The sequence below is a fragment of the Eubalaena glacialis genome, chromosome 5, assembly GCF_028564815.1.
Source record: "Eubalaena glacialis isolate mEubGla1 chromosome 5, mEubGla1.1.hap2.+ XY, whole genome shotgun sequence".
Taxonomy (NCBI): domain Eukaryota; kingdom Metazoa; phylum Chordata; class Mammalia; order Artiodactyla; family Balaenidae; genus Eubalaena; species Eubalaena glacialis.
Genome location: NC_083720.1, coordinates 30,819,076 through 30,963,254, shown reverse-complemented (window position 1 = coordinate 30,963,254; position 144,179 = coordinate 30,819,076). Strand labels below are relative to the sequence as shown.

The window sequence follows — 144,179 nt, the reverse complement described above, 5'->3', positions numbered from 1 at the left end:
CTCTCATGTTTAATCTATCCAGAGCTATATATAAGGTAGAATGGAAACCACTTCAGAGATAATGAGAAGACTATCAAGTCTACCTGAGGAGCCCTGGCTCACTGCTATCTCTCTCTCCATTTCCCACATACCCACTAGTTTAAAATATATTGGTTTTGGACTTCCCTGGTGGCGCAGTGGCTAAGAATCCACCTCCCAATGCAGGGGACACGGGTTGGAGCCCTGATCTGGGAAGATCCCACATGCCGCAGAACAACTGAGCCCATGTGCCACAACTACTGAAGCCCACGCGCCTAGAGCCAGTGCTCCGAAACAAAGAGAAGCCACCACAATGAGAAGCCCACGCACGGCAACGAAGAGTAGCCCCTGCTCACTGCAACTAGAGAAAGCCCGCGCAGCAATGAAGACCCAACGCAGCCAAAAATAAATTAATTAATTTAGAAAATAAATAAAACAAAATATATTGGTTTTATAAGTGAAGGACATTCTTTAAAACACCTGGATTGTACTCTTCAAAAATAACAAGGTTGATGAAAATGAAGTGTTGATGAAACTGTTGCAGATTAAAGGAGAGTAAAGAGACTTGACAATTAAACGCAGTGCATGCTCCCTGATTGGATCTTAGACTAGGGAGAAAATAGCTATAAAGGATACTATTGAATTAACTGCTAAAATTCGAATATGGGCTATAGATTAGATAATAGTATAAAATCGATAATAAATTTCCTGAGTTTATGACTGCTCTTAAATTATGTAAGAGAATTCTTTGTGCTTAGCAAAACACACTGAAGTATTTAAGGGTAGAGAGGCATGATATCTGTAACACACTCTCAAATGGTTCAGAGAAAAATATATATATAAATATATATTTTTACACCTACATACATATATAGAGTGTATGTATCTATACATATGAAAACATATATGTGGTTATATATATGTATGTATGTATACATAAGTAGAGAATATTATAAAAACAAATGGGACATATACAAATATAAAATCATTATGAAAACTAATATAATGTTGTATGTCAATTATACCTCAATTTAAAAAAGAAAAGAAAAAATTTAAAAGAAATAGGACGAAATATAAACTATTGGTAAATCTGGACAATAGGTATTTGACAGTTCCTCATACTATTCTTATAACTTTTTTGTAAGTCTGAAATTATTTTAAAACAAAGCTACCCCCCGCCAAAATTGGTTCAGAACAAACATTTTATAAAACATGCTATTAACTACATTATGGGTAAAGATCTATTGTTTTATATACCCAACAAAGGCATCATCCCAACATATATCCTATCTTGTATAAATAATATTCTCCTGTATCTTAGATCTGCTCTTTCTCTCCACTCACTTTAGCCTTGACTCCGAGCACTTTATCTCCTAATCTACCCATGTGATAGCTACCATGTCCCTGTCCCCATGGCTACTACTCACTGGCCCATGGGTAAGCACTTGACCCAGAATGGGCCAATCTAAGAATTAAATCTATGATTTTTGCACTGGGTCGCAAAGGAAACCTAAATCAGTTACTCTCTGGTGGTTGTCTCAGTCTGGATCTCCCTAAAAAAGATTCTGAAACAAGGATTTGGGTACAAGTAGTCTATCTGGGAGACGATCCCAGGAAGCATGGTAAGAGAGTGTAAAGTGAGACAGAGAAAGGAAGAAAGCAATAATAAAAGGTGTGGAGTCTTGCTGGGAACCCTCTAAGAGGCCTATAAAACAAAACTCAGAATTGTCTTCCCAAAGAATGAGGAAAGTAAGGTATTTGTGCACCAATTCCCACCCCTCTTTGGCTGAAGATACTCCTGGGCATTTTAACCACCTGGCACTTCTGGCCTGCCCTACCTGCTGTCCCAGCCCGCTCCCCCAGCCGCTGTCCTGAGGCAGAATGATGCAGATGCTAGAGGTAGGAAGCCTGGGACAGGTAGGGGAGCAATTCCCCAACCGTAGATGACCTCATAGATGGGCCAAGGAGACACGGCCAGGACAGCAACAGCATCTGCTACAGTGGTTAATGGTGGAAAGTTTAGGAAGTTTTCAGTGGGCTGTGCTTCCTGCCATGTGGAGGAATCTGGTCTACAGGGAAAGAGAGAGAAGCAGACTTTCAGAGAAAGAGACGGAGTTAGTGGCCGCAGTGGAAGCCCTGGTTCCAGCTGGCTTTAAGGCCCAGGCCCTAGTGTTGTCTGTTCAGCCCTGTCTAGGATTCAGTAAGCAATTAAAATCACGTTTATATCTCAACAAATTTGAGTTGGGTTTCTGTCACGTAGCCAGAAGAAGCCTGACTATTAACCTTATTACAATATTATCACCTACATCCCTATGATGAGATACAAATACTTTCACCCTAAAATCCTATCATATAAATGTGACCAAAGTAGAGTAATAATCATGAAAACTTCAGCTCTAATTTCTGTATTTCCCTCCACAGTATGATATCGCTTTACTTATTTTTAAATTGAGGCTATTTTTTAAATTTCCTCAAATATTTTCTTTCTCCACTGTGGCATTTATCACTGTACAACCAAAACTCATCAGACTTAGTGAGACATTCTCCATCTATCTTGAGGATGATTTTGTGAAAAAAGTATTCAGTGATTTCTATTTCTAGAAAGGACTTTACATTTTTTTAAAGAAATGTGTTTGCTAGGTATAAATTTTACAGCAATTGAAAAAATGTCTGGTGGTAAAAAAAAAAAAACTAAAAGGAAGTGAAATATAGTATAGCTTAGAAAAACAACTCAAATAATTTAATTTGGAGGGCAGGAAATAAAACATATTTATTCTTGATCCTGAGAATATAGCAGTGTTTTGATCATGAAACAAGGCGGATAATTTTAATGTGCAGCTAAGTTGAAAAAAATGAAAAAGAAAAAATATTAATATATATGCAATACACCCCCGCATACACTTTATAGACAACTCATTCAAAAAAATTCCCCAGAACATATTTTTACATTTCTCATGAGATTTTGGAATTTATACTGCAAAAGTATATAGGGAATATATGTAAGTAAGTTAAGACATCATCAAACCTATGATACAGGAATGCAGATCATGGGATGACTCCATCACCAGTTTTTCCCTACTCCACACTGCCTGTTTAACTATGAAAAATCTGGTGTTCAGGCTCATTTTTGCTTTCTAGAGTAATATTTCAAATCATTATATAGGATATTTTAGTATAAGATATACCTTAAAAGTAATGCTTATCGATCCTAACAGTTTAAACAAGGAGCCATTTCATGAGATTTTCACAGACCAGGCATCCCTTTTCCTTCTTTAATTTTCATCATATCTATCTCATTATGGCTGTGTTTACACAGACAGGAAGTTGAGAGCTTGTTTAATTTTGAAAATAAGAAATAATCGTGGGCTTCCCTGGTGGCGCGTGGTTGGGAATCCGCCTGCCAATGCAGGGGACACAGGTTCGAGCCCTGGCCCGGGAGGATCCCACGTGCCGCGGAGCGGCTGAGCCCACGCGCCACAAGGGCTGAGCCTGTGCTCTAGAGTTCACAAGCCACGACTGCTGAGGCCCATGCTCCTGGAGCCCATGCTCTGCAGCAGGAGAGGCCACCGCAGTGAGAAGCCCGCGCACCGCAACGAAGAGTAGCCCCCGCTCACCACAACCAGAGAAAGCCCGCGCACAGCCATGAAGACCCAACGCAGCCAAAGATAAATAAATAAAATAAATAAATTTTTTAAAAAAGAAATAACCTTATTAGATTATTCATATCAAAGCAATTATCTGAGTAACTGGATGGATGACTCAAAATCAGGATGTTTTCCTGAATTATCTGGATAGCTCTCAACTTTCTAAGTTATTCTGTTGGAATAGAAATAACCTGAATATTATTTGTACTGTATTGTTCTTGGAATATGGTGAATAATAAAAATTAATGTCCACTTCTTACTTTATAAATAGCCAGTGCAAACATAGTATTTATTTCTATTTTCCATTTCTTGGTGCAAGATACCTAGATGTCTCTTTTGCAAAACAGTATAGTGGGGTATTAAACATGGGAGTTCTAGAATTACCACTACTTAGCTATCTACTTAGCCTCTACGCGCCTCAGTATTCACATCAGTAAAACTGGGATATTAGTAATACCTGATTGATAAAGTTGTAGTAAGGATTAAATGAGATAAATCTAGTAAAACACTTAGAAAGTAATTGAATATAGGTTGGATAAACAACAAGGTCCTACTGTATAGCACAGGGAATTATATTCAATATCCTGTGATAAACCTTAATGGAAAAGAATATGGAAAAAAATATATATATATATAACTGAGTCACTTTGTTATATAGCAGAAGTTAACACAACATTGTAAATCAACTATACTTCAGTATAATTTTTTAAAAAAAGAAAGTTATTGAAAGCACGTGTCTCACAGAGAAATTGGTATATACACCCATGTTCATAGCAACGTTGTTCACAATAGCCAAAAAGTAGAAGCAATCCAAATGTCCATCAACGGTGGAATGGATAAACAAAATATGATATATACATGCAGTGGTATATTATTCAGTCTTAAAGAGGAAGGAGAGGGACTTCCCTGGCGGTCCAGTGGTTAAGACTTGAAGCTTCCTCCACTGCAGGGAGCACAGGTTCGATCCCTGGTCAGGGAACTAAGATCATGCATGCCCGCGGCGTGGGAAAAAAAAAAAAAGGAAGGAGATTCTGATACATGCTACAACACAGATGAACCTTGAGGACATTCTGCTAAATGAAATAACTCAGTTCCAAAAAAACAAATACTGTCTGATTTCACTTACGTGAGGTGTCAAGAGTAGTCAGACTCAGAGAAACAAAGCAGAATGGTGGTTGCCAGGGGCTCGGGGGAGGGGGAAGTGGGTAGCTGTTTTTTAATGGGTATAGAGTTTCAGTTTTGCAAGATGAAAAAGTTCTGGGGATTGGCTGCACAACAACGTATATGTACTTAGCACTATTGAACTGTACACTTTAAAATGTTTAAGATGGTAAGTTTTGTTATGTGTATTTTACCACAATTCTTTAATGGAAAGAAATGGAAAAGAAAATTTTTTAAATAAAAGCTTTTATTTTACCTCTAAAAAAAACACTTGGAAAGTGGATGGTATAGAGAGTTTCAATAGAAAAGGCTATTATCTTTGTTTTCCTCTTTCTTTTTTAAATTTTCTGATTGAGAACAAGGCTTATTTGTAGGTTCTGTGATCCCAAATAGTTATTTAATCAATATAGGAACAATTCTCTGGGGTCAAATGGAAACAAGCAATTGACTTTCTTCTAGGGCTGTTCAGGGGGCCCTGGGTGGGGATAAGCCCTGTGAGGAAGGAAGTGCTTGGAATCAGATATCCAAGCAAGGATCAGGAGCACAAGTGGTGAGCTCTCTGTGGGGTGGCACTAAAAAGCTGGCAGCCAACCAGTTAGCTGTTTATGTAAATGAAGGAGAGCTACTACAGATCCTGGTCCTTGTTCCAGCAGAGGGTCACTGTAAACTCTCTACAAGCCATAAATGGAGACTAAGAGGTGGTCAATTCAAGCCCAAGGAGAATAAATATTATCCATCAGACCTATGGCATTCGAACCTCCCATCAACTACTCTGACGGCAGGGGAACTGAGGGATGCTGATATAATATGACACAAAGTCGAAAGAGCACCATAAAGTAATCTAATCATTGAGTAAGGGGCTATAAATTCCAAATACCTTGGAGTAAGCTTAACAAGAAATATGCAGTGCTGACATAAAGAAAAATACAAAATTTTACTGGGGAATATAAAAGTAGTGGTAAGTGAATGGAGTAAAATAACTTGTTCTCAGACAAGATGAATGAATGTTGTTAAATTTCAAATCTCCTAAATTTCATTTATAAATTTAATGTAATTAGATTTAAATTTCCAATTCCAGAATTAGGCAGCAAAAGAGTAAAGAATGGATTTACAACTCAGGCAAAAATAACTAGACAATGTATTTCTGGCCTGATACTAGACAGACAGGTTAATGAAACAGATTCTAAATTCTGTGATACATCTGAGAATTTAGAATTAGTGAAGCACTTTTGTAATCAATACAGAAAGAGTAGATTTTTAATGAATGGCAGCTTAAAAGATTTGTTAACTGTGGAAAAATACAGTTAGATTCTTTACCTAACACCATATACTAACATATATTTGTATATTTCCATATAGTTTGAATCATATATTGTGAAAATGAAATCAATGTATTACTTAATTAAAAAAGCAAAAAAGATTTAAAAAAAAAGAATTCAAGTGACCAATACAACTTTGAAAAAGTGTTCAAACTCATTACAATTTAGAACATGAAAATTAAAATAATGAAGTATGAGTGTAGCCCATAAAATTGGAATTTAGAAAATGATTGCACAAGTGCCAATGAGAGTTCAAGAAAAGGGGCACATCTATTAACTACAGGTGAGAATGTAAATTGGTATAATCTTTCAAGGAGCAATTTGGCAATATTCTTCCAAAGGGTTAAAAAAAAAAAAATGTTCAGACCTTTTTCACACAGCTTGCACCTCCAGAAATATGGTAAGAAATAATGAGGACTTCAATATCTAGAAATATCATAAACTATGTAACCTGAAAATATGAAATAAGTTTCTGCTACAAAGCACCCAGAAATGTTGGATTAAAAATAAACTTATTTTTTAAATACTGGGGGGAAAACAAAATGAATTTGTTTATGAGTGAAAACCTTGGCAGCCCCAGAGGGGCTTATTAGTATCAACAATCAAGAGATTTTTTTTCAAATGTAGGAAATATATTCAAATAATCTAAAATTCAAACCTTATAAAAGAGAGGTAGGGAAAAGACTTATTCCCAAACCTTTCTTCAAACCACTCCCCAGAGGCAAATACGTACTTGTACAGTCTTATGTGTATTGTGCAAATATGCATTTGTAGACTTATTTTAAATCCATATGGCAGCACACCATATACACTGTTCTGCACCTTGTTCTTTTCACTTCAGATAAGATTTTCTCATTCCAACATATAAAGAGGTTTCTCATTCTTTTTTTTTACCAATACACAGTACTACATTCAACAGTTAAACTATAATTATTTAACCAATCTCCTATGCACAGGCATTTACATTATTGCCAGTCTTTAACAACAACAAATAAAGCTTTTCTTTTTTTTTTTGGCCGGGCCACGCAGCTTGCGGGATTTTAGTTTCCTGACCAGGGATAAACCCAGGCCCTCCGCAGTGAAAGCATGGAGTCCTAACCACTGGACCGCCAGGAAATTCCTGACAACAAATAAGGCTTTAATGAATAACATTGAACATAGGTCATTCTGCACTTACACAAGTATATCTGTAGGAAAAACTCCGAGAAGTGGAATTACCACCTGGAAGGATACAGCAGTTAAATACATATTATCAAAGTATCCTTCTTTGATGTTGCAGCAGTCCATACACTTACCATCTATGTGGGAGACTATCTGTTTCCCCAAACTCATGTCAACATAGTGTTTTATGAAATTTGTTGCTATCTGCCCCATTAAGAATGGAAAAGCAGTGTCAGTGATGCTTTAATTGGAATTTTTCTTTTTATGAGTTAGGTTGAGTACCGTCTAGGTTTAAGAGCCAATTATATTTTGTTTTTCATGATCTGATCATACCATTTACTCACTTTTCAATTGTGCTTTTTGTTATTGATTTGGTGGAGATTTTATATCAAGGAAATTAGCCCTTCGCTTATGATTTTAAAGTATTTTTTCAATTTTCATTTGTTTTCTGACACTTTTAACAACTTTCTCGAGATATGATTGACTTACAGTAAACTGCTTATATTTATAAAGTGTACAACTTGAAAAGTTTCGAACAGCTTTATTGAGGTACAGTTGACATGCAATAAACTGTACATATTTAAAGTATACAGTTTGATAAATTTTTACTTATTTATACACTCTTGAAATTATCACCACATTCAAGATAATTATTTGTAATCCCTCTCTCTTGTTCCTCTCAGCCTCCCACTCCATCCCTCAGACAACAACAGATCTGCTCTCTGCCCCTGCTGATTTGCATTTTCATAGTTTTATGTAAATGGAAACATCCAGTACATACTCTTCTTTGTCCGGCTTCTTTCACTCTGCATAATTATTATGAGATTCATGCATGTTAATTTTTTATTGCTGAGTAGTATTCCACAGTCATCCCAAATGATTTCCAAATGGTTTCAGAAAAGATAGATATATAGAGAGAAAGAATATGAAAAAGTAAATGAAGAAAAATGTAAACAATTGACGAAATTGGGTAAAGAATACATGGGAACTCATTGAACTATTTCTTTAAAAAGAAAAAGGCTTTACTGAGATCAAATTCACATACTGTATAATTTACCCTTTTAAAGTGTACAATTCAACATTTTTTAGTGTATTCACAGGTTCTGGGGATTAGGATATGGGCAGATTTGGGAGGGCCATCGTTCTGCATAGCACAGTGTCTATTCATTGCCCATTTTAAGATTGTTATTTGTCTTTTTATTACTGAGTTGTTCTTTATATATTCTGAATACAAATCTCTTATCAGATATATGTTTTGCACGTATTTTCTACCATTCCATGGGTTGTCTTTTCACTTTCTTGATGGTGTCCTTTGAAGCACAAAAGTTTTAAATTTTAATGAAGTACAATTTATCTACTTTTTTTTTTTGTCGTTTGTGTGCTGTTTAACCCAAGGCCGTGAAAATTTATTCCTATGTTTTCTTTTACAAGTTTTATCATTTAAGCTCTTACATTTCAGTATTCCATTCTTAGTTACCATTTATTTATGGTGAAAGACAGAGGTCCAATTTTATTCTTTTCCATGTGGATATCTAGTTGCCTTAACAGCATTTGTTGGAAATACTATTCTTTTCCCATTGAATGGTCTTGGTAACCTTGGCAAAAATCAAATGACCATAAATGTAAGGGTTTATTTCCAGACCCTCAATTCTATTCCACTGACGTGTTTGTCTACCCTTATGCCAGTGCCATACCATCTAGATTACTGTAGCTTCACAGTAAGTTTTGAAATCAAGAAACATGAGTATTCCAGCATCATTCTTCTTTTAAAGTTTGTTTTGGCTATTCAGGCTCCCTTGCATTTCCATATGAATTTTAAGATCAGCCTGTAAATTTTTGCCAAAAAACAGCTAGGATTCTCATTTGATTTAGGATTCTCTTAACTCTGTATGAATTTAAGAACAATTTGGGGAATAATGCCATCTTAAAAGTATTAAGTCTTCCAACCCATGAACATGGAATGTGTTTCTATTTATTTTAAATCTTCTGTCTTTCAATAATGTTTAGTAGTTTTCAGTGTACATGACTTGCACTTCTTTTGTTAAAAGTATACCCAGGGCTTCCGTGGTGGCGCAGTGGTTAAGAAACCGCCTGCCAATGCAGGGGACACGGGTTCAAGCCCTGGTCCAGGAAGATCCCACATGCCGCGGAGCAGCTAAGCCCGTGCGCACTGCAACGAAGAGCAGCCCCTGCCCGCCGCAACTAGAGAAAGCCTGTGCACAGCAGCGAAGACCCAAGGCAGCCAAAAACAAATAAATTAATTAAAAAAAAAAAAAGAAATCAACTCCTTAAAAAAAAAAGTATACCCAAGTATTTTATTCTTTTTCATGCTATCATAAATGGAATTGTTTCCTTAGTATCATTTTCAGAATATTTATTTCTAGGATATAGAAATATAATTGATTTTTGTATATTGATCTTATATCCTGAAAACTTCCTGAAATTAATTATTTAGTAGTTTAGTTATAATTAAACACATATTTATATACTTATATATTTATACACTTAGATTTAATTAAAGATGTTCCTTGTCTCTTCCAACTTCTGGTGATGGCCAGCATTCCTTGGCATTCCTTGACGGGTAGTCACATCATGCTAGTCTCTGCCTCCATCTTCACGTTGCTTTTTCTTCTGTGTCTATCATCTCCTCTGTGTGTCTCTTATAAGGATACTTGTCATTGGATTTAGGTTCTATATGGCTAATCCAGGATGATCTCCTCATTGCAACATCTTTAATTAAACCTACAAAGACACTTTTTCCAAATAAAATAGCAGTCATAGATTCTGAGGTTTAAAAATAAACATATCTTTTGTAGGGCCACCATTTAGCCCACTACAGATATCAACTGAGAATGTAGAGTAGGCACTGTTATATGAGCTTTGGACTTCTCATTTTATAGATGTTTTTAAAGCAGTGGAACTGAATGGTGTAACTTAGAAAGTACAGAAAAAATCTAAGAACCAAACCTTGGGGCCCTACATAACCTAGCAGTCAGAAAAAGGATAAGAGCCCAGCAAAGAAAAAGGGAAACACATGCTCTGTGAGGACAGAAAGGTGTCTGTTTTGTTCCTTATTGTTTGCCATTATCTTAGGTCCTGGTATTTAGAAAACACTCCAAAAGAAAAGAACAAAAAAAAAACTCCAAACATTCCATATGATTGCTTTTGATTGGGTGGCCAGTGAAGTAAGGAAAAAACAAAAACATGCCAGTGTGGTATTGCAGAATTCCAGCGAAAAAGGTATTTTCAAGAAGAGATGCTTCCTCTTCCAGCTGTGGAGCCGCATGTGGAGGAGCTCTTGTCTATGCCAGCAGCCATGCTGCCCAAGGGTCCGCTGCAGTCTGTGCAGGTCTCGTGAAGCAGGAAGGTGACCATAGTCCTGGCACAGCACAAAGAGCTAATTGTTTCAACAAGGTGAACAGTGGCCCCTAGAGATGATTGAGCCGCTTGCTCTGCAATGCATGCTCCTGGATCCCGTTCTGTTCCTGTGCAGAGCGCGGGTCCCCTGCGTGGACATCCGTGCCCGTGTGAAGGGTGGCCCACATTTCTGCAACCTGCTAGCCCATCTCCAAAGCCCTGGTGGCCAGTTACCAGAAATACATGGATGGGGCTTCGGGAAGGAAATCAAAGACACCCTCATCTAGCAGAGCCAGACCCTCCCTGCTAGCAGCTGACCCCATCACTGAAAAGCCAAAAAGCTCAGAGGCCCTGGTGCATGCAGCAGCCACCAGAAGTCTTACAGAGAAGCCAGCCACAAGGAACAGGGTTCACCTTTATATTAAACAATGGTTGTGGGATTTTAAGTTTTAAAAGAAAGGGGTGGGGGCCCCTTCCAGGTTAAGATGATGTGAACACAGTTGTCTATTTTTTTCCCTCCCCAAACCCCGTGTGAAAGTATGATCAATGAGTTTTGTTCTAAACCTACTAGTGTGGGGAAAGCAGTAGAGGAAACAACAGCAACAAAATTTTTGAAGGTGGAAAGCGGAAGGATGTGTGATGACTGATTTAGCACCCCCAAGAAACTCAAATCCCAAGCTGGCAGCAAGGAAAGTTCAAAATCAACAAAATTTGCACCACAGCCTCAAAAGGATCAGAAATTGGCAATGCTAGAAAAATCTGAAGCACAGTGTGAAGAAGAGTTCCTAAATAAGAGGGCGTAGGCAAAAGCCGTTTGAGAAACAGTAAATATCCCAGGTCCCTTTACTCCAACCTAGGAAAAACAGAGGAGGAATGCCAGGAGACCATATGGCCAGTGAATTGCTGAATGCAGACACCTCTAGCCTTCTTCCCCAGTACAACTCCCAACATGCTGGCAGCCAGACATTTACTTTCCAGAAAAGAAACTGAGGCTCCTTTCCACAGACACTGATCTGCCTAAAAGCAAGACTTAAAGGCACTGACCTCAGAGTTTCCCCTATAAATGGCCCACCCAGATTCCGACTCAGTGAAGCTCAGAGTTGAAAAGTCCTTCCCACAGGCTCAGGGTGTGAATCAGTTTTTCAGTCTCACGCTTTCTTGAGCAGAGAGCCAAGGGATTACAAGCCCAAAGAAGAAAGGCTCTGCCGCAGAAACTGGAAACCAAAATAAGTAAAGAGAAAAAAAAGGCAACTGTGGAGGAGGGAAAAACTAGATCCAACATGATTGGCTACGAATGGATAATTGTGGAAGCGGAATAATAGTAGGTAGAGATTCACTGTATCATTGATTGTATCACTGTAGATATTAAAATTTTATGTAATATGGAGTTTTAAAAGGGATGGTAGGAAAGGTTTGGATTTCTCAGCAATACTGGAAACAAAAAGACAATGGAGCAATGCCTTCAAAGTTTCTAATAATTGAAAAAATTTCCAAACAAATTTTATAACTAGACAAACTATAAATCAAGTGCAAAGGAAGCGCCCGAGTAGATGGACTGGCCCTAATGAATCAATGGCGGTCCACTCATTCTACTAGGAAGTAAGACAGAGTATTTGGGTGCACATACAGGTTGGTTGGTATATTTGGTAATGGAAATAAGACCCAGTTCTCTTCTGATTGCTTTACTTTGAGGAGCACATAGTCTAGTGGGACATATGGATACATAAAGAGATAGTGTTTATATGTACTAAAATAAAATGGCTGAGTTCTGTTATAGAGCTATGCATAGTCTTATGGGACCCCAGCCCTTTGGCTCAGGAAAGGCTTTAAGAGGTAGGTAATGCCTGAGATGAGTCTTAAGGAATGAACAGTGGTTACCCAGAGAAGAAGAAAGGGAAAAGCATTCAAAGCAGAAAGACATTCAAAGCAGAAAGACTGCCATTAACAAAGGGACAAAGGAAAAAAATATCTTGGTGTGTATAGAATATAGCACAGAACCAAGCACAGAGAGTGTGCAGTAAATACTTACTGGCATCAATTAAATCACTTGGTATTTTCATGGACTTGGCATATCTAGGGTTACTAGAGGCTAGAAATGAAACCAGAAAGTATACTGCAACTGTCTGTTATTCAAGTGTTAAGTTAATCATTTTGAAACAACAGAATCAAGAAACAAGGTGCTGAAAACTGTATTCTGGAAGAGGTATTAAGGAGCTGGAAAATAGGAAACAACCAAGATGCTAAGGCTTCATCTACTGATGGACTGCAGCACTTATTTTTAAGAGTTTTCTGGTTGATTCACAGTTCAAAAATTATTTTTGAACTGATTGAATTTAGCCTTGGCTGATAAGGCATTTGTTTAATTCAGCAATCTTTATCTTTACCTATTCTTTTGCTAGTTCATTCTACAAAAATTTTTAAGTACCCACTTGTATAGACACTTTATATAAAACAGTTCTTGGGACTTTTGTAGTCTGAAGGGAAAGGCAGATGCTAGAGAAATTATGCATGATTAAATATACAGATGGTATTTTTATATGGCACAAGGTTTCTGCCATATGACACAAGAAGAATGTTCAAATATTTCAATACCAATAAGGTCAGCCTCAATCTTAAAAATACTACTGCACTGTTGGTGGGAATGTAAATTGATACAGCCACTATGGAGAACTGTCTGGAGGTTCCTTAAAAAACTAAAAATAGAACTAGCATATGACCCAGCAATCCCAATACTGGGCATATACACTGAGAAAACCATAATTCAAAAAGAGTCATGTACCACACTGTTCATTGCAGCACTATTTACAATAGCCAGGACATGGAAGCAACCTAAGTGTCCATCGACAGATGGATGGATAAAGAAGATGTGGCACATATATACAATGGAATATTACTCAGCCATAAAAAGAAACGAAATTGAGTTATTTGTAGTGAGGTGGATGGACCTAGAGTCTGTCATACAGTGTGAAGTAAGTCAGAAAGAGAAAAACAAATACTGTATGCTAACACATATATATGGACTCTTAAAAAAAAAATGTTTATGAAGAACGTAGGGGCAGGATGGGAATAAAGACGCAGACCTACTAGAGAATGGACTTGAGGACACGGGGAGGGGGAAGGGTAAGCTGGGACGAAGTGAGAGAGTGGCATGGACTTATATATACTACCAAATGTAAAATAGATAGCTAGTGGGAAGCAGCCGCATAGCACAGGGAGATCAGCTTGGTGCTTTGTGACCACCTAGAGGGGTGGGATAGGGATGGTGGGAGGGAGGGAGATGCAAGAGGGAAGAGATATGGGGATATATGTATATGTATAGCTGATTCACTTTGTTATGAAGCAGAAACTAACACACTATTGTAAAGGAATTCTACTCCAATAAAGATGTTAAAAAAAAAATACTACCTAAGTACAATGGTAATTTTTAGTGCATATTATAAACAAGGGCCAGGAAAAAAAAAAACAAATTTGGTCTTTATATGTGTTCATTATAATGAAAATACTAACCACTACTTACCTATTCATGTGAAATTGTAAATTTTTATCCAAGATGAGTCCAAGCCTATAGGATAGACTTTGAGTACTAGTAAAATGACAGAACATACTACAGGGAAAGAGTAAGAACATATAGACTCATTTTCTTCTAAGTTTGAAGAAAGGAGTCTTTGACTCAAATGGAGCTTCTGTGTGGTGAATTAATGGGTCATCATAACCAAATGATTGTAAGTCACAATTTAACTGAAAACCAGAAGGATAAAAATAGCAAAGACTAAACATATAATATCCTTCTTTCTTCATCTTTGCTCTGGAAGGTGTGTCTTTCCTGAACTATGAATCATTGCCCCAGACCTTGCAAATTTGTTCCATGAGAGGGAAGTACCAGAGAGCATTAATACTCTCATTGTGGGTGTCCCTGCTCAGGAGCGAAAAGGTGCACAGTCTGCAGTTTGGATAACTCTCCTTCCCCATAGGTTGCATAAAATGGAAACTAATGTTAAAAGAAAAATAGTCCAAGTAGTTTCAACCTTACCTTTCTATAACGACTGTAGTGACTGTACTAACAGAAGGAAGATCTTATTGCCTCCTAGCCTTCTTTAACTAGCCTGGGTTATTGTCATAAGCAGCCATATCACAGAACTTCCAACAGCTCAATCCTAAAAGGTAAATGAAAGTGTGGTTCATTAAATGTACAGTTTACGCTTGATATTTTGGCAACTGTTGCTACTCTATAAGCCTAGAAATAAAATGAATAGGGCTGGAATTTTGAACCAGAATCAAAATTGAGGTTTTCTTTCTTTCAAGACTTAGCTTGCTTGTTACAGAATTTTACCAAATTTCCAGATTAATAATTGTTATATTAACAAAAAACAGTTTCAATATTGTTAAAAGTAGAGCATTGTTGGGCTTCCCTGGTGGCGCAGTGGTTGAGAGTTTGCCTGCCAATGCAGGGGACACGGGTTCGAGCCCTGGTCTGGGAAGATCCCACATGCCGAGGAGCAACTAGGCCCGTGAGCCACAACTACTGAGCTTGCGCATCTGGAGCCTGTGCTCCGCAACAAGAGAGGCCACGATAGTGAGAGGCCCGCGCACCGCGATGAAGAGTGGCCCCCACTTGCTGCAACTAGAGAAAGCCCTCACACAGAAACGAAGACCCAACACAGCCAAAAATAAAAATAAATAAATAAATAAAAATTAAAAAAAAAAAAACAGTATAGCATTGTCTAGAGTCTGTGCATGTACTTTATTTCTGATATTTTTGCATTCCCTATAATTTCTATTTTTATATATTCCTTTTGGTTATTCTATTAAAAAATAAAAATTAGGATTGACTTTTTAGCTTTTCTCCTAAGACATTTTTCTTTCTGTATATGAAACAAAAATTGCAAATGAGAACATCTTCAAAATTATATAGAAATAAGTTATGTACCATTTATTCTCTTATTTGTCTTCCCAATAATAGTTGCTTAAACAATTATGATAATGAATTTATTACTTTGTATTTCTTTAAGCTCTCCTGGCTAATTCAGTGTACAACAGCAACATCTACTGGACATTTTTGTACTTCTCAGCTAAGAATCATCTCACTACCTTTCAAAGTATGAAATTGGCTAAGGAATGCAATTTATATGGGTATTACTGATGATTATATTTCTTAACATTGCTCTGATCAGCAAACGTGTGAATTTACAGAGTTCACCTAACATAAAGAATGATAATCAGCCTCACAATTATTGAGTATTTAAAGGTGAGAGAAGTATATGACCCAGCAATCCCACTACTGGACATATACCCAGAGAAAACCATAATTCAAAAAGACACATGCACCCCAATGTTCATTGCAGCACTATTTACAATAGCCAGGACATGGAAGCAACCTAAATGCCCATTGACAGATGAATGGATAAAGAAGATGTGGTACATATATACAATGGACTATTACTCAGCCATAAAAAGGAACGAAATTGAGTCATTTGTTGAGACGTGGATGGATCTAAAGACTGTCATACAGAGTGAAGTAAGTCAGAAAGAGAAAAACAAATATCGCATATTAACGCATGTATGTGGAACCTAGAAAAATGGTACAGATGAACTGGTTTGCAGGGCAGAAGTTGAGACACAGATGTAGAGAACAAACGTATGGACACCAAGGGGGGAAAACCGCAGTGGGGTGGGGATGGGGGTGTGATGAATTGGGAGATTGGGATTGACATGTATACACTGATGTGTATTGATGTCTAATCAATTAAAATTGATGACTAATAAGAACCTGCAGTATAAAAACACAAACAAACAAACAAACAACTAATACTAAACTTTCTTTGGGTTATTTGTATGGAAATATGTTAATATAAATATTTCAGACATTACATGAAATTTCTAAAAATCTTATATGTTCTGGTATAATGTTATAAGTCATAATTCTAGTTATTACTTTAAAATGTATATCTCAGAAATAACTAAATTTCCTTGTCAGTTGCATTATTATGAATGTTCATCAAATCTTTAACCATGGTCATTTTTAAGTCTTTTGTCATTTACAGACAGTTCTGGGTATACTCTGATGCTTTTGCAAAAATGTTCCTATAAAAGGGTTTCATCTTCAAGGAATTCATGGAAAAGACTCTGACAAGTACAGGTTTCTGGTAACTGACTATACTGCTGAACTGAATGAATAAGCATTTTCAGAACTCTAATGGAAAACTGATGAATTCATAAAAGTGCTAACAAAAGATCAAGATGAAAAAAAAATTACATGGGACTGAGTGAACTGATGAGGATGATTACAATTTTTGTGACTTTCTGTTTGAATTAAAAAAAAAAAAATCCCACAACTCAGAGGCAAAAAATATACAAATCAATTTTCACTGCAAAGTAAAGGAGCTGTTACAGTGGAGGATTACTGGACTGAATGTCAATATTATGACATAGAAAAAATATATATATATATGTGTCATCTTGGGCATGTTACTTAACTTCTTGTCTCATATGTAAAATGGGATAGTAGTAGTATTGTTGGGAAATTATGTGAGATAGTATATGTAATGTAGAGCACTTAGAATGGTATATGGTTCAACCAAAGACTATATATGTGTTTGCTTTCTTCATGGTATTTTATTGTGTATATGCAATATAATTAATTTAGCTAGTTTCCCATTGATCAATGTATAGCATTTTCAATTCCTCTGCTATTCCAATGTTGTTGTCAATATCCTTACATATCCATTACCATTGGCAAAAAAAAAGAAAAGAAAATTGGGTCATTTCCTCGCCATTTGTTGAAAGTTATAGTCCCATCCATTAAATCATTTTATAATGGTAATCTGATACCAATAAATATAATATCTTTCATTTTTATTATAGCTAAAAAATTAAAAAATAAAAATGTGTGAAGATACACATATAGTCTGTGCTTCAAATTTAGTATGTCATGTTAATTATTTTCTAAAACTGCTTTATAAGGGAAGCAGAGCCAATGCCTGCATTGTTGGTAATAAAAATTCTCAGAGTTAAGCCACTCATTCTCCCTCACATTCCTGTACATCTGTGGAAAGATTCTTAATAGAGCTAATTGATGCCATCGTGATAAAATCAATGCACAGAAGCAAAATAACGTACGCTATCCGAGGAGATGATATGTAAATGCAGTTAACAAGGGGGAAAAGCTATGCTAATACCAACATTCTCATTTTCTCTTGCCACAGTAAAGTTGGATTTGTCAGAATTCAATTAAAATCAGCGTGGGAGAGAGGATTTTACACATTCATGGAGAAACATAAATAGCTGCCATCCAAATGCAATAATACAGTATTTAATATAGTTCTGATACTCTCACCACTTTTCTCCCCAGAATAACTGAACCTCACTAACTCTGCACACAGCTCCCCCGCTAGATTGGATCAGAGACCCAGAAAGACCTAGTTGTGTAGAAGAAAAAACTCATCCTTGGCTCCATGTTTTGGGGATTCATCCAGCTTGTTCTAAGGATCAGGCACGCTGGAAAGATTCGGGACTTAGATTCTGGTGTAGGGTGGGAGGGAGCAAAATGGAGTCATTTGCAAAAGGTAAAAAAGGACAGAGGCACTCCTAGAGAGCTCGGTAATGTAATCACTCATTTAATTAACCAGACATTACTCGGTGAATTTCTATATCCGCAGAGCACTGATGTGGGGACTGGGGACTGTATAGCAGGGGTTGGCAAGCTACTGCCAGCCTGGGGCCCGTTTTTGCACAGCCTGTGAGCTAGGGATGAATTTTGCATTCTCAAAGGTTGTTGAAAAAAGAAAAGAATATGTGTATTGGGAAAAACTCGGGTTTTTCCTCCTATGAGTCTCCTTTACTCTCACACTACTCCTGAATTCACAACAATTCTGACATTAGATGTGAGGGTGTTTCCCCCACCAAGAAATCCTGTGACACCAGCGGGGTGTCCTATGATTCAACTCAGTTTTGACACTGCTTACCTGAAGATAGCATCCGATCCCACAGGTTAAGCGCTCAGTCCCATAAGGCCAGCCCCCTCTTCAGATGCCAATCACAAGTAGTAGGGCCCCAAGTTAATCACAACTTCTGTCCAAGTTGGCTACAAATCAGAGGTTCTCACAACCCCTTCCTTGGGTATAATTACTTTGCTAGAATGGATCACAAAACTCAGCGAAACACTTTAGGTTACCAGTTTATTAAAGAATATGACAAAGGATACAGAGAAACAGCCAGATAAAGAGTTCAGGGCAGGGTCTGGGAGGGTCCCAAGCTCAGGAGCTTATGTCTCCTTGCAGTTGGGGTGTGTCACCCTCCCAGTATGTTCACCAACGTGAACATTGGTGAACAGGACGTGTTCACCAACCTAAAAGCAATCTTAACCCCATACCATTGGGATTTTATGGAGGTTTCCTCACCTAGGCATGATCAATTATTAACTCTATTTCCAGCCCCTCTCCTCTCTCTGGAGAAGCGAGTGGGGGGCTGAAAATTCTAAGCTTCTTATCATGGTTTGGTCTTTTTGGTGACCTGCCCCCATCCAGGAACCATCCAGGAGCCCACCTAGAATCACTTCATTAGAACAAAAGACATTTCCATCACCAGGAAGTTACATGGGTTTCAGGAGCCCTATGTCAGCAAATGGGGTCAAAGACCAAATATTAGAACAAAAGACGCCTGTAATGATCTTATCACTTGGGAAACTACAAGAGTTTTAGTTGCATTATGCCGGGAACTAGGGGCAGAGACCAATATACATATTTTTACTATTATTTAACAATATGTGACAGAGATATATATTGCCTGCAAAGCCTAAAATACTGACTTTCTGACCTTTTACAGAAAAACTTTGCTAATGCCTGATATATAGAGAGATTTAACTCTCATGAAGTTAGAGTCTAGAAAGGAAATTAAAACAACAATAATAACAAACACAATAACATAACAATAACATGATTTTTTGATCTTTTACTATCTTTTGAGCATCGAGTTAAGTGTATTACATCATTATCTCATTTAATCTTCATCAACAAACCTATAAGATAGTTATGATTATTGTTAACTTACCAATGAAGAACCCAAGACTAAAAAAGGTTAATATCAAAGATCACATAAATGACCAGACCTGGTATTAAAATCTAGGCTGTCTGACCCACAGCCCGTAGCCACTCAGTTCAGGTACACAAATAGAATGACAAAAGGTAGAAAGTGATAGGTATCTCAAGAAACAGAAAAACACAACACGCTGTGGGAAAACAGATATGGCAGCTAACACTTCCGGAGGGGATGTCCAGGGAAGATTTCAGGGACCAGGCAGCTTTTAAAGGTCCTGAAAGATGGGAAAGATTGTAACGCTGTGGTGAAGGACAGGGAGCCATGGAACAGCCTAGAGGCATTGGTGTGTGGAGGGAACAGGGAGTCCCATTTAACGAGAAGGGAGTACTGGGAGACCAGTGGAAAACCTGGATCAGAGGGAGGTCAATGCGGAACTAGGGGAAAAAACAGAATAGAAATAAATGTGACTAAACATTTATGACTAAACAATTAGCATAATCAGCCCGATGCGCCGGGGAGATTAATCTGAGAAGGATGTATTGGATGGAGTAGTGGAAGGAGAACAGAGGCAGAAACATACATTAGGAGACTACTAACAATAATCCAGATCTGAGATGATAACGATCCAAATTAGAGGGGAGACGAACAGAGTGGTAGAGAGAGATGTACAGAGTATTGTTAAGTCTCCACGTACACTCCTTTCAAAGTCATAAAGCCACGCAAGAGGGAAGGCAAATGGCTTGGCAACCACAAGCCCCTCTTGCTTCCATAGGCCCCTCAGGCTAAATATTGCCTTTTCATGACATCCTCAGTCTAGTTTTTTCCCAGCCTCGTGCCAACACACACACGCACACACCAGTTTGACTGTTTTGCTGACTAAAGGTCCCAGTTTTAGACATAAAGAACAGACTTGTGGTTGTCAAGGAGGAGGGGGTGGGAGAGGGATGGATTGGGAGTTTGGGATTAGCAGATGCAAACTATTATATACAGGATGGATAGACAACAAGGTCCTACTGTATAGCACAGGGAACTATATTCAATATCTTATGATAAAACATAATGGAAAAAAAAATTAACACATTGTAAATCAAATATACTTCGAAAAAATAAATTTTTAAAAAATAAAAATAAAGGTCCCAGTTTTGGTCCTCTTGATAAAGTCATTACTTGATATTTGTTTTAAGGGAATTTCACCTGAATAAAAATGTCAACGTTTTGGGGCTGAGTGGGGAGGTGGAGGGAACAATGCCCACGCAGTGTGATTTCCCAGGTCCACAATCCACAGGAACTGTCCTCCAAACAGGTGGTGACATCTGTACACAGATCTACAGCTCACACTTCCTGACATGCAGGCCTTGGTTTGGTGGATCTGTCAGTTCAGTCACTTAAAAACTTAAGTGGGGGACTTCCCTAGCAGTCCAGTGGTAAAGACTCTGCACTTCCACTGCAGGGGGCATGGGATCGATCCCTGGTCGAGGGACTAAGATCCCACATGCTGCAGAATGTGGCAAAAAAAAAAAAAAAAAAAATTCGGTGGTTATTCAGGAAGGGAAATAAGAGAGATGAAAATTTGGTCTGTGCTCTTAAGGAGCTAAGAGTTTAATAGGTAAATGAACTATTGATTGAATAGTCCAATGAATACAGAATGTTTTAATATAAATGCATGTTAATATCATCAAATTAAATTCATTTGAAACACTCGAGGAATAAATTTTTTTTGAATAGCTGAATAATATGAACAGGTGAGGTTTACCCACCCTCTCACTCTCCCTTTTCATAGCCAAACTCTCTTTACTTCAACCAACTTGAATAGAAAGCTTCTTTGAAAATACACTAATCACTACCACTACCTCTGAAACATATCTGGACCTCAGTGGAATGAGTCTGTCTCCAAGGGCAGGATATGGTTTGGTAAATCTCAAGGGTGAAGCCAAGCAGGGAAGGACATTCTTACCCTGCGATGGTCTGTGAATGCTTCAAGACAAAGGAGAAAGAAGAAAATGTGGCTGGGAGGGAAAACAAACTCAAACCCCAAGAGAGGCTGTATTAAGCATTGAGCTGAAAGAGTAGGGTGAGGACACAAACCCCAGGGAGGCATCAACATTGAAAGCCAAGAGGCGAGAGAAAGCCCTGTGGAGGGGGTGGAGCTTGTGAGTCAGGCACGTGGACAGGAGGTCCTTGTACAGAAGAGCAGCGGCGTCTGGCTGGCTGCCAGGGGAGAGGAGCGCCTTAAACGTGATGCCAGACTGGACAGCCATAGTCTACTGACCATAAATGTGTTCTGGATTGGTGGCCATTACAGGACAAATCTAAATACATACAGGCTGAAAGGATGATAAACAGTAAAAGAGCTAATAGAATCCAATAAGATTCTTCAGGTCTATTCTCTTTGGGGTGAGTTTTGACTTAGATTTTGAAGCTCATATTCCAGGCCTTCTTTGCTATTGTTGACTCATCTGGTCCAACTCCCAACAGCAAGTTATGGCCTCCTTTGTTTTGCCTGATTGTGCCTTTGAATCCCAAGTCCCACTGCCCTCAATGTATGTATGAATCATCGTTGAGCGCACAAGGAAGGATTCCAGTGAAGGAAATAAGCAGGGTTGTTAGAGGAGCAATTCTGGGGCCTTGCTGTTATTCACTGGACACTGCTTATTTCACTTTGTGGGTTTACAATGCAGCAGCTGTTTCAATGTCTGCTGTAAAGCTAGATGCAGAGAAATATCACGAATTAAAACAGACCAAAAAAGACGGCAAATTACTTTACCAGTTACCCCCAAGTTGACAGTCTATAGATTACAACCAAATCTTAAAGTGTTTTGCTGGTCAGTTGTATTTTTCTGTAGCTCTTAAGTGTCTATTTGAAGACCTAAAGCAGGTGATGTTTTCGGCCCAGATCCAGAGTTTAAAACTTATGTCATAGAATGTAAGCCTACCTAAAGTTTTATGAGAATTTCTGTTAAGCTTTTGGGGGTTTGGACTGTATGCTGTCGTCCTTCATTTTCAAAGAAGACATTTTTTAATGATGGTGTTTCACATATATACTTCCCATTGTCGGCAACATCTACGCTGCATTACTTATAAACTACTGTCAAACTCTCAAAACTTTTCTGCCTCATGGCATCCTGAACTTGATTCCTTCTCCTCTTCCTCTCATGATGGATGGAGAAACAGATGATCATAAAGCTTTCAGAGGTCCTTGGTGGGTTTGTGTGGTAGGGGAGAGCTTGTGGCGAGAAAGGACAAATTGGAGAGTAGAGAAATAGGAACCGTTCTTGGCAAAATAGCTTTGCACGGGAGTCATTGCATCTGTGTGATACCTCGATGCCAGCCTATAAGAAGAGCAGGCTGGCAATGGGGACACTCAGGGGTGCTCACTGGGGAAGAATAATGGTTCCTGCAGACTGGCAGCAAGAATTTGTCCTGTCTTTTCAAAATGCTGTGGAGAGACTTCTTTGCCAACGAATGCATCCTTGGGCCGCTGAAAGGGACAAGCAAATTTACACATATGCTTCCAGGTGAAAAGCATAGAAAAAAGGTTTCCTCTCCTCTGTACCTAGGAGACCTGGGTTCTAGTTCTGATTTTACTAACAACTAGTTGTGTGGCCCACGGTAAAACCATTTAGCATCTATGAGATCTAGCTATGTTTTGTGAATAAAGGGAAGATCTGAGTAAATAATCTCCCTGGCCCTAAAATTCCCTGGGCCTATAATCTATTATGTATCTGGTAGCCTCGATAGCAGTGAAAGTCTGGTGCAGCAGTTCTTCTAAAGCTTCTATTGTCTAGTCCTGTCTATAATCGGGCCAAGTCCTGTAGTTTGTGGGATTAACACGAGGCACAAAATAACTGTGTGTCATCAGAAACAAAGAGTTTGGAAAAGACATTTCCCCTAACGAAATTAAATATCACTGCTCAAAAATAATAAAAGGCTATAGATAGAAAATATCAACGCCACCACAAATCAACATCTGAGGAACAGCTCTAGAAAACATCTGGAAAATAGCACTAAGTTAACAAACCACTAGATAAAATGTTTGATTTCCCAGTCACTGATGTTACTAACTGCAAAAGCAGTTAAAAAGTCTTATGAGGAATAACATCTTGGCACTGGATGAACAGCAAGAAGCCCAGCTGTTTGCACTTGCTGTATAACAAGTGCCAGTGTACATACTGTAATCCACACAGTCTGCTGAGGATGGAACAGCCAACCGCACGACGTGATGGAGAGTTCTGACTGGGCAGGGGTGATCAGGCCATGGGGACTAAGTAACAGGCACTGACCTCTTTTTACTACAACAGCCCACTTCCAGGGCGACTTCCTTGTGAAATGTTGTTTCTTGTTATATATTCATTCATTTGCTTTTACTAGAAATTTATATCATGGCCTGGAAAGAACTTCTATTTTCAGACAAGAGTCCCCTCTAAACCATAACAGATGTTGGAAATGCTACTGAGACTGGTCAAAAAAGAAAAGGAGGAGGGGATATTAGCAAGGACTGTATCAGTGACAAATAGAAAAGGAAGGGGTCCTTAGGTGAGTGGACATGTAGAGAGAGAAGCTGAGAAGAACGGGAAAGCAAGATAATGTGACTCCTTCAGCCGTCTCACCTCAAAGGACCAGAGGATCATATCCATTCTGCTACTGAGATTTTGAAAGAGACTAAGGTAAAAGTGCAAGACAAAGGAAAAGGAGGGAGCATTCAGACAGCAGGACAATATGTTTATTTGCAAAGCTTCTTAGGCACTCCTTGAAATCCGCAATTCTTTGGAATTTAAAAGCTAAAGTCTGGTCAACTTTGCTATCAATCATTCAATGATTAGTTGTTAAACTCCTCAGTATGCTTGAGGAAAGCTTCAGGGCATGGGTGGGTAGGGGGAATAATAGTAAACAAAACAGAAGTGGTCTATGTGGAAGACACTTTATTCTGGTAATCTCATTATTCTGGTAACCGATCCATCACCGCCTACAATGTGTTATGAAAACAAAAAAAGATATGTAGGGAAGGGGTTTCTTCTCTTTCCTTTATTTATATGCTAGAAAGATAGATAACAATCAAATAACCACAAAAATAAATATAAAATTGCAACTGTATGAGTGCAGCAAAGGAGAGGTATCTGGTCCTATGAGAGAATGATTAGAAGATTTGAACTTGACAGAGGTGAGAGATAGCTTCCTTGAGGAAGCGATATTTGAATTTCAATGTGAAGGATGAATGGAGTTTAATTAGGTGAGGCTGGGATGGAGGTGAGAAAGAGTTCTCCAGGAAAAGGTCAGAAGAAATGGAGTGATCAAAGAGCTGCAAGGCCTGTGTTCAGGAATGGAGGGCACTCAAGGAGCATGTTGCAAACTGAAACTGGAGAAAACATAAGAGCAAAATTTGCAGGAGTCTATAGGTCATATTTGTCTTTATTCTCAAAGCGTTAAAGGGTTTTTGTGAGGACAGGGATAACGTCAAATTTGGTGTTAAGAAGATCACTCTGGCTGCAGTGTGTACAATGGATTATAGGAACAAGAATGGATGCAGACAGCCTAGTCAGTAGATTATTTCAGTAGTGCACAGTCCAAATGATAAAAGAAGGTAGCTGGCCCTAGGGTATTGCTGATGATGGAGGAGCGGGAGTTTCAGCGAGACTCATAGCCGGTAGGAGGTAAGCACGTCAGGTCTGCGATTGGTCTATGATTGGGCGGGGTGAGGCACCAACAGTCCCAAGAAGCTACACTTCATTCAAACAAGAACTTGCTTTGAATGCAGAATGCAGAAAGAAGGCAGTGGTATTCTAAAAAAACACGAACAACCAAAGAACCCTACCCTGTCTTTTCTTATTTACATAATTTCCTGGTAATAGCCAACCACTTCCACTGAAAAGGATGACATAGAAGGAGAGGGAAATATAGGGGAACCCACAGTTCCTTTTCCTTTTGGTCCTTCCTTATTCATCAGGAAGCTAAATTATTGTAGAGCACATTGGTAGGATGTGCATGTATAAATAAGTGAAAAAAAGTGTGAGAAATAAGAGAGTTAGTTTTGTGCAGCGTTTCTGCTCTTCTGTCAATACCAAAAACAAAATGCAGGGCTTCCCTGGTGGCGCAGTGATTAAGAATCCGCCTGCCAATGCAGGGGACACGGGTTCGAGCCCTGGTCCAGGAAGATCCCATATGCCACGGGGCAACTAAGTCCGTGTGCCACAACTACTGAGCCTGTGCTCTAGAGCCTGCGAGCCACAACTACTGAGCCCGCACCCCACAACTACTGAAGCCCACGCGCCTAGAGCCCGTGCTCCGTAATGAGAAGCCACTGCAATGAGAAGCCTGCGCACCGCCACAAAGAGTAGCCCCTGCTCGCCGCAACTATAGAAAGCCTGCGCACAGCAACGAAGACCCAATGAGGCCAAAAAAATTAAATAAATAAGTTTTTAAAAACTGCATGTGCATGTACCAGCTAAGAAGCATGAATTGTGTAATTTTGGTGATTCCAGAAGTTTAATGCTCTTATAGTTTCATTTAAACTAGTATTCCACAATATAAAGAGGAAAGGTAAAATTCACGCTCATAACTAAATTTTCAACTTTTTCTTTATTTAAAATGACATTAAATAAAAAATAAAAGACACCAGAACAAGTTGAAAGAGACCATGGAAGAAAAGGGAAAACATATTTTCATACCTTTAACAGCCCTTTGCCCTTAGTCTTTTGAACAAGGCATCCTGCATTTTCATTTTGCACTGGGTCCCAAAAATTATGTAACAGGCCCTGCATAACACTTTCATTACTAGCTTGTAATTGGCTACTTACTTGCTTAATTCCTACCAGATTGGCCCACTGCTGAACACATAGTAGGCCGGAAGGAAACGTCAAACAAAAACAAATCTAGACATAGGTAAGAAGAGACCTTATTTAAAAGGATCATTGTGACTGGAGGAAAGGGACTATTGCAGTAGAGAATGCTCTGACCATAGGATCTGCAATGGTCTTTATAAGAAGAGATCTGGACACAGACATGCACTCACAGAGAAAAGACCTTGTGATGACACAGAGAGAAGGCAGCCGTCCACAAGCCGAAGAGAGAGGCCTCAGAAGACACCGAACTTGCCAACCTCTTGATCTTGGACTTCTTGTCTCTAGAACTGTGGGAAAATAAATTTCTATTGTTTGAGCCACGAAGGTTGTGCTATTTTTTTATGGCAGCTCTAACTAACTAATACAATCTTCTTATTTTTGAGATACTTTATATATTCTGTTTATATCCCTTCTCAGATGTACATATTACAAATATTCACTACTTGACTGAATTGCCATTTCACTTTTTTAATGATGTCTATCAAAGAATAGAAGTCTTTAACTTTCAGGAAGTCAAATCATTTAGTTCTTTTATGTTGTGGTTTGTGCTATTTGCAGTCATTCCCAACTACTCCCTCTGCCTCAGCAGTCCCCAACCCTTTTGGCACCAGGGACCGGTTTCGTGGAAGACAATTTTTCCACGGAGGGGGGTAGGGGTGAGGGGTGGGCAGGGGGGAGGGGGGATGGTTTCAGGATGATTCAAGTGCATTACATTTATTGTACATTTTATTTCTATTATTATTACATTGTAATATATAATGAAATAATTATACAATTCACCATAATGCAGAATCAGTGGGAGCCCTGAGCTTGTTTTCCTGCAACTAGATGGTCCCATCTGGGGGTGATGGGGACAGTGACACCCGAAGTGTGTTGCTTATGTCCAGTCTACTCCGTGATCTCGTTTTGGTCCCTGTCACTGCAGAAAACCCTGCTTCACAAAGACAGGATGTTGGAAATGCAAGCAGCCTTTTCAGTGCTTTTGTGGCAATCTCAGGATATTCCACCTTGACTTTGATCCAGAACATATGGAGATTTGAGGTTGTCTCACACATACTTTTAAGGCCACCGTCATTTGCGATCTCAAGCAGTTGAGCATGGACAAAGTCGATTCACCTGGCTTATTCACAAATGGGTCACGGATCCATTCCTTCCCAGTTCAGGGGTCTTTTGTGGTTGGGAAGTAATGCTCAAACTCTTTTGAAAGCTGAGATAAGTGAGCAGTTTTGAAGGTTTCATGGCTTCCTTGGATAGCCAGTCGCCACATATTATACAAAGTGGGCTTGGAGAATGTGAATCACCTGTTGCAATGAACCTGTAATTTAAGTAGGACTCTTGGTATTTTCTTTTAAATGCAGCTTTTTTTTTGTGGGCAGTCTTAGAGTCTTCTGCTGTCTCATCATTGGGTCTTTCCCCCTTTTCAAAGAAGCTCTCCAGAGACATTTGTTTTTTACTCATTTTGGCTAGGGTTAGCTTGTGGGCTTACCAAAACTGTGACTGAGACAAGTGCACAGTGTGGGAAAGAGGCATGGACAGAGGTGGTAAACAAAATAATGGGCGGGCCATGCATAGACTAAAATAAGTGTCGGATTCTGACTTAAAGCCTGCTACCAGATGCAGCTGTACAATTGAAGTACATCAACTCACTTGCCAATATAAAGCCTGCCACCAGATGCAGTTTAATTGTCACTTGACAATCACTGATGGGGTTTTTTTGGGTTTTTTTAACATCTTTATTGGAGTATAATTGTTTTACAATGGTGCGTTAGTTTCTGCTGTATAACAAAGTGAATCAGCTATACATAAACATATATCTCCATATCTCCTCCCTCTTGCATCTCCCTCCCACCCTCCCTATCCCACTCCTCTAGGTGGTCACAAAGAACCGAGCTGATATCCCTGAGCCGTGCGGCTGCTTCCCGCTAGCTATCTATTTTACATTTGGTACTATATATACATCCAAGCCACTCTCTCACTTCGTCCCAGCTTCCCCTTCCCCTTCCCCGTGTCCTCAAGTCCATTCTCTACATCAGCGTCTTTATTCCTGTCCTGCCCCTAGTTTCTTCAGAACCTTCTTTTTTTTTTTTTTTTTAGATTCCATATATATGTGTTAGCATATGGTATTTGTTTTTCTCTTTCTGACTTACTTCACTCTGTATGACAGACTCTAGGTCCATTCACCTCACTAGAAATAACTCAATTTTGTTGCTGTTTATGGCTGATTAATATTCCATTGTATATATGTGCCACATCTTCTTTATCAATTCATCTGTCGATGGACACTTAGGTTGCTTCCATGTCCTGGCTGTTGTAAATAGAGCTGCAACCAACAGTGTGGTACATGACTTTTTTTGAATTATGGTTTTCTCAGGGTATAGGCCCAGTAGTGGGATTGCTGGGTCATATGATAGTTCTATTTTTAGTTTTTTAAGGAACCTCCATACTGTTCTCCATAGTGACTATATCAATTTACATTCCCACCAACAGTGCAAGAGGGTTCCCTTTTCTCCACACCCATTCCAGAATTTATTGTTTGTAGATTTTTTGATGATGGCCATTCTGACCAGTGTGAGGTGATACCTTATTGTAGTTTTGATTTGCATTTCTCTAATGATTAGTGATGTTGAGCATCCTTTCATGTGTTTGTTGACAATCTCTATATCTTCTTTGGAGAAATGTTTATTTAGGTCTTCTGCCCATTTTTGGATTGGGTTGTTTGTTTTTTTGATATTGAGCTGCATGAGCTGCCTGTATATTTTGGAGATTAATCCTTTGTCAGTTGCTTCGTTTGTAAATATTCTCTCCCATTCTGAGGGTTGTCTTTTCGTCTTGTTTATGGTTTCCTTTGCTGTGCAAAAGCTTTTAAGTTTCAATAGGTCCCATTTGTTTATTTTTGTTTTTATTTCCATTTCTCTAGAAGGTGGGTCAAAAAGGGTCTTGCTGTGATGTATGTCATAGAATGTTCTGCCTATGTTTTCCTCTAAGAGTTTTATAGTGTCTGGCCTTACATTTAGGTCTTTAATCCATTTGGAGTTTATTTTTGTGTATGGTGTTAGGGAGTGTTCTAATTTCATTCTTTTGCATGTAGCTGTCCAGTTTTCCCAGCACCACTTATTGAAGAGGCTGTCTTTTCTCCATTGTATATGCTTGCCTCCTTTATCAAAGATAATGTAACCATATGTGTATGGGTTTATCTCTGGGCTTTCTATCCTGTTCCATTGGTCTATATTTCTATTTTTGTGCCAGTACCATACTGTCTTGATCACTGTAGCTTTGTAGTATAGTCTGAAGTCAGGGAGCCTGATTCCTCCAGCTCTGTTTTTCTTTCTCAAGATTGCTTTGGCTATTCGGGGTCTTCTGTGTTTCCATACAAATTGTGAAATTTTTTGTTCTAGTTCTGTGAAAAATGCATTGGTAGTTTGATAGGGATTGCATTGAATCTGTAGATTGCTTTGGGTAGGATAGTCATTTTCACAATGTTGATTCTTCCAATCCAAGAACATGGTATATCTCTCCATCTGTTTGTATCATCTTTAATTTCTTTCATCAGTGTCTTATAGTTTTCTGCATACAGATCTTTTGTCTCCTTAGGTAGGTTTATTCCTAGGTATTTTATTCTCTGTGTTGCAATGGTAAATGGGAGTGTTTCCTTAATTTCTCTTTCAGATTTTTCATCATTAGTGTATAGGAATGCAAGAGATTTCTGTGCATTAATTTTATATCCTGCTACTATACTAAATTCATTAATTAGCTGTAGTAGTTTTGTGGTAGCATCTTTGGTATTCTCTATGTATAGTATCATGTCATCTGCAAACAGTTACAGTTTTACTTCTTCCTTTCCGATTTGGATTCCTTTTATTTTTTTCTTCTCTGATTGCTGTGGCTAAAACTTCCAAAACTATGTTGAATAATAGTGGTGAGAGTGGGCAACCTTGTCTTGTTCCTGATCTTAGTGGAAATGGTTTCCATTTTTCACCATTGGGAACGATATTGGCTGTGGGTTTGTCATATATGGCCTTTATTATGTTGTGGTAAGTTCCCTCTATGCCTACTTTCTGGGGAGTTTTTATCATAAATGGGTGTTGAATTTTGTCAAAAGCTTTTTCTGCATCTATTGAGATGACAATATGGTTTTTCTCCTTCAATTTGTTAATATGGTTTATCACATTGACTGATTTGCATATATTGAAGAATCCTTGCATTCCTGGGATAAACCCCACTTGATCACAGTATATGATCCTTTTAATGTTCTGTTCAATTCTGTTTGCTAGTATTTTGTTGAGGATTTTTGCATCTATGTTCATCAGTGATATTGGTCTGTAGTTTTCTTTTTTTGTGACATCTTTATCTGGTTTTGGTATCAGGGTGATAGTGGCTGCGTAGAATTAGTTTGGGAGTGTTCCTCCCTCTGCTATATTTTGGAAGAGTATGAGAAGGATAGGTGTTAGCTCTTCTCTAAATGTTTGATAGAATTTGCCTGTGAAGCCATCTGGCCCTGGGCTTTTGTTTGTTGGAAGATTTTTAATCACAGTTTCAATTTCAGTGCTTGTGACTGGTCTGTTTATATTCTCTATTTCTTCCTGGTTCAGTCTCGGGAGGTTGTGCTTTTCTAAGAATGTGTCCATTTCTTCCAGGTTGTCCATTTTATTGGCATATAGGTGCTTGTAGTAATCTCTCATGATCCTTTGTATTTCTGCAGTGTCAGTTGTTACTTCTCATTTTTCATTTCTAATTTTATTGATTTGAGTCTTCTCCCTTTTTTTTTTTTTGATGAGTCTAGCTAGTGGTTTATCAATTTTGTTTATCGTCTCAAAGAACCAGCTTTCAGTTTTATTGATCTTAGCAATTGTTTCCTTCATTTCTTTTTCATTTATTTCTGATCTGATATTTATGATTTCTTTCCTTCTGCTAACTTCGGGGTTTTTTGTTCTTCTTTCTCTAATTTCTTTAGGTGTAAGGTTAGGTTGTTTATTTGAGATGTTTGTTGTTTCTTGAGGTAGGATTGTTGCTATAAACTTCCCTCTTAGAACTGCTTTTGCTGCATCCCATAGGTTTTGGGTCGTTGTGTTTTCATTGTCATTTGTTTCTAGGTAATTTTTTATTGCCTCTTTGATTTCTTCAGTGATCTTTTGGTTATTTAGTAGTGTATTGTTTAGCCTCCATGTGTTTGTATTTTTTACAGATTTTTTCCTGTAATTGATATCTAGTCTCATAGCGTTGTGGTTGGAAAAGATAGTTGATATGATTTCAATTTTCTTAAATTTACCAAGGCTTGATTTGTGACCCAAGATATGATCTATCCTGGAGAATGTTCCATGAGCACGTGCGAAGAAAGTGTATTCTGTTGTTTTTGGATGGAATGTCCTGTAACTATCAATTAAGTCCATCTTGTTTAATGTGTCATTTAAAGCTTGTGTTTCCTTATTTATTTTCATTTTGGATGATCTGTTCATTGGTGAAAGTGGGGGCTTAAAGTCCCCTACTATTATTGTATTACTGTTGATTTCCCCTTTTATGGCTGTTAGCATTTGCCTTATGTATTGAGGTGCTCCTATGTTGGGTGCATAAATATTTACAATTGCTATATCTTCTTGTTGGATTGGTCCCTTGATCATTATGTAGTGTCCTTCTTTGTCTCTTGTAATAGTCTTCATTTTAAAGTGTATTTTGTCTGATATGAGAATTGCTACTCCAGCTTTCTTTTGATTTCCATTTGCATGGAATATCTTTTTCATCCCCTCACTTTCAGTCTGTATGTGTCCCTAGGTCTGAAGTGGGTCTCTTGTAGACAGCATATATATGGGTCTTGTTTTTGTATCCATTCAGCCAGTCTATGTCTTTTGGTTGGAGCATTTAATCCATTTACATTTAAGGTAGTTATTAATATGTGTGTTCCTATTACCGTTTTCTTAATTGTTTTGGGTTTGTTTTTGTAGGTCTTTTCCTTCTCTTGTGTTTCCTGCCTAGAGAAGTTCCTTTAGCATTTGTTGTAAAGCTGGTTTGGTGGTGCTGAATTCTCTTAGCTTTTGCTTGTCTGTAAAGGTTTTAATTTCTCCATTGAATGTGAATGAGATCCTTGCTGGGTAGAGTAATCTTGGTTGTTGTTTTTTCCCTTTCATCACTTTAAATATGTCCTCACACTCCCTTCTGGCTTGCAGAGTTTCTGCTGAAAGATCAGCTGTTAACCTTATGGGGATTCCATTGTATGTTGTTTGTTGTTTTTCCCTTGTTGATTTTAATATTTTTTCTTTGTATTTAATTTTTGATAGTTTAATATGTGTCTTGGCGTGTTTCTCCTTGGATATATCCTGTATGGGACTCTCTGTGCTTCCTGGACTTGATTAACTATTTCCTTTCTCATGTTAGGGAACTTTTCAACTATAATCTCTTCAAATATTTTCTCAGTCCCTTTTCTTTTCTCTTCTTCTTCTGGGACCCCTATAATTCAAATGTTGGTGCGTTCAATGTTGTTCCAGAGGTCTGTGAGACTGTCCTCAATTCTTTTCATTCTTTTTTCTTTATTTTGATCTGCGGTAGTTATTTCCACTGTTTTATCTTCCAGGTCACTTATCCGTTCTTTTGCCTCAATTATTCTGCTATTGATTCCTTCTAGAGAATTTTAAATTTCATTTATGGTGTCATTCATCGTTGTTTGTTTGCTGTTTTTCTTCTAGGTGTTTGTTAAATGTTTCTTGTGTTTTCTCCATTCTATTTCTAAGATTTTGGATCATCTTTACTATCATTATTCTGAATTTTTTTTCAGGTAGACTGTCTATTTTCTCTTCATTTGTTTGGTCTGGTGGGTTTTTACTTTGCTCCTTCATCTGCTGCATATTTCTCTGTCTTCTCATTTTGTTTAACTTACTGTGTTTCGGGTCTCCTTTTCCCAAGCTGCAGGTTTGTAGTTCTCGTTGTTTTTGGTGTCTGCCCACAGTGGGTGAGGTTGGTTCAGTGGGTTGTGTAGGCTTCCTGGTGGAGGGGACTGGTGCCTGTGTTCTGGTGGATGAGCTCGATCTTGTCTTTCTGGTGAGCAGGACCACATCCGGTGGTGTTTTGGGATGTCTGTGAATTTACTATGATTTTAGGCAGCCTCTCTGCTAATGGATGGGGTTGTGTTCCTGTCTTGCTAGTTGTTTGGCATAGGGTGTCCAGCACTGTAGCTTGCTGATCGTTGAGTGGAGCTGGGTCTTTGCATTGAGATGGAGATCTCTGAGAGAGCTTTTTCTGTTTGATATTACGTGGGGCCGGGAGGTCTCTGGTGGACCAATGTCCTGCACTCGGATGTCCCGCCTCAGAGGCTCAGGCCTGACACCCAGCCAGAGCACCAAGGTCCTGTCAGCCAAATGGCTCAGAAGAAAAGGGAGGGAAAGAAAGAAAGAAGAGAGCAACCAAACCAAAAAACAAATCCACCAATGATAACAAGCACTAAAAACTATACTAAAAAGAAAATAAAATTAAAAAAAAACGGACAGACAGAACACTGGACAAATGGTAAAAGCAAAGCTGTACAGACAAAATCACACAAACAAGCATACACATACACACTCACAAAAGGAGAAAAAGGAAAAATATATATTAAAAAAAAGAAAACGAAGAGAGCAACTAAATCAATAAATAAATCTACCAAGCTCTAAATATTAAACTAAGATAAACATATAAGCAGAAACAAATTAGATGCAGAAAGCAAATCCCAAGTCTACAGTTGCTCCCAAAGTCCACCACCTCAATTTTGGGATGATTCATTGTCTATTCAGGTATTCCACAGATGTTGGGCACATCAAGTTGCTTGTGGAGATTTAATCTGCTGCTTCTGAGGCTGCTGGGAGAGATTTCCCTTTCTCTTCTTTGTTCGCACAGCTCCTGGGATTCAGCTTTGGATTTGGCCCCGCCTCTGTGTGTAGGTCACCTGAGGGCATCTGTTCCCTGCCCAGACAGGATGGGGTTAAAGTAGCAGCTGATTAGGTGACTCTGGCTCACTCAGGCGGGGGGAGGGAGGGGTACGGGATGCGGGGTGAGCCTGCAGCGACAGAGGCCAGCGTGATGTTGCAACAGCCTGAGATACGACGTGTGTTCTCCCACACAAGTTGTCCCTGGATCACGGGACCCTGGCAGTGGCGGGCTACACAGGCTCCCAGGAGGGGAAGTGTGGATAGTGACCTGTGCTTGTGCACAGGCTTCTTCATGGCTGTAGCAGCAGCCTTAGCATTTCATGCCCGTCTCTGGGGTCCGCGCTGATAGCTGCAGCTCACGCCTGTCTCTGGAGCTCATTTAGACTGTGCTCTGAATCCCCTCTCCTCGCGCACCCCAAAACAATGGTCTCTTGCCTCTTAGGAAGTTCCAGACTTGTTCCCGGACTCCCTCCCGGCTAGCTGTGGTGCACTAGCCCCCTTCAGGCTGTGTTCATGCATCCAACCCCAGTCCTCTCCCTGGGATATGAACTCCGAAGCCCAAGCCTCAGCTCCCAGGCCCCACCGCCCTGGCAGGTGAGCAGACAAGCCTGTCAGGCTGATGAGTGCTGGTCGGCACCGATCCTCTGTGCGGGAATCTCTCCACTTTGTCCTCTGCACCCCTGTTGCTGCGCTCTCCTCTGTGGCTCCGAAGCTTCCCCACCGCCCACCCACCGTTTCCACCAGTGAAGGGGCTTCCTAGTGTGTGGAAACTTTTCCTCCTTCACAGCTCCCTCCCAGAGGTGCAGGTCCCATCCCTATTCTTTTGTCTCTGTTTTTTCTTTTTTCTTTTGCCCTACCCAGGTACGTGGGGATTTTCTTGCCTTTTGGGAAGTCTGAGGTCTTCTGCCAGTGTTCAGTACGTGTTCTGTAGTAGCTGTACCTCATGTAGATGTATTTATGATGTATTTGTGGGGAGGAAGGTGATCTCCACGTCTTACTCTCCACTATCTTGAAGCTCCAGTCACTGATGGGTTTTGTATTTTTTAAAATAAATTTATTTATTTATTTATTTATTTATTTATTTATTTATGGCTGTGTTGGGTCTTCATTGCTGCTCACGGGCTTTCTCTAGTTGCAGACAGCGGGGGCTACTCTTCATTGCAGTACGAGGGCTTCTCATTGCAGGGGCTTCTCTTGTTGAGGATCATGGGCCCTAGGCACACAGGCTTCAGTAGTTGTGGCACGCTGGCTCAGTAGTTGTGGCACGTGGGCTCTAGAGCGCAGGCTCAGTAGTTGTGGTGTATGGGCTTAGTTGCTCTGCAGCACGTGGGATCTTCCCAGGGATCGAACCCATGTCCCTTGCATTGGCAGGTGGATTGTTAACCACTGCACCCCCAGGGAAGTCCCCACTGATAAGGTTTTAATATGAGTCTGAAAGCGATTGATTTATTATGTTCTCTGTGCAGTCAGCCCTCTCTGCTAATGATAATCTGTATTTGCAGCCGCTCCCCAGCATGCTAGCATCACTGCCGCAGCTCCACCTCAGATCATCAGGCATTAGATTATCATAAGGAATGCACAACCTAGATCCCTTGCATGTGCAGTTCACAGTAGGGTTCGCACTCTTATAAGAATCTAATGCCGCTGCTGATCTGACAGGAGGTGGAGCTCAGGCGGAAATGCGAGCGATGGGGAGCGGCTGTAAATACAGATGAATCTTTGCTCACTGGCCTGCCGCTCACCTCCTGCTGTGTGGCCTGGTTCCACAGCCCAGTACTGGTCCATGGCCCGGGGGTTGGGGACCCTTGATCTGCTGCATTCTATCATTCAAGGTCCAATCAGGAGACAAAAACCATATCAGTTATTTAAATGGAAAAGTTTAGTATAAACGACTGTAAAGTAGTAAAATGTAGTGAGCTACTAAAGGAGATAAAAGAGGATTCTAAGAGGTACAGAAATGGTACCTGCAGATAGCAGCTACCACCTTTAATGTTAATGGAAAGTGAATAAGGAAGGAAAATTCAAAATTTAGAGGACTCCCACACCAAGGTTGAGATGCATACCTCCAAGGAGATGTGTGGCTGTCACAGGAACCTTCAACCTTCTGGTGGCAATGGAACTGCTACAGGACATGAGCCACAGCAGTCCCACCACCGGGTGATGGAGAACTTGATGGAGGGCACAGACCTCAGCTGGTCAACAGGACTCACTGACCACAGCTCAGGTCTCAAGATGTAGACTTGTTAGTCAAAATGCTCCTAGCAAGGGAGTGAGGAAAGAGAAGGGAAAGGAACTCAGGACCAAGAAGACTGAGAAGGAGCCAGATAGGTAAGAGGAAAAGGTATTATGGAGGGCATTATGCTAAGTGAAATAAGTCAGACAGAGAAAGACAAATACTCTATGATATCACTTATATGTGGAATCCAAAAAAATACAATAAACTCGTAAATATAACAAAAAGGAAATAGACTCAGGTACAGAGAACGAACTAGTGGCTTCCAATGGGGAGAGGGAAGAGGGGAAGGGCAAGAGAGGGGTATGGGATTAAGAGGTACAAACTACTATGTATAAAGTAAATAAGCTACAAGGATATTGTACAACACACGAATATAGCCAATATTTTATAATAACTATAAATGGAGTATAACCTTTAAAAATTGTGAAACACTATGTTGTACACCTCTAACTTATATGATATTGTGCATCAACTATATCTTAAAAAAAAAAAAAGGAGTCAGACAGGTAAGAGGAAAAACAGAAAAGTGGGAGGTAACAGAATCTGAGAGTCAATGTCTGATGCTGCTAAGAGACCTGTCTCAACACCAGCTTTTTGTATTTGCAAGTTTCCTCTATGAGGTTTTTTCTTCTAACCCATCTTCATCTAATCCTACTTAACATTTATACCTTTCAATATCAATTTAGATATCTCCTCTTCTGGGTGCCTTCTCAAATCTGCCCCTTAAACACATGGTTATGTGCTCCTTTGGCTGCTAAATGCATTTGCACTTATCCTTGTGATAAAATTTAAGCTCCTTAAACTATGAGATTATGTTTTATTCCTCACCGTACCTCCAGATCATAACACGCTTCTCAGCACATTCTTAGCATTTCAGCATTTGATAAATTTTTTTTTAATCTTAATAAATTGCTCTTTTCTCTGTCCCAAATCACTTTTGTTATACTTCCATCAAGGCACTTATTACCTATTATTGTTTTTGTATGTTATTTCCTCTCCCCAAGAAACCATTAGCTCCTATTACTATGATTGACAAGCACTGTGTATTGCACAGAGTAAGCATTTTCTAAATATTTGCTGTATAAAATGTCACCAAACTCATAAAAGGTGATTAAACTACAGTAAGACTGTTTCAGGATTGGCTTTTGAACTGTGTCTGGAGACATTTCTTTTTATAACTTTATCAGGAGGCATGCAAGAACCTGGGGGAGTACTGTTTTAAACTCATTTGACTACAAGAAGCAAATTAGCTTAAATGGAAAGGGGGGGAGTTTCTTCCTATTAGGAGTAGGACTGCTGTGGAAACTCTGGAGTGAGCTGGAATCAGGCCCTTCATTGTGGGCAAGAGCATTCTCTGTCCCTACCCTCCTGCACATCCTCTGCTTCCATCCTCCCGCTCACAGTGGCCTTTCATTCATTCCTTCATCCTTTTCTTCCTTTCTTTTCTTCCCTGATAACAATGGTGGAATCACAAGGCAAGGGAGGGAAATGCTGTTGAAAAGCATTCCTGGGAATTCCTTCCCTGGAGGTCCGGTTGTTAGCACTCCGAGCTTCCAGTGCAGGGGGTGAGGGTTGGATCCCCGGTAGGGAAACTAAGATCCCACAAGCCACGAGGCCAAAAAAAACAAAAAACAAAAACCTTTCCCTAAGGTTGGCAATGGCCTCCTACAGCTCCAGAATTTACAGATCCTCCATTCAAGAGAGGTTCCAAACTGAGATATTGAATTATTTTATCCAGCCCCACACTGAGAGTGAAGGGACTCTGATTTACCCAGTTTGTGTCAAGTGCCTACTCCTGGTCCACTCAACTGTAGGGTCTTGCAGCAAAAGCATGGCTAAGAGTTATCCCTGTAACTGCAGCAATGGATCAGTAGGGGATAGAGGTTAGGAAGGATAGGAAACTAAAGAACTAGACAGAAAGAACCTACTACATTATCCACTACACAACCCACCCAGGTCAGAGTTTAAGAGGAGGAAACCATGTCTCGGGGGGAGGAAGGATCCTAAACAACTATAGGGTTGGCCCTAGATTTAATAGTCAGCAATCCAATGTAGGTAGTGTAGGGTCAGGTTTGATGTGACTCGGTGGACACGAAGGGCCTAGATCTCATCCCTAGTCACATCAGATACGGCCACTTATGGGGCAGAGGCTCCTTCAGCAGCTCCTTCGGCAGCTCCCATCTTGCTCAGTTATGTCTGACCAATTGGTGAAGGCTGGCCTGCAGGTGAAGGCACTGGGGCTGGGGACAATGGAGGCTTATGATTTCTAGTGTGTTTTGCATCTAGCAGCATATCATTATCCAAACTGACCACTTTGAAAGGCAGCATCTTTTTATGTAGCTAAATATGTTCTCGTAAGTATGAAAAAAATTATTTTCATTATAGTTTATCACATCTCATACCACTTGTCCTATATTTATTATAGGAGGGGATGACATTGAGCAAGCTGTATAGTTAATGTCTCATTTGTTTTACTAATGGAAAAATGACAAAGGAAATTAACCAAAAAAAAAAAAAACCCACTGAATTTTATGGATTTGATCATCAACTCTGCTGCCTCATGTCAACTGTTAACTACTTTCTTAAAATCATATGGACTTTTAAAATCTTAACTCATAACTCATTGACCAGAAAGGGCCCCAGGGCCAACCTACCACCAAGTGAAATCTGACCATGTGTTGTTTAAAGGCAGAGCTGGAACTGCTCCAGGACTAGCACGACCCATTGCTTTTCCTCTGCTACACACATTCCCCAACCACATCTCTGCCCTAGACCTTTACAGATGTGTTACACCTGTACGGATTATCTGCATTTTTAAACTAAAAGAAATAAAACAATTATCAGAAATTTTAGGTGTAGGAGAAGTGAGGTTGTAGAAATAGAAATGGATGTAGATACAGAATTTCCTGTCCTTTCAAATGAGATCGCTGGATAAACATCTTTATTTAAGTTGGTCCACGGTGTTGGAATTGTTTATGACGTGTTTTATACTATGGAGTGTGGAGTTGAAGGAGTCTAGCAAAATTAGTTAAAGAATATTTTAATTACTTTGGTTCCGTATCATCCTAATTTGTAATCCAACACCTAAAAATTGTTCCCCTTTCTACCAAGAAATAAACCATTTTTATCCATCTAGTTTTTTTATTTCTGTGCATTCCTTTCAGATCAACTGCACGAAACACAAAACTGTTCTTATTAATCACGTCTCTCTAGGCACACCTACACATTGTCCACCAGATGGCAATGGAAGCCCACCAACAGCTTAAACCACAAAGGAGAAAATTAATCAAGACAGAGGGCTGGGGGGACGTTGCTTTCTATCTTTTTTAAACCTAATTGTTAAATGGAGGAGGGTTGTTGCATTTTAGAGCCTTAGATATTGGGCTTTTTAAAAAGCCTAATTAAAAAGAAAACTTTTAGAAAGATATGTTACTGACAGTGTTTTTAGTACTCTAACTAGATTACATTTTCTGGTGATTTTTTTCAATGAAACAAAATGGTACTGAACATCACTGCTTGGCTAAAGTTTGCTAAGATATATTTTTTAAGTTCTCAGTAATCTGCTCATTGAAGTGCTTGGCTGGGGGAGGAGTAGAAAGTGGCCTTCCTCTATATGCTTGAAATCTCTTATGCCTTTTCCTCACCCAACTAAGGCACACGAGAGAATATCCTCTTAACAGACCTCATCAGCTGCTGGAAACTGGGTCAGCTACTTTTGCACTTGGATCCTGGAGTCTTTCAGGCAAACATCCCTTCTTCCTCTATGAGTTCCCTCATGTCTCATCCCACTCACTGAATTATTGGGATAATTGTGAGCTTGGGGGGAGTTTCTTAATCATTTTGAGTTTCATATTTCTCAACCTTAGAATTATTTTTTAAATGTCTACTATTTTGTGGAAATAATATTTTAATGAACCTAAAACAATGCCTGGTTCTTGGTAGGTGCTCAAACAATAGCAACAATTATTATTTTTGCCTCCAATTTCTACCTTATTTTGAAAGTGAACATGTGACTTATTAACCATAGTGATTTGTATAGTGTTCTTATCATTTTTGCCTCATGATAAATGCAACAGAATTCTTGCAACAGAATTATGACTGTGCCTATGGTTTATGTGTGCAGGTTAACTATCAAAATTTACATATTTTATGTCTACAAAGAACTCAGGAACTCATGTATTTGCAGCCGTTACGATTTTTGGTTTCTTTAGCCTGGTAGGCTGAATACAACAACATAATACACACACACGCACACAGAAGAAATGCCACCTCAGCTCAGAGTGTGTCTCAAAGCACATATTTTCCAAACTTCAGATGAGGGGGGAGAAACTAATAGATCTCAGAACCGCTGGCTCCCCAGCTCTTAGTTATGCAGAAAGTATATGGATTATATGCTTCAGTTATGCAACTTATAGCTCCATTGGAGTTTCATGGAAAACAAAATAAGAACTTTTTTTGTCTTGGAAACTAGACAGGAAATCCCCACTTTACTCGTATATCATAAATCTCAGGAAGTAAGAACAGCTAGGCCTAGAGATCCTTTTTGGATTAAGCTTGTTCAATCTACAACTGGGTACCATGTGATCCAGTGTCTGTGGGGAGTCTCATTAGAAGATAATGGCACTAGTTTTGATAAATAATAAAGATCTTTATTATTATAAGTTTACTTAGAGATGTAATACAGAGGCCTTTCACTGAAAAAGCAGAAAGGAAAGCTTCCTACAATACCTCTCTATATATTTCCTCTCTCCAAAGTTCCTTACTCATGATAGCTAAAATCTCCTACAGCTCTTTTGATCCCCCAGTCCCTCAGAGGGACTTTGCTTCCACTTTGTTCACTACCTTCTTCCCACATGATGTAAAAGTGAGAAGCCATGGGTTCCAGTGTCCCTGTGCACCAGCCACACCCAGAGGACAGCTGGAGGTCCCCTGATTATTCTTCTCTTCTTGGTAAGAAGCATGTGGCATCCCCTAGAATGTGTATTTCTCTTTTCCTGAATGTTTGCCTACATTCCCTACCTTGTTATATTTAAAAGGAGAAAATTTCATGGGAGAAATTCTTGTTTAAAATAACTCTCTCTCGTACCAAGTTTCCTGTAGCTTAAGCCCTATAATATTATATGCTTGCTAGCATGTGATAAGGACTATTTTAGTCTATTACACAGCAACTGTGCATAGGAATCTACTCGATTTCTACTTTTCATTAGTGAAGAAGAAGGCTATTATAAGGAAAAAAAAAAACACCTTTTTGAAAGAGTCTGTGAACCAAGAAAGTAAAGAAACCCTACTTCAATACCTGAATATAATATAGAGGAAAGGAAGGACCTCACAGGAAGGACATTGTTTAGTTTACTAGGGCTGCCATGACAAAATACCACAGACTGGGTAACTTAAAACAGCAAAAATTAATTTTCTCATAGTTCTGGAAACTAGATGTCCAAGATCAAGGTTTCAGCAGGGTGGGTTCCTTTTGAGGCCTCTCTCCTTGGTTTGCAGATAGTATCCTCTCTCTGTGTGTCCTCACATGATCTTTCTTCTTCTTATAAGGACACCAGCCAGATTGGATTCGGGCCCATTCATATGACCTCATTTTACCTTAATTACCTCTTTAAAGGTCCTATCTCCAAATACAGTCACATTCTGAGTTATCAGGGGTTAGAACTTCAACATATGAATTATGAGGGGATGCAATTTAGCCCATGACAGAGATTTAAATTTTACTGGAATTAGAGTTGGATATGCCTTTGAAGACTTTAAGGATATTAATAAAAGTTTTTTAATTACGGAAAATATCAAAGTAAATGAAATCCAAATGACAAATAGAATGACAGGCTATGGAATCTGGAATTAGGAGAAAGTAGCTAAACCTCCCTCCCAGTGTGGGGATACCTTCTCCAGGATTCCCAGGATTTGTGCTTGAAAGTATTTCATGTATCAAAATTCAACTCATTTGTCCTTGTTCTGACGTCTGAAGCAACAGACTTACCACTCTTCAGAAGAAAGCTTTCTAATATTTTAGGAAGTTTATCATTTTGCCTAGTCTTGTCTTCTCTAGTCCAAACCCCCCAAATTCCTGGACATTTTTTATATGGCAAGCTTTTTAGACATCTTGCCGTCATAGTGTTTTTTAAAAGTATGTCTCTCTAAATGAATTGGTATCTTCGACATGTTTTTAATCTGGCATTTTTTGAATAGGGAATTGTGTTTCACACAATTGATTTTTTTCACGTAATTGAAGTTTATCCTTTCAAGTAGTAACAGAAAAATTAACTTAATCTTCTGTAAAACAGAAACACTCCTTCTTATGATATTTTAACTTACAAAGTTTCATTTAAAAAAATCAGCCTTTTTTTTTTTAAATACTGAGCAACAGTATATCAACTTTACCTGCTTCCAGCAGATGGCACTAAAGATTGTACAAAGTAATTTTCGTCTAGGGTAGAGCTTCCCAGCCCTTTCATGTCATAGCAGAGCTGGAAAATAAGAGCATTTTTGCTGGATAAGTAAACAGTGTGTTGCAGCCGAAGAAGAGGAGCATCGGGATCACCTGAAGGCCCCTCTGGTTCTGAACTGTGTTGCTTCTACATTCATATGTTGAAGCCCTAACCACCACCATCCCTCACGTGCCTATAATGGAAACAGGGTCTTTGAGGAGGTGATTAAGGTTAAATGAGGTCAGAAGGGTGGAACCGTGATCTGATAGAACTGGTGCCCCTGTAAGAAGAAGGGAAGTCCCTGGTGGCGCAGTGATTGAGAATCTGCCTGCCAACGTGGGGAACACGGGTTCGATCCCTGGTCCAGGAAGATCCCACATGATGCGGAGCACTAAGCCGCGGCCTGCGCTCTAGAGCCTGCGAGCCACAACTACTGAGCCCGTGAGCCACAGCTACTGAAGCCCGCGTGCCTAGAGCCCGTGCTCTGCAACAAGAGAAGCCAACGCAATGAGAAGCCCACGCACCACAACGAAGAGTAGCCTCTGCCCGCCGCAACTAGAGAAAGCCCGTGCACAGCAATGAAGACCCAACGCAGCCAACAATAAATAAATAAATGAATAAAAATTTTAAAAAAACCAGAAGAGACACCAGAGAGATAGCTCTCCCCTCACCGTGTGAGAACACAATGAGAAGGTGGAGGTCTGCAAGCCAGGAAGAGGGCTCTCACCAGAACCTGACCGTGCTGGCACCCTGATCTCAGACTTCCAGCTTCCAGAACTGTGAGAAAATAAATTTCTGTTGTTTAAGCTACCCAGGCTATGGTATTTTGTTATCCTGAGCTAATACACCATCTTTCTACAACAAACAATAACCAGCAAGACGAAAAGTAATTGGCAAAATGGAAACATTGTTGAACGGGTGGCAAGATGATCAGTGTCAACATCGGGCACCCATTAACCCATTAGGAGGTGTTTCAGTATCTTAAAGGCCTAAGAAAGTACTGCTGCTGTAGAAAGCCAGGGAAATTCCAGACCCATTTTAATCTGTACCTCATCAACAGGAATGGCGGGAATACACTATAGCTACTAAGAGGTTCCCTTAGGATTGCAAAGAGGGGCATTCCTTTCCTCAATGGACTTTCAAATGTAAATGAAAAGATGCCCTTTGGAACCTTGCTGCTCAAAGTGTGGTCCAGGACCAGAAGCAGCAGCATCACCTGGGAGCTGGCCGGAGTTTCAGAATCTCAGGCCTTCCACAACCTACCAAATCAGAATTTGCATTTTAACAAGATCCTCAGGTGATTCATAGGCACATTAAATTTTGAGTAGCATCACTTTACATCTTATATCAGCAAAAAAAAAAAAGAGAACAGTAAGCTTGGTTCTAAACCTTTAAAGAAGCTCACTTTTGGGAACTCCCAAAAGTGGCAGTCTAGTGGTTAGGACTCTAAGCTTCCACAGCTGGGGACCTGGGTTCAATCCCTGGTCGGGGAACTAAGATCCTGCAAGCTGTGTGGCACAGCCAGAAAAAAAAAAAGGAAAAAGGGGGGGGGGGAAGCTCACTTTTCTGTTTGGTGGAAATACATTTGTGGCCTAAGAGAGTTTACCCTGGATTTGTGAATATTGGGACTTATGAACAAGGAGCTTTGGGAACCTAACCTGTTCATATGTAAAAGAGTTTATAAGGTTCTAAAAATGGGTTGTATATCCCTGCTGTCAATGCCCTTCAGAATACCAGGTTAGAAATTCTCAGATGGTAGAGACCTGTGGGCTACGTTTATCATATTCTCAGTGGAATATATAGGGTTGTTCAATTTAACTAATTGCCTCAGACTGCTGTGCATTTAAGTTCTTCCATTTTTTCAATATTCTAATGGTGACTGCTGCTCTCACTGTGCCTATATCAACAGTGTTTCCTTCTCCTGCCTCGTGATTCATTGTTTCTAACCTGCTGGGGGCTGGATAAGTGGATAACTGCAGAAATTACGGTATAGCTAAAATAATAGCCAAATATTCTAAGTGAGAACTTGAGAGAATTTTCTGTAAGTGCACTTTTGCACATAGGCTGACTATGTGGTAATTATTTGCCTAAAAATCCCACCTTTTTTTTTTCTTTTAGGATCTTAGTTTGTCTTAGACAGTTGAGACTTAAATGATAGTTAAATTACATCAACATAAGTGATCAAAAGATATGAACATCAGTGAAATTATTTCTTCCCATCATAATATGTCTTGGAACTCAACTTAGAATGCCCTAATCAGGGGTCCCCAACTCCCGGGCCACGGACCAGTACCGGTCCACGGCCTGTTAGGAATCGGGCCACACAGCAGGAGGTGAGTGGTGGGTGAGTGAGCAAAGCTTCATCTGCAGCTCCCCATCCCTCCCCATCGCTCGCATTACCGCCTGAACCATCCCCCATCCCCCCTGCCCTGTCTGTGGAAAAACTATCTTCCACGAAACTGGTCTCTGGTGCCAAACAGGTTGGGGACAGCTGGCCCTAATGAAAAGAAGAAACAAAGATTCACAAGGAACATGAGAAAAAAATAACACAAGTTTGTAGAAAACAAAACAAGAAATAAATATAAGAAAGTAGGATTATATGTAATAGATCCTGCATAGGATCTTCAGGGACAGATTATATCCTATTAATCTCTGTATCCCCAATACCTGGCCTACTAAAGATGCAATAAATGTGTAAATAGATCAGAAAAAGGAGAGGAAAGAAGAAAATCGTGTCTTCATATTGGGAGAGGGACATCTAATAGGGAATGCCACTGAAAGAGGAAAGGTATTCTACAAAGGTCACATGTGATTTAAAAACTAGAGGGAAAAAAAAAAGCTGAGGAAGACAGGAAGCCAGGTACAACAGAGAAAGAACTGGATTAGCATTTTTTGAGATAAAAATACGTGTTCATTTGTCCAAGGCTCCCACAACTTCTGTTACAGAGAATGTGAGTCCTAAATTGGGGGTGACAAATAGTGGCACGTGTGTCAGAATTTGACATTCAGCAAAAATGTCCCTCCTGCACATGTGGCAGGGCTTACTTTCAATTATAGCACTTTTTCCCATTGAACACAAACTGGGCAACAGCATTTATCTCCACATTGCCTATCAAAACAATTAAGATTGACGCTACCATGTTTGACACTCCTGGAACAAAGTATCACTTTTAATGATTGGCAAAAGATTGGAGAAATGTCCTGAAGAAAAGGACCACCATTTCCTGATGTTGAAAAGAATGAACCAATTCAGCTTAACTTTGCTATTCAAAGCAGTGGTCCTCAAATTTTCCTGTGCATCAGAAACACCAGGAAAGCTTGTTATTGGGTTGCATCTCCAGAGTTCAGTAGGTCTGTGGTGGGACCTGAGAACTTGCATTTCAAACACTTTGAGATGTGCCATTCTAAATGTCATTGGAACAAATTCTAAATATGTAAAACTGAAAATCCTTTGACAAGCAAAACAGTACACCATAATTAGCATAGCTTTATGAAGAAAAATGTAAATTAATCAAGTATAGTTCGTAGTGAATAGAGCGAAGATTTTGGAGCTAAACAGACTTTGGTTTGAGCTCTGGTTCTGCCATTTACAGGTTCATGATTTTTACTAAGATTACTTGAACTCTATATAAGCTTTAGTTTCCTCTGGTAAAATGGGGATGAGAAAAATATCCAATAGAGTTATTGTGAGGACTAAATGGGGGGGAGGAAATACATCTAAAGTGACTAGCACAGTGCCTGGTACATGGTAAGCATTCATTCAATTCTTCATTCTTTTCCTCATTTTCTTCACTGATAGCAGTCGTGAGACTTAAAACAGTAGAGTGAAATAACATATCTTCATAAAGGTTGTAGGATCTGTCATGCAAAAGATTCTTATAAGCATGCTAGAAAATACCATAGTGAATTAGCGGACAAGTGGAAAGAGCTTAGGTGATAAAGGTTGTGGGGAAGATGGGTTAAAACACAGAGTCCCCGTCCTCCTTCTTTAGGAGTCTCCCCTAAAGAGACAGGGCTCAACTTCAGTCCATATACCTGTGATTAAAATGGGCTTCTTATACCCCAAAGCAGCGGTCCCCAACCTTTTTGGCACCAGGGACCAGTTTCGTGGAAGACAATTTTTCCATGGACGAGGCAGGGGGTTGGGGGGATGGTTCAGGCAGTAATGCGAGCGATGGGGAGCGGCAGGTACCAGTCCATGGCCCGGGGGTTGGGGACCCCTGCCCAGGAGGATCCATTCCAAGGACAGAAAGCAAATTGGCTCGTTATTCCCTTACCTTTATAATAGAAGCCCTTAATACAGGGCTTTTCTCTGAGCCATTTTTCAAAGGACTTCCAGGCAGCATTGAAACCTGTAATTGTGTAATCTTCTTGATGAAGCAGAGTGTTTGCAGAAAAGCTGGAAATGCTGTAGAAAAGTGCTTGCCCATTTTGTGTAGATGGATGATGTATTGTTGAAAATCCTAAAACACAGAAAGTACAAACTATTACAAAAGACAATTGTGGACTGTATATTTGATGATACTAATGAATTATTTTTAATGATTTTAGGTATAATAATGGTATTGTGTTTATGTTATACATTTAGAGATACATGTTGAATACTTACTGATAAAATGATACGTCTGAAATTCATTTCAAAGTAATCTCAGAAGGCACTTCCCTGGCTGTCCAGTGGTTAAGACTCCACACTTCCACTGCAGGGGACAGTGGAACTAATCCCTGGTCGGGGAATTAAGATCTCACATGCTGCGCAGTGCAGCCAAAAAGAAAAAAAGAAAAAAAATTAATCTCGGGAGGGTGGAGGTTGGTGCCAGTATAGATAAGCAAGATTAGCCCTGAATTGACAAATGTTGACGCTGGCTGATGAGTGTATGATGGTCCATTATACTACTTTCTCTTACTTTGTATTTCTTTGAAATTATCTACCTAAAATGTTAAAAAATTCAAGTAGTTTTTATTAATGGGATATTGCTTTCTAGGACAGGATTGTGTTATAATATGTGTACAGTGTAATTTTCTCTAAAGATTCTGAAAATTTACATTTAACAAAATTATTGGCTTTTAAACCTAAGAATTTGGCTTAATGCATCTTTCACATGCAGGAACTAGTATATTTTAGCTTCTGGATATCGTAATGTAAAAGTATTGTTTGGGTTGCTTATTAGTGTAGTGTATAAAATGGAAAGGAAAAATTAATCAGAATTATGGAAATAAGAATAAAGATAAATTCCAAAAACAAAAGTACAAATCCAACTACTGAAATCCTATTTGTAACTCATTTGGTGCATTAAAGCACCAAGTATCATTAATTCACGGCAGCAACTAAAGGGAAGCTTCGCATTATTCTAGGACTACAACACACTTTATGTTTGGCATAATCATTCAGTAATTAGACTTATCGCTCCAGAAATACAATCTTGCTCGATCCCATTCGGAATTCGACGCTTTTGAACAATTTCATTTCTAACAAACACAGAATGACTGTGGCATACTCAGGATTCCAAGATGGCAAAACGACTTGGGTAGTGCAGTCCCAGGGCTTGCTTACCAGTTAGCATGCTGGGACAGGCCAGAGATTCAATGATTTCACTAGCGTAGAAACCAAGCTGAGTTCTTGCTTTCGGTGTTACAGCTTCTCTTCTGAGCATCAACAGGATGAGCCAACCCTTGGCAAAAATCAGGAGGACGATAAAGTTTGCCTTTCAGCTTCCCTTTACTCCATTTCCCCCTTTCCTTTCCCAGGGTTTAAGTCAGTGGGAAAAGTTCTCAATTCTTATTGAGATTCTGTGTTTATCATAGAGAAATGTTTCCTCTTCTTTTGCCCAGGATTATAATTCCCTACGGACAGGGAGCTTGAATGCCTATTTCCTTTAGGATTTAATATTAAGGGGGGAAACACCTCAAAATAAAAAAAAAAACAAAGCCAAACCCAGGGTTCCTCTTCGGAGGAAGGGTGAGCGGGGCCAGTCCGGCCAGGCGCTGCCCTGGGCTCCGGAGGTCACCCCGCAGCTCTGGAACCCCGTCCCCGCACCGCACCGCCCGGTCCGGGCCCGCCGCGCTCTTGCCTCCGCCCCACGTGGGAGCGGCCCAGCGCCCACTCTATCCTGGTCCACCCCTTTCGCTCCGAGGCGACAGCAGGTCCGCCCGGGCCCGAGTTCGCAGGGCTGGCAGGGAGGCTGCCGCCCCGGGCCCCGCCTCCGGCCTGGGCGCGCCGGGCTCCGCCTGCAGGGGGCGCTGCGGCTCGCACAGTCAGCGCCTGCGGGGAGCGACCCGGGGGGGTGGGAGTCCCGCGTCTCGGGGCTCGAGGCGGCGGCGGGGCAGGGCTGGGCGGGGTTCCGGCGCCCGCAGCGGCCGAGCTAGGCTCCGGGGCGGAGCGCGACCACTCCAGCCACAGTCCCGGGTGACTCCGTCGGTGACGCCGGGCGCGTTCCTTCCTCTTCCTCTCGCCGCTCCGGCTCCGCCTTCCCTTCCCTCCGCCCAACTCTCCGAAGCTGAGCCGCCGCCGCCGCCGCCGCCGCCGCCGCCGCCCGCAGCGCCGTCATGTCGGCCCCCGCCGGGTCCCCTCATCCGGCCGCCAGCTCCCGGATCCCGCCCAAGCTTTGCGGAGCCGCCGCCTCTGGTGCCGCCGCGCCCGCGGGCCCGGGCCCGGGGCCTCACCAGCAGAACGGTGAGGAGGGCGGCCGGGGCGGAGCGCGGGGCCTAGTGCTGGCTGGGCAGCCTGCGCGGCCGGATCGGGCGGGGCGGGCGGGAGGGCGGTGGGAGAGGGGGCGGCTGCCGGGGCAGGGGGTGGGGGGCGGCACGCGGCGGGGGGCGGCACGCGGCGGGGGCCGGCCCCGGGGGATTTGGGGGGGCTGGGGGGAGGGGCGCCCCGGCGCGGGGGCCGGCCCGGAGAATCGGGGAGCAGGGCTGTCTCTGTAGTGTGACCCCGGGCCCGAAACCACGGGGGCGAGTAGGGGCCGTAGAAAGGGGGGAGACCAGACACCGCGTGGAATCCCCTTTATCCAGCCCGGGCGCAGGGGAGTTTCCCCGGGCGACCCCTTCGCCCAGATACCCGGCGAAAAGCCGAGGCCGCAGAGTGCGTGGTCCGGGGAAGGCTGGTGTAGCCATGGAGCTGGGAGGGTTGTGCCCTTCCTGTCTCCGGAAAATTGCTCTGATTTCTGAGGCCCGGCGAGCACGCTGCCTGGAAGGGAACTTAAGTTAGTGCCCAAGTTTGTAGACAAAGGGTGTAAAGATGCAACGCAAGTGTAACTGTAACCCTGACCCAGTTCGGCCTCAAGATCTGTCATTGCTGCTGCGGCCGCTACTCGAGCGTTTGGAGTTTGCTGGTCGTGTTTGAAAGAGAGCAGGTGTCAAACGGATTTAAACGAATACTTTTAGATCTGGGTGGTTTTTTCCCTCCCCCCCCCCAGCTTCACTTTCAAAAACACAAAAACGTGCCAGAGTTGGCCCTGTTTGAGGCAAGGCCTTCCTACCGGCAGCAGCCAATGCACCGTGAAAGCGCTTTCATACTAAGGTCGTGGGCTTTGGGGATGCGCGAGTTTCAGCTGAAAAATGATCGGCTCTAGGATATCCATACCCTCATCTTGAGATTTGGAATGTTCGTGGCTGGGGCCGGGAGAGAGGGGGCCTCCCTTTATAGACGATCACAATTTAGATGAGAACTCTCGAAAGTGATGGACTGAATACTTCAGAAGAATATGTCTGGTTCTCTGTAAAAGAGAACAAGGTCTGCTGGTACTCTAAAAATGGTTGTTGGATTGACCTATTTTATCCAATCTGTGAAATGAAAACTTACTGGACTTTATAAACCAGTTCAGCCAGCATCTAATTTTTATAACTGATACTTTTCAAGCTTGCAGTTTATCGTTTATCCTGAGAACCAGAAGTTGAATTTTTTTCATAAGTCAAACGTGATGGCTTAGCCTTATCCTTTGGATCAGCCATACTTGTCAGTATGACATGCTTTACTTTCACTGGTCATTGTTTACTCTGTGGGTTTTGAATGTGAACAGAGTAGTAGGTTTTGTACTTCTGTCCTGAACATACATGAAGATATTATTTGTGAGCAGTTTTTGTTCTTGTAAACTTGATATAAATTCTTGTTTTTGTTTTGTTTTTAGAATAGCTTTGTGTGTGTGGAGGAACTAGAACATGATAATTTAGGAAGCGATCCCAAGTCTTTTAGAATATTTTAAATCCATGTTTAATAGTGATCCAAGGATTGTGTCTTGATTTTCTGAGTATGTATTGTTGTCTTAGTGTACAGTTTTTAAAGTGGCAAGTATTTACCTCAGCCTTACAAATTTTGTGAACACTCAAGGAATGGCAGGATATCAGTTGTAATCAGGCTGTTAAATATGTAAAAACAAATCAGTTAATACATTTAGAAGCCAAAAATAGATGATGCTTGATTTCTAGTGTTTATAATCGTTACTTTGACATAATTCATTTCAACATCTGTTGCGTGCTTGCCAGTTGGGGACTCAAGGTTAGCCTAGTAGAAAAGACAGAATCCCTGCCTTTCTCGTAAATTGACATGTATTTTGGTGACATTTGAATTGGTTATGACCTTGAGGGATTTGACAGGGATGGATAGGAGAGGAGGGCTGTCTCAAGGGCATGAACAGAAGTCTCAAAATTTAGAAACTAAGAGGCAGAAAGGGTGTTGGGTGAGAGGGAAAATGCAAGGCATTAAAGCTGAAAAGAATACCTAAAAGGGGCCAAGTTACAGAAAGGCCTTAAATGCTAAGGAATTTAGAAATTAAGATAAAGAACTAGAGTTAATTTTTGTTTGTTTGTATTTGTAAAAGTAAGTAGCTTACGTAGGTAAATAACAAGATCAAATCTGTTTTTGTTTGTTAATCTTAGAAAAAAGTAATTTTTGCTATATGGTATTTGGCACCCATAGATAACGATTAAGCAGTCATTCCGGTTTGTGGTTGATTCTTTAGCCCCACGTAAACTAGTTTGCCTTTTAATATATCTCTGTGGAATTCCAGCACGGTGAAAAAGAAATAGGTCAGAAGTATGAGTTTGAAGCATCACAGAAGACAGAGTTGTAAAACTGGAATGGTACTTCGAGATCACTTAGTTTAGCGGTTATCAAACATTTTTAAAAACAGATTTGTTTTCCTGCAGAGCCCTGCTATAGAAATCAGAAAAAAGCAGAGCTGTTGTGGTTAAAATAGAGGTGGAGGTCCAGGTGTTTTGGGAACAGAGTCTGTAAAACACCTAGTTCACTTTTCTAATTGAACAGATCCAGAAAGTTTTGGGTGGGTGTTTTTCACCAATGCCTGTCTCCTGTTCACTACTGTATATTCAGGGCCTAGAACAAGTTATAGTCTCGTTAAACATTTGTTAAATGAATTCTAATACAGTCTTCCTAGTTCCAAGTCCAATCTCTTTCTATTAACAGACTCTAAGAAGTCTCTTATTAGAAACTTTGACATTGGAAAGGGTAGGGAGGCAGAAACCGGGACTTCATTATTACTTTTCCTTATTTTCTATGTTTAATTGTTAACATGCTTTCCCCCATTTATTTGAAGATAGAATTTGACTTCTTTGAGTCTTTGAAATATTTCTTTTTAAACTTCCTTCCTTGGAGTTATATTTCTGTACTTCAGTTTTTCATTGAGCACCATATGGGCGGTTTAGAATTATTTGTATTTTCATATGAAGTATTAGTTGAATATTTTTCAACTTTTACTCTGCCTTTTGAGAGTCCTTCCAAAACTGAGTCCTCAAACAAGGGAAGATTGAGTGAATAATATCCTGGTAATGATGGCATAACCCCATAATTTCCCCCAATCGACTTAAATTGAAAGAGGTCTTTTTAGAATTTTTGGGGGCGGTGGGTCACCCAAATTTACCAATAAAACACTGCTTTTTAATTCTACTTTTAGGAAGCAAGTGGTGCTCATTTTCAAATGAAAATGTGTTTTCTTCCTTCCATGTGCCTTTTCCAACAATGATACTACTGGCAGTTTTATCATTTTAATTGTTAATAATGCAAGGAAGATGAGATAGTAATGGGAATTATGAGAATTCGTTATGGAAGCTATAAATAAATATACCATTCACCCAGCAATACTGTCTGGTAGGTTATAGGAAACCCTTCAACTTTGAGAGCACATGCAAAATTTAAAATGATACAAATCTCCCTAGTGTGTCTGAAGTAAGTTTCTTTTGATCAGAGCAGTATCTGTGTCTCAGGTTTCTAGTCTTCCTTTCTAGCTAACCAGAAGCATCAAGGCCTCTCATGAAGATACTGCCATGGTATAATATAGCTTTCTGCACACATAATTTCCCCCTAAGTTGATTAATAGATATCTCAAGGATCTTAAAAAATATATAAACAAGTGTCTTTTATCTGGATTCAGTTTTTATTGTTGTTGCTGTATTGCTTTGGTTATTTTTATTGTATTTTCATTCCCATGCCACTCCCTCCCCCTTAGTTTCTGAGGTTATATCTGTACTAATTTTTGTAAATCATATTCATTGCTACTGATCCTAGTATTTCAGCTAACTTCCATCTTTCTGATTCATCTGTAAACCCTGAAGTATTTATTAGATGCTAAAGATGTTGAAATAGAACAGATTTTGAGCCAATCTTCAGCAGACTTTCCTAGAAATGAGAGCATCTTCACAGTCAGCACTGCGTGTTAGAGCAGATCATGTTATATTCAGCCCTGGGGAAGCCACTATTATTTCCAGTAGGCTAAGCATCCTCAGAATTGTCAGAAAGTGTGGGCTAGTGAAAAGGCTGTAGGCTCTGTTACAGCCCAGGGTTTTGTGGAGAAAATTACTTAACATCTGTGGACTTCAGGGGATAATAATACCTTCCTCATAGGGTTGTTGAGAAGATTACATTAAATGTGGTACTATTTTTTAAAGTACCTGGTGCTTAGCAAAATGAGACGCTTAGCAAATGAGGGTCCCCTTCATTTCATTTCCTTCAAAATACCAGGATATAAATTCTTCATGTGGCAGATAACCATGTTGAGTTTTCCTCATCACATTCTGTGGCAGCATGCAGTAGGCACTCAATGGAGTAAGTGAACTTCGCTATTATTTTCTTACACTCCCTCCCACGAATCTGCTCTTGGAAGGTTTCCTCTAATAGACCACTACCTCAGCTAGCTGGTTTGCGGGAAGGGGGGTTTCATCGGTTTTAAGTTTTCTAAAATTGTGTGCTGAAAGCTGCCTGTAAGAGGAACTGAGGAAAAAGCGGATGAAGTAGGGAGGGGGGAGGGACTAGTAAAATGCCTTGCCTAGGCAGTGGCCAAGTCCTAACTCGCTTGTTTTTCCTAGTATTTCTGTGAAACGGGAATTGTGAAATGGGCTTTGGAACCTACAATACCTGGCTTCTTCACTACTTCCCAACTATTTGAAATTGTATGAATTAGTGACCTTTCGTGTCCCTGTTTGTTTGTTTGTAAAATGACAATAGTGGTACTTCATAGGACTTGTGAGAATTATATAAGATTATATACAGGAAAGCAAAGTACGTGGCATGTAGTAGGTTTTCAACCAATATTGGTTTTCTTTTGGCCCCTTCACTCTTAGCACTCATTATCATGACATCCAAAGAGGACAACTGATGTAGTGGCAGGAATAACCTATACTTAGTGCAGTGAGATTTCATCCAAATGGTTGCATAGGCTGTATCTGCCAGCAGTGACTGGAACAGTTACCTTTGTAGCTATTAGCCCTCCATCAGGAAGAATAATCCAGGGTAATCAGATGTGATTGGGACTCCCCATTTTTTAAATCACTGGAGTTTCTAATTGCAGATTTCTTTAGAGGTGTATGTGTGTGTATACATTTTATGCTCACTAAAAATGTATTTTAGTAATATTATTGATACTTTATTGGTAGGGGTAGTATATTCAAAATATTTAGTAATCAGTACTGTACGTACTGACCACTGAATGGATACCAGCCTTGCCCCTAGAGCAGAATTCAGACAGACTGCAGTGTGCCAGGCATTAGTCCTTTAGCCGCTAAGTCGTGAGTGGCTGTGTGGCAAGGGGCCAGCATGGTGGGGCGCAGCAGAGAGTCAGGGTCAGGACTGTGGCTGTTTACCAGCTGGTTCAGGAGCGTTTTAACAGTTTGATAAGAACGATTGTTAAAGTGCATACTGGCTGAGTATTGATGGACTTCTTGGTAACTCAGTGATGAATGAATTACCTTCTTAGATCTGATTCTCCTTCTCCCAATTAGTACGAATTGTATCTCAATAGGATAGAAGAGTTTGTACTCCGCTGACCTTTCATTATCTTTTAAAGATAATGAAAACTTTTCATCTGACTTTTTTAAAAAGTTGGAAATTCAATTCAGGAAAAGACTAATGAAACAAAAATACATTAAAAATGTTGCTTCTCTGTGGGATTGGGGGGGGGATGAGGAAACATTAAGAGCCTATGGTTTTTTGTATAGTGACTAGACTTTCCATAAAATACTTGATTTGTAAATTTTGATTTTCATGTCGAGTTTGCTTAAAGCAGGAGTAGAATGAGTTTTCCTTTGGTGAGACTCTTATCTCTGAAAGGAGATTATGTCACTGAGGCAGATCTATCCCTTGGGTGGATCTTGTGATAATTTACTCTTGCTAAGGAGGGCATAGATGCTTACAGAAAATCAGGCTGTATCTAGCTTGTATATGATAATATCAGTCAGGCTGACCAGCTGAAACCTCTGCAGCTGTGATTAGAGTTGGGGAGATTATCCTGGATCTGGGCGGGCCTGATATAATTACAACCATCCTTATTAGAAACTGGAGGAGTCAGCCTGCAGAGAAAGTAATGTGACCATAGAGCAGAGGTTAGGATGTTGTGCTTTGAAGACGGAGGAAGGGGCCATAAGCCCAGGAATGCAGGTAACCACTAGAAGCTGAAAAAGGCAAAGAAATGGATTCTCTCCTCAGGCCTCAGAAGGAACCAGCTTTGCCCATGATACCTTGATATTAGCCCAGTGAAACTGGCTTTGGATTTCTGACTTCGAGAACTCTAAAAGAATAAATTTGTGTTATTTCAAGCCATTGAATTTGTGTAATTTGTTATACTTGCAGTAGGAAACTCATACATCTGGTAAGAAGGGAAGAAAAAGTGGCAGTGTCAAAACACTTTAGATGTAATGAAATACAGTAGGTTTTTACTTTCCTTTTGTTTCAAATGTTCTTGTACTTGAACTACTACAGAGTAGAAAGTGTAGAATGCCAAGGTAAAAAAAAAGTCAGACTTGTATATTTGTTCTCATAGTAGCGTATAAATGACTTTACATAGTGGAAGCTATTAAGTTTTGAATTCTTTCTCTTTCAGTATCATATAGTTCTTGTTGATAATTGTGGTGAGGTAAACGCCTGATACAGAAATATTTGAGGATTATTTACGGGGCTTAATTTTTTTCAAAATATAGTAATGGATTCCATGAGCCAGTCACTATCCAAGCCTTAAGGATATGATAGAGCTGAGAGCAAACTAGGCCCAAGTTTTTCACTTACAGAGTGTATACTTAGAGTTCCATGTGGAAAGCGCTGTCCAAAATACTGTAGTACAGCATTAAGCAGGCATCCACTTGTAGGGTTAGAGAATGTTTTCTAGAGGAAGAGCTGAGCTGAGAACTGAAGAATGAGTAGGAGTTGGTCAGATGAAGGGGGTAGAGGGAGTTTTTCAAGTTTCCAGGTAGAGGGAAGAGACTGTGTGAACAGTCAGGGGTGCACAAGCATGACTTGAGAAAAATTTTCTATGGTAAGAGTGTGGAATAGTGATTTTCAGCCTTTTCACACTCATGGCTACTTTAGTGCCAGAGTTTTTGGTGGCATTATTTTTTTTTTTAATTTATTTATTATTTGGCTGCGTTGGGTCTTCGTTGCTGTGCACGGGCTCTCTCTAGTTGCAGTGAGTGGGGGCTGCTCTTGGTTGCGGTGCGCGGGCTTCTCACTGCGGTGGCTTCTCTTGTTGCGGAGCACGGGCTCTAGGCGCTCAGGCTTCAGTAGTTGTGGCTTACAGGCGCTAGAGAGCAGGCTCAGTAGTTGTGGCACACAGGCTTAGTTGCTCCGCGGCATGTGGGATCTTCCCGGACCAGGACTCGAACCCATGTCCCGTGCATTGGCAGGCGGATTCTTAACCACTGCGTTTGGTGGCATTCTTGAAGGAATTAAACTTTGAATACCTGTATTTTTAAATAGCAAGTTTCAGAAAAATATCACATAATTTACTTGATCCTGTTCAGAAGTCTTTACATGGCAACTTGACTGTTGTATTCTGCCCTAATAAACCTCTTCGATGGCCTTTTGAGGCAAAGCTCCAGCATACAACCTTACCTGATGTTGTGCTGTGGCTCCTTTGCTTTTCTTGTGGCAAGTTATACCTCTTCCTACCAGGTCAGCATTCTGTGTCACTTCATCGTAACAGTAGGCATTCTGAGTTGTAGCAGGATTACATTTTATTTATTGATCAAACTTTGGCGGACCCACGTGAGGACTCGCAGTATATTAAGGTATACCTGTAGGAGATCATTGTGAGAAGGAGGAGTGGTGAGCAATGAGTTGGGAGAGGTAAGCAGGGGTCAGATCATGAAGGGTCTTTGCATTGGTTTTCTCTTTGCTGATGTAACAAATTGCCACAAACTGGTGGCTTAAAACAACATGAATTCATCTTCTGTAGGTTAGAAGTCTAACTGGGCTAAAATCAAGGTGTCATTAGGGCTGCATTCACTTCTAGAGGCTCTAGGCAAAGGCAAAGGTCTTTTCCAGCTTCTAGAGGCTACCCACATTCCTTGGCTTGTGGCCCACTCTTTCCATCTTCAAAGCCAGCAACATTGCATCTCTCAGAGGAGTCTTCTGTAGTCACATCTCCCTCTGACTCTCTTCTGCTTCCCTCTGCCACTTTTAAGGACTCTCATGATTACACTGAGCTCACCTGGATTATCAAGGATACTCTCCCTCTTCTAAGGTCAGCTGATTAACAACCCTAATGCTATCTGTAACCTTATCTCCCCTTTGCCATGTAACCTAGCATATTCACAGGTTCCAGGGATTAGGAAATGGACATATGGGATGAAGGAGGGATTATTCTGTCTTCCACTATCTTACAGGCCATGTTAAAGAATTTGAATTCTTCCTTGATGGCAAGGAAAACCGTTAGAAAGCTTTAAACAAGGAAGTAACAATCAGATTTGTTTTTTAGGAAAACCACTCTGGTGGCTATGTTTGGTGTAGTCATTTGTTTCAAAAATTTTGTCAATCAATTTAGTAGGTCGTTTCCAGCACTTTTTTCATTGATGGTTTAAAAACTTGTTATTTTGCAATAATTTTAGATTTGCAGAAGTGATACACAGTACGGAAAATGCAATAACCTTCACTTAGCTTCCTCTAAAGTCTTAACATCTTCCTCTCATGATTTACCATCTTATAAAACTATGGTACCTTTATCAAAACTAGGAAATTAACATTGGTGAAATACAATTAACTAAACAACAGATTTTTATTTACATTTCACCAGTTTTTCCGCTAATTTTTTTTTCTGTTCCTGGATCCAATCCAGGATATCATGTTGCATTTAGTTGTCGTGTTGCCTTAGTCTCCTCTGGTCTATGACAATTTCTTAGTCTTTTTTTGTTTTTTAGGACCTTGACAGTACTGGTAAGTTATTTTGTAGATAGTTCCTCACTTTGGGTTTGCTGATGCTTTCTCATGATTAGACTGGGGTTATGATTTTTTTAGGAAGAATACCCAGAGGTTGAAGTGCCCTTATCATGTCATATCAGAGGTTACATGATATCAGTTTGTTTTATTACTGGTCATGTTAACCTTGGGCGCTTGATTGAAGAGATGTCTTAGTTTGGGCTACTATGACAAAATACCATAGACTAGGAGGCTTAAATCACAGACATTTATTTTCTCAGTTTTAGAGGCTGGCAGTTCAAGATCAGGGTGCCAGCATAGTTGGGTTCTGGTGAAGACCCTCTTCGTGGCTTGTAGACCTCCACCTTCTCGCTGTGAGCTCAAATGGTTTTCTTCTTACAAGGATACTGATTCTTCATGAGGGTCCTACCCTCGTGACCTAATCTAAACCTAATTACTTCCCCAAAGCCCCACCTCTTAATACCTTCAAATTGGGGGTTAGGGCTTCATATGGATTTGGAGGGGGACACATTCAGGCCAGATTCCTCCACTGTAAAATTACTGTTTTTTATTTTTTCCTGCTCTGTTGGGAGCAACTCACTTAACTCAAGCCTACATTCAACAGAAAGGGCGTTATGTTCCACCTCCTGGAGTGAGGTGTATCAAATAATTTGTGGGCATATGTTAAAATCACCACAGTAATTAATAAACATTCTTAGGGAGATACTTTGAAGTTACTATCCTGTCTCTGCTTAAAATTTCATGTGCTAATTTTAGCATTCCTCAGTCGCTCTTGCCTGTGGTTATTATTACTGTGGCATTCTAATGGAGATTTTCTTTTTCCCTCATTCTTTCTACATATATTATTTGGAATTTTTCTGTAAGGAAGACTTGCCCCCTTTTCTCCCATCTTAAAATTTATTCAGTCATTTATATTATTATGGGCTTAAGAATATTTATTTTATTCTTTGGATTATAAGCCAATACTATCATTATTTAAAATTTTTACTCAAATTGTTACAGCTTTGGCCATTGGGAGCTCTTTCAGTTTGGCTGTTGTGTCCTGGCCACCATCCTTTTGTTTTTTGAGCACTTCCTTACTTTCTGGCACTAGCAGGTGCTCCATCGTTTACTTGCCCTATGGCAGCACCAGAGTCTGCTCTTTGTCCAAGGAGCCCTGGTTCCTTTTGTTGGGACATGGTGTTAAGAAACCAAAAACTGGGCCTTGGATATGCTCATTGCTACTGTGGTGTCACTGTTTCTAGGCTGTCTCAGCAGACAGAGCTAGGGGATATATATGTATACGAACCCAAGTATGTAAACCTATTTATATAATTATATCCGTTGCTTATTTATCTGTATGTATATTACCTAAATATCCTTCTATTAGGTTATCATACATTTGTAATAAAGTTAGACTGATTTGTCACAGTCTGCATTCCATCCTAGATTTTCTCAACATCTGGTTGATTTTTTACAAAAATTTGCATGTAGTAAATTTCATTCATTCTTTGTAGTGTACAGCTCTATGGGTTTTGACGAATGCATGTATGTAGTCAAATATCAACCACCACAATACTATTCAGAACAGTTCCATCACCATAAAAAAAAATGTCTTCATGCAGTCCCTTTGTAGTTAACAGCTCTCCCTTCCACAAATCCTGGTAAGCATTGCTATTCTCCTTCACCTTTTCCAGAGTGTTGTATAAATGGAACCATAAAATATATCATCTTTTGGGTCTGGTTTCTTTCACCATGTTCATCTATGCTGTTGCATGAAACAATGTTCTTTTCCCTTTTATTGCTGCATAGTATTCTATTATATGTATAAACAGGATTGTTTATCCATTCCTCCGTTGTTGAATATCTTGGTTGTTTCCAGTTTTTGGTGATCGTGAATAAAGCTGTTATAAACATTCAGGCACTGGGTTTGTGTGAATACTAGTTTTCAGGTCACTTAGGTAAATATGTAGGAGTGGGACTGCTGGGTCAAATGGTAAGTATATGTTTAACCTTTTATAAGAAACAGCCAAACCATTTTCCAAGGTGGGTGTACTATTTTGCATTCCCTCCAACAATAAATTAGAGTTTCTGTTAAACTATATCTTTGCCAACATTTGATATTTTCAGGGTTTTTGTTTCAGTCATTCTAATGAGTGTATAGAGATATCTCATTGGGGTTTTAATTTGCATTTCTCTGACTAATGATGAGCATATTTGCATACATTTGCCATCCATATATCTTCTTTGGTGATTATCTTTTCAGATCTTTAACCAGTTTTTGGTTGGGTTGTCTGTTTTCTTGCTGTTGAATTTTAAGAGTCCTTAATATATTCTGAATTCAAGTTCGTTACTGAGCATGTGATTTGCAAATATTTTCTCCTAGTCTGCTACTTGTCTTTTAATCCTCGTAGTGTTTTTTGCAGAGCAAAAGTTTTTAATTTGATTAAGTTCACTTTTTCAATATTTCATGCTTTTAGTGTCATAGGTAAGAACTTACTGCTAAACCTATATTCATCTAGATATTCTTCTGTATTTTCTCCTATAAGTTTTAAAATTTTCCATTAAATCTATGATTCGTTTTGACTTAATATTTGTTTAAGATCTGAGATATGTGTTGAGATTCATTTTTTTTGCATATGGACTATGCATTAATTGAAAAGTACCATCAATTGAAAAGACTGTCTTTCCTCCATTGAATTGCCGTGGCACCATTGTCAAAAAATCAGTTGACTGTGTTTTTGTGGCTCTATTTTTATTATTTTCTGTATGTCTAGCCTTTCGTCTGGACCACACTTTCTTGATTATTGTTGTATATAAGGTCTTGAAATTGGGTAATGCGAATCCTCCAACTGTTCTTTTTCAAAGTTTTTTGTTTGTTTTTTGCTGTTTTAGTATCTTTGCCTTTTCCTAGAAATTTTAGAATCGGCTTGTTGATATCCATAAAAAATCCTTCATATATTTTTATTGGTATTGTTTGAATCTAAAGATCAAAATTGAGATAATTTACATCTTAATGTCAAGTCTTCCAGTCCACAAACATGGTATATCATTCCATATCCTTGATTTCTTTCATCAGTGTTTTGTAGTTTTCTACATATAGATCCTTCGCATATTTCATTAGATTTGTATTTTAAGTACTACCTTTTGTGTGTGTGCTATTATAAATAGTATTTTGGTTTTAGAATCTGAATTCTGAATTTTTAAAAACAGTAATTGCTGTTCTAGTTGCTATTAGTACATAATAAATTACAACAAAACAGTGGTTAAGGAACCATTTTATTATGCTCACAGACTGTGTTGAACTAAGACTTTGAACAGGGCATGGCAGAGATGGCTTTGCTCTGGGATGTCTAGGGCCTCAGCGGGGAAGACTTAAAATGATTTTGATGGCTGGAGATTGGGATGATCTTGAAGGCTTATTTATTCACACATCTGGCACTTAGACTAGAATAACTCAGAGACTCGGACTTCAAACCAGAGTCCCTAGTGGTGACCTCTCTATGTGATTTGGCTTCCTCAGACCATGACAGCTGTGGAGTAAATGGATTTCTTACGGAGTTGCTTAGGGATCCATATGCAGATATTCCATCAAACAATGCAGATGCTGAGTTGTCTATGACCAAGCCTGTGAAGTCACACAGCTTTGCTTCTGCCATTCTTTATTAGTGGAAGCTGTTATAAGCCTGCTCAAATTCAAGGGGAGTAGACAGATCCTACCCTTTAATCAGCAGAGTATCAAAGAGTTTGGGAACTGTGTTTTAAAACTGCCACAGATGCTAAGGCAATTATAGGAAATATAAGCAAATGAAAATGCTACTACTAGAAAAAACCTCATAATTTACAGAGTGTGTATGTGTTTTTTTTTTTTTAAGAGTATGGGTGTATATAAAAAATTCATTTGTGATATTTGCCAGGCTCAGTTTTTAGTTTATGCAGAAGAAATCAAACTTTAATACTAGTAAACCCTAAGAGAAAGTTAAGAGTTATCTAATATATTTTAAAGTTGAAGAAAAGAGAGTGCATGCCTTGTGAGGTCACAGTAAGACAAAATTTTAAAAAATATTTGCTTGTCCTAGATATCAGTTTTTTTCAATTTAAACTGATCTTTATGGTTTGTTTTGTTTTGTTTTTTCAGTGCAGGCTTTAAAAGTTTTTATTTTTTTATACAGCAGGTTCTTATTAGTCATCAATTTTATACACATCAGTGTATACATGTCAATCCCAGTTGCCCAATTCAGCACACCACCATCCCCACCCCCCCGCGGTTTTTCCCCCTTGCAAGCTTTAAAAGTTGATTTAAAATATTCAAAACAATCATTTTGCTTTCAACAAGTCTTGATTCATTTATTATTTTGATTAAATTATATTAGAAATTTGGGGGGGTACACTTGGAACATTTAGATCTTGATATAGTGTAAGGAATGGTAAGCACCAACATATAATTAGCTGTTCCTACCTTTGCATCCCCCTCTCCCCCCACAAAGTAAGTACCTTCCTTTTCTTTGATGGGCTGAAAAAGCAAATAGGATTTTTTGGGTGGGTAATTCACTTCTGATAAATTTCAGCAGATACAACGTTCCTGTTATTTTTAGAAGAATGGCATTTGAGTAGCTTGGACATGATGATGATGATTTTCCTGTTTTCAGATCATGTGGCATAGATGAACCAAATCAAATCATGAAGTGGGTAGATATTTAAACAGATTTCTCTAACTCTGACTTGGCTCTTCTCTTGATCGATAAATTTGTACCAGTGTTGGGTTTTCTGTGACTGTAATGAAGAGTAGCAAACCCTGTTTTTTTTTTTTAATTTTTATTGCAGTATAGTTGATTTACAATGTTTTATTAGTTTCAGGTGTACAGCAAAGTGAATCAGTTATATGTATATCCAGCAAATCCATTTTTTAAATATATTTAAGGAAGAGAAGGAGGAGAACATTTTACACTTTTTTTAGGCATGCTAAATTCTTCTAAATGAACTATGATCATGTAGAATATCCTGTAAGAAAAGTAAATTATATACCTAGTAAAACAGTGTTACCTGAGTTTTGGTTCTCTGTATGCTTCTTGGAAGTGTGGCCATTATTTTTTCTTTACAGCTTGATTGTGTAAGTTATGTTTGTATCTGCCATGGAGTATGTATTTAAATGACCAAAGATTAAGATTCCACTGAATTTAGTAGGAATTGAAAACAGAATAAGGAAATTATTCATATATCTTTTATAAACACATTTTCTATTTTCTATTTTTATACATTATTATGGCAAGGAATACAGTGGCACTTTCTTTGTGTCAGTGAACTTGAAACAGCTTGAAATATATATATTTTGATTATCTTTTCATTTGAGGTATGATACAGATATCTATTTCATTCCACAAGACAAGAAAATTAGATTCTAGGATAATTAAATTTGCCCTTGTAACCAAAGCTAGAATTCCATTGTTTGAGATAATTGACCTTCTTCTTGGCTAAAGAAAGCTAGCAGGATTTTAGTGTAGCGAGAGGCAGCAGCTCATTGTCTGAAAGCACGGACTTGAGCCAGATTATTTGAATCAAATCCCAGCTCTCTTACTTCCTAAGTATGTGACTGTATTGAGCAACTTAACTTTTGTGCCTCGTTTATTTTATTTATAAAGCGGTTATAATGATACTGTTTACTTCAGGGGCCTGTGAGGATTAAAGGAGTGAATATATGTAAAACATTTAGAACAGTGAGCGGCACAAAATGTAATGTTTAGTAATGTTTAGACTATTAATAAAATTACTATGAATATTATTGTTAACTTCAATGGTATTGATAAAATAAATACATTCTGTAGTGATCAAAGATAAATACATAAAAATGTAACTATTAAAAGCACTAGAGGAAAACATTGGTATATAGCTTTATAATATTGGAATGGGGCAGGCTCTACTAAGTATGATTTTAAAATTTATCAAGCATGAGAGATTTTACTATATAATAATTGAGAAACTATAGCAAGAGACAACATGAACAAAGTTAAAAGACAAACAGTAACCTGAGGGAAAATATAGACAGCACATAATAATAACATATGGTTAAATTTCTTAACATACAAGAACATTTATAAATTATTGAGGGAAGCACAATCCTGTGGGAAAAGGGCAAATAACAAAGAAAGATACCCAAATGGCTAAGGAACATTCGAAAGGATTCTGAGCATCACTCAAAGTCTAGTATTGCAAACTAAAATGTTTCTCTCTTATTAGATTGGCAAAGATTAAAATGGTACTCAGTGTTGGGAAGATGAGGCATTCTTAAGCATTACTGCTGAGCGGTATAAATTGATAGACATTTTTGGAGAGTTATTTGGCAATAATGGTCAAATTTAATAGCCCCAAAACCCTTTGAACCTCCAGTTTCACTTCTAGGAACTTACCCTGCAGATTCATCAAAGAAGTTGACTTCATAAATTAGTTCTCTCCCTGGAATAAATATTCATCAATGGGGATTTGGTAAATAATGTTATGTTTCTACAATGAAATACTATATAGATTCTTTTAGAAGAACAATGAAGTTTATATATGCTAACACAGAAAGGTATCCAGGATATATTAGGTAAAAAAAGGAAGTTGTCAAACTGTAGTATGATCTATGTCTGTTTAAATATATATGCTTATATATACATTACATATGTGTATATAAGATACGAAGGATACACAAGAAACCATTAACTGTAGCTACATCTGGGATATAGGACATAAGCTACCAGGGAGAGAAGGGGACTTGTACTTTTCACTTTATATTCTTCATTGTTTGAATTTTTTTTAACAGTGGATATATTGTTACTTTTATAATTGAAAAAAAAAAAAAAGCCTGTAAGAAAGGTTTGAATGTCTTCTATGCTAGGTATATTGTTATCTATTGCTGCATAACAAAATACCCCAAAATTATCAACTTAAAACAACAAATATTTAATCTCATAGTTTCTGAGGGACATGAAGCAGCCTAGCTGTGTGGTTCTGGTTTAGGTTCTCATGAGATTGTAGTCAGGCTGTCAGCTGGGACTCTAGTTAGATTCTACTTGGGAGGGGACCTTCAAGAAGGCAGAGGAGTAAGCCAAGGAGATCACCTTCCTCCCCACAAATACATCAAAAACACATCTACATGTGGAACAGCTCCTACAGAATACCTACTGAACGCTGGCAGAAGACCTCAGACTTCCCAAAAGGCAAGAAAATCCCCACGTACCTGGGTAGGGCAAAAGAAAAAAGAAAAAACAGACAAAAGAATAGGGACGGGACCTGCACCTCTGGGAGGGAGCCGTGAAGGAGGAAAGGTGTCCACACATTAGGAAGCCCCTTCGCGGGCGGAGACTGCGGGTGGCAGAGGCGGGAAGCTTCGGAGCCACGGAGGAGAGCTCAGCCACAGTGGTGCGGAGGGCAAAGCGGAGAGATTCCCGCACAGAGGATCGGTGCCGAGTAGCACTCACCAACCCAAGAGGCTTGTCTGCTCACCCGCCGGGGCGGGCGGGGGCTGGGAGCTGAGGCTCGGGCTTCGGTCGGATCCCAGGGAGAGGACTGGGGTTGGCGGCATGAACACAGCCTGAAGGGGCTAGTGCACCACAGCTAGCCAGGAGGGAGTCCTGGAAAAAGTCTGGACCTGCGTAAGAGGCAAGAGACCATTGTTTCGGGGTGCGCAAGGAGAGGGGATTCCTTCCCTGTCTGCCCACAGAAAGCAGAGCACCACCTAAAGAAGCTCCAGAGATGGGCATGAGCCGCGGCTCTCAGCTCGGACCCCAGAGACGGGCATGAAATGCTAAGGCTGCTGCTGCCGCCACCAAGAATCCTGTGTGCAAGCACAGGTCACTGTCCACACCTTGCCCCCAGGAGCCAGTGCAGCCCGCCACTGCCAGGGTCCTGTGATCCAGGGACAACTTCCCTGGGAGAACACATAGCATGCCTCAGGCTGTTGCAACGTCTCGCCAGCCTCTGCCACCGCAGGCTCACCCCGCATTCCAATTATAACTACCATAACCCTCCTTCCCCCCAGCATGAATGAGCAACAGCCCCCTAATCAGCCGCTGCTTTAACCCCATCCTGTCTGGGAGGGAACAGATGCCTGAGGGCGACCTACATGCAGAGGTGGGGCCAAAACCAAAGCTGAGCCCCAGGAACTGTGTGAACAAAGGAGAAAGGGAAATCTCTCCGTGCGGCCTGAGGAGCAATGGATTAAATCCCCGCAATCAACTTGATGTACCCTGCATCTGTGGAATACCTGAATAGACAGTGAATCATCCCTAAATTGAGGCGGTGGACTTTGGGAGCACCTGTAGACTTGGGGTTTGCTGTCTGCGACTGATTTGTTTCTGATTTTTATGTTTATCTGAGTACAATTTTTAGCGCTTGTTATCATCGGTGGATTTGTTTATTGGTTCTCTTTTTTTATTATTTTTTTAATTTTAATTATTTATTATTATTTTCTTTTTTATTTCTTTTTTTGCTCCATTTCTTCTGAGCCGTGTGGCTGACAGGGTCTTGGTGCTCTGGCCTGGTGTCAGGCCTGAGCCTCTGAGGTAGGAGAGCCGAGTTCAGGACATTGGAACACCAGAGACCTCCCGGCCCCATGTAATATCAATTGGCGAGAGCTCTCCCAGAGATCTCCATCTCAACGCTAAGAACCAGCTCCACCCAATGGCCAGCAAGCTCCAGTGCTGGGCGCCCCATGCCAAACAACTAGCAAGACAGGAACACAACCCCACCCATTAGCAGAGAAGCTGCCTAAAATCATACTAAGTTCACAGACACCCCAAAACACACTGCCAGATGCAGCCCTGCCCACCAGAAAGACAAGATCCAGCCCCACCACCAGACCACAGGCACCAGTCCCCTCCATCAGGAAGCCTACACAACCCACTGAACCAACCTCACCCACTGGGGGCAGACACCAAAAACATCGGGAACTACGAACCTGCAACCTGCGAAAAGGAGACCCCAAACACAGTAAGTTAAACAAAATGAGAAGACAGAGAAATACACAGGAGATGAAGGAGCAAGGTAAAAACCCACCAGACCAAACAAATGAAGAGGAAATAGGCAGTCTACCTGAAAAAGAATTCAGAGTAATGATAGTAAAGATGATCCAAAAATCTTGGAAATAGAATGGAGAAAATACAAGAAACATTTAACAAGGACCTAGAACCAAAGAGTAAACAAACAGTGATGAACAACGCTGTAAATGAAATTAAAAATTCTCTAGAAGGAATCAATAGCAGAATAACTGAGGCAGAAGAACGGATAAGTGACCTGGAAGATAAAACAGTGGAAATAACTACCGCAGAGCAGAATAAAGAAAAAAGAATGAAAAGAATTGAGGACAGTCTCAGACACCTCTGGGACAACATTAAACGCACCAACATTCGAATTATAGGGGTCCCAGAAGAAGAAGAGAAAAAGAAAGGGTCTGAGAAAATATTTGAAGAGATTATAGTTGAAAAGTTCCCTAACATGGGAAAGGAAATAGTCAATCAAGTCCAGGAAGTGCAGAGAGTCCCATACAGGACAAATCCAAGGAGAAACACGCCAAGACACATATTAATCAAACTATCAAAAATTAAATACAAAGAAAAAATATTAAAAGCAGCAAGGGAAAAGCAACAAACAACATAAAGGGAATCCACATAAGGATAACAGCTGATCTTTCAGCAGAAACTCTGCAAGCCAGAAGGGAGTGGCAAGACATATTTAAAGTGATGAGAGGGATAAACCTACAACCAAGATTACTCTACCCAGCAAGGATCTCATTCACATTCGATGGAGAAATTAAAACCTTTACAGACAAGCAAAAGCTAAGAGAATTCAGCACCACCAAACCAGCTTTACAACAAATGCTAAAGGAACTTCTCTAGGCAGGAAACACAAGAGAAGGAAAAGACCTACAAAAACAAACCCAAAACAATTAAGAAAATGGTAATAGGAACATACATATCGATAATTACCTTAACTGTAAATGGATTATATATACAATGAAATATTACTCAGCTATAAAAAGAAACGAAATTGAGTTATATGTAGTGAGGTGGACGGACCTAGAGACTGTCATACAGAGTGAAGTAAGTCAGAAAGAGAAAAACAAATACCATAAGCTAACACATATATATGGAATCTAAAAAGAAAAAAAAAATGGTTCTGAAGAACCTAGGGGCAGGACAGGAATAAAGACGCAGACGTAGAGAATGGACTTGAGGACCCGGGGAGGGAGAAGGGTAAGCTGGGATGAAGTGAGAGAGTGGCATGGACATATATACACTACGAAATGTAAAATAGATAGCTAGTGGGAAGCAGCTGCATCGCACGGGGACATCAGCTTGGTGCTTTGTGATCACCTAGAGAGGTGGGATACGGAGGGTGGGAGGGAGATGCAAGAGAGAGAGTATATGGGGATATGTGTATGCATATAGCTGATTCACTTTGTTATACAGCAGAAACTAACACACCATTGTAAAGCGATTATACTCCAATAAAGATGTTTAAAAAAAAAGTAACATAGGAAGTTTAATATCCAGTTACTCCATGGCAGCACTATCACCACAGCCAAATGCCCACCAACTGATAAATGGAGAAACAAATCGTGGTCTATCCATACAATGGAATGTGACTCAGCCATAAAAAGGAATGAAGGACGGATACACGCTACAATGTGGATGATCCTGAAAGCATTATGCCAAGTGAAAGAAGCCAAACACAAAAGGTCATATACTGGGTGATTCTATTTATATGAAATACTCAAAATAGGTAAATCCACAAAGTCGGAAAGCAGATTAGTAGCTGCCAGGGCCTGGGGGCAGGGAGGAGTGAGGAACATCTGCTTAATGGGGATGGGTTTCCTTTCAGGGTGATGAAAGTGTTTTGAAATTAGAGGTGATGGTTGCACAAGAGCGTGAATGTACTAAATGCCACTGAATTGTACCTTTTAAAATGGTTGAGTGTATGTTATATAAATTTGCCTCAATTAAAAAAAAAAAGAGAGGGAGACTCTACTTGGTATGAAGGATCTGCTTCCAGGCTCACTCCTGTGATTGTTGGCAGACCTCAGTTTCTCTCTGGCTGTTGGTCAGGAGAATTCAGTTCCTCGCTGCGTAGGTTTCTCCAGAGGGCTCTTCACACTTGACAGCTTTGTTCTTCCACACTGAGTGAGTGATCTAAGAGAGTGCCAGCGCCCAAGACTGGGCAGATCTTTGGAGTGATATATCATTACCTCTGCTATATGCTGTTGGTCACACAGTCCAGTCCTGGTATATTGTGGGAGGGGGTCAATACCAGGGGGTGGGGGTCATTGGGGGCCATCATGGAGGCTATCACAGTGGGTCTATCAGAGTATAATCTCTTGTAACAATTTGGGATTATGAAGAAGTAAATTAGGGCAACATTTAGATGGGAACTGTGCTTAAAAGTTAGTTGTCTCCTTAGTAATTCTTGTAAATATTTGCTCTTTTTTTTTTCAGGTCCGGCACAGAATCAAATGCAAGTTCCGTCTGGGTATGGATTGCATCCTCAAAGCTACATTGCTCCCTCAGGACATTACCCTCAAGGACCTGGGAAAATGACCTCATTGCCATTGGATAGCCAGTGTGATGATTACTACTCTGGTCTCTATAGGGTACCAACACAAAATGTGGTGACTCCTAACACAGCAAGCCAACAGCCAGGAGCACAGCAGATGTATGGCAGCATTCCTCCTGCCCCTCATGTCCTGGGATCCACTCTGGGATCATTCCAAGGTGCTGGGTCATCAGCATCACATTTGCATACGAGTGCCTCCCAGCCATACTCCTCTTTTGTGAATCGTTACAATAGTCCAGCCATGTACTCTGCCAATTCTTCTGTTGCTGCTCAGGGATTTCCCTCTACTTGCAGTCACTATGCTTTGTCAACTGTTTCTAATGCTGCGTATCCTAGTGTTTCATATCCCTCTCTACCTGCTGGTGATCCATATGGGCAGCAAATGTTTACCTCACAGAATGCTCCGACTGTCAGACCAGATAGAGATAATTCATTTTCTGGTCAAAGTACAGCTATCAGCCATCCATCACCACTTCCACCTCCACCATCACAACAGTACCACCAGCAGCAGAGTCTTTCCGGATACAGTACTTTCACGTGGTCAGCTTCAGGCCTTCCGTCAACCCAAGACAATCTAATCCAAAACCACACCTCCCTGGCTACAGCCAACAACCCAACAAATCCTGGTAGGTTGAATGAAAAGTTCACCAAAGCATGGTTGAAAATCAGTGCATTTCCAACTTGATTTTTATTGCATGAAGGTTAAAGATGATACTGTCTAATAGAAAAATTGGAAATTAGCTCACCTTTGCAATTTATTTGCTTTACTTATAGTGGAATTTTGCAGCATCTTCTTGAACCCTTCCCCTTCATCTATTCACAATTAGCTACCCAACCATCTGCCTTGTATAGCATGGTTCCTTGCCATGATTGGGATCTCAGTTGGTATTTATTGCTGTGTTTTCATGCCTCTGCAGTAGTTGTCTTTAATGTGAGTTAGGAATAAGGCAAAATGAAAGGGTCTATTTGGGGATATGCTTTGGTAGCTAATACTTTCTTTTTTATATTAGTTCAACCTTGGGACAGTTACTATTCCAGCCATAGCCCTATTCACTATAGAAAAAATGATGGCCTGCAATACCACACTGGTTTCTCTAGGTGAACCCCTATTAGCGACTTTCACAGAAGATATATTTCCTATACATTAAAGTTGATGTTTTCTCAGCCCCAGATTGGTAAGTTAGGATGAAGGACAGGAAAGATGGAGAAAGATACATGAAGAATACCCTTGTAATTAGTTTTTCTTACCTTCCTAAACCAAGATGTGGTTAAATTTATTTGTCTAAAAAGTATGTGTGCAAGGTATGTAGTTTTTTAGTGTGGGGTTTGCATAGGATATATTCACTTTAATTCAACTTGTGAACTTGAACTTAACAAAATCTGCTCTTGAACTGAATGAAAAGGTACGGAAAGGATGGGAATTGTTAAAGCTGTGATAGTTTTCTGAATGATGTCTTTAGATTGTATATCAGAGTCTAGATAGCCGTATGTCAAGGATGTTGTAGAAAAGTATCATTTCCTAGACAGTTAGATTATTTAAAGTTAGAACTTTAGAATATCAGATCTGAAGTGTGCATTTGAGATCATCTATTCTTTCGTTGCTATGTTGTTTAGAAACACTTTGGGCTACAAGCAACTAATAGTGGTTTAAACAAAAAAGGTGGTATTTTTCTCACATAACAAGAAGTCTAGGCAGATGCAGTAGACCTAGATGTCCTCAGTGTCTTTTCTCCCTTTCCCCTCTGCCATCCTTAGTATGTTGGTTTATAGAAACAAGATAACTTCTGTACCTGTAGACAGCAAGTCAAAGTTAAAAGCAGAAAGAAGGGAGAAGAAAGAAGATGGGGTCGTGGCATTGACCCCATTTCATTTTACATATCATTTGCCATAGCTGTTTTAAAAGACCATCTCTAATTCAAGGGAAGGCTAGAAAATGAATATTTAGCTTTGTAGCCTCCATGGTAGAGGCAGGCAAGAAAGAAGGGGTTTAGCATTAACTGGGTTTTAGGTAAGTCAACTTGAAGCATCTATCACAATTCCCAAATCTGGCTGTGCACCAGAATCCCTTGCACAGATTGTGATCTTGAAACCCAACTTACTGAGCTAGAATAGAATCTCCAGGGTAGTCTTGGCACACAATTTGTGGGATCTTAGTTCCCTGAGCAGGGATTGAACCCGGGCCCTCAGCAGTGAAAGCACAGAGTCCTAACCACTGGACCACCAGGGAATTCCCTTGGGAATCTGTATTTCTGACTTGGTCATGAGTGATGTCTGGTAACAGATCCATATTCTACTGTAGTCCTTTTGTTTAACAAACGAGGAAAGCCTGTAGTCATTAATGTTAGAAACAGAGCTTGTCCTGAAGCTCAGTTTCTTCTGACTCTCAGTCTACCCTTCTCAGAACCAGGGCTTTCTGTCCCCTAGAAATTCTGTTTTCTTTCTTTCTTCTTTCAGCAGTCTTTTCACACATCAGCTTATCCTAAGGTCCCTCTGACTTAAGGATTTTGTGACTTTCGTGACAAAAAAAGAAGAAATTCAGGTAACTCCTGTCTTATTCTGAGATGGGACTGAATAGAACTAATTTATGCTGAGATGTAGGATCAGGGAAATGTAGGGCCACTTGGCTAAGGAATAGAATACCTGTGGGGAAGGGCCTATCGTTGAAGAAAATGTTGAATAAAGGGTAAGAATAATTACAAAATTACCTTCTATTTGAATAACTAGTAATTAGGCCGTTAGGCAGAGAGAAGGGGGTATATTTCCATTCTTTTAATTGTGATACTATACTGTGAAAGCCATAGTAAATATAATTTTAGAAGTTCATTTGTTAAGAAGTGGGTTTCTTTATTTTTTCCCTTTAGATTGGTAAATGACTTTTTAATTGTAGTTCAGAAGTTGACAAATTAAGTGTATCTCAGGTTAATATGACCCATGCTCGTCACCATTTCAAAAGAAATAAAGAGGTTACTTTTAAAACGTACTTTAAATATTACAGAAGTTCCTAAACTTTCTCAGCTGATGTTTCTCAATATTTTTTCCAGTGCCTCAAGCTACTTAGTAGTAATAGTTCACAAGGTTTTTTGACAGATGTCACTGTGTTTCTCTTGAAAATTTAAAACATCCCTCGGAACTCTGTGAGTTTGTTGCGAGGGCAACTTGGGTACCTAATTACAAGGTTTGGGAACCATGGGTATACTGATTTTAATGTTCTAGAAAGACAAGCAATTTAATTGCTTTGGACATTCTTAAATTATAATGTCATATTAAAATGAGAATCTTAGGTATTAATCATAGTTTTGTATGAAAATCAGTCTTTGAGTAATTGACAAGAATGATTGCATTTTTTATTACCTGGTTATATTAGTTTCATTTTCAGGTAGTATAGTAAAAATTCGTAAGCAATTTGTTAAGGGTTGAGATCCAAAAGCATAAACCTGACTTAAGTGATTATCAAAAACACAGTGATTGATACATACTGTTACTTTTAGGCAGTTGATGAGTTCATATTCAGAAACAGAGAATAAAAGAGACATGTAAATGTTATCTCATTTGCCTATATTTTATTATTTTTTTTTAATTCTATTTATTTGCCTGTGTTGGGTCTCCATTGCTGCACTCGGGCTTTCTCTAGTTGCGGCGAGTGGGGGCTACCGTTCGTTGTAGTGCGCGGGCTTCTCATTGCAGTGGCTTCTCTTGTTGCAGAGCATGGGCTCTAGGCACGCGGGCTTCAGCAGTTGCAGCACGCGGGCTCAGTAGTTGTGGTGTGCGGGCTGTAGGGTGCACGGGCTCAGCAGTTGTGGCTCGCGGGCTCTAGAGCGCAGACTCAGTAGTTGTGGCGCATGGGCTTAGTTGCTCTGCGGCGTGTGGGATCTTCCCGGACCAGGGCTCGAACCCGTGTCTGCTGCATTGGCAAGCGGATTCTTAACCACTGCACAGCCAGGGAAGTCCATTTGCCTCTTTATTTTAGAAAAGCATGTTAGTACAATTTAGCACTAGAATTTCAGATTACTTTATTAAAAACATAGTGATGTATGTTTTGGGGGCTATGTTTAGTTGTTAACTTAGAGTGAAATTTTGGCTGGTGTTTATTATACCATTAAAATTTTTTAAGCTGTCACTATAGGTAAATTTCTCAAGGTTCAGAAGCTCTTTCTTAGTTTGAGATGAAGTTGGCTGAGTAATACAACTTCAGTAAGGATCACATCTTGACAGCATATTGTAGAATAGTACTGAGTACAATTTTATTAAAACACACTTAAAAATCTACTTATAAAAATAATAATAATAAACATTTGTATAATCCTTATATAAAAATCCACAACATACATGACACTAAGGTATAACCACTGATAAGTTAATATACATCTATCATCTCGGGGTGGTGATGTGCCTGAGGAAAAGCAAAATAGCTCCCTATAAGAGGTGACTATCTGGATAAAGAAATACAAGTTAGAAGTAAGTTAGAAAACTACATTGGAGGTACAGATAGTACAGTTAAGAGATTATTTTCAGCTTTGGAAACTTGTGATGAGATTGCAGAGTTGTGAGATAGTAATAATTATGCTCCCTCACACTCATACTCCTTCAGTTTTTCCAAAGCTGCTCTTGAACCTTATCATCTTTACTCAACTTTATACCTTCCACCTGTAAATTTTTCTATATTTACTCCTTCTTCAAGCTCAGAAGATGAGATGTCCCTCTTTGTGACCACTTCCTTCAAAAGTTGACTTTATCAGTTGTCCCTTTTCTGTATCTCAGTTTCCCAGTTTCTCCTGGGCTATGGCATTGGAAAGGTGAGAGGAAAAGACTTGAAGGAAAAACATAAGCTTGGTCCTATATGTAACCAGCAGCCATCAGAAATTTTTAAGCGAGGGGGTGACGCTATCAGATTTGTGTTTCGCATCTTTGTGGTAGGTGGGCTGGAGGAGGAGGAACTTGGAGGCAGGAGGACCAGCTGGGAAGGGATCACGGCAATTGTCTAGATGAAGGATGCTGACATAGGTGGAGATTTATTCATACAGAAGACAGACGGCAAGAGATGATTTCAAGAATTCATTGATAAGGTCTGTGAAGGAAAAGGAATCATAAAAGTTGACTTAAATTTTCTAGTTTGAACAACTTGAATGGGTAATGGTGCTATTAGTTGAGAATTTGCTTAACCTTCCTAGTTTCAAAAGAGTTATGTACAGTTACTAAGGAGCTACTAAAAACTAACAGGGGAACTGCCTTAATGCCAATAAATAAATAAATAGATAAACAGACAAATGATTTATTTTTGAATTGTAGGTTCTGTCTCTAAGTGTACCATGTTTCATCTGTCAAATTCTCTTTGTGAAAGGGGTAGTTTTGTTGTTTTTTTTGGATTTTTGGCTGGCATTTTTCTGTGGTCCTTCATATTTGTGGAACTTGTCTCCATTTATTTGACAAATACTTGAAAGCCAGCTATGTGACGGGTGTTTATTTTAGTGCTGGGAGATAAAATAGCAAGTAAAAAGACTTGATCCTTATCTTCATGAAGTTTGTAATCTTCTTGGGGAGGCAAACATTATCCAAAATAAACACAAATAAATGTAAAATTGCTACTATTATTTAAGTATCATGAAGCAGAGATGTATGGTGCTTGGTGAGAGTACTCTAGGTATAGAGTACTCAGGAAGTTTTCCCTGATATCTGATATGTGAGCTGCAATCTGAAGAATAAATTCTCCATGTATAAAATAAATTACAGATGAAATAAATATTTAAATGCAAAAAGGCAAAACTTTAAAACTTTTCAGAGAAAATACGGAAGAACCTTGGAGTTGGGAAAGATTTCTTAAGGACACCACACACAATGCTAGCTAGCCATAAAGAATAAGCATGATAAGGTTTACTATCATCTAATTAAGAACTTTTTTTCATTGAAAGGCAACATAAAGAAAACAAAAAGACAAGCCATGAAACGGGAGAAAAAAAATTTTTATAGTATTTTATCCAGAATATACAAATAACACATAAGATCAATAAGGAAAAGACCAGCAACCCAAGAAAAAAATACATGAACAGGCATTTCACAGATGAAAGGAAAACATACTCAGTCTCATTAATAATCAGAGAAAAGCAACTTAAAACCAGAATGGGATATCTACTTATACCTAGCGGCAGGATGGTAAAACTTTGAAAGACCGAGTATACCAAGGGATGGCAAGGATGTGGAATAACAGGAAAATCTTAGACAGTGTTAGTAGAAGGACCTATTGGTTCAGCATTTTAGGGAAGTTTGGCGTTAGTGGGATTGAAGGTAACCACACCCTAAAACACAGCTATCCCACTTCCGTGTACTCTAGAGAAGTCCTTCTCATACTTTGTGCGTATGAATCACCTGGGGCCTTGTTAAAATGGAGGTTCTGATTCACCAGGTCTAGTATTGCCTGGCCTAAGGATTTTATCAAGTTTCTGTATAAAGTGTTGGTAGCCCATAGAGTACACTTTGAATAAGAGGGCCCTGCAGCACCACTTCCTGTTTTAGATGTGTAGTACTTGTCGAAAATAACATTTTGGGGGGGGGGCGGAATTCTGAGCTAAAGGGTCTAGTCTGTTCCCCAGGCCAAGGAACTCACTTCCCACAGGCCCCCCAGGGCTGAGGGGATCCTTATCCCTTGCTGTACCACTACATACACACTTCTGAGCTGTGGCACACACATTGAGAAGCTCCACCCCAGAGAAACTAGCACATGTGTACCAGGGACATGTTCATGAATATTCCTGTAGTACTGTATGTGAAAACAAAAAATTAGAACCCAGAAGTCCATTTATGATAGAATGGATAAAGTATATCCTTCCAGTGGGCTACTGACCAGCAGTGAAAATGATGAAATAGAGCTATACTCATTAACACAAATGAATCCCAGAAATGTAACAGGATTCATGGAAGAATATATGCAGTATGCTATTGTTATAAAGTTAAAAAACAAGCAAAAATAATGTTTAGGGATACTTATTTGTGTGGTAAACTAATGACAAAAGCAAGAGAATAAGGAACACAGTTCAGAGGGGAGGCAAGGGAATATCTTCCGTGAGGAGTACACCAAGAGCTTCAACAGTATTGGAAATGTTTTATTTTCACAGTTGGATGCTGAGTTCATGGGTGTTTCTTTATTATGATTTTATAAATATATACACATATACGTATCACCTTTTATTTGTATCAATTATTTTATTAAAGAAAAAAGTTTATTACATCTAAGGGGGAGCAAGTGTATTCCCCTTTAACGGGAGAGAGCATGGCAAGTTCAAGGGACTGAAAGACCTGTGAAGCTAGAGGAGAACCATGGGCCAGGAGGAGGCTGGGAACTCAGGATCATTCAGGGCCTCGTTGACCATGTTAAGAAGTTTTCAGGGTAAGATGTTTTGTCTTCACCCTCAAGCACTGGCAGACTATTGAAGGACTGTAAGGAGGGTGATGCCATGTATCAGGCTGGGGACTGGAGAACACAGAGGGCCGTGTTCAAACCTGAACTACTTATCTTCGACTTTGTGCTTGCAATTGTTTTTGAAAAATTACTTGTGGGAATAATTTGAGGCCTAGCCTAGGATGATAGAATTGTTCTCCAGAGAGGATTTATATTTCCTTCTGCCAGTTTCCTCCAGGTACTACCAGCTTGTGATCACGTTCATCCAAGTCCAAGTGTCTAGATGTCCTGGACTGTGCAGATGTTCTGAATCAAAGCTGCTGGCTTTTGTAAGGCTTAGGTTCCTGGTGTATACTTATCCCGAGGTTATAACCCTTCAGATACTATCCTGAAAGTGGAGGTATGGGGTGCTGAATCAGGTGCCCCATCTTGGGTGTGCTGTGGGAGATGTCTTGTTTCCCATGCTCTGCAAGGCTACAGAAAACAGCAGATCAGGTTTGCAACAGATAGCCACAGGGTGAAAGCAGCTCTGAGTGTTAGGCTTATTTCTCTGAGTTTTCAATTTCTTACAGATTTGCTCCCAGAGATTCATTAATATCATGTTAGATCTTTGTTTATTTTAAGAAGATCTTTTAAAGTATAGTTTTTAAAGTTACCTTTAGTAGAAGGTTTGATCCTAATTACCTAGATCATCATTACCAGAGGCAGAAATATCGTCTATATTTTTAGACAGTGTCTTTTAGTTTCTTATTATGAGCAAAGGTAAAGTTAGTATATTTACTTTGTCTTCCACACCCCTTTCCTTTTTTTTATCACTCAATTTTAGGTGATTATATCTTAATTTTTACTTTGTACTGTTAAATATATTCATCGCTCTGTTACTTTAGCACTTTTAATGATTTCACCAGTTATCTAATGCTGGTTTAAAACAAAAATTATTTATTATTTTTCATAGTTCTGTGGGTTGTTTGGACAGTTCCTCTGCCAGTTTTCTTGGACTCATGTGACTTCATTTAGCTGGAGAGTTGGCTGGGCTGGAGGATCGTAGACTTCACTCATATGTCTAGCAGTTGGTGCACACCGTTCAGTGGGGCACCTAGGTTTTTCTCCACGTGATTAGATTAGCTTCCTTACGTCAGGGGTCCCCAGCCCCGCAGGCTGCATACTGGTACTGGTCCGCGGCCTGTTAGGAACCGGGCCACACAGCAAGAGGAGAGCGGCAGGCAAGCGAGCGAAGCTTCATCTGCGGCTCCCCACCGCTCCCCATTGCTTGCATTACCACCTGAACCACTCCCCCGCCACCCAAGGCCTTGGAAGAATTGTCTTCCACGAAACCGGTCCCTGGTGCCAAAAGGTTGGGGACCGCTGCCTTACGTGATGGTCTCAGGGCAGCATTTCAAGAGCAGAAAGGCATAAGCTGCAGTACCTCTTGAGACTTGAGGTCTTGGACTTGTACACCATTACTTCTGCCACATTCTGTTGATTAAAGCTAGTCGAAAGTTTAGCCTCAATTCAGGGAGTGGGAAAATAGATTCCACTTCTCAATGAGAGGAACTGCACAATATTGTGACTGTGTTTTCAGTCTCTCACAATGACGTCTGTCCTTCCCAAAAATGATGTGGCAATTAACGTATTTAGACTACCTCCCACCTTCTTTCTCCATTCTCATATTTATATCATTTGTACTCTATTGGGAAATGTATCACATTTTATTCTGTCACTATATTCTTGCATTTGTTTCGGTCTTAGACCTAACTTTGTTCATATATATATGAATATGTCATACATATATACACATACGAACATGTCTGTATGTGTATGTATACTGTTGTGTAAGTTTAAGATGTGCAACATGGTGATTTGATATACATATTTATTGCAAAATGATTACCACAGTAGGGTTAGTTAATACATCCATCATCTCTCATAATTACCATTTTTGTGTATATGGTGAGAATATTTAATATCTACTGTCTGAACAGCTTCCAAGTATATAATAACAGTATTGTTAACTGTAGTCACCGTGCTATACATTAGAGCTCCAGAACCTACTCATCTTATAACTGAGAGTTTGTACTCTTTGACCAATATCTTCCCATTTCCCCCGCTTCCCTGCTTCTGGCAACCAAAACTTTCTATTTCTGTGAGTTTGGCTTTTTTAGATTCCATTTATAAATTACACCATGCATTATTTGTCTTTGTCTGATTTATCTCAATTAGCGTAATAACCTGCAAGTCCATTCATGTTGTCACATGGCAGGATTTCCTTCTTTTTTATGGCTGAATGATATTCCATTGTGTGTGTATGTTTTCTTTATTTCCACATTTTCTTTATTCATTCATCCATTGTATATATGTCTGTATATATACACATACACACATGCATGTATTGATATATACATACACATACATACATACATGTATATGTGTGTATATACACCACATTTTTAAAGTCCATTCATCCATCAGTGGACACTTATGTTGTCATCATAGGTTTTTCAGTTATCTCTTGGTTGGCTGAAGATGATCCTGTAGGTCAGGCAGTTTGAGCTATCAAAAAGGCCAACTATGAATCACATGTACTTTATTCCAGAAGTCCAACCTAATGTTACTGTCAGGCCCTTACTTAGTTACCTGTGAGATATGGGATCTGATTAGAAACAGCAAATGAGAAGTGGCAGTTTACAATACAAAATGGGATCTGAGCTAATACTAGAAACATCTGTATAATTCATGAATCACATTACTGCAGAAGCAAATAACCTCTGTTCATCTTATCTATCTAAGGTACCATTGCACAGTACAATAATTAGTATTAATAATAGTGATCATTAGTTAGTAAAGAAAAGCTGTTTGGGGTTCATTTTGTTTAAGAAGGTATGGAAGCTTGTGAAATGTTTTAGGAAAATTGCCATTAAAGACTTTTAAAAACATTTAGTGAATAAGTTTTTAGTTATTTTGAAAATCATTTCTTTGGACCCCTTATTTTCTAGGTATAGATATACTAGATAAATGTGATGCTGCTGAAGTTTCTTACAAGAACTTCAGATTAACTGTATTTTGTTAGTATTTTAATATATTTCAAGCTTACTGCTGTGGATGAAATAGTTTCTTGTCTTCAGTTGCAGATACTTTGTCCTGTTCTGTAATGCAAAATGTTCAGCCTCCCAAGTCCAGCCCAGTAGTATCTGCTGTTTTGTCAGGAGCCTCGTCAACAAGAACGCCTCCTGCTGCAGGTCGCCCAGTTGAGCCTTTGGCCTCAGTTGCACGGCCGTCAGAGCTATTACAGCAGAAAGGTATTTGAAAAATTTGTTATACTGTATATATTGTACATATATATATGCACACAGTAATTCAAATAGCTGATTTTAAAAAGTCAAACTGATGAACCATAATTTATGGAAAATATGAGAAAAAGGAATTTATAATCTCAATTCAAACACTATTTTTTAATATATTCCAGTCTCTGTTTATGATTTTTTATAATTACGTTATAGAATTTTGTTAAATCTGTTATGTATTTTATATAATTGCAATCATAGTTTACATACCATTTTGTATTTTGCTTTTACATTTATTAAATTATGCAGGTCTTCATATATCTGTACAGTTTTACAGTCATGGCTAATTCATTGTGTCATTGTATTATAATTTACTACTCCATCTCTCCATTATGAGCCATTTATTTTCTATTTTTTAAAGGTTATTATAGTTTCTTTTAGGATGAAACACCCAAGATTTCCTTGTTTTGTGAATTTCCATATCCTATTTGATGATTTCTTTGCTTGTCATTATTATTAATGGAAAGTAACTGTTGACCCAATTTAGAGAATGAGAGGATGAAAATGAAATTGTAAGCCACACTCTTGGATCATTGACAAACAATATGGTTTATTTGTTGTTTAATATTCTCCGTGTGTTAAATAAGTGACAGTTGACTAAAATGTGTTGTTTTGACCATTTCCCCACATTGCCTTTTCTTTTGGTTGTGTTCTTGATTGTTTTCTGTCTGGCTAAAGTTCCAAATCTATTGATGTTTCAGGTTAATATACTATATTTTTCATTTGATGAGAGATAACTGTTTTTAGGAATATGTGGTTTGTATTTCCAGCACAATCATTAGTAATATTTTAGGGACTATATTCACTATGTAGTGACGGCCCCTCACCTTGAGTATGAAGAACTCTCTTATGTTCTGAGACTTGGAAAAAGCAACATAAATCCTTAGGCTGATCTCACTGCTTAGGTCTGCTGAGTGTTCCTGTGGTCAACAGAGGCTTTTCTATCCTTTGATCAGATTATACATTATAGATTTTCTTATTTGGTTTTTTTTTAGGAAAACCAACTGCAGCACCAGAGAGTGTCCACTGATTCCCAACAAGCCAGTGGGTGTATTAGGAATAGAATCTAGTTATTATAAGCATTTACTTTCAAAGTGAGGGGCTGGTAGGAAAGTTTTACTTATCATGAGTAGAAGAAACTTAGGGGTACCTAGGAGCCCTAACTAAATGAGTGATGTCTTTCCTCTACATTGATAATTACCTTCCAAGTGTTAAGATATATATGCTGCTTGTTTTGGCCCTTTACATTGCCCCCGCTAATTTATTTTTTCCTATTATGTTTTCCTTTTGACCATTTTAGTTTAAATACCATCCTATCATCTTACTGTATCATTTTGTAAACCACTTTCCCACTAAATAATTATAATTATTATGTTTCCTTTTTCTTACTAATAAGATAGATTTGAAAAGAGAAGGAACTATCATTTATCGAGCAGTTACAATGTGCCAGATACTTAATATTTATTATCTCATTTAATCCCCGTACCAATTCTACTAGGTAGACATTATCCTGGTTTTACAGGTGAGAAAAGTGACATTCACAAAGATTAGGTAACTTGCCCAAGATTATAAATTAGTAAATAACAGAGTGAAAGATTTTTCTTTTTTTCTTTCTTTTTTTGGCCACACCACACAGCATGTGGGATCTTAGTTCCCCGACTAGGGATTGAACGCGTGCCCCCTGCAGTGGAAGCACAGCATCTTAACCACTGGACCGCCGGGGAAGTCCCCAGAGTGAAAGCTTTTCAACTCAAACCTTTCTATTTTGTGCTCTTTCTATAAATGAGGCTGAATTATTGTTTTTGTTGGCTGTTAAACTCTTGATTTACCTAAGGTAAACTCCTTGAATAAGTAACAGGAAAGATAATGCTGGAGACCTTTGAATTGCAGCTTTTATTGTTCCGTTTTCTGAAGTAGGAGATTGGTCACTTAGTGGTCTCATTGCCAATGGGTAGATCTGGATACACACAGAGATGTGTATGAGTTATGGCCCCATGTACGTTGTGCAAACTGTAGTTTACAGGACTGACGCCCCTTGTGTGCAGGGTATGGCTGTGTAGGGCGCGCTGTGGGTCTGATAAGACTACGAAAGTATTGATACTTAAAAGAGGTTAGTCTTTTTCTCCTGTGAATGAAGAGTGTTGCCTGCCATGAAGCAAAGAATGTTGAGCCACCAAGCCACTACAAAGCTGCCGCCAGCGGTGAGCCCCGAGGGAACTCAGGATGGAGACACACTGCCGAGCCCTGAGCCACTGCAGCCAACCCCGCAGCAGGGCACCCGAGGGGACTCAGGATAGGAGAGAACAGGACACTGCCCTAGAGAGCTATGGTACCTATGAAAGGAATAATTTCGGTGAGCCCAGGCTCTTGCATCTTCCCATACACAGAGGAGTGCTACGTTCACTGACTTGAGATACCCGGTTCTCTGTAATTAATGGTCATCTCTTGAGGTTCCGACTCCCTGGTCTTTGTTGCAGAAGCCTCTGTCTGTCCCGGCTCCTCCCTTCCCTCTTCGGAGCCATTCCTCAGAGCTGTCTGAGAGGCTGTCTTCCCGGCTTGAAGCCCTCAGAAAGTCCGCCAAATAACATAGTTCTCAGCTTTTAGGGTGTGCTTTTTTTTTCAGTTGACATTCCCAGCTTCAAAGACACCCTTTCTGACCTATTCTCTCAGCATTTTTTACTGGTTTTTACAGGAGAGGCTTCAAATTTTTGCTTGCATATCTCCTAAAAATTTTTTGAAAAAACTGTAACTACTTGAACATTTTTAGATTGACATCTAAAATTTTTCACCAGAAGTTTAAATACTTGCAGTTATATAATTTTCAACATACTGCGTATGTTGACTTTTAAAAAAAAGATGTTATGTTTTTCTGTGTATCCACTGGAATGAAGCCTGTCATCCTTTAAAAGATAGTGAAGGGACTTCTCTGGCGGTCCAGTGGTTAAGATTCTGCGCTTCCAGTGCAGGGGCCGCAGGTTTGATCCCTGGTCGGGGAACTAAGATCCCACATGCTGTGCAGTGAGGCCAAAAGATTAAAAAAAAAAAAAAAAAAAAGAGTGAAATTAGCCCTTCTTTAACATTTAGAAAGTTTACATTTTTCCTTTTTCTTCTTAACATCCCTTGAATGTTTCCCTTGAATGTAGTAATAATATAATATATTCTTAAGCTAGAAACTCTTTTATCACTCTATCATGCTTTTCTGCTACAATAACATTATATATAATTGAAATTTTAAAATATTGTCTATAATCATGTGTCTAAACATTAACATTTTTTCTTCTGGATTATTCTATCAATACAATTATTGTCAGTATCTAGTGGGTCAAAACAACATAAACATCGTGAATTTTGGTATTTTTTTAATGGAAAGTACATTTTTATTGGAAATACATCTTTCATTGAGATAAATGGCTTTCCCTCCATCCCACCATAGCTTTGTGTACCTGAATTGCATATGATTCATTATTACAATAAGATAAACTTTAGAAAAATTTCATTCATAGTTTTTATTTGCATATATATAATTACTGAGAAACTTTGTTCATGTAAAGTAGATAGGAATGGTATTGGAAGGGTTTTATTAAAGCAATATTGTTCTATAAAGTTTTTTAACCTTGTGAGTTACGTGTGAGAAATTTTTATTGTTGTTGGTTGAATTTTATTTTCCAGATTGTAGATAGTTGGTAGCATTATTATTTTATGTAGCAGTTTACAATTTTAAAATACCTTTAAGTTGTATTATCTCACTTGATCATCATGTGAAGCAGACATATCATATTTCACCTTTATTTTATACATGAGGAAACTGAGGTTTAGAGAGGTTAGGTGTTTTGCCCAAAGACATAGAAGTTCCCAAAAGGGATACCAAGACCCAGTGCAGATCTTCTGCTTCCAAACCCAGTGTTTGTTTTACTGAGTTAGCAATTATTCAAAATATTATGAATTTTATTATATCATTGCCAGTATAATATCACATACTTTAATGTATTTTTATCAAAAACTTCAAGCTGTGATGTAAGTCATTTATCTCACGGATGGCATCTCCATATAACCTAATTGGCAAAGGCAGTCCTCATTTTCAAACCAGTGACACAAATTTTATTCTTTGTCAAAAAGCCTGATTTAATTTTTTAATTCAAACAAATGTGTTCCTGAAGTTTCAAGGGGTATCATAAACTCCGCTGAGAAATAAATTGCATCCTACATCTCCTAAACCAAATTACTAAGACCAATCAAATTTAAATGTCAAAGATTATTCTTTTTTATAGTATAGGTTATAAAAACTAGGCAGTGAGTCAATATGCTGTTTCTCATTGCCAAATTTGCAATAAAACATTGTAATATGTACCTAATATTAGGCTATTTGTGAAGCAAGGATTATATTAAAAAGCATTGTATTCCTGTGGTAAATATATTCATAGTGTGTATCAAACTTTTGTTATTTGGCTTTTTTTTAGTGTTTAAATAGGAATCAAGCATAAAAATTAGAAATAACTCAATTTCATCATACATCATGATAAAAATGTTCCCATGTATTTTATTTTATATATATATATATATATATATATATATATATATATATATATATACTACTAAGTACTAATAGGTTTACCTGCTAGTAAATTTTTGTTTTTTGGTTTTTTTTGGTTAAAAGGAAGTAGAAAGCGTTAAGTACTGTATAAAGTATAAGGGGATATGAAATGATTATAACCATCATAAATATTTTATGATAAAATAGGTTGTAAAGTACTTTATTGAACATCTCATAACTTCTGAAAGAAACATGTAGAATTTTTACCTATGAGTTTTATCCAGTGTCTCTTGAAAAAGACTGGTAGTCCTAGAAAATGTTCTACTTATTTTTAAAAGAACTAGCATTACTAAGAATATTATTCAGGTTGGTAGAAGGTTCTTTTTCTAATTAATGACTTGCTCTAGGGATAAGTATTAAGAATAGTTGAAAATAATTGTTTTTAATTAAATATATACAAAAACATGTTTTTAAAGTTCAATAGTAATAGTAGTGAATACTTGTATTTACTATATTTCAAGCACCATTCTAATAAGATTTAAAATATATTAATTCATTTAATCCTCCCAGCAGCTGTTTGAGGTAGTTATTACCCCACCTTACAGATGATATAAATGAAGAACAGAGAGGTTAGTAATTTTGCCCAAGGACACACAGCTAGTAAGTGGTATTACCTGGAATTGAACCCAGAGACCCCATCTTTATCCATAATGTCCTGCTGCTTGTCTGTTCAGTATTTCTTACTGTTTTTGCTTTGTTCTCATGTGACTCTTTCAAAAGCAATGGATTCTTTGGCAGTAGTGGTTGGGGCCTTCACACATGCAGAATCATTAAATAAATTTATCATTACTGCCGCCACCCTACTTTTCACTTTTGCTGAATTAATAAAGCCAACCCTATTTCTAATATGTTTCATTTTTAACTGCAGCATGTATGGCAAGGTAAAAGATAGTCTGTAGATTTAGGGCGCCTTGATCAATCATTTAAAGAAGGAGGAAGCTTTCCTAGTAAGATTTAGGATAAGTTAAGGAAATGTGTTTCCTTTGTAAAGTGAGAAAAAGTCTGTTCTTAACACAGGTACTTTCTTAGGTGGATAAGATGTAGGAAAGAGAGTACTGTGGAGAGTGATTCCCTTAAAACCCTTCTTTCGTGGGAACCCTTGCAAAGTCTTCTAGTGTGTGTACCTAGTTAGAAGACCAGATTAGGAAAGGTAACAGTTGCTCAAAAGTCTGAACTCTTGAATTTAAAAAAGCTAACCTCCACAAGGGATTTGTTTTCTCTTAAGACTAGTTTTATTTATTCCCAGTGTTACTGTATCTAGGGAACAGTAAAGATGCCTTTTATTAAGCAACTCCAACTCTCCTGGAGAATTTGGCCTGAAGGTACTTTAATGACAGGTAGTTCAAACAGAATGTCTTTTTAAAGATATTGGGGCCCTACCAGTAACAGGCTCTTCATCATGTCATTCAGTCTGTGAAATAGCGTCCCGCCTCTTGGTTTTCTAGATTCATACCTTGGAAGCTCTGCTTAAGACAAAATGAATTGGGAGTGTGGCATTCCTTCCTTGTTTGGTGGTGATGGCTGGGGTGGGAGGTACCCCAGGACATTTCGACAGTGTGCTGTATACAACCTAGAGCAGGGCATTTAAGTATGAACTGATTGTTATTCTGGAGCTCTTACCGTTCTTCTGTGGATTAACTAAAATATCATATTCTTCTGCCGTTAGTATTCCCAAGCTTTTAACAAAGTTTACTTAAACGAGCAAAGGAAGGCTAAATTCTGAGCCTTAAATATTGAGTCGCAGTTGGGAAGAGCTTAAATCTTGATACTTTCATCTCCGGCACTTCTCAAAAAGGATTGCATCTTTTTTTTAGGACAGTAAAATGAAGTATGTTGTGTGACATTCTGTTAATACAGTACGTTGGCAACCATTGTATAATCTAAAATGATATTGTAATAAATAATATTACTCTGTTCTTATTTATAGGTTTGTTCCAGTGCATTAAGTAGTTGCTCTATAAATTTTTCTTTAATCATTGGATAGCCATCTCATTTGCTTCCAATTAAGCATTGGATATTTTTCCAATAATATGTGATATCTGTTTTTATTCAGTAAATCTGGAAAAAGAGAGGAAAATATTTGTCTTATAATACATATAGGTTTGCCCTATGCTTTGGCTTCTTTGTTTAGAGTCAGCAGTCTACAGAATGATTCAGTCATGAAAAGAATGGATTTTCTTCCTGCTTTTTGGCCTCTCTTAGCTTAGCACAGTAAATGTAATTTCTTTTTTTTCTTCTTTCTCTTATTTCTGCTTATTATATACATACCTACATGTGTACTTTTTAAAGTGCAATGCTAATTGGCATTTTGGGAAAGTACTTTGTTTTTAAAGAAGTTCTTAAATTGAAGAATTTCTTTTCTATAAAATCTTTTTACTGTTAACTTATATCTGTTATAAACTTCTTAGTATATTTAACCTAAGGTCTAATATTAGTCAAATTTTCATTTTAACTAGGCCTTTATTAGAGGAACATGCCACTCTGAATTTGGTCTTTCAAGGTATCAAGTTTACTTTTTGTGTTGCCTGAACTTATTTTACATTGATTTTTACTTTCTCAGATGAATTTGTGATAACTGCCATGTTATCTGTATCTAAAACATGTTTCAGTAAAGCTAGCAGATTTTTCCATGACTTCTTTAGTAATGAGGATCAAAGCTTCATTCATATACAGTTTAACCTTTGCTCTCTTCTAAGTTCAGATTTTACTCTTTAATAGCTTTTTTATTACTATAGGCATGAGTTATGTTTCTCCGTGCTAATTAAAAAGGTCATCTGAAAAAAACAATGAAGAGAGCATCAGAGGTCTACCACATGATTTTTTCGGTGAGGCAGGGCTTCATTGTGCTTCCAATATTGTGAAATGTTCTTGAAAATCCACACTATGTTACTGTTTTTTCAAATTGAGCTATAAGATTTTTCTTTGTAAGGATGTTTATTCTTATTTATGAAGCGTTTGCGTTTTTAATTAAGTTTTAAAAATTTTATCCCTTAGAAATTTTGTGGATGTTAATTTTTTTGTCTTAATTTTGCTAGATTAATCAAATAATAAAAATATGCAATCAACTTTTTTTTTTAAAGGAAAGTACTATACAGTTACCAGTTGTTGTGCCTTTTCCACAGACTCTGCTTTCTCTTGCTGTATCTCACACTGAGGACTAGTCTCATTCACCTACTTCAGACTCACATGTAGGCATTAGTCTGATGCTGAGATGATTGGCCATCTCAGAAAATTTACTTTTCTGTAATTGTCTCACTTGTAGGGCCACAGTTAATAAGCCTTTTTTTTTTGAGCGTCTACTCTGAGCAGAGAACTATGCTCAATACAGTTCTTTTCTTTAACTGTCATTCTTTTTCCGTTATGAGAACTGAGTTACCAGCAGGGTGGCATTAGCAGAAGGAAGGTACCAAGTATCTATACTTGTGTTGTGTGCTGTATAAATTCATTTCAGTAGAAATGATCACTGCTCACCAAGAATACACAGTCCCAAAGGAAGTACACCACAAGGGCCCCAAGGTCAAAGAAGGTAAACATATATAGAGCTCAGTAAAATGTTCAGAGAATATCAGTGCAGTTTCCTAAATATTAACAGTGTCAGACATGGTACTTTTTTTTTTTACACTTAAACCAATTAGTTCATATTAAAGCTGCTTTTACTAAACTGCTTCGCAGAGATTTTCTAACAGTTTGTTTCAGTTTTGATAATAAATTAGCTGATATTAATATGCATGCTGGGATGTTCTTCGGAATGTCAGAGTTCTTTCTCACTTTTAATGCAATGTGAGAATTTTATTTCTCATCTTTCCTGTTGGTTTGACTCTTGTGTTTGTGCTTTCCACTTTACAGGCATGCAGTATGGTGAATATGTTAATAATCAAGCTAGCTCCGCACCAACTCCCTTGTCATCCACTTCCGATGATGAGGAAGAGGAGGAGGAGGATGAGGAAGCAGGTCTGCTTTAGCTTTACACCAGTTCTTGATCTTTTCCTACTCGAGTTTTCTTTTTATGTCCACAGTCTTACTAGTCCTTAAAAAATGTGTCTTTGCAGATTTAGCTCAATAGCTTGGTTTCAGTTATAGAAGGTTGGGTCACTCGAAATGAGGTGTTTTGCATGTTTATTTGTTTTGTGTTTTCTCCTTTGGACATCTCTACCATTTTGTAAGTAACGATGCATTTGTCATGATGATAGAGTGCTTTCTTCTTTCCGAAGTGCATTTTCTCTCATGCCACATGCAAAAGAATGAGTCCTGACTGAAGCTTTTGGCTGATGATTGCTGTAGCACCCTTTTAGGATTCCTTTTAGGGATGTTTTATTTTCTGCTTTGCATGCTACTTTAGTCTAATCAAAATGAATCATGTGGACTTTATAAAAGTGAAAGAGAAATAGGACATTGTTCCTCTGAAGTCCTTGTGGCCTTTCCTGTCATATATTTAGAAGACCCCAAATTTTTATTTTCCTGCTTCATGAAGTAGTAGTTCACATCATGCTAGGTGAAGAAACCGTGCATGCGATTATGTGTTGCAGGCTGTTTAATATCTTTTTCTGCCTTTGATAAGTATAACTGTTGAGTATTAAACTATTCAGTTCGTCCATTAATTCTAATAGTTTGACTGAACCAATAAGTGATGATCTTTCAGGTTATTATACATGACCATGATTCTCTGTCTGTTATCTTTATAATTGAGTGGAAGGATTTACTCTGTAAACAATCCGCTTAACTAAAAGTTTCCATTTCCTTTGCATTTTTTAAATATTCAAATCCTTATGCATGATTTGAGGTGGTGGGTTGAAAATAGAGGGTTCCAGATGGAGAGTAATTTTTCTTACCTTAAAAATCTACATACCCATTTATCTTTCTGAATTTGGGGTAATTTTTTATTTTATATAATTTCAGTCTTATAGAAGAGTGAAAGGAACTACCGTATACACTTTACCATTTTTGCCGCATTTGCTTCTCTCTATAAACATTTTTTCCTACGTCATTTGAAGGTGGAGATACCATGAACCTTTACCTCTAAATACTCCAGTATGTATTTCCTGACTGTAAGGACAATGCCTTACATAACATAAACACAATACAGTTGTCAAGAAATTGAGCACTGTTGCAATAATACCTGTTACACAGTCCATAGTCAAATCTCAACAGTTGTCTCAGTAAGATCTTTTATAGCTGTTTCCATGGCCCAGGGTCATGCACTGAATTTAGTCGTCATTTCTGTTGAGATTCCTTCAAACTAGAACAGTCCCTTAACCTTTCTTTCTCTTTCTTGACTTTGACATTTTTGAATAATAGAGGCCAGTTATTTTGTAGAATGTCCCTCAGTTTGGGGTTATCTGGTGTGTACTTGTGATTAGATTCAAATCATGCATTTTTTGGCAAGATTACCACTGAAGTAATGTTGTATTCTCAGTACATTCTGTCCGAGGCACATGTTGTTGATTTGTCCCCATATTGATGATGTTAACTTTGATCACTTGATTAAGATGGTGTCTGCCAGGTTTCTCACCTGTAAAGGTACTTCTTTTTTCCATTGAAATTAGTAAGTAATTTGTGGGGAAATTCTATGATACTACGTAAATTTCCTGTTCTTTTTTTTAAACCGTCACTCATTAGTTTTAACATTCATTGGTGATTTTCTAGTTCCAACATTCCTTCTATATTTATGAGTTGAGGTTTCATTGTGAAGAAGAGCTTTCCCTTCTCCCTTGTTGATTTCTTTGGGTTCATATTGAATCATGGATTCTTATTTTATTCAGTGGGTAATAATCCATTAGTGTCATTAATTATTTTGATAGCAACTTGTCCTGGCCAGTAGCAGCTCCTTCAAACTGTCTTTTTTAAATGTTCCCATGAATCTTTAAGCACTTATTTTAAGTACCTTAAGTCCTCGATAAGACGTTCCTAGCTCATCTTGTATTTGGGCTGCTGCAAGCCTGGGACAAACCATTTCCTTTAGTCCTGGTGCCTATAGTAGAGAAGGGTGTTTTAGAAACCAAGATCTGATTGTAATGTGTGGTCATTGCTAATGATGGGTCATTGCTCCCAGGCCCTGAATGATTATTATTATTTAATGTATATATTATTCAGATCCTACATATGTCTCACTTTTTAATCTCATGATCCTTATTTTACACATTTCAAAAATGTGTTATTTTGCGTAATGTTATTTGTCAGCCTAAATTACCCCCGTTTTTGTTCTGCTTACAATTAGGTGCAGTGGTTGAAAACCGCTTTTCCTTACTTAGAAAAAAAAATTGGAAAATCAAAAAGATTTAGCATTTATGGCTTTTCTCCTATCACCTTATCTTATTTAACTACTTTTTTCTTGAATATATTACAGATTAAAAATCCCAAAATTCTTAACTCACAGCCTTTAGATTTTAATAATACCTAACATTTTTGAGTACTTACTGTGTGCCAGATGCCACACTAAAGAGCTAAAAGCTGTGGGGTTTTGTGTCTTTTCTTCTAAATTCAAATCCTGACTTTGTCACTTACTAACTTTGTGACCTTAGACAAGTTTCTTAAACTCATTGAGTCTCAATTTACTCATCTGTAAATGAGGAATAATAACAGTAACAATTACATATGGTTGTTTTGAGGATTGAAGGTATTCTTCGTAAAGAGCTTAGAACAGTGTCTGGCAAATGGTAAAATCTCTCAAAAAAAAATTAGGTGTCATTACTAACATTGAGAACATGTTTTTATCTCAATTTGTTCTTCTCAACAATCCTGCAAGGCAGAGATAATTGGCTCCATTTTGCAGATGAGTTGACTACGATCTGAACATGTATAGTAACAGTTGTCTCTGGTCACACAACTCCTAAGTAGCAGAGCGGAGATTCAAACCGAGGTCTGTCTGCAGAGAGGTGTGAAGAGGATAGTCTTTATCTCCTAGTGAGAACACAAAGCCCTGGAATAGGTGGGAACTAAAGGGCACATGGCAGTGGTCACCATGGCATTTCTTACGTGTTGTCTTCCTCCTTTGCCTTTTTTATTATGCAGCAAAATAATGACTGGACTATGGACATTTTTACTAGGATCCTGGTGTTATCTCTTCATGGTTTGTAAAAAAAAAAAAGTCCTATTTTTGTTGATTGCAAATTAAAGGGACATTCTAAGTGAGGGGAAATAAAAAATGGAAAGGAAATCTAGCTTTAAAATGAATTTTATTTTATTTTTAAAATCCTGCTCAGTTACAGTATTTTTTTCATATGTAAAAAAGTAAAAGAATGCCTCAAATTGGTGCGGAGATTACATATAAGTGTATCTGTCAAGTAGAGATTTTGGAGTGCTCTATTTTTTAAGCATTTCAGTGGTATTCATTCCCTATAATCATGAGATTTTTGTGTGTTTAGTTTATGTGGATTATTCTCCAATTTTGGAAAAATTTATTAAGCAGTAATGAAATATCAACTAGCAAGCCGGTTTGGAAATCAGTAATAATCTTCTTTATAGTTATATTTAAAGTAACTATCCTCTTATTTTCGCTTTTCATTTATTAAAGCTTAGGGTTTCCTTGACAGCGGGTCTATCCAGGAGTCAAGTACACGGATATTTATTTAAAACTTTCAGTTTTAAAAGGAAATTTTGATTTCAGTTCTGATTTTACATTAAACCATCTAATTTTTTAAATTACATGCTACAAATAGGCTTCCTTTTTAAGGTTTCCTCATTAAATGCACACTTGGAAACTAAAATAGGATTTTGTACTAGAGACAGTCTTATGTTTTCTTGGCAGCTTCTAAAAGTTCAGAATTGTTGGAGAATAAACTTAAAGAAAGCTTGAGCAGATAGCAAGCTATCAGGTTCCCATAATGGTTATATCTTAAATTCCTCACTAAGTTTATTCAGTCACAGGTATTCACTCCTTCAGTTGTTAGTGCTAGAGTGGACCTTTTATTAGTTTTAGATTCAGTACTGAAGACAAGTACTGTCATACCTATACTAGTAAGAAATACTAACTTGAAAATGGGAGTGAAAGGGAGTAAGCAGTGAAATAAAGTGAAAGAGGGGAGTAAAAAACCAAAGATCAGTATCAGCCCTAGTCCCTGGGAGACACTGTCAGCTAATGTTCTGTCACCTGCTATCCATACTCCCAGTGCCTTTCCTCTAGGGAGTTTTCAGGTTAGGAAGAGGCCAGAGGACAACAGGAAGCTCTCTCCCATGGCTCTAGTAATGTGACAGCTTGATGCTATATTTTGTAAATGATGTTAGGAAAAAACTTCTGATTTTTTTCATAATGAGTTTTAAGGTGCTAGTCAGTTTTTATTTGACTTTCACACAGGCTAATAGTAATTATTCAGTGCCAGGTACTATGTCACAGATAATGATATGTTTATGGTTTGCTTGGATATTTTAAAAGGTAATGTTGTATTTTGATACAGAACAAATTAAGTCAACTCCTGTAGATAACAGCACAGTATTGGCCTTATCTCAAACTTCCACAGAAAATTCTTTTTTTTTTAATTCAAGTATATAATATGGTATTGTTAACTATAGTCATTATGCTATACATTAGATCCCCAGATCCCTAGAACATGTATAGCTGGAAGATTGTACTCTTTGATCAACATCTTCCCTTTCCTTCCACCACTCCCCTACCCCCCGCCAAAGAAAATCCCTAAAAGGGTTCAAATCTATCTTTCTCTTTAACTGATGTACTATGTGATTATTATTTTTTTTTTCTATGTGATTATTTTAACAAATAAATATCTTTCAACTAAATTCGATACATATTTAGTATATTTTTTAAATTTTAGAAATTGAATACATGTCCTAGGTCTGTGAAGGATATAAAAAGATATCCATGCCATTATGAACAGTATTAGTTTCAGGGTTTTCAGTATTCATATACATTGAAAAGAAAATGTGGTCATGTGTTTGCAGATGATACCTGTTACCTGAACATCTAGCTTGCAAACATCCTGTATATATAATTGCTATAGCTGGAAACTCCAACTCTCTGTACAGTGGAAGAGGGCAGAGTATTAGGACTATAGCAGAAGGAGATTTGGTACCAGTGTCCAGAGTTAGAATTCAGAAGGCACTTTCAAATAGAAATAGTGATTGGATGGTGATTGAATGTCTAGGCTAGCCCTAAAACTAATTAACTGAAATACTAAACATTTGCAAATGCTTTATTTTTTCCAGCCTGTCATAAATGTATAGTGTTTAATCAATAATATGGATTATGGGTTTTTTTAAGAGTGCTTATGAAACAACTTGGGATAATAAATGCCAGTTATTTCATTATTTCTTTGAAAAAGTGTGTTCTGAGTTCTGAACAACCAATTTTTAAACAAATTAATAATTCCCTATTTGTGAGCTTGATTAAAAACCCAAGAAGCTCACAGTCTGATTTGGAATATAGAACAAAATGATAGTAAGTCCTGTGTTAATCATAGTGTTTTATAGGAATACATAGGAGAATTTGGAACCAGATGTAGGGTGGGATGACAGGGAGGATTCTCGTGGAGGGCGGGCAGGGGAACCTAAACTGAATCTGAAAGAACTTGGAATTGGGCAAGTGAGGGATCTGGGGAGAGGCAGAGACACTTTTTGAAACAAAGCAAGACGCTTGAGAGAAGGTAGCATATTTGGGGAACTTTAGTGAGTTTGGGACCTATGGTTTGCAGAGAGCAGTGGCAAGAAGAATTGAATGAGGGTGAGTAGGATGGCTGGGTAAGATCTTTAAGAACCTTGAGTTTTCTAGTAAGGGGTTTGGATTTTATCTTGAAGGTAGTGAGAGGTCACTGAAGGAGTTTACATGGGAAAATAACATAACCAAACTTGCATTTTGGAAATGCAAATTGATTTTGCACTTACAGAAGAAATTGATGAGAGCTTGAAGCTTTTGGAATAAGCCAGTGAGAAATAAGAGTTCTTAGACTAAGGTAGAAGGAAGATTGGAGAGGGGGGGAGAGTATTAGCAGAGTATTACTGAAAGAAGAGAACCATCTTTACAAATCAAAAGTAACTTGGTTCGCAGTGATAAATGTTAAGGAAAGTTTGGTTGAAGTCTGAGAACAAACGATTGGCCTTATCCATCAGGAGGTTCTTGTCTTGGTCTTTCTTTTCCCCTCTTTTGTAGCACTGTTTTAGCATAGGAAGAGGGAAGGGAAAAAAAGAAGAACATTTCCTGAATCTCTGGCTAGTATCTGTTTAATTTATATCTGTTATAGCTGTTTAATCTTAACATTAGGCCTGTGGAGTAGGTGTTATAACATCTGTTTTTACAAATAAGGAATGGCTCAGAAATATTAGGAGTCTCGTCCATTTTCTCTCAACTGGTAAGTGGTAGAGATGGAATTTGACTTACAGTTTTTCCATGTTTTATACAAGTTATGAGGAAATGAAATCTCAAATTACCTGGTTAATTTCAAGTTGAACAATACTAGTAAGTAAGTATATTAGACTTTGTTGACCCATGGAGAGAGAATGGCTTAAGTTTTTTTTAGAAGGCTTCAGTGCATCCTGGTTTTTTTCCCCCAACTTCACGGATTCTGAGCTATTCATTTGACCTTACTCCTTACTTCCTCAGATTCAGCTCCCCCCTCTTTTCTGACTTCCCCTTTTCTTCTCTCAACCTGTGACATAGAGCCAGTAAAAGAATGAGGGAAAATGTTTCCCAAGTATTACATTCATATTCATCCTCCGTTTGATCTCAGAATACTTGTTATCACTAATTGTAGCGTGAAGTGACTAAGGCAAACTGGACCTATCAGAGGTTTTAAGAGTGGTGACAAGTACCAAAGCTGCTCATTTGACTAAAACTAGCTCGTATTTAGAAAGCAGTATTTTGCTTGGTATCGTGGTGCCAAATATCAATACAGTAGCATAGCTGCCTCTATATACTAATAATATGACAGGGAAGCAGATATCATATGTGATTACAGTACAGCTTGAAAAGTACAGTAATTCAGGGTTAAGAAAATGTCCCTATATAAGAGAAGAAATGATTTCCATTGGCATGTCAGAAAGGTTTTAGGAAGGGTTTGAAATTTGAAGGATGAGTAGGAATTTGCCATGTGGAAAAAGAAAATCTAGGCTAACAGACCAATATGTATGGTACATAACACAAAAAATAGTGTATTGGGATGAAGAGTGAGAAGTTGGGTGTGACTGTGTTATAAGGTAAAAGAGGGAAGTGGTACAAGAACAGGTGGGAGATGGAGGTGGCAAGGAAAGTGGAAGACAAATTTTGAAGTTTTTTTTATGGCAGTATAAAAGCATTTAGACCTTATTCTGTAAAATGGTAGGGGAACTAGTGAAGGTGTTTTTAAGCATGTTTAGAATATTGACATGTTTCATAATGTACCTTTTTAAAAAATATCATTTTGATTTGTGTTGGCAGTAATGGCATAACCTAATTAGAATTAATCTGAAAAATAGCAAAGTTTTAGCAAAGTTTGAGTCTGTTTAGTTTAGTGGTTCATCTGGATTTATAACTTTTATTGTTGCTTTGGTATTTTAACAAGTTCAAAATAGAGATTTCCATTTGTTCTTTTCTTCTGAAAGTGAATTAAAAAAATTTTTTTAAATTATTTATTTAGCTGCATTGGGTCTTAGTTGCAGCACGTGGGATCTTTTGTTGCAGCACGCAGGCTCTTCATTGTGGCGCACAGGCTTCTCTCTAGTCGAGGCATGCGGGCTCTCTAGTTGTGGTGCGCGGGCTCTAGAGCGCATGGGCTTAGTTTCCCCACAGCATGTGGGGATCTTAGTTCCCCGACCAGGGATTGAACCCATGTCCCCTGCATTGGAAGGTGGATTCTTAACCACTGGACTACCGGGGAAGTCCCTGAAAGTGAATTTTATTTTATTTTTTTATAAGTTTATTTATTTATTTTTATTTTTGGCTGCATTGGGTCTTTGTTGTTGCGTGCAGACTTTTCTCTAGTTGCGGCGAGCGGGGACTACTCTTTGTTGCGGTGCATGGGCTTCTCATTGGGTGGCTTCTCTTGTTGCAGAGCACGGGGTCTAGGTGCGCGGGCTTCAGTAGTTGTGGCACCGGGCTCAGTAGTTGTGGCTCGCAGGCTCTAGAGCGCAGGCTCAGTAGTTGTGGCTCATGGGCTTAGTTGCTCCGTGGCATGTGGGATCTTCCTGGACCAGGGCTCGAACCTGTGTCCCCTGCATTGGCAAGCGGATTCTTAACCACTGTACCACCAGGGAAGCCCTGAAAGTGAATTTTAAACTAGCAGGTTTCAAATTATCCAATAAATAAAATAGAATATTTCTATCAAATTAATACTTTATAGTTTGTTACTATAGCATTATTATCTAAATGGGCAATATTTTTAAGCATTAATATTTGATTTGACATGGAAAGAAGAAGCTAAGCAGCATAATTAAGTAGTATTATGTATTATGTACCTGTTAATCCTATACTCCTAATTTGTCCCACCCCCTTCTCCCCTTTAGTAACCATAAGTTTGTTTTCTATGTCTGTGAGTCTGTTTTGTTTTGGGTTTTTTTCTTGTTTTTTTTTTTTTAATTTTTTAATTTAATTTTATTATTTTTTTTATACAGCAGGTCCTTATTACTCATCAATTTTATACACATCAGTGTATACATGTCAATCCCAATCACCCAATTCATCACACCACCCCCAAACCCCCACCGCTTTCCCCCCTTGGTGTCCATACGTTTGTTCTCTACATCTGTGTCTCAATTTCTGCCCTGCAAACCAGTTCATCTGTACCATTTTTCTAGGTTCCACATATATGCGTTAATATATGATATTTGTTTTTCTCTTTCTGACTTACTTCACTCTGTATGACAGTCTCTAGATCATCCACGTCTCAGCAAATGACCCAATTTCGTTCCTTTTTATGGCTGAGTAATATTCCATGGTATATATGTACCACATCTTCTTTATCCATTCGTCTGTCGATGGGCATTTAGGTTGCTTCCATGACCTGGCTATTGTAAATAGTGCTGCAATGAACATTGGGGTGCATGTGTCCTTTTGAATTATGGTTTTCTCTGGGTATATGCCCAGTAGTGGGATTGCTGGGTCATATGGTAATTCTATTTTTCGTTTTTTAAGGAACTTCCACTACTGTTCTCCATAGTGGCTGTACAATTTACATTCCCACCAACAGTGCAGGAGGGTTCCTTTTTCTCCACACCCTCTCCAGCATTTGTTGTTTGTAGATTTTCTGCTGATGCCCATTCTGACTGGTGTGAGGTGATACCTCATTGTAGTTTTGATTTGCATTTCTCTAATAATTAGTGATGTTGAGCAGCTTTTCTTGTGCTCCTTGGCCATCTGTATGTCTTCTTTGGATAAATGTCTATTTAGGTCTTCTGCCCATTTTTGGATTGGGTTGTTTTTGTTTTTTTAATACTGAGCTGCATGAGCTGTTTATATATTTTGGAGATTAATCCTTTGTCCATTGATTTGTTTGCAAATATTTTCTCCCATTCTGAGGGTTGTATTTTTGTCTTGTTTATGGTTTCCTTTGCTGTGCAAAAGCTTTGTTTTGTTTTGTATATAGATTCATTTGTATTATTTTTTAGATTCCACATATAAGTGATATCATATAGTATTTGTCTTTCTCTGTCTGACTTCACTAAGTATAATTTTCTCTAGGTCCATCCATGTTGCTGTAAATGGCGATATTTCATTCTTTTTTTATGGCTGAGTAATATTCTATTGTGTGTGTATATATATAAATACACACACACACACACACACACACACACTCTCTACATGTCCTTAAGCTAACTGTCAGTTGATGGGCACTTGGGTTGCTTCCATGTCTTGGCTATTGTAAATAGTGCTGCTCTGAACATTGATGTGCATATATCTTTTCAAATTAGAGTTTTTATTTTTTCTGGATATATACCCCCAACAGTGGGATTGCTGGATCATATGGTAGCTCTATTTTTACTTTTTTAAGGAACCCCCATACTGTTCTCCATAGTGGTTGCACCAATTTACATTCCCACCAACAGTGCATGAGGGTTCTCTTTTCTCTACACCCTCCCCAGCATTTCTTATTTGTAGACTTTTTGTTGATGGCCATTCTGACCAGTGTGAGGTGATACCTCATTGTGGTTTTGATTTGCATTTCTCTAATAATTAGTGATGTTGAGCATCTTTTCATGTGCCTGTTGATAATCTGTATGTCTTCTTTGGTGAAATGTCTATTTAGGTCTTCTGCCCATTTTTTTGATTGGGTTGTTTGGTTTTTTTTGATACTGAGTTATATAAGCTGTTTGTGTACTTTGGATATTTAACCTCATGTCGGTCTCATCGTTTGCCAATTTTTTCCTCCCGTTCCGTAGATTGTCTTTTCATTTTGTTGGTGTTTTCCTTTGCTGTGCAAAAGCGTTTAAGTTTGATTAGGTCTCATTTGTTTATTTTTGCTTCTATGGTATTTTTTTTTGAATTTTATTTTATTTATTTTTTTATACAGCAGGTTCTTATTAGTCATCAATTTTATACACATCAGTGTATACATGTCAGTCCCAATCTCCCAGTTCATCCCACCACCACCCCCATCCCCCTGCCACTTTCCCCCTTGGTGTCCATACGTTTGTTCTCTATGGTATTTTTATAATAGCAACTTTATTGAGATATAATTCACATACCATAAAATTCACTCATTTAAATTTAAACAAAGTTCTGCAACCATCACTGTGTAATTCTAGAATATTTTCTTCACCTCAAAGTAGAAACTCCATGTTTTAGCAGTCACTTCCTATTCTTGTCTCCCTACACGCACGCATGCACACATACACGCACTAATCTACTAATCTACTTTTTGTTTTTATAGATTTGTCTGTTTTGAACGTTTCATATAAATAGATCATACACTATTTGGTTTTTGTGACTGGCTTCTTTCTCAGCATAATGTTTTCAAGTTTTATCCGTGTTATGGCATGTATCAGTCCTGTGTTCCTTTCTATTGCTAAATAATATCTTATTGTGTGCCTATATATCACATTTTATTTACCTGTTCGTAAGTTGTTGGACATCTGGGATGTTTCCACTTTTGGGCTGTTATGCGTAATGCTTCTGTGAGCATTCACGCACAACTGTTTGTGGGGGTGTATGTTTTCATTTCTCTTGAATGGAATTGCCAGGTCATGTGATAACTGTTTGCCACCTTTTGAGAAACTGTCAGACTGTTTTTCAACATGGCTACAACATTTTACAATCTCGTGGAGGCTTCCATTTCTCCACATCCTTGCCAGAACTTTCTGTTATCTGTCTTTTGAATTACAGACATCCTAGTGGATGTGAAATGGTATCTCACTGTGGTTTTGATTTTTATTTCCAGAATAGCTAGTGATGTTGAGCATCTTTTCATGTGCTTATTGGCCATTGGTTTATCTTTTTTGGAGAAATGTCTGTTTAGATCCCTTACTCATTTTAATTTGGTTATTTGTCTTTTTATTGTTGAGTCATAAGAGTTCTGTAAATATTTTGCATATTAGACCTTTATTAACTAGATATATGATTTGCAAATATATTCTCTCATTCTATGGGTTATCTCTTTATTTTCTTAATGATATCTTTGGAACACAAAAGTTTTTAATTTGATGAAGTCCAGTATATCTATTTTCTTTCTTTTGTTGCTTGTGCCTTTGATGTCATATGTAAAAATCCATTGCCTAACCGAAGGTCGTGAAGATTTACTCCCATATTTTAAGAGTTTTAACACTTACATTTAGGTCTATGATCCATTTTGAGTTAACTTTAGCATAAGGTGTAAGGGAAGGGTCTAACTTCATTCTGCTGCATGTGGATATCTAGTTGTTCCAGCACAGTTTGTTGAAGAGAATATTCTTTCCCCATTGAAATGTCTTGGCATATTGGTTTTGTTTTGTTTTGAGGTGAAATCTACATAACATAAAATTAAACATTTATAAAGCATACAGTGGCATTTAATATATTCACAGTGTTGTGCAACCACCACCTCTATCTGATTCTGTCATGTGGGTTGTCGTGCAGTCACCACTTCTATCTAGTTCTAACTTTGTAAATGTAGTGAACTTGATAAAACTAAACATTTTCATCATCCTAAAAAAGAACTCTATACTCATTAAGCAGTAACTTCTCATTTCCCCCTCCTCTCAGCCCCTGGCAACCACCAATCTACTTTCTATCTCCAGAGATTTACCTATTCTGGATATTTCATATAAATAAAATCATTCAGTGTGTGACCTTTTGTGTCTGGCTTCTTTTGCTTAGCATGTTTTCAAGGGTCATTCATATTGTACCCTGTACCAGTACTTAATTCCTTTTTATGGCTGAATAATATCCCATTGTATAGATATACCACATTTTGTTCATCCATTCATCTCTTGGTGAATATTTGGGTTTTGGTGTATTGTTTTTTAATGCTATTACTTCAAGACTTTTGACCTTGTATATCAGCATTCTTCTTTAGTTATAAATTCACAAATACAAGGAAAAGGAAGAGCCATTACTTCCCATTCTTAATTAAGAGTAATGACATATATATGCAACAATATTCTATTTATCACAAATAAAGCACTTTGTATGTATTAGTGTCTTTCACCTATTATTTATTTTATAGCCTTCATGTTTTGTAAGTTGCTTCATAACCACTGTCTCATCTAAGTATCACAAGAACATTAAAAAGCACACATAGGGCATTTAAAAAATTGTTCTCATTTTGCAAGAGAGAGTATTATGGTGATTATCACTTACCCAAAGTTATTTAGCAATTAAATGACAGAGTCTAATGTAGCTACAGTCTTTTGCCTCCAGATCATGTTCTTTACTGATAACAAAATGTTCCTACACAAAAAATTTTAGCTATTACGCCCTGAGTCAATACACTCAGTTCTTGTAGTTATCCAGGATTATTCAATGAAAGATACTTATGCATATCTATTCTTTCTATATCACAGTTGAAAATTAACCTAAAATGTAGTTTAAACCCGGTTATAATATTGGTATTAAGAGCCAGGGATAACCTCTGTACCACAGAATTTTGTCTTCTGGTGAAAAAGACCAAGATCTTTAACACAAGGGAGAGACTGTGTGCGTTTTCAGTTTTATTCATTAGTATATACTCTAGTGTATCTACCTATGTTAACTGTAGGCTCTCCATAAAATATTTGTTAAGTGAATGAATGAGAGAAATACATGTTCTACCAGCTGTGTGACACCACTACGTTTTATCGTAAATGGCCACTGAATATTCCCGTTAATCTTTCGAGTTTTGAACGAACACATATAATAAAAATTCTTATAGTCTAACACATATTTATTAGAGTACCTTTTATTTTCGTTACCTTATTAAATATGGCAGGTACTGTTTAATCTTTATTGAGCAGATGAATAAACCGAGGCATAGAAAAGCTTAGTAACATGCTAGGTAGCAACCCAAGCCATAGATTCCTCTCTTATGAAGGTTTCATACAGCTATGCTGAGGTATAAAAGTCATTAAAATTTAATTATCTTAAAATAGCGTGATATTGATATAGGGTATTTAATAGCTTGTGATTTGGTAGATCCAGTCTTTGAGGTGTGATTTTATTAACATTTCTATCAGTCTAAAATTGATGTTTGTGTGTTTGACTACTTTGAAAGTTGTGTATCTTTTCTTTAAGATGCCTTCATGTGTGTCTGCTTAAATTTTATTCCACTTATCAGCTCCGTATTCTTCCCACTTTCGCCCCCTGTTCTTATTATCAGAAATTTATGTATGGTTTTTTAAATGTCATTAAACATCAGTCATTTCATGTTTTTAGGATCAGGAATTTTCCTAGATCAGCAAAACATCTTTTTCAAAATTGCCAAAGGTTGCTTTAAGATATGTTGCCATTTTAAACTTAGTAGATATTTTGGTTTTCCTTTTAGGTGTTGACAGCTCTTCTACCACAAGCAGTGCTTCTCCAATGCCCAACAGTTATGATGCCCTAGAAGGAGGCAGCTATCCAGGTAATTTGTTTTGTGCATATTTGATGTTTATTTGAAAAGTTACTGACCATCAATTACTTTCAAACATGAACATGTACTATACATAATTAGCAGACTATATTTTTAACAGAAAAAAGGGACATTTTCCTGGTTTTTTCAGCCTTAATTTAATGGTGTAATTGTCATATAACAACTGTGGGTGCTGTTTTTGGGAGGCCTAAGGAAATTTATTATTTGATTTTTGTTACCATGCTCTTTATCTTTTTCCTCTTTCTAAAAGACTTAATACTGAATAATTTTTCTCTTCTTTTCCCTTCTTTTTTATGCTAATAATTCCTTAAATAAATTTTATATTTCTGTTCTCATGCTTAGGTCCTTGAATTTCTTCCAACTAGCCTCTGAATATAAATAGTCTTTGACTCTTTACTCCCCCTATGGCTCCTGGCTGCCTCCACCAGGTAAATAGATTAACCAACTTGGGGTTAGGTTTTGGAGGCATTACTTTTAACCATATCTGGAAGTAACTTTGGTCATATGTAGGAACAGGAGTGGTGAATAGTGTTTAAAAAAATTACGAACTGAACTTCTATAATGATTAGTTATTTCATTATAGCATCTTGTGCTGTGATCTTCCTTATTTGCCTGTCTCCTATCACTGACAGCCCGACAACCACACCTGACCTCCTTCTTTGTCTTTTCTTTCTGATGATTCCAAACTTTAGGATTAACAGAACACGTAATTTTGCTCTTTGCTTTATTTCTTATCATGTTGTTAATTATCCAGGGTGAAGCTTAATTGAAGTTGGAGTGTGCTGGACTTCACACACCGTCTTGCTATCACTGTTGTATGAGTCAGTAGAAAACTTTAATCTTCTCAGCTTAGTACAGAGTTCCCTTTTAACATTTCAAGAATACTTAAATAAGCTACTCAGTCTTTTGTGGTTAAGGGTTCTTTCCCTAGGGATCTGTGTGAGAGAGAGAGAGAGAGGGAGTGTGTGTGTGTGTGTGTGTGTAAAAAGTTGTGGACCATTCCAAAAGCAATTACCATTGTCAAAATATTCTAGAAGAGTTACTTCATTCACTAAAAGATGAATACTATTTATTCAACTATCGTATTTCATGAGCTTCAAATTAACCTGAAATAAAACATCTAATGTGGTGTAGTTAAAAGATGATGGCCTTGGAGTTAGACCTTGCTGTGTTTATCTGTATTCATTTAATCAACAAATCTTAATCTTGTTATGAACTGTGCTTTGCCAGTAAGTGAATAACCTTAGGTAAATTTTCTAGCTATTTATACTGCACCAAAATTAAGGAAAGCCATGAACATCTATCACAGTAAGATTAACTGAATTAAGTCTATGTGTCAGGTACTAGGTAGATCTTAGGGACTATAGAAATGTATGAAATACTGTCCTTTTCCTAAAAAAAGGGGAAAAAGTTTTAGACCCCCATGTTTAGGACTCCAGTTCTTCATTTCTTAAGCTGATGACTGTTGTCATGTTAAGAGACCTTTCTACTTACAGTCCCATCACAGTGAGGAGAGACAATCAGGAAATCTAAGTATATGACACTGCATTGACGCTCTAGTCCTTTTAAGAAGTCTGGGAAGTTACCAGAAAGCCAATAAGCCAGTGCTTGCCTAATTAGCACAAGACAATAGACAGCAGAATGTCTAGGAAGGTCTCTTCAAAATGAGAGCGAAGAGAGTCAGTAGAAAGATGATTCCTCAATAAACTTTGAAAAAATAAATTTGTGAAGTCAGATGCTTTTAAGAACATATTTTTTTTTGCAGAGTCTGATTGCTGGTGAAGAATATAATTTTTATATGAAAATATACAGTGAAATACAGTGACATGAGAGATTAAAATACACATGTATTTTAGATTTGACTTTTTGTTGTTGTTATTCTTGTATATGGTGGTTAAATTTTCTACAGTTTTTTTCCCCCAGTTTTAATCAAGTTTTAGTTTCTGTTTTAAATTTAAATAAAGGAAGAACATTCATTCATTAAATTTTATTTGGCCTCTACTACATACCAGACATTGTTTTAGGAGCTGGACACTATTCTAGACTGTCTTTCATACTTTCATTTTTGCCTCTGCAAATAAAGCAGACTTCTAGGGGACTGTGGTAATATGCCACTCCTTCCATGGACTTTTTTTTTTTTAATAAATGTCAGGGTCAGATAAAAAGGCAAGTTAGAGCAAAGAGTAGTTAACACTTTTTGTTTTTTGTTTTTTTTTAATTTATTTTATTTATTTATTTTTGGCTGCGTTGGGTCTTTGTTGCTGGGCGTGGGCTTTCTCTAGTTGCAGCGAGCGGGGGCTACTCTTCGTTGCGGTGCACAGGCTTCTCATTGCGGTGGCTTCTCTTGTTGCGGAGCACGGGCTCTAGGCACACAGCTTCAGTAGTTGTGGCATGCAGGCTCAGTAGCTGTGGCTCGCGGGCTCTAGAGCGCAGGCTCAGTAGTTGTGGCGAACGAGCTTAGTTGCTCTGCAGCATGTGGGGTCTTCCCGGACCAGGGCTCGGACCCGGGTCCCCTGCATCGGCAGGCGGATTCTTAACCACTGCGCCACCAGGGAAGCCTGACACTCTTTTTATTGTTTTGCTTGGTCTTCTGCTTCTTAGCGCCATTTCTGCTGAGAGAATAAAAGGAAAAATAACTGTATTTTTGATATACATAAATATATATTTATATTATATGCTATGTGGTATTATATATATTTAATATGCATAAATATAAAGGTCTTATCTGTTAGAAATACCAATTGAAGTATTTGTCAATGAAATGATACAAAATGGGGTTTTCTTGTAAATACATGTGTAAAAAAAAAAAAAGATGGGGTAGGAACATGTGAAACAAGATTAGCAAAATACTGATGATTATTAAAGCTGAGTAATGGATATATGGGGTTTATTATTCTATTCTCTCTACTTTTGTGTATGTTCAAAAGTTCTCATAATCAAAAAGTTTTAATAAAACGGGAGACGCCAGAGGCTATGGCTCACCCAAGAGTATTTGTGGAGTCCTGACTTTCAGTTGTTAACACCATGATTTTCCCTTTGTTAGACATGCTTTCCTCATCAGCAAGCAGTCCTGCTCCTGATCCCGCTCCTGAGCCTGACGCTGCCCCAGCCCCGGCTCCAGCTACTCCTCAGCCTTCAAACATGGCCAAGCCGTTTGGGTATGGTTATCCAACTCTTCAGCCTGGATATCAGAATGCTACAGCACCACTTAATTCTGGAGTACCGCCCAGTAGCCCAATGTATTCTGGATTCCAGCAGTATGCTCAAGTATGTATTTAGTCGTAAAAAAAAAATCATACAAAAATTGTGAAACTATTATCAATTCTGATAAATCCCTGGTGATCCAAATGGATCATAGATATGAATACAGATAAGTCTAGATCAGACATACTTAGAATTTGATTCCAGTTTGTGTGTGTGTGTGTGTGTGTGTGTGTGTGCGCATGCATACATAGAAGAAGATAAAAGATATTACTGTGATTTTTCTATTCTGCATTGTACTTTTATTTTTCAGGGGCTCTGCAATGTACAGGTATTAATTTTATGATCGGGAAATTAAAGTAAATGTTATTTTAAATTCTGTATTACTAAGCTGGCTTTCTCCTCAAAAAATGACATGGTATAAGTGTGGTTTGGGATTTTGGTCTCAGTTCTTAACTTGAAGAACTCTCCGTGACATATAACTGAAATTGGTAAAAGCTTCCATACACATACATGCTCATTAATACATTTGTTCATAATTACTGCTATGACCTCTTTTGACATGACCTTTCTCGGAGTTACCTGTTAAATACCATATCAGTTTAATAATAGGACAATAAGTATTTTACATTTATATTTATTGGGGAAAAAATAAAATATAAGGAAATGATATAAATGGCAAAAGCATTCTACTTACAATAAAAAACTGCTCGTAGTAGACTAACCTTCCAGAAATTTCATCTGGTGGTGAACTGATGAAAATTAGAGGGGAAATAAGAAAACCATTTGTTCCTGGAATTTAATCTTAGAATTAAAGCACAGAAGAAAGAAGGAAACTGGGAGTGGCACTGGAGAAATATGGTTGGTTAGTACAGACTTCCCTGCCTTCCATTTTGTTAGATTTTCTTTATGACTTTATTGGTCCAGATGGAACACCACTATTTCAGGGTAACTGAGCAATAATGATTTAAGCACATAGCTAGGATGTGCTTTTGAATTCTTACCTGTGTACTAAAAAAAAGGTTATAGATTTTAATCTAATATTAACATTAACAAGCTAATTTTAAAAGCAGCCATTTATTTTTGAAGTCCTAGTTAGAATATTTTAATTTAGCTTTTAGCAGCCTTCTATAGTAAAATTGAAATGCCTTTAAATGTTGCATTTAGTATAACCCCAGTGGGAGGGTTCTGAAATCTAAGGGCTTTCTTTGTGTTCATTTATTTATGATGACCTTTATTAAGTAGTGGGAAACCCCAATGGCTGCCCTTTGGGGAAGAAAAAAACTTAAAATTAGTTTTTCAGGGTAGAAAAACAGGTAAAAAGTTGATGTTTAAAAATGAAAATAAAAAATATTTTAGTGAATATGTAAAAAACCAGATACAGATACTGTATGGCTTTTTTTTTTAACCAAAAAAAAAAAGATGTGCATGGTCAACTGTAGGAAAATGCAGATAAGCAAAAAAGAAGAAAATAAATATCAATCAATACTCCCACCATCAAGATATAAAAAGTAACAGTTGGAGTCTATCCTTCTGGGTTTCTTGCTGTATGCATTTGCAGGAGAAAGCCAATAAAGAAGCTGGTCATCTAAATGACTTATTTACACAAACAAATAAGTTGATAAATATGGGCATTGTTTTGTATTTTTTTAAAATCCTTGAACAGCATAAGAGGAAACCTTTCTATATTATTACATATCCTTCATCTGATAGCTGCATAACATTTTATAATCACCCAGTCTGCCACTATTGGGCATAACTTGAATGTCAAAATCAAAATATACACGTGTGCACAAACCTTGTGCATTCGTCTCATTATTTCCTTAGATGAAATCTCTTCAGGTGAAATTAGTGAATCATAGCACCTAATTTTACCAGTCTTTAGAATTTCTCTCTACTTATTCATTCAGTGGAAACTTAACTGAGTTTCTACTGTGTGGCATCCCTACTCTAGGCACTGAGGTTACAAGAGGAAGCTAAGTGAACAAAACAGAGTTCCCTCTCTCAAGAAACTTGGTGGGAAGGCAGGGCCAATGGGACAGTAAGTAAGTAAAGCAATAAATTAACAAACTAGTTTCAGGGACTTCCCTGGCAGTCCAGTGGTTAAGACTTTGCCTTCTAGTGCAGAGGGCGCGGGTTCAATCCCTGGTCAGAGAGCTAGGATCCCCATGCCTAGTGGCCAAAAAACCAAAACATAAAACAGAAGCAATATTGTAACAAATTCAATAAAGACTTTAAAAAATAAAAACAAAAACAAGCTAATTTCAAATAGTTACAAGTGCTATGAATCAAGAGGAGTAGAAGAAATTGCAGGGGTTGGGTATAAAGAGTAAACAGTCAGGAAGGCCCTCATTGTAGAAGTTATGTTTGAGTTAATATTTGAATGACAGGAAAAGCCAGACATGGAAAAATCTGGGGGTAGAGGATTTCAGGCTGAGGAGACATACATACAGAAACGTAAGGCAGGAGCAACTTTAACATGTTCTAGGACCAAAGTCCCAGTGTGGCTGGAACTCAGTTAGCAATGGGAAGAATAATAGGAATGAGATCAGAGAGCTAGAGAAGAACCATAGTCAGAAGCTTGGATTTTACATCAAGTGCAAAGGGAAAACATAGGAGATTTTATGTAATGGAATGAAATCTGATTTACGTATTTAGAGACTCATTTGGCTACTATGTGAAGAACGGATTAGGGCTGGGAGTATTTGAAAAGATAAAAGTGGAAACAGGGAGACAAATGGAAGCTTTGCCATCATCCCAGAAATAGATGATTGTGCTTTCTTCTAAGGTGGTATTGGCAGAGGTAGTGAAAAGTGGATGGATAAGGGATATCTTTTGACTTACTGATGGATCGGATGTAGTGGGTGAGAGAAAGGAAGCATCAAGGATAGCCCTTAGGTTTTTGGCAGGGCACCTGGATAGAGGGTAGTGTATTTACTTAGATGGTGAAGACAGAGGAATAGTTCTGGGAATAGGAATTGAATTGGCCATATTAAGTTAGAATACCTAATAGGCATCCAAGTGGATATGTATAGTAGACAGTAGTTGATCAGTATTTGGTGGTCAGGTAGGGAGAAATAATGTACCAGTTTATATTCCTAGCAAAAGTGTCTTTGCCTACTTTTCAATATTACTAAGTATGCCACGTATTATTTTTTATAAGCAAAAATATTAAATTATTTTCATAATTATTAATTTGTGTTTCTTTACTGAAATCCCTGTTCATATTCTTTCACCATTATTCTATTCAGGTCCTTCTAGTTTATAACATTTTTGTCTGATAATATATTGCAGTTTTTTCCCCCAGCTTGACACTTGTTTTTAATTTTAATGATTTTTTTCTTAGTTGGAGAAATGTTTAATTTTATATAGTCATATTATAATTTCTTTTGTTTTTACCTTTGTATCTTTTAAAAGTCTTTTCAACCTTAAGATTAGGGAAAAATTCCCTCTATATATATTTTTTTACTTTGGTGGTTTCACTTTTTTGCGTCTTTTAAGGTTTTGTTTTGGTACATAATGTAAATAATAAATCTCATTTCTCCCCCCCCATATATGTATTCAATAGTTAGCTCTAATTTCACTGATATTTATTAAATAATCTATCTTTCCTCATTGATTAAATATTCCACCCTTATTTTGTATCCTAAATTCTTTTTTTTTTTTTTTAAACTTTGGGTTTATTTATTTATTTATGGCTGTGTTGGGTCTTCGTTTCTTTCTGTGCGAGGGCTTTCTCTAGTTGCGGCAAGTGGGGGCCACTCTTCATCGCGGTGCGCGGGCCTCTCATTATCGCGGCCTCTCTTGTTGCGGAGCACAGGCTCCAGACGCACAGGCTCAGTAATTGTGGCTCATGGGCCTAGTTGCTCCGCGGCATGTGGGATCTTCCCAGACCAGGGCTCGAACCCATGTCCCCTGTATTGGCAGGCAGATTCTCAACCACTGCGCCACCAGGGAAGCCCTGTATCCTAAATTCTTAAATTTAAATTCTTAAATTCTAAATTCTTATCTTAAACTTGGGTCTGTTTGAGGTTTTCTGTTATACACTGTTACTGATCCATGTAATCATTTTTGTCTCCTCCTTTACAGCTCTACTGAAAACTGAAAGAATCTCTTGTATTATCCAGTTTTGGTTTTTTTCCCTTAGAATCATCAGCTTCAGTTACTGTCAACAGTTTGTTATACTTGTTTGACCTATCCCTTACACACACACAAACACACACACACACACCCCCCCGTACCTTTTCTTACTGAGGGTTTTAAAGCTAATCCTGGGCAAGGGGAGGCACGGAGATGGAAAAGATAATTTCTTGCAAACCACAATACCACTATCATATCCAACAAAATTAACAATAATTTCTAAATGTTGTTTAAAATTCAGTCCATATTCAGATTTGCCCGACTGTTTCAGTACTGCTCTTCTGTAGTTGGTTTGTTCAGATCAGGAGCTGAGCAAGACTTACTAATTGTATTTGCTTATGTCTCTTAATTCTCTTTTTAATTTTAAAACAAAGCTCCACCCGCATTTTTTGTGCCTTTGATCTTTTGAAAAACCTGGGTCTCTTGTCCTGTAGAATGTTCCACATTCTGAATTTGGCTGATTGCTTCTTGTGGTGTCATTTAACTCGTTCTTCTGTTCCATTTTCTGTGTATTAGAAATTAGATCTAATGGCTCAATTATATTCAGGTATATTACTTCATTTATTTATTTCCCTAAGCCAAAATACAATATATTTCGGTTCTGTGTACATCATAATAATACTTGGTTGCCTCACTTTTAGTGGTGTTAGGATTGATTAGTGGGTTCATATGGTGACAACCTGATCTTTTCATTGTGAGGTTCCTCATTAAGCTTTCACCCAGTGGCTTTATCATCTATTGATATCTGTTTATCATCTATTCCAGATGACCATTACCTGTATCATTTATTTCCATATGGGTTGTAAAATAGTGATTTTCCTGACTTTATCATTTTGCACTGATTAGCTGGAATTCCGCAGTACATTCACATAATGGAGTGCTCGATAACTACAAAAAAGAATGCGGAAAATCTCTATATACAGACATAGAGTTATTGCCAGGACTTTTTTTTTTTAGGTGAAAAAAGGGGTCATATTTAGAGCAGTGTATATATTAGTTTATATTTGTAAATACAGACAATGGAAGATTAAACCAAAAACTAATAAAAATAGTTATTTAGGAGGAGGGATCAAGAGTGAAACAAGATATCTGAATTATTGTAAAGTTTTGACATTAGAATTAGGTAAATTTTGTTTACTCAAAAAAGATTATTAAGTGGAAAAAAAGATGAAAAGCAATCCTTAAAAATTAAAATCAAACAAAAACAAGCAAACCAGTTTATCAAGTTGGATACATTCTGATACAGAAAAAAGTATTGTTCTAAGTAATCTTAAAACTCAGTATTTTGTATGTTCTCAATGGGAAATAATCCAAGGACAAAAAGAACTACAAAGAAATCTTTAATTTAATAACTTTACATTTATAATAATATTAGTGTTGTCATTTTGGAACTATTTTAGTATATTGTAGGATAAAACAAATAAGTAAGGCTGTTACCATTAGGAATCAAGATTTTCAGCAGAAGAGAAGAGAGATGCAGGCATAAAATCAAAAAAGTTAAAACACCATCATCTTAAATTTGAATTGGAAATGTCAATGTGAACTGATTATTCTTTTTCTTCTATTTAAAAATGTATTATGTTTTCTATCTCTACGTATTGTAGAACTCTGGAAGTAATAACAGCACACTAGCAGTGAACACCCTTATTATCCAGATTATGGTCTCTAGATACCATCCCTACTTAAAAGGAACCAAGAATCTTTTTTGGATAAATGATTAATTTGAAGTCTGAAGGAGGAATGGTACAAAATGTCATGCCAGAAAGCAAGGAAGCTAACAAAGACAGTGGGTTCATATCAAAAGGACACTGGGGTCAGCTTTAAGGGGATCTCACTGGCCAAAGATAGGGTAGTTTGGCCATCAAAGTGAGTAGTAACTAATTCGTTAAGTCACTTTGAGTTAATAAAAGGCATGAATTCAGAATAATACTAAAAATATAAAGGGAAGCAAAAACTAAGCAAAGCAGAACTCATTGAACATCATTGTCATTTCTATGGCAGCAACTCATTCTGAAAATTGAAAAAACTTTAAAAACAAGCATTTACCCTGCTTTTCCAGTATGAAAGATATTCAGAGAAACCAAATTCTTGATGTTGAAAAAAGCATTATTTAAATTTTGTTGTGGAGTTTAATCATGCAAATAAGGTTTAAATTTATTCAGCATTTTTGCTTTGAGTTTTTTCAAGAGTGCTTTAAACTGAGCTGTCCTATTAAGTTATTCTACTGTTACAAAGCCAGATTAAAATTTTTTTTTATCTTCTTGCTTTTCTGTATGTTAACATCCAATATATGGGATAATAAATTTTATTCATGTTTGTTAACATTGTTCTTTTGTTTTGCTTTGAATTGCCTTTTCAGCAGTATCCTGGTATGAACCAGCTGTCCTCCAGTCTGGGAGGATTGAATCTTCAGAGTTCTTCACAACCAGAAAGTTTGAGACCTGTAAACCTTACTCAGGAGAGAAATATTTTACCCATGACTCCTGTTTGGGCTCCTGTACCTAACTTGAATTTAGACCTCAAAAAATTAAACTGTAGCCCAGAGTAAGTATTTAATTTATAATCTTTAGTAAGTAAAACCTTGTCAAAAACGTTGTATGACTTTCAAAAATAGTAAAAGTACTATGGTATTAATTCCTTGATTGGAAGTTTTGTTAATGTGAACTCTTGTAAATTAGTTTGTATAGAAATTCTACATGTAAAATTCAATTTAGGTCATTGGATCCTGTCCCCATCTCTGTCGCCATCCAATCTCATTCCCTATCATCTAATGCTAGGAAAATTTTTTTCTATTTTAGTGAAGGGTTTTAGGAACCCAAATCTAACTATATTTTTTTTTCTTAAATTTCTTTTTCCTCACTTTTCACCAGTAGTAACTTCTGATGTCTTTTAGATAAGGTGAAATCTTTAAAATTTTATGCATTTCAGTCTCTGCTTGAAAAGGATACAAACTTCATTTGTGTAATCCCAAGAACAGGTTTAGATAAATAATTTTTCTCTGAATTTTCTTTTCCCACTCAGTGTAGAATGAGAAGACCATTGCCCCCAGGCATATTTATCCAGCCTGAATTTAGATTTGGATTTTCTTTATTGAATATTTCCTCACCTTATGGAGAAGTTTAGCTGGCAGCCTCCATCTGGTGGCCACAACCCCTTGGTGTATCGTCTGGGTGGATGAGCTCTGTTACGCACCTCATAGTGCCCCCAAAACCAAAAGTTCTCTGTTATTACCTGCTTTCCTTACTTCTGTCTCCTAAGAATAGGATATTCCTCTGCACCCAGACATCCTCCTGCTTGTGGAATCTCTCCTCAAAAAGTAGACTATGATTCACAGACAACATTCACAAACAACTCTGATTCACAACATCACAGACAACATTTCTTCCTTGCATTAGGATTAGTGTTCTTTAGAGGCCATATATATATATATTCTTTTTTTAAAAGCAGTAGTTTTCTAGCTTTTAAAAAAACTAAGTTCCTCTTTTTTTCAACCAAAGTCTTATATAGATTTCCAATACAGGAAACAGAAAATGGAGGTGCTTCAAGGGTTCCACCTCTTCTACCACACCCTACCACCAGCACCCCCATCAGTGCCGAAGGCAGTGCCAAGATCATGTCTATAAAAATGTATAATCATTGGTTCTAGATTGAAAGTAGCTGCCTATCCTTCTGAATGTAACTTGCCATCAGGTCGATAAGTATGTGGATTATGACCTTGTACTATGAATGGTTAGGCATCCCCCAAGTAGGTAAATATAGTCTATGTATATGTGTAAGAGATCACATAGGTAGGGAATGGTGTCTGTGTTTCTACTCAGTTATGTGTTTTCTGTGAAAATATCTCTTATCAAAACAACAAAGCAGAGTAATAGGCTTTAGAGTATAGGCTTTAGAGTTTGACAGACCTAGGTTCATACCATGGTTCCACTGATAAGTAGCTGTGAAACTGCCAATTACTCAACTTCTCAAACCTCAGTATTGTCAACTGTAAAACAGGAATAATAATGTGCCTACATATTAAGATAAATCATTCAATATTTACTGAATGCCTTCTAAATAAAGTGCCAGGCACTGTTTCTAGGTGCTGGGAATGAAGCAGTAAACAAAGTTCTCAATCTCATACAACCAATATCCTATTAGGGAACATACACTGTGAACAGTCAAACCAATGGGTGTATAATGTAAATGTAATTTCAGAGAATAACTATGAAGTAGGGAGTAGTAAGGGTAGAGGGTGACTATTTTTAATTGAAGAGTCGGGATGGGTTTTCCCAAGGAGTTATTAACATTTGAATAGAGATCTGAATGAAATGAGAGAGCAAGATGTGACTCTGGAAAAAGAGTGTGCCAAGCTGCATGAACAGCAAATGCAGAAGTCCTGAAGCCGGAACCAACTTGGCGTGTTCAAGGAACGTCACCAGCGTGGAGTCAACCCATAACTGGATATCTCTACATACTGTCAAGCACTCCTTAAAATTCCTGTCACGGTTTCCAGTTCCTATGCTTCTTATCTCTTTGGTTGCTCCTTTATTGATTCTGTGTCTACTGACCTTAAGTTACTTACTCTATGAGAGGAATAGTGCTAGGGTGACACAAGGACAAAATGATCTCTAATCTCAAATGGAGAAGATAAAGAAAGTACACAACCAACTAAAGCAGATCAGACTAATTGATAACAGAAGCATAAACAGATCTCAGAGCACAGAGGAAGAAGTCTTTCTTTCTGACTTGCGATCAAGGGTGAGGATGGTTTCACAAGAAGTTATAGCTTTGATGAGTCTCCTAGAAAGATTAGGAGTTCAGCAGATGAAGAATGACAGCAAAGCAGGAACAGCGTCATGAAAGCTGAACCTTTTCACTCATGTTTTCTGCTCCCTCCTGTTCAGGCCCTGATAGTCACGATGGAGTTACTGTTTGTTCCTGAATGTGTTGTACTTTCTCACCATGAAAATGTTGAGTCCTTAATTTAGGCCTTTTGACATATAAATTACATATATGCCCGTTTAAAGTAATCAGGACCCTCCTAATTATAGTTATGTAATATACCCAAATGATTTTCATGTATGCCCTTAAATGTTTCGTTATCTACAACTATCTACATCAATATTGTTTTTTATCTCTGATAGCTAACGTAGTCCGTGTTGTTTATATCTTTGCAGTTCATTTCGGTGTACTTTGACAAATATTCCACAGACACAGGCTTTACTGAATAAAGCAAAGCTTCCTTTAGGATTGTTGTTACATCCCTTCAGAGACTTAACGGTAAAGTAACATATTTTAAAATATTAGTGGGTACTGACCTGTGTACTTATGTGCGAGGTATTCAGATTGTATATTTTCTTAGAATTTTTTTCATTTTCTTTCATTTGAAGTTAGAATTAATCATTTCTGTCAATTTCAATACAGCAAACATTTTCTGTCACCTGCTTTGTGACAGGCCCTAAACTAAGCACTGGTAAATACAAAGATAATTAAGTCATTGATGTTGCCCCTAAGAAATTCTTATCTAACAGGGGACAAAGATATCCCAAATAATTACAGTGCAAATAATTACAGTGCAGGAAAACTAATACATGTAACTAATCAAATTCTATGAAGTACTTAGGTGGTGAATATAGTATTGGAAGGGATTTCCTCTGGGTACAGTAGCAGACTTTACTACAAGTAATGAGATCTGAGCTGGATTTTGAAAGGTTAGTAGTTTTAGAAGTTGGAAAGGCCGTAGAGGATAGATAAACTTTAGGAGTTCTTTTTTAAACATAAAGGAAACACCAGCAATGATATGCATTTAGGGAGGAAAACCATATGATTGTTCCCAACTGTATTAATCAAATAACCTTTGTAATAATAAAGTCTAAATGCCTCAAGTCTATTGAATTAAAACATTACTTTTTAAAGTTTCCACAGTCTGTTTGACTTAACACCTAGCTTGCTGGATTTTTACACATACTTCTGGTATTTCATGCAGATATGTTGAATTTAAATTAAAATTTCTAAACTTCAGAAATAACGTTTATCCAGATACATTCTATTTATACTTTAAGTTGCATTTCTCCCTCACACATTTTTATGACTGTGGTTTTCTACGTTCATTGCTACTGAGTTTCTTTTGCTCTCATTCAACCAAAAAATATTTATTGACTACCTATCATGCTGGGTGCTGAGGATACAGAGGACATTGCTTCCTCATGGAGCTTTCTTTCCTACTAGGATGTATAGAAAGGAGCAAAGTGAATAGAAAATAAAATAATTATAATATGCAATAAGTACCTTGAATTTATTCATTCAGTAAATACTATTTGATCACCTGTAATAAAATTGCAACCTTTATCTCGAAACCAAGATAGTTAATTTCCCATATACATAGGTGAAATTTTTTTTTTTTTTTTTGGCTGCATTGGGTCTGTGTTGCTACTCGCAGGCTTTCTCTAGTTGCGGCAACCGGGGGCTACTTTTCGTTGCAGTGCGCGGGCTTCTCATTCTTCTCATTGCAGTGGCTTCTCTTGTTACGGAGCATGGTCTCTAGGCACATGGGCTTTAGAGCACAGGCTCAGTAGTTGTGGTGCAGGGGCTTAGTTGCTCCGCGGCATGTGGGATCTTCCCGGACCAGGGCTCGAACCCATGTCCCCTGCATTAGCAGGCAGATTCTTAACCACTGCGCCACCGGGGAAGTTCCCGAAAATTTTTGTCTAAATACATATTCCATATGTGATACCTTCTGGAAGTATATACACTAAATTGGCAGCAGTGACTTCCTCTGGAATGTAGAATTCTGGATAATTTTTTATTTTCTCTTTCAGTTAAACATATTTCCTGATTTTTTCACAAATGATATGTAGTTATGTAATAAAAATTATTTTTGTGAAAAAAATTAAGTACAAAAATAAATGTTTATGTATGGATAGGGAGGAAAAAAGTCAGAAGGAAATATACTAAAATGTTATCAGGGGTTAATTCAGGGAGATAGAATAACATGTGTCATATTTTCTAAATTTCTTATATTGAATATAAAGTTCCTTTCCCAAACTAAGCATAAAGAGATGTATAGTGTTTGAGGCACATTGTGTTTGGTTTCTCGTGGCCATGGTCCCCAACAGGACTGTGTGGCTGTCTAACAAGCAGGGTCTTGAGAGTTTGTTACCAGGTGCAGGCAAGCAGCTAAGACAAAGGCATTTTTATATGGTGCATGTTTCTTTCTCACTCTTGTTTCTTGAGTTTAGCTGATAGCTGAGGTTATTCTATTTTCTTGGCCAACCAGGATTTTCTCGTCTGCCAGTAACTTTCATTACATTTGGTGTGACTTTATTTTAGTGTTATTTCATAGTTTGCGACAGAAGAGGGAGAAACCTTGATAGCTGCTCGTGTTGCTCAGTGCACCACTGGATTTTATTAAAATGCTTCAATTTCAAAACACAAGTGTGGTTTCTGTTCTGTGTATGGAGCAGAGCAGTGTGTGGTCCATTTTCCTCTGGAGTGCTTTTTCTGCTACAACAGCTTTATTTTATTTCCTAGCAATTACCAGTGATAACATCCAATACCATTGTGAGGTGCCGATCTTGTCGAACATATATCAACCCTTTTGTATCCTTCATTGATCAACGTAGATGGAAATGCAATTTGTGCTATAGAGTTAATGATGGTGAGTTTCAGATTCTTAAAATAAGTGTGTTTTATATTATTTTAAACATTTTGACATTTTTGCCGTTATCTGGTCTCTCTCTCCTCATTGCTTTAAAAACTTCCATGCCACTTTTAATGGAGAGAATACAGGCTAGGGACACTTCGTTTTGGCTGGCCAAGGGAATAATTGATAATGAGGAGAGTGACAGGGAGGGGAAAGTAAAAAGAATTCGTAAAACCAGCAGTGAAGGTCATGCAGATGAGATCATGCAGACTAATTATGCTTGACCCTGACAAGTTAAGGTTGTCTTCTGTTTGTACATTTGGTTCATTCAACTCAGTGTGGATCTCTGCCAGTATGTGTGAACACATGTGTGCATGTGTATCTATTGTCCCCTTTAGTCATTCTTAGGTCCTCTTAGTATAATTGCTTTCGAATCTGTGTTTCTGTCTGATTTCTTTTCCATGTCATGTGATATAAGAAATAGGACACAAGCCTAAGAAGCAAAATTACTTGTATCCTGGTTTTCTCATCTGATTTCAGTAAATAAGTTTTTTTATCCTTCTGATTTATTTTTTTAAAGAGGGCTTAAGGCATTAGTTTTTATCATTAGATCTTCACAGAACTGTTGTAAACCTCATAAATATTGATGATAGAGGAGTTTATTTCTAGGCGTGTATGTGTTACTAAATTTGTACTGGATTCCTAATCTTATCTAGTTCCTGAAGAATTTATGTATAATCCCCTTACCCGATCTTATGGAGAGCCTCATAAACGGCCAGAAGTTCAGAATTCAACAGTGGAGTTCATTGCTTCTTCAGATTATATGGTAACTATTCAGTGTTAAAATTAGTCGTGGGATGCAATGGTATTGGTCATTTGTAATTTGCTGTTAAGTGAATTCTTGTCTAAATTTTGAAATTGTCGATAGTATGAATTTTTTGAAATAGTGCTGAAAGTTTATACTTAATAAATTGAGAACTCTTTGTAAAGATTACTTGATCTCCTAGAAGAATGCAGTTATATCACTAAGAAATATTGGTAGTGTTTCATGATGAGCGTTAGCATCTACGGTTTGTTGTCATTTTGATTTGATTACTTGCATGGAATGAATATAAATATTCTTTTTACCATTTTCCTTAAACAGAAAAACTCGTGTTTTTGCCAAAAACTGCCGTTTTCAGGCCCTTAAAGATATCACCATCTTACTGGTTCACCCAGTACAAATATCAAGATAAATGGATATTAACTTGAATCTGACTTTTCTCTTTCCACTTCATCATAAAATTCTACCTGTTTTTTAATTATATTGATTCTTCAGATCTCATTCTTCTTTTCCGCTTAAAAAAACAAATTCTTGGCCTAAGTTCTGCTCACTTCTTTATTATTTCTACTCATTTAAAATATCTGTGTAATAACTTGCATTTCTTCTGTGTCCTCACTTCTAATCTTTGTTGTCTGCATAAATGTAAAATGTTGCTAGTGGGAAAAGGTGAATAGGGACAACTAATGTGTATGAAGTTCCTGGTGCTTGGCCCATTTCCTTCTTTATTTTTGTGATTTTTTTTATGATCCTTTGTGTCCAATTTTACATCTGCCCACTGAACTACTATTTTCTCATCTGTTTCCATATTAACTATATTTTCCATTTTAACTCATGGTCACTTTTACTCTCAACTTCTTCTTCACAACTTGTTATATTCCCAACTCTGTTCTGGCTCCTTAGGAATCAGTCTAATTGAAGTGGTGAAGTAAGAAGTAATCTTAATTTTTAGCATATGACCTATATGATTCTTGATTGGCATATCTTCTTTTTTTTTTTTTCCGATTACACTCAGTAAATATCCAGTAGTAGTTGTGATATAAAAAGAATAAATTATACCTACTAAATACGTTACATTATTTCTATTCCTTTCAGCTTCGTCCACCTCAACCAGCAGTTTACTTATTTGTTTTAGATGTGTCTCATAATGCAGTGGAAGCTGGATATTTGACAATTTTGTGCCAGTCACTGTTAGAAAATCTAGACAAGTAAGAATTTTTTTTACTCGTGTGTGTGTGTGTGTGTGTGTGTGTGTGTGCGCGTGCATGTATGAAGTGTTTATTAGCAATTTATGGGGTTGGTTTTTATAAAGTTTGATTTCATTTGTTTATCACTAAAAGAGTACGTCCTGTCTACTTTAGAATAAAGATCCTGCTACTTAGATTATTATGATTTATGACTTGATATCTGATTCTTAAAACCATAAAAGTTTTAATACTTGGTAAGGAATTTAGATCTCATCTGACTATCCCTCTGACTTAGCAGATCTGAACACTGGGACTCAGAAAATTCAACTTAGCCAGGGTATCAAGAGAGAAATGAGAGAAATCTAGCTGTAATTTATGCCTGAGCAAGGAGTTTTTCATAAGATAGGTTCAAATGTGCTAATGAGAGAATGAGCCAAATAAAGGGAAGGAGGCAATTGATTTTGTGCTGAATATTCCAGGAAACCAGAAACTGAAGTGGCACGTTAGTAAGGAGCTTTATTGTGGAAGTGGAAACAGAGTATAGGATCGGGTGCTTATACTTGGCTTTAATTCCTACCTGTGTGTCTACCAGTATTAGTCATGAAGGAGACCCGTAAATAACTTAAAAAATGAACCTTCCAAATCTCTGGAAAACACAGTTGTTTATACATTTCTTTTTCTACTCCAACACTCATAAGAAATATGACTTAAGATTGTTAGTAAGAGTAGTTTCTTATTGCAGTGATTCTTGAAACGTGTAGAGGTGTAGGGGTGGTTATATAAGAATATTTTGTCAGAAGTACTAGGTTATTCCAAAAGGTTCTTCTCCCCCGTCTTCCATTTGAGTTTGAGAGTCCTTGCTCTACTGAGTGCTCGCTGTAGCCACCATAATTGCATATCACTGATCTTGGCCTGTGAATAAACTGATAACATTGAGACATTCAAGATTAAAAACATCCATAGACATTAAATGATTTGCTTTTAGATTCTGTTAGTAACTTGGAGTTTTCATATTTTTATCCTTGATTGAAGCATTTGCCCTTTTTTAAGTCTCAAGTGCTTAATTCGGACATAACTTCAGCATTGTGTGGCAGTGGAAGACCCTCTGCAAAGAAATAGTTTTTAAGACTGAAGAGTTAGCTTGCTGGAGAAGTATATGAGAATTATAGCCCTAGAAATAGGAGCCAGTCCAACAAAGATGAGTGACTGCGAATTCAATGGACTATGCAAAGCCAAAAAGATAAAACTGGGAATGAAAAATAGTTTTTAAAATTATCATTTCTTTCTTTAGGCTTCCTGGAGATTCACGAACAAGAATAGGATTCATGACCTTTGATAGCACTATTCATTTCTACAATTTACAAGAAGGATTATCACAGCCTCAGATGTTGATTGTGTCTGATATAGATGGTAAGCAGTGAATAAAATAAAACTCTGTTTATTAATAAAACAGAATTTTGGAATTAAACCTACTTTATTTTACAGTACATCTTGTAGTAATGCTGTACGGATAATTTGGCCTACTTTGGTATTTGTTTTAAAATAACTGTTTTCCTGGAAAATACCTGATTCTAAGTTTTTTACACCCATGTGTGTGTACTTATACATGTGAGCACACACACATATGATACGTACAATGTATATATATATTTAATAAAGCAATATTATGGTACCCGTTACATGTATGGCCTTAGAAAAACTAAGATTTTTTAATTCAAAATTCTTTTGGCTTGATTTATCATTTGGTTAAAATATATGTTTTCCCTATAGATGTTTTTCTACCTACACCGGATAGCTTACTTGTGAATCTGTATGAAAGTAAAGAGGTGAGATTGATTTTTTTTCTTAAAGTATTAAAGTATTTCTCTTACTTCAACTGATTACTAAAATGCTGAACATGTGTTTACTTGGTGTATATTAACGTTGCAGTAGACAATGTAGGTAGATATCTGTTGACTACTCACTTTACAGTCCTCCAAAATGTAGTGGCACGTACTATACTCTGGAATGTTTTAAAGAATATTGCTTTGCCTTTTCAGTAATTCAATTTTTAATCTTTGTTTTCCCAGCTTATAAAAGACTTATTGAATGCATTACCAAATATGTTCACCAATACAAGAGAAACACACAGTGCCCTGGGTCCTGCGCTCCAGGCTGCCTTTAAATTAATGTCTCCAACAGGTGGCCGTGTGTCTGTATTTCAGACACAGTTACCTTCCTTGGGGGCAGGACTTCTGCAGTCCAGAGAAGATCCTAATCAGAGATCAAGCACAAAGGTATTTTATATTAGTTTCTCTGTCATATTTAAGATCGTGTCTTCTACCTCTATAGACTGTGTAATTATTTGTTTGTTATTCTATTTTTCTACTTCATTGATAGTAAAAAAAAAAAAAGAAAACTGGTAAGAGAGTTTAATTCAATTATTGTTTTGTTTTTGTGTTGCAGTGTGTTCTTTTTATTACTTTGTTTACAAGTCATAGAAATTTAGAAACTATCTACTCTAACCCTTTTACAAATGAGGAAACAGATTAAATGGTCTTGCCAAAAGTTATTAAGTATTTAATGGTAAAGATGTGACTTGATTTTCTGACTCCACTGCTCTTTTCTATTTCACAAGTGATAATACTTACTAAATCTGAGATATTATAATTTAACATGCACATACTAATAAACTTTTTTATTATAAAGGTAATATAAATCATTGTATAAAACTTGGAAAGTGGAAACAAATATAAATCAATTATCTCACTGTCAAGATAATAGCATTCAGTTATACAAATACAAATAAGCATAACTGGGTATCATACATTATTCTATATTTTTTAAATGACTTTTTTCATTGAAGAGTACATAGTGAGCATTTTCTGAGGTCCCTAAAAATTCTCCTTAAAAAAATGTTTTTTAGTAAATTTGAAAAACTCGATTTAATTAATTGCCTGCTAGCTGTTGAATAGTTGTTGCCAGTGTTTTCACTATTAAAAAAAAAAGAATATGAGGCTGAATATTACTAGGGTTTTACATGAAGATTTGGTCAGGGTATTTTAATCCCTATTTCAAATAATAAATGAACTGGGACAATCATTTTTGTTCTGTACATAAGTTTTTTCTGACCTCAACTTATACATGTATGAAAATGCCATTACAACTAGTTATGAGTATGAATTAAACACGTTTAATAGTGTTATAAATCTTTAGCCACGTATTCGTTTTTTCCGTAAGATAAATTCCTAGAAGTGAAATTATTGGATCAATGAGTATAAACTGTATATAAATTATTATGGTATTCTACTTACTGGTGGTTTTATCAACCTGTACTCTTAAGGACTCATCTTCTAGCCACCATTAAGTATTGTTGCTTTTTTATTCTTTACCAATTTGCTAAAGAAGAATAGCACTATATTGTAATCCATTACAAAATACTGAGGTGTTTTGAACAGAGGAAAGTGTTTACTGATTCTTTGATACAGTTTTAGGGTTTTTTTTCTCATTTAACTTCCAGAAATGTTCTCTATCTTCCTGGGACTCAAAAGCTTAAGTATCTCTTCCGTTTTAAACTCTGATATAATAGTCATACACTATAGTTAAGAAGATTGAAACATTTTGTTGTGCAATGTAGCATGGTAATTAAGAACTTGGAGACCGGCTCTTGCATTCTTAACTCTTCTCCGGTGCCACCTCCTCAGCTCAAGTGTCCTCATACCAACAAGAAAAACTTTCCTTAATCTGTTATTCTCTCATGTTGTTATGTAACAGTGTACGTACAGTAATGGGTAACAGCACTCACTCTGGAGCCAGACTTCTTGGGTTTATTATATTCCAGCATCTACCACTGAATGACAATGTAATTGGTCGAGTTACATAATCATTTTTTTGGCCTCAGTTCTCTCATCTGTAAAATGTTGATAACTCTATGAGATATATGTTATTATGAGGGTTAAATAATTTATATAAAACATCTGTGCTGGCACATAAGTGCTCTATAAATGTTAGCGATTGTTATTATTCTCATAGGAAATTTGTGCCAGCTACCTAGACATTTTAAAAAACTCCTTAGTTTGATAGGGGGACAGAGGATATCCTCTTCCTTATTTTAACAGACAGAAATATATGCATAATTCAAGGTTTCTAGCTCTTACTTTATGACCTGTTGACTTAGGTTGTACAGCATCTTGGCCCTGCAACTGATTTTTATAAGAAACTTGCTTTAGATTGCTCCGGGCAGCAGACTGCAGTGGATCTGTTCCTTTTAAGTTCACAGTACTCTGATCTCGCTTCTCTAGGTAAGGAGATATCATTGTGTTTATCTGTTTACATAAACATTTTTAGCATATAATTAAATCTAAACTCTTTACTAAGAGTTCTCAATAGTTTGGGGAGAAAGATGTGAATTAGATAATGTCTATGAAAATTACCCGTAAACTTTAAAGCACTATACACATATAAAATGCTATTATGGATTGTTGTTGTTTTTTTCAAATACAATTCCTTTACCATTCTGCTCAACAGTAAATTTATTATATATTTTACAAATGTTTGTGTTTCTCAGATATATATATTATCCCCATTTTGACCACTTTAGTTTTTTTTCACTACGAGTTAGATTTCTTCATAATACAGAATGTGCACTGCTATTGGACAAGTAGAATATTATTGTTTCTGTAGCTAATACTTTTTATATTTCTCTCTAAAGCTTGCATGTCCAAGTATTCTGCAGGGTGCATCTATTATTACCCATCTTTCCACTATACTCACAATCCTTCACAAGCAGAAAAGTTACAAAAAGATCTAAAACGATATCTCACAAGAAAAATTGGATTTGAAGCTGTTATGAGAATAAGGTGTACTAAAGGTATGAAATTATATAAATTACACTTTATATTATATACTTTTGTCAAAATTAATAAGCATTCATATATTGATGACCTTTGACTACCTATAATAATCATAAAGGATTTTCTGCTTGATCCAGTTAGCTGTACCCTGTTTTAAATATAGTTATTAAATAATTGCCCAATATTTTAAGCAATTTGTATAAGTGGGCAAAGGTAATGTTTTGCTTTATTAGAAAGAACCCAAGAGAAAGTCCACATTGGAGGTGATTTCAGACGAATTTGAGGAATATTGAGGATCTTAAGTGAAAATTGTCAGATCAATGATCTTTGCCTTCCTAATCGTTCAAATGGTTTTCAATTTACATTATCTCTTTTATGTGAATGTTTGCTGGAGGGATTCTCATCCCTTATTTTAATTCTTAAGTAAGTTGTATAGTAACCTTCATTTGTTTAATTTTGTACGTTAGGTCTTTGTCTGACTTCAAATTACCTATAGGAAAATATTGTAAGATCGTCAATACAAGTTAAATGTGTAGCCTCCTTTTATATAACCTGCATTGGTGTTTTTGAATTGATATTTTAGAACCTCCACCGACAATACAGTACTACTCCCCAGTTATCCTTTTGATTCAAAATCAGAGATATTTTTTATTTTAAAAAGTAGCTTTAGCCTGAGGTAAAGATACTAGTGTTACCTCATCTTTTATAACAAGTTTTCTCTTCCGTAGGTCTTTCCATGCACACTTTTCATGGAAACTTCTTTGTCCGTTCCACTGATTTGTTATCCCTCGCCAACATCAATCCTGATGCTGGATTTGCAGTACAGCTGTCAATTGAAGAAAGTTTGACGGATACTTCCTTAGTGTGCCTTCAGACAGCCCTCTTATATACATCAAGCAAGGGTAATGTTAACAGAAATGAAATGTAACCTGCAACAGTAATTCTCCCCTCCTTTCACATGCTAGGAGAATAGGGAGAAAGAATGAACACCAGTGGGAAGTAATGGAATTTGTATTAGTTAATCAAATATATGTTCCATTCTTTTTTTTATATTCATTTTTGAATCTTTAAAGAATATCTTTTTTGACTTGTGGAAGATTTGTATTCCCAGGATCATACTACTATAATAACTGATACTAAATCTATCTCTGTCATCCTGAGCATTATTTCTTTTCCCATAACATAAGAAATTCTGCATGGCACTTCAGGCCTACATTTGTTATTTCATAGTCTAAGTTTTCTGATATTTTATTATGTTGCGTATAATTTAGACTGAGTGATATTAAGATAAAACCAGAACCTAATGTTCGACTATATACAAAATACAATATATGTTCATAGTCTATGTTCAGATTTGGAGAATGTTTAATTTTCTTTAAAACATGTTTATTGTAAAACTTTGTTTTTGCGTTTCAAAATCCTGTTGGTGATTTAATACAATCAAAACAATAGCTTGAATAATATTTTGACCTGTCTGCTTTCTTTCTTTCTTGGTCTAATGTATTTTGCAATGACATGGATCCATCCTTTCATTAGGTGAGCGGAGAATTAGAGTGCACACACTTTGCTTGCCAGTGGTCAGTTCGCTAGCAGATGTATATGCAGGAGCTGATGTACAAGCTTCCATCTGCCTCCTGGCAAACATGGGTGAGTAAAAAAGTGAAGCAACAGGTGAAATATATTTTCCTGTCCTAAAAACTGAAGCCTGGGCATTTTTTTACCCTAGAAATCCCTTATTTAAAAAGTATATGTTTTACATTTTCATTTGCAACAGTGTGAATTGGACTGTTCTTATATTTCTTATTAATTCTTTAGTTTAAAAATTGTGTGTGGGATTCATAATCACTAATAACTGGTACCAACTCAAATGTTTTTCAAATGGTGAATGCGAGAACAAATTATGGTACATCCGTATAATGGGGTACAACTCGGCAATAAGAAGGAATGAACTGTTGATATGTGAATGGGCGTGACTCTCAAAGGCATTATGCTAAGTGGAAGAAGCTAGACTCAAAAGACTACATACATATGATTCCATTTATATGACATTCTGGAAAAGTGAGAATTATAGGCATGAAGAATAGATAGTGATTATCAGGGTTGGTGGCAGGGGGAGGATTTCACTACAAAGGGGCAGCCGCAGGGGATGCTTTTAGAATGATGGATCTTGATTGTGGCAGTGATTACATGGCTATGCATTTGACATAGATATATGACACTCTGAAAAGTAAATTTTACTATATGTAAGTTTAGAAAACTCCTTTGGAGAACTAGTATAACACAGTGTTTTGTTTTTAATGAATTTACCTTTTAGATGAATGTAGATGTAAAATGAACCTTGTTATTTTCCATGTAGTCCTGGAGAAAGATAACCATTATTACTCATTTTGGGAAAAAGTTTAATAACATTTACTAAGGATCCCAATATTTTAATTATCATTTTTTATCTTATATTTCAAATTAATTATACTATAACTATTTTTCAATAATTGTTTTATTTTTAATATTTGGGCATTTGTATCTCTGTTTTACTAAAATATGTACCTGGAGGAAAATAAGTTCCACACTGATATCTGGCTCTTCATTGTCTGTATTTAGGGAACCTGTGTTTAGTTTGCCCTCTTTTTTTGTTGACCAAGGAATGCTTTGACAGAGAAGATATTAGAGGATCATAAGGGATAATTCAGATTGCAGAACTTGCATTGTTTATGCAGAAAAGTATGATGCTTTATACACGTGACTTCTGTTCGAGTAATGAAAAGATACCCAGAGCTTTCTCAGAAGTAGATGGATGGTACATCTTCTCTAATATCAATAGCAATTAAGTGTTTTTAGACTTAAAAAGGTTAAAACAAAAAGGTCCAAAACAATCTAGATTTGTTCTGATTGTCAGATTTATTCAGATTTAGTTCCAAAATTGTCTAATGAGCAGACTTTTTTTTTTTTTTTTTAATGGCTGCACTGCACGACATACATGATCTTAGCTCCCCAGCAGAGGTTGAATCCGCACCCCCTGCAGTGGAAGTCTTAACCACTGGACTGCTAGGGAAGTGCCCAGATGATTTTAAATTGAGGGAGCAAGTGAAATGTATTTTTCTAACCTAAAAATGGAATTTTTGTTGGTTTCTTAAATATTACATGTAAATTTTATCTCTTATACTATTCATTGGCATCTAATGATTAAATACTTTTTCATTTTGGTTGCTTTATAGCTGTGGATCGATCAATTTCATCAAGTCTGTCAGATGCAAGAGATGCCTTAGTGAACGCCGTGGTGGATTCATTGTCTGCATACGGCTCAACCGTCTCAAATTTACAGCACTCCGGGTTGATAGCACCCAGCTCCCTCAAGTTGTTTCCTCTCTATGTTTTGGCCCTTCTCAAACAGGTAGTTCTCTATGTACTGTTAGATTTAATAAAGTCTTTTGAAATTCTTGATACATAGGTGAAAAATGAAGCCTAGGTTTTCTGAGGGGTTTTAAATATTTGATTAGACAATTACGCAGCTTAGCATTGGAAGAGTTTTGAACAGGAAAAGATGAGTGGAAAATGAAGGTATACAAATACGTGATGAGTCTCGTACAACCATATGCTCTCACTCTAACATGTGGGAGCAGCTTGAATAATGGTGTGCGTATAGCGCACTCTTAGTGTGTGCTCCTGGAAAGAGACTTTAAGGAAAAAATCTACTGTTCATTGAACATCTTCCCAAGTCTTAGGCACCGTAATAGGTGTTATATATACATCACCTTATTTAATCCTTACAGCAGCCTAGAGAGGTGAGTAGTATTTTCCCTGTTTTTCTTATGATGACAGTATAGCTTTGAGAAGCTAAGTAACTTGCTCACATACCTACCTATTGAATGTCAGAGCTGAAAATTGAATCCAGGCCTGTCTGGTTTGAAGGCTGTGCTTTTTCCATGACTGATGGTATATATTTGTTTTAATATTTGTCCACTATATTTATGTTTTACTGAAAAATGTGTATCATTTTTCCATGTAGAAAGCATTTAGAACTGGTACAAGCACACGCCTGGATGATCGTGTATATGCCATGTGTCAGATAAAGTGTCAGCCACTTGTTCATCTAATGAAAATGATTCATCCCAACCTGTACAGGGTAGACAGACTGACAGATGAGGTATGATTTTTTTTTCACTGTGTTTGAAATTTTTTAATTTAAATTTATTTGGGTGTCTTGATTCTACAGCTAAGGTAGTAATGTATTATTAACAATTTCTTCCATCTGTTTTTCCCCTGTGGTAATAATACATTAAATAAGGACACTAACTATGGATTTGATTGGACAATAGGACTATTAGATACTGTCATAGTTACAGAGTTTTCAAAAATAGTTTCATATGGGAAGTAATTCACCTTGTGGGTTTGCTTACATTTACTGCAAAGGTATGCTATAGAGTGGGCAGTTCCATCTATATTTTGAAGATATTGACTGTTTCTGATGTGATCAGAGTGAAACTTTGATTATATTATTGGAAACCAAATCTGGTATCCAACAGTATTTTTAATATGTAAATATGTAATGTCTTTTTTCTTCCTTGTGTTAAAACTCTGCTATTTGGAATCATCTCTGTATTTTGTTACTAGAGGAATGTAAAAAAGTCCTTTGCAGCAGATTTAGTAGTCATACTTTTAACATAGCCTGATCCCAGAAGGGAAGGAAATGGACAGGTCATTTTACATATTCATGTTTTTATCTTTTAAATTTGAATACATTCAAGCATCTTTTAATTTAAATACATCTGAGCGTCTTGATTCTACAGCCAAGGTGGTAATGTATTATCAATATAGTTGACCCTTGAACAACGAGGGGGTTAGGGGCACCAACCCCTGTGCAATTGAAAATCCGTGTGTAACTTTATAGTCAGTCCTCTGTGTCCTCTGTTCCGTATTCAACCAACTGCAGATCATGTAGTACTGTAGTATTTATTGAAAAGAACTGCATATAGGTGGACCCATGTAGTTCAAACCCATGTTGTTCAAAGGTCAACTGTAATTTTTTGCATCCTACAAAATTCTCAAGTATCATTTTTCAGTATTTCATAAAGAGCTAGGGGCCATTAGCTTCCAGCCTGTGATAATAGTAATGTAAGTACATTCACAATCCATCTTTTTTCTTTTCAGGGTGCAATACACGTCAATGACAGGGTGGTACCTCAGCCACCTCTTCAAAAATTGTCTGCAGAGAAACTGACACGAGACGGTGCTTTCCTTATGGACTGTGGCTCTGTAAGCACCCACTACTGACACAAGCTTAACGCTTCCAGCTGGCAAACGGAGAAACACTTACAGGGTCCAGCTCTGTTATCACAGATCAGGCAATGAAAAGTGGATTAGGAATTCAAAGGCAGTAAATTGGTAACCGGCACAGGAGGTCAATTTATTTAAGAGAAGTAAAGAGATAAATTCCTGTCTTCAAGGATTTTACCATCAAGAATCATAAAATTCAAAGGGACCTCAAGAATTTATCTAGTTCAACTTGATCCATTGTCTGAAATGCCATTAATAATTAGGAGTTCAGGAGAGGTCATTGGATAGGGTGGTGGTGAAGGGTGTCAGAATGGGCAAGATGGCTTCATAAATGATGCCTTGTGAGCAGGAAAGGGGTTCGGATAGCCACAGTATGGGGTGGGGCAGGAACGGGGTAGGGGTGGGAGGCATTAGTTAAAGTACAGAGACAGTAATTGAAATGATGGAACTAGTGGGTAGGAAATAGAGAAAGTCAGTTGTCCTGGTTGAAGCATTACATTCGTGTTGGGAAAAAGTTAAGGAAAGCGATAAAATATATTTTATGAGAAGCCTTGACATTTAAGCAGAGAAGATATGAACCACTCTAGATTCCTGAATGTAGATTCCAAATGTGCCACTTACAGGTTTCCTTTTTTACTTTCATGTTTGTTCCTACTTGATTTGAGTTAGTATACTTTGCCTCTTTTATGCTTGATAATTTTCAGAAAAGTAGCTATACTCGGTTTCTGATTAGGGAGTTTTAATATTTTGTTATTGTTATTTTTAGGTTTTTTACATTTGGATTGGAAAAAGCTGTGACAATAACTTTATAGAGGATGTGCTCGGGTATCCGAATTTTGCATCAATACCACAGAAAATGGTCAGTGGATTTTGTGTACTTGTTTAAAATTTTTTTTGTGAGATAAAATTCCCATGAGTCACAGTTTAACCATTTTAAAGAGTACAGTGCATTAGTTTTTAGTATATACACAATGTTTACAACCATTTCCAGTATCGAATTTCAGAGCATTCACCTCAAAAAGAAACCTATATCCCCCAGTTCTTCCTTTCTTTTTTTTTTTTAATTTTTGAATTTTATTTTATTTATTTTTTTATATAGCAGGTCCTTATTACTCATCAATTTTATACACATCAGTGTACACATGTCAATCCCAATCGCCCAATTCATCCCACCACCACCACCACCCCCCCGCTGCTTTCCCACCTTGGTGTCCATACGTTTGTTCTCTACATCTGTGTCTCAACTTCTGCCCTGCAAACTGGTTCATCTGCACCATTTTTCTAGGTTCCACATATGTGCGTTAATATATGATATTTGTTTTTCTCTTTCTGACTTACTTCACTCTGTATGACAGTCTCTAGATCCATCCACATCTCTACAAATTACCCAATTTCGTTCCTTTTTATGGCTGAGTAATATTCCATGGTATATATATGTACCACATCTTCTTTATCCAGTCGTCTGTCGATGGGCATTTAGGTTGCTTCCATGCCCTGGCTATTGTCAATAGTGCTGCAATGAACATTGGGATGCATGTGTCTTTTTGAATTATGGTTTTCTCTGGGTATATGCCCAGTAGCGGGATTGCTGGATCATATGGTAATTCTCTTTTTAGTTTTTTAGGGAACCTCCATACTGTTCTCCATAGTGGCTGTATCAATTTACATTCCCACCAACAGTGCAAGAGGGTTCCCTTTTTCTCCACACCCTCTCCAGCATTTGTTGTTTGTAGATTTTCTGATGATGCCCATTCTAACTGGTGTGAGGTGATACCTCATTGTAGTTTTGATTTGCATTTCTCTAATAATTAGTGATGTTGAGCAGCTTTTCATGTGCTTCTTGGCCATCTGTATATCTCCTTTGGAGAAAGGTCTTTTTAGGTCCTCTGCCCATTTTTGGATTGGGTTGTTTGTTTTTTTAATATTGAGCTGCATGAGCTGTTTATATATTTTGGAGATTAATCCTTTGTCTGTTGATTTGCAAATATTTTCTCCCATTCTGAGGGTTGTCTTTTCATCTTGTTTATGGTTTCCTTTGCTGTGCAAAAGCTTTGAAGTTTCCTTAGGTCCCATTTGTTTATTTTTGTTTTTATTTCCATTACTCTAGGAGGTGGATGAAAAAAGATCTTGCTGTGATTTATGTCAAAGAGTGTTCTTCCTATGTTTTCCTCTAAGAGTTTTATAGTGTCCGGTCTTACATTTAGGTCTCGAATCCATTTTGAGTTTATTTTTGTGTATGGTGTTAGGGAGTGTTCTAATTTCATTCTTTTACATGTAGCTGTCCAGTTTTCCCAGCACCACTTATTGAAGAGACTGTCTTTTCTCCATTGTATATCCTTGCCTCCTTTGTCATAGATTAGTTGACCAAAGGTGCGTGGGTTTATGTCTGGGCTTTCTATCCTGTTCCATTGATCTATATTTCTGTTTTTGTGCCAGTACCATTATTGTCTTGATTACTGTAGCTTTGTAGTATAGTCTGAAGTCAGGGAGTCTGATTCCTCCAGCTCCGTTTTTTTCCCTCAAGACTGCTTTGGCTCTTCAGGGTCTTTTGTGTCTCCATACAAATTTTAAGATTTTTTGTTCTAGTTCCGTAGAAAATACCATTGGTAATTTGATAGGGATTGCATAGATTCTGTAGATTGCTTTGGGTAGTATAGTCATTTTCACAATATTGATTCTTCCAATCCAAGAACATGGTATATCTCTCCATCTGTTGGTATCATCTTTAATTTCTTTCCTCAGTGTCTTATAGTTTTCTGCATACAGGTCTTTTGTCTCCCTAGGTAGCTTTATTCCTAGGTATTTTATTCTTTTTGTTGCAATGGTAAATGGGAGTGTTTCCTTAATTTCTCTTTCAGATTTTTCATCATTAGTCTATAGGAATGCAAGAGATTTCTGTGCATTAATCTTGTATCCTGCAACTTTACCAAATTCATTGATTAGCTCTAGTCGTTTTCTGGTGGCATCTTTAGGATCCTCTATGTATAGTATCATGTCATCTGCAAACAGTGACAGTTTTACTTCTTCTTTTCCAATTTGTATTCCTTTTATTTCTTTTTCTTCTCTGATTGCCATGGCTAGTACTTCCAAAACTATGCTATGTTGAATAATAGTGGTGAGAGTGGACATCCTTGTCTTGTTCCTGATCTTAGTGGAAATGCTTTCAGTTTTTCACCATTGAGAATGATGTTTGCTGTGGGTTTGTCGTATATGGCCTTTATTATGTTGAGGTAGGTTCCCTCTATGCCCACTTTCTGGAGAGTTTTTATCATAAATGGGTGTTGAATTTTGTGAAAAGATTTTTCTGCATCTATTGAGATGATCATATGGTTTTTGTTCTTCAGTTTGTTAATATGGTTTATCACATTGATTGATTTGCATATATTGAAGAATCCTTGTTATCTCTGGGATAAATCCCACTTGATCATGGTGTATGGTCCTTTTAATGTGTTGTTGGATTCTGTTTGCTAGTATTTTGTTGAGGATTTTTGCATCTATAATCATCAGTGATATTGGTCTGTCATTTTCTTTTTTTGTAGTATCTTTGTCTGCTTTTGGTGTCAGGGTGATGGTGGCTTCAGAGAATGAGTTTGGGAGTGTTCCTTCCTCTGGAATTTTTTGGAAGAGTTTGAGAAGGATGGGTGTTAGCTCTTCTCTAAATGTTTGATAGAATTCACCTGTGAAGCCATCTGGGCCTGGACTTCTGTTTGTTGGAAGATTCTTAATCACAGTTTCAATTTCATTACTTGTGATCAGTCTGTTCATATTTTCTATTTCTTCCTGGTTCCGTCTTTGAAGGTTATACCTTTCTAAGAATTTGTCCATTTCTTCCAGGTTGTCCATTTTATTGGCATAGAGTTGCTTGTAGCCGTCTCTTAGGATGTTTTGTATTTCTGCGGCGTCTGTTGTAACTTCTCCTTTTTCATTTCTAATTTTATTGATTTGAGTGCTCTCCCTCTTTTCCTTGATGAGTCTGGCTAATGGTTTATCAATTTTGTTTATCTCCTCAAAGAACCAGCTTTTAGTTTTATTGATCTTTGCTATTGTTTTCTTTGTTTCTATTTCATTTATTTCTGCTCTGATCTTTATGATTTCTTTCCTTCTGCTAACTTTGGGTTTTGTTTGTTCTTCTTTCTCTAGTTCCTTTAGGTGTAACGTTAGATTGTTTATTTGAGATTTTTCTTGTTTCTTGAGGTAGGCTTGTATAGCTATAAACTTCCCTCTTAGAACTGCTTTTGCTACATCCCATAGGTTTTGGATCGTTGTGTTTTCATTGTCATTTGTCTCCAGGTATTTTTTGATTTCCTCTTTGATTTTTTCAGTGATCTCCTGCTTATTTAGTATCATTGTTTAGCCTCCATGTGTTTGTTTTTTTACGTTTTTTTCCCTGTAATTCATTTCTAGTCTCATAGCGTTGTGGTCAGAAAAGATGCTTGATGTGATTTCAATTTTCTTAAATTTACTGTGGCTTGTTTTGTAACCCAAGATGTGATCTATCCTGGAGAATGTTCCGTGTGCACTTGAGAAGAAAGTGTAATCTGCTGTTTCTGGATGGAATGTCCTATAAATATCAATTCAGTCTATCCGGTCTATTGTGTCATTTAAAGCTTCTGTTTCCTTATTTATTTTCATTTTGGGTGATCTGTCCATTGGTGTAAGTGAGGTGTTAAAGTCCCCAACTATTATTGTGTTACTTTCGATTTCCTCTTTTATAGCTGTTAGCAGTTACCTTATGTATTGAGGTGCTCCTATGTTGGGTGCATATATATTTATAATTGTTATATCTTCTTCTTGGATTGATCCATTGATCATTATGTGGTGTCCTTCCTTGTCTCTTGTAACATTCTTTATTTTAAAGTCTATTTGATCTGATATGAGTATTGCTGCTCCAGCTTTCTTTTGATTTCCATTTGCATGGAATATCTTTTTCCATCCCCTCACTTTCAGTCTGTATGTGTCCCTAGATCTGAAGTGGGTCTCTTGTAGACAGCATATAGATGGGTCTTGTTTTTGTATCCATTCAGCAAGCCTGTGTCTTTTGGTTGGAGCATTTAATCCATTCACGTTTAAGGTAATTATTGATGTGTTTGTTCCTATGACCATTTTCTTAATTGTTTTGGGTTTGTTTTTGTAGGTCCTTTCTTCTCTTGTGTCTCCCACTTAGAGAAGTTCCTTTAGCATTTGTTGTAGAGCTGGTTTGGTGGTGCTGAATTCTCTTAGCTTTTGCTTGTCTGTAAAGCTTTTGATTTCTCCGTCGAATCTGAATGAGATCCTTGCCGGGTAGAGTAATCTTGGTTGTAGTTTCTTCCCTTTCATCACTTTAAGTATATCATGCCACTCCATTCTGGCTTGTAGAGTTTCTGCTGAGAAATCAGCTGTTAACCTTATGGGAGTTCCCTTGTATGTTATTTGTCGTTTTTCCCTTGCTGCTTTCAATAATTTTTCTGTGTCTTTAATTTTTGCCAATTTGATTACTATGTGTCTCGATTTGTTTCTCCTTGGGTTTATCCTGTATGGAACTCTCTGCGCTTCCTGGACTTGGGTGGTTTCGTTTCCCATGTTAGGGACGTTTTCGACTATAATCTCTTCAAATATTTTCTCTGGTCCTTTCTCTCTCTCTTCTCCTTCTGGGACACCTATAATGCGAATGTTGTTGCGTTTAATGTTGTCCCAGAGGTCTCTTAGGCTGTCTTCATTTCTTTTCATTCTTTTTTCTTTAGTCTGTTCCACAGCAGTGAATTCCACCATTCTGTCTTCCAGGTCACTTATCCGTTCTTCTGCCTCAGTTATTCTGCTATTGATTCCTTCTAGTGTAGTTTTCATTTCAGTTATTGTATTGTTCATCTCTGTTTGTTTGTTCTTTAATTCTTCTAGGTCTTTGTCGATCTTTGCCTCCATTCTTTTTCCGAGGTCCTGGATCATCTTCACTATCATTATTCTGAATTCTTTTTCTGGAAGGTTGCCTATCTCCGCTTCATTTAGTTGTTTTTCTGGGGTTTTATCTTGTTCCTTCATCTGGTACATAGCCCTCTGCCTTTTCATCTTGTCTGTCTTTCTGTGAATGTGGTTTTTATTCCACAGGCTGCAGGATTGTAGTTCTTCTTGCTTCTGCTGTCTGCCCTCTGGTGGAAGAGGCTATCTAAGAGGCTTGTGCAAGTTACCTGATGGGAGGGACTGGTGGTGGGTAGAGCTGGCTGTTGCTCTGGTGGGCAGAGCTCAGTAAAACTTCAATCTGCTTGACTGCTGATGGGTGGAGCTGGGTTCCCTCCCTGTTGGTTGTTTTGCCTGAGGCGACCCAACACTGGAGCCTACGTGGGCTCTTTGGTGGGGCTAATGGCAGACTCTGGGAGGGCTCATGCCAAGGAGTACTTCCCAGAACTTCTGCTGCCAGTGTCCTTGTCCCAACTGTGAGCCACAGCCACTGCCTGCCTCTGCAGGAGACCCTCCAACACTAGCAGGTAGGTCTGGTTCAGTCTCCCCTGGGGTCACTGCTCCTTCCCCTGGGTCCCAATGGGCACACTACTTTGTGTGTGCCCTCCAAGAGTGGTGTCTCTGTTTCCCCCAGTCCTGTTGAAGTCCTGCAATCAATTCCCACTAGGCTTCAAAGACTGATTCTCTAGGAATTCCCCTTCCCGTTGCCGGACCCCCAGGTTGGGAAGCCTGACGTGGGTCTCAGAAGCTTCACTCCAGTGGGTGGACTCCTGTGGTATAAGTGTTCTCCAGTCTGTGAGTCACCCACCCAGCAGTTATGGGATTTGATTTTACTGTGATTGCGCCCCTCCTACCGTTTCATTGTGGCTTCTCCTTTGTCTTTGGATGTGGGGTATCTTTTTTGGTGAGTTCCAGTGTCTTCCTGTCGATGATTGTGCAGCAGCTAGTTGTGATTTCTGATGTTCTCGCAAGAGGGAGTGAGAGCACGTCCTTCTACTCTGCCATCTTGGTTCCTAATCCCAGTTCTTCCTTTCTGTTTTCCCTTGGCAACCACTAATTTACTTTCTATCTCTACGGATTTGCCTGTTCTGGACAATTCATATACAGTATATGGAATCACACAATATGCAGCCTTTTGTGTTTGACTTCTTTTACTTCTCACAGTGTTTTCAAGGTTCATCCATGTTGTAGTATGTATCAGTAGTTCATTCTTTTTTATGACTAAATAATAGTCCATTGTATGAATATACCACATTTTGTTTATCCAGTCATCTGTTCATGGGCATTTGGGTTATTTCTACTCTGAGGCTGTTGTGAATAGTGCTGCCATGAACAATTCATGTAGAAGTGTTTGTGTGAACATCTGTTTTCAAGCTTTCTTGGGTATGCAACTAGGAGTGGAATTACCGGGTCATATGGTAAACTCTAAGTTTAACTTTTTGAGCAACTGCCAAACTGTTTTCCAACAACTTTAACTTCTCTAATTGAAATTATTTTGCTGATAACAAACATAATTTTTTCAGTAGGCCTTTACTGTATGTGTGTTAGTACCGAGGAAATATGATTCTGAAAGCAGTTCTCTATACTTAATGGAAAAGGCCTACCTTATTGTAAATATATCCTTTCTCCTAAATGAATATAAAGTCAGTGTGATTCTTACCACATTCGCTGTTTGATTTATGTTTTTAAATTTGACACATTAATCCCAGAGTTCATTTCTAAGACTCAACAAATGAGGATAATAAGGAAAAGTTTGAAAAGAGGGAATACTATCAGCAAAGGGGAAAGCATGTGAAAAACAGGTCCTGCTAAATAAAACAGTAAACTTTATTTTATAGCTGTATTTATGCACTGTGATACTGGCACAATAAACATATCAGTGGAACAGAACAGAATACAGAAATGGATCTAATTCATGAAAAATAGAATGCGGTAAAGATTGCATTTCAAATCACTGAAAAAATGGAATATTAGAAAAATAATATTTATTATATTAAAATGGGTAAGGCCTTTGTAAGTCAGTGGTAGAAAAGGTTAAAGACTCTGAGAGCATAAAAATAAAACATTTCTATCTGGTAAAATAAATAAAGCCAAAAGACAACCAAATCAGAAGATTATTGGTAACTCATATGACTGGAAAGGGGCTTATTTCTCTATGATAAGAAGTTCTCTTACAAATCTTTAAGAAAAGGACACCCGCACTCCCTCAAATAAGAAAAGAAAAATGAGGAATGATTTGAACAGGTAATTCATGGGCAGAAAATATAGTAGTGGCCATATGAAACAATGTTCAACTTCATTTGTAATTAAAAAAACAAAATAACAGCATAGCATTTCTTTCATTTATCAGATTTTTGCCAGCTGGTAAAATTTTTTTAAATTTGATAACAGGCAGTAATGCATAGGGAATAGGTCAACAAGCCTGTCAAATACTGTGGATTGGACTCTACATTTACACAGTCTTTTGGAGGGTCATTTGACAATATCTGTTCAAATTAAAATCACACAGTGTATGAAACAGTAAATTATTTACTCCTAAGAATATATCCTATAGGTATATTCATGGAGGTATTTATATGTACACATATACTTGTAACATTAAATAAGTAATATCTATGCATCTATTAAAAAGAATACAACCTGAAGAGAGAATAATGCACAAAGAATAGACTTTTTAGGTCTCTAAAATAGTCTTGCATATAGTGTTTAAATATATTTACACATTCACACTATTCTTTAAAATTGCTTGCCCTTAAATTTTAAGGACTAAAGAAAACATAAAATTCCCTAAGAATGCCTATTATGAGAATAGGGTATAATGTATAGTTGTTTATAAGTGAAATTGGAACTTAGTGATAGCCCCCTTCACTTGAATACTTCCTTTAGAAGAAACATACAAAGTGTAACACAATATATGTGAAATACTAATCATTGTGTATGTTTTATTGACTTGTCTGGAAAGAAGTATAATATTCAGGTAAAATATCAGTCACATACTTATCATTAAGTATATCTTATGACTTAGAAAAATATAAATAGCTTTATCAACAGTGTAAATCTCATGTGTTTGGTTGCTGCCGTTTGGGTTGGGAATCGAGTGCTGGCAGTTGGTTGGTGATAGTGGCGATCATGATTGAGTCCTAACACTGCCTAAGTCTATGAGAAAGGAAATAATTTCCTAATTACATTTTTTACCAGACACATCTTCCAGAGCTAGACACCCTTTCATCAGAAAGAGCTAGATCCTTTATAACCTGGCTTAGAGACAACAGACCATTAAACCCAATTCTTCATGTGGTAAAGTAAGTACTTCTATAACTTAATTATGAAATTGTCTTATCCTGTCCAATCTACGTGAAATTGTTTGTCTTCAAAAGCAAATTTTAAATAATAATATCAAAATACATTCTAGTGGTAGAATGCTATTACTTGATTAACATCCCCTATTCATTTTCAAGTCCCTATGAATTAGTAATTTTTTTTAATGTATAAGTATTCTTTTTAATAGTATGCATTATAGATAAAAACCCCTTTTTCTTCTTCAGAGATGAGAGTCCTGCCAAAACAGAATTTTTTCAACATTTGATTGAAGACCGGACAGAAGCCGCATTCTCTTACTATGAATTTTTGCTTCACGTTCAGCAGCAGATTTGTAAGTGAAGTGGAATAAAATTGAATAAGAAGAAAAAGGTCTATAACCTAGGTAAAGCGTAATGTGTCAGAGAAGCACGTAGGAAATTTGAAATGTAGGTATTTGTTGTTACAAGAGACAATGTGTAGCATAGCACCTGGTCTGAGGCTTTGGCAAAAGGTAAAGAGGAACAAAGAACTTGACAGATTTTCTTCATCCTAAATTAATGGTAATGATGATGCTGTTTCGCGAAGTATATTTTGAATTGGTTTCCACACATTTCCTGTAGTGCAGCAGTACAGTGCTCTGTTCATTGCAAGCCGGCAAACTTACGTAGTTACGTGGGATGATATGTCATAATGTAATATTAGATAAATTCCCTTTTCTTATAATTAATATAACATTTCTGGACTTGAACTCTGACAAGAGATGCCAAAAGGCAGTGGTACCGTGTTATTTGTTTATATGAATTACTTTTTAACAAGGAATGATTCATATTCATTAAATGAATTCAATATTTTCCCTGTAAAAACAATGGAGTTTCAGTACATGAACTATAGAAAAAATATATATATAATGTACATAAATGTTACATTTGTAAAGAAAATGTAAAAATGTAACTACAGAATATGAATTGCTTAAACTGTGCTGCATTGTTGGATGACAACTCTTTTGGTGGCAGTTAGAGAATGAGGTTGACGAATGCATATTACGAATTGAGTCCACAAAAGAAACACAAAACTCTTTGTAATTCTGTTAAATCTTTTATGTGGATTTATTTATGATCAGCCTACTAATTAAAAATATTTTGCTTGACAATATGGCTTGGTGTTTGTGTGTTTGTGGTGGGGGAGAGTTGGTGGTATTTTTACATATAGGATGTATTGAATTTACTGCTTGGGGAAATGCAGTGATACCGCATTTCACTAGGTAATATATGTGAATATGTTTTCATTAATTTGTGGACATTACCAAGTACTTATTCTGTTTGTATTCTAAAAAAACACTACTTTCAAAACAAATATGATTATTGGCTAATCATAACCTTAATTTGTTTTTCTTGGTTAAATTAGGCATTTTTTCCTGCACATTCATAGCAAGAAAATTTTTATAACATTGTGACTATCCTGTTGAATTGACTTTAAGATTACCATCTTGAACTTTGAGAGTGATTTCATTCTGATGGAAAAAAACCCCTCATTTACTAACAGCTTATTTACTATAAAAACTGTTCATGATCCATTAGCTTGTAAATAAAATTTTATTATAAACACTGTAAAAGTCCCATTGATGAACTTTGGAAGGAAAAAGGCTCTCGATCTGTGTGGTGAGTGATTTCTACCGGTTTGTGTTTGGTGGACCTCTTTTCTTTGGATAAAAATAAAAGTACTCTCTCGCATTCCCTGCTAGAAATGAGAGGTTAAATGACTCACCCCGGATGACGTTACTAATTAGCGGCCGAGGTAATAGTAGAGGTCAGATGCTCTGCACAGCCACCACCTTCTCCCAGCCATCCCCACACCATGCTGCGTCCAGGAGGGGACTCTTGTGGGATGTGAGGAGCGACTGCAGTACTCCAAGGGCAACCAAGTACTGTAATTTTACAATGCAAAGTATCGTGTTTCTACTTTAAGAAAGATGAAATGTTTTGTCTTTGGATAGTTTGTTCCTCATTTAATAGGTATTTATAAGTACTAATACTTGCTAGATACTGTTCTAGGCTCAAAACACATAAAATCCCTGCTTTCACAGAGCTTACTCTCCAGAGTGAGCATGTGGAGGACTGGGGGAAAGACAGTATGTTTATATGTCAGGTGTGGTGAATGCAACGGAGAAAAATAAAGCCAGATAAGGAATCCAGAATGCTGGTTTTAGCACGGGCTCCAGCAGCGGCTGCAGCTGATCTTCAGCATCGAGCCGCTCCGGAAGTTCTGTAGGATGAAACTGAAAGTTCCAGCACCTCCCGCAGCTCCAGCTCCAGCTCCGGCAGCTCCTCTGGCTCTCCGAGCCCTTCTCGGCGCAGGCATGACAAGAGGCGGCGTTCCCGCTCCAAATCCAAACCACCCCAAAGAGATGAAAAGGAAAGGAAAAGGCGGAGCCCTTCCCCTAAACCCACCAAAGTGCATGTTGGAAGGCTCACCAGGAATGTGACCGAGGATCATATGGAGATATTCTCCACCTATGGGAAAATTAAAACGATCGACGTGCCTGGAGAAAGGATGCACCCCCATCTGTCTACAGGCTACGCATATGTGGAGTTTGAGAATCCAGATGAGGCCGAGAAGGCGCTGAAGCACGAGGACGGAGGACACATCGATGGCCAGGAGATCACTGCCACCGCTGTGCTGGCCCCCTGGCCTCGGCCACCCCCCAGGCGATTCAGCCCTCCCAGGAGAGTGCCGCCACCGCCTCCCATGTGGCGCAGGTCACCCCCACAGATGAGGAGAAGGTCGCGTTCCCCTTGGCGCAGGTCCCCCGTGCGCCGGCGATCCCACTCCCCTGGCCGCTGCCGCCACAGGAGCCGCTCCAGCTCCAGCTGCTCTCGATAAGCAGGGCCACCGAAGCTCTGCCCTGTGACTTGTATCCCATCCCACTCACCCGTGTCACTTTTCTAGCCGAAGGAGGATCGGTAGGAAAGAAATCCCTCACTCGGGCAGGCTTCGAAGGTGAAGGCAGTAATTGCTACATTCCCCCTGGCGGCAGAGTTCCGGCTGCAGGAGGGTTGTTGGTTTGGGGTCATGCTTATGAAGATGCCCTCCAGTTTTCTGGCTAGAAAGCTTCCACATTTCTAGTTCCTGAGAGTCAGTTTAGTGGCAAAGCCCATAGGGATGAGCAGGGGGCTCCAGGCAGTGGTACAGCCCCAGCCTGGGAGCATGTTTTCCCATTCCACAGGTGACCTGGGGCCGATCTGGTGGCCTGGTCATGCCCTAACCTGTTGGCCCGCAGGGTCCCACAGGAAAGGTGTGCTTTTACACAACTGCCGTTCCTGTTAGGCTGGCCCTGCTCCCCTGCTCGAGTCCTTTTCTGACCTCTAGGGCTAAATACCCAAAATGGTTCTTTTCACGTGTACTCATGTCGTGCGCACACACACACACACCCCCATGTCTCCCTTTCTCTCTGAAACTGGTAAGTTGAGAGCTCTGTCGGGTCATCACAGAACCCCTCCCCCCGCCCGGTTGTGTTGGTATTCATGGTGGGCGTGCAGGTTACCTTGGCAACGTGTACATTGTTTTTTTGGCTTTTATTGTACAGTCAGTACTATACATTTTCTGTCTTGAGTTTTGTAACTTTGTAGCATTTTAGATAATATTGTGTTTGTACTTTGTCGTGTAGAGAAAAGAACTGTGTTGAATAAACCTAGGATTAGAGTGCAGCCCGAGGGTTGGGTGCACTGCCTCCTTCCTGTCCCTTGGCCCCAAAGGCAGCTTCAGTTGTGAGGTAATTAAACGTGATTGTCTTAAAAAAGAAAAAAAAAGAATGCTGGTTTTGATAGTAACTAGGGAAGGCCCTTCTGAAAAGGTGACAGTTGAGCAGAGCCCTAAAGCCATGTGGCTGTCTGGAAGAAACCGTCCGGGGGAGGGGGAACCTTTGCAGTGAGTGAATGTGGAAGTTAGCTTCTGATCACTCTGATTCTCCCTATAAAAGAAGCAATTGGAGTTACAGCTGCGAAAGCGGAAAGAGCGTGAAAGGTTCCAAGCAATAGTCGCCTAGGAGAGTGAGAGATCCGACTGACCAGTGGCTTGCAGTAGGATTGTCAAGCAGCACCGAGGGCCCCTCTTGCGATGTGAGCCATGAACTTCAAGTGAACCCGGTGAGCATGCCTCTTCCTTCTAGCCACATTCACTGCCTGGTGGAAAGTTGGATTTAAGTTGGAACAGAAGAGCAAGGGAACTGAGCATGTATACAAGGAAGCTACTCTGTCATTTAAGTGAAAGGGGCACATACTGAGTGATGGATAGAAAAAGGTCGTGGGCTTAGT

The 144,179-nt window shown here is 38.0% G+C and overlaps 1 protein-coding gene, 1 long non-coding RNA gene and 1 pseudogene across 8 annotated transcripts; 2 read left to right on the top strand and 1 right to left on the bottom strand.

Annotated features, from left to right (window-relative positions):
- Nucleotides 1-21,031: 21,031 nt before the first annotated feature.
- Nucleotides 21,032-47,470, bottom strand: LOC133091978 (uncharacterized). 2 transcript variants are annotated; one of them, XR_009701008.1, is made up of 3 exons: nucleotides 47,366-47,470; nucleotides 36,482-36,676; nucleotides 21,032-21,188 (listed from the first exon to the last, which is right to left on the bottom strand). It is a non-coding gene; the product is annotated as an uncharacterized LOC133091978 (long non-coding RNA). The 2 variants fall into 2 exon arrangements; XR_009701009.1 differs by lacking the exon at nucleotides 21,032-21,188 and adding an exon at nucleotides 26,697-26,816.
- Nucleotides 47,471-49,560: 2,090 nt separating this feature from the next.
- SEC24B (SEC24 homolog B, COPII coat complex component) lies at nucleotides 49,561-141,006 on the top strand. Of its 6 annotated transcripts, none has more exons than XM_061191163.1 (24): nucleotides 49,561-49,758; nucleotides 70,185-70,928; nucleotides 80,821-80,988; nucleotides 89,471-89,575; nucleotides 103,474-103,554; nucleotides 106,607-106,830; nucleotides 113,264-113,448; nucleotides 116,064-116,166; nucleotides 118,417-118,543; nucleotides 119,245-119,354; nucleotides 120,444-120,556; nucleotides 121,827-121,945; nucleotides 122,306-122,361; nucleotides 122,605-122,811; nucleotides 124,692-124,815; nucleotides 125,226-125,384; nucleotides 126,096-126,269; nucleotides 126,904-127,014; nucleotides 128,580-128,755; nucleotides 129,371-129,508; nucleotides 130,513-130,617; nucleotides 131,405-131,497; nucleotides 139,768-139,871; nucleotides 140,115-141,006. In XM_061191163.1, exons 1-24 carry the CDS (start codon nucleotides 49,632-49,634, stop codon nucleotides 140,227-140,229), a joined length of 3,768 nt encoding a protein of 1,255 aa, XP_061047146.1. In that variant the 5' UTR covers nucleotides 49,561-49,631; the 3' UTR covers nucleotides 140,230-141,006. The 6 variants fall into 6 exon arrangements, 5 of the variants coding, with proteins under 5 accessions (XP_061047146.1, XP_061047145.1, XP_061047144.1 ...); XM_061191162.1 differs by having other exon boundaries at nucleotides 80,815-80,988; nucleotides 113,267-113,448; XM_061191161.1 differs by having other exon boundaries at nucleotides 80,815-80,988.
- A 632-nt stretch (nucleotides 141,007-141,638) lies between these two features.
- Nucleotides 141,639-142,973, top strand: LOC133091762 (serine/arginine repetitive matrix protein 1-like; annotated as a pseudogene).
- Nucleotides 142,974-144,179: the final 1,206 nt, after the last annotated feature.

Bases quoted from the DNA above. Each gene is read 5' to 3' on its own strand.
- SEC24B (XM_061191161.1), top strand. From the start codon at position 49,632: ATGTCGGCCCCCGCCGGGTCCCCTCATCCGGCCGCCAGCTCCCGGATC. The intron at 113,449-116,063 runs GTAAGTATTTAA...ATATCTTTGCAG, and splicing joins AAATTAAACTGTAGCCCAGA to TTCATTTCGGTGTACTTTGA. The intron at 122,812-124,691 runs GTATTTTATATT...CTGTTGACTTAG, and splicing joins ATCAGAGATCAAGCACAAAG to GTTGTACAGCATCTTGGCCC.